General features: G+C 35.3%; 2 protein-coding genes across 3 annotated transcripts in view; both read left to right on the plus strand.

The window, feature by feature from the left end:
- The first annotated feature begins 11,669 nt into the window (after nucleotides 1–11,669).
- On the plus strand, nucleotides 11,670–83,014 carry LOC149076152 (sodium/potassium-transporting ATPase subunit alpha-like). Of its 2 annotated transcripts, none has more exons than XM_089243695.1 (20): nucleotides 11,670–11,801; nucleotides 24,805–24,894; nucleotides 26,248–26,307; nucleotides 26,452–26,655; nucleotides 26,810–26,923; nucleotides 28,157–28,409; nucleotides 33,288–33,556; nucleotides 34,516–34,714; nucleotides 39,309–39,420; nucleotides 41,415–41,547; nucleotides 43,886–44,078; nucleotides 45,343–45,518; nucleotides 52,556–52,692; nucleotides 53,896–54,113; nucleotides 61,220–61,321; nucleotides 76,757–76,911; nucleotides 78,631–78,725; nucleotides 80,410–80,584; nucleotides 81,021–81,151; nucleotides 82,351–83,014. In XM_089243695.1, exons 1-20 carry the CDS (start codon nucleotides 11,778–11,780, stop codon nucleotides 82,574–82,576), a joined length of 3,066 nt encoding a protein of 1,021 aa, XP_089099821.1. In that variant the 5' UTR covers nucleotides 11,670–11,777; the 3' UTR covers nucleotides 82,577–83,014. The 2 variants fall into 2 exon arrangements, with proteins under 2 accessions (XP_089099821.1, XP_089099820.1); XM_089243694.1 differs by lacking the exon at nucleotides 11,670–11,801 and adding an exon at nucleotides 12,990–13,167.
- A 21,068-nt stretch (nucleotides 83,015–104,082) lies between these two features.
- LOC149076153 (sodium/potassium-transporting ATPase subunit alpha-B-like) overlaps nucleotides 104,083–144,179 on the plus strand; it is a 50,405-nt gene continuing 10,308 nt past the window's right edge. Inside the window, exons 1-13 of the mRNA XM_089242189.1 lie at nucleotides 104,083–104,130; nucleotides 108,853–108,966; nucleotides 113,639–113,891; nucleotides 115,079–115,347; nucleotides 118,896–118,959; nucleotides 120,630–120,756; nucleotides 124,518–124,650; nucleotides 128,874–129,057; nucleotides 131,379–131,551; nucleotides 134,265–134,374; nucleotides 136,073–136,287; nucleotides 137,838–137,939; nucleotides 142,414–142,565. Of these exons, the coding sequence (XP_089098315.1) occupies nucleotides 104,083–104,130; nucleotides 108,853–108,966; nucleotides 113,639–113,891; nucleotides 115,079–115,347; nucleotides 118,896–118,959; nucleotides 120,630–120,756; nucleotides 124,518–124,650; nucleotides 128,874–129,057; nucleotides 131,379–131,551; nucleotides 134,265–134,374; nucleotides 136,073–136,287; nucleotides 137,838–137,939; nucleotides 142,414–142,565 (1,944 nt within the window). The remainder of the gene's footprint in view (nucleotides 104,131–108,852; nucleotides 108,967–113,638; nucleotides 113,892–115,078; nucleotides 115,348–118,895; nucleotides 118,960–120,629; nucleotides 120,757–124,517; nucleotides 124,651–128,873; nucleotides 129,058–131,378; nucleotides 131,552–134,264; nucleotides 134,375–136,072; nucleotides 136,288–137,837; nucleotides 137,940–142,413; nucleotides 142,566–144,179) is intronic.

A 144,179-nucleotide genomic window follows, 5' to 3' on the forward strand; every position in this document is an offset into this window, starting at 1 on the left:
GATCAGTAGATGGCGACACCTGAATCTGATGTTATACAAGCAAATAAATAAATTAGGAACATAACATTAAGCCTACCTAGTACCTAAGCTGGCCCATGTTTCCCCAAGTGCGGCGAACAGTGATAGGTGATACCTTGACTAACGAACGTCTCGGGTTACAAATTTTCCGGCTAAAAAAACACAAACAAACAAACAACAGTCGCATCTCGAGCTGAATTTTAGCGCCAATCGTCATCAGAATTAGTCACTCGAGCTCGATTAACTCAGAGCAACCCCGTCGGAAGTTTTTTTAGATATATCTCTCTCTACTTCTCTTTCTGGAAGTTTTTGAATCATTTCATGCAAAACGAAAGATTCATAGAAAAAAAAAAAGGAGCCAATGTTTTTAGAGCACGTGTTCTTTCAGTGCAAGACTCTCTGTTAGGTACTCCCTCTCACACACACACAGAGATTTCTGCCACAACTGAATCGGTAATAAATTGTCTATGACGATAGACCGAAATGGTGTTCGGTTATAAAGAAATAAAGTGCAAGACACTTAGCATTCCAGAAGCTTATCTTTGCCATCTGAATGTATCGGGCACATAAATGAGCTGACCAAATCACAAATGGATGGGACCAACTAAGAGCTCAACTGGATTGTGTCACACAGCTAAAGCTGGTGTTGGTTGTGTACATGGTGTAAAATAAAAAGATCTTCAGTATCTTTTCTTCCTGTAAATTCTCATTGATCGATTTTCCAGCTGTTAATTTTATCCTTACGTCTGTTTGTTATTTTTTTGTAGCACCTCCTTGGTGTCTAAAAAAAGCTTATTTTTAAATTTTGAACAGTTCCTGGAACAAATTAAACGATTCCATAGAAACCTGTTGGACACCGTGTATCGGCCAATGAATCTGAATCCGGAACGAATCACCTTCGTTAGCAGAGGTACCACTGTATTGGAATTCAAAACACAGGAAAATACTGGACATCGTCACCAAAAATGATGACAAAAGATGCTAAATTTCCAAATATTTATTAAATTACTACAAAATCGCCAATGAAGCACTACTACAAATCGAAGTGGATTAAAATGAATTGTACAAAAGCAACCGTTTCACATGATAAGTATGTCTGATGAAATTTATAGTTGTAATTGTCATATTGTAAACTATGAGTTTCTGATAATAACTTTAATCCTTGATTTTAATGAAGAATAAAAATTCAAGTTGGCTTCGTTGAAACTACATAAAAAACGGGACATTTTAGCATTAAGTTTAGAGATAAATTTCTATTTTCAAGTTTTCCCCCCTCCTATTAATGATTTTAGGCAGTAAATTTGCAGTTTTAGGTGCAGAAAAAGAAATTAAAAAAAATCTGTGTTAATGATTCTATGAGAGGCCTATACATTTGGCAGTTAGTAAATTGAAGAAACGCAGTTCAATCTACTACAACTGATGATACATTTTTTTAAATTTTATTTCCCAACACAGCACAGACACCATACAATACAATACGAAACAAAAATAAAAATTAAAGATAGCAAAACAATACATACACTATGCAGCTCGTAGGGATCCACTTGGTTCCATCCTAGAGCGTAAAAAACATCTTGTGTACAATAAGTACACAGCACTCTTTTTATGTACACACAGCTATTTATATAATTTATTAATGCATTAATGTTCCTCCTCATTGGTAGGCCATTTCATTAAAATTAACTTTATCGGAAAGGAAGAGGAAAATTTTTAGGGCATTTTTCTAATTTTATAGATATTTAGTTTTTTAGGGCATATCGACCTTTTTTAAAGCAGTTGTTAGGCCATAAAAAATCTTATGCTCTAATGATGAATAATATTTACAATAAAACCAGTCTATAACAATATTGTAGGGACCAAAAAAAAATATTGTTATATCGTTGGATTGGCTATTGCGTTGATATTGGATATCGTTGTAGATAGTTGGAGCATGTACGTTATATCCTATAGGAATTCCGCCGGGAGCAAATAAAATATCCTTATATGCATGTTTATCGTTATACACATGTTTTACTGTTACATACGTTAAATAGGGAATATATTATCTCATTCACGATTCTGTGATTTATGCTCTAACTTCCTCTGTGATTTCTAAAACAGTGTAAAAAAACAAAAAAATTGATACATGCTCAATTATTAAAATCACACGCAAAATAATTGTGAAATATTTTTTTCTTCTTATCCGATACGCTTTTTCGTGATATGTCTAATGTTTCACATACTCATAAACTCAATTAATCAGTTTCTTTGATTTTATTTCGGCCCAAGATGGCAGCACTACATATCACTTTTCGGATTTTCTATGGAAGGCACAAGGCAAATACAGCCAACCCTCGGTTTACGAACTTTATTCGTTCCAGAAAAGTTCTGTCGTAAAGAAAAATAATTTTTAATTTATGAATCAATGTAAAATAATTAATCCGTTCCTGGGACTCCGAAGATTTCTATTGTGAACTTTTATAACAGCTTCTGTTCATAACTAATGGTTATCATTAGACCAACACTGGAAAATTACGATAATTCGAAAGAGATACAAGCGAAATGAAAACGATGCCAGGGCAGAGTGTGGTTTCGTGAATATGTATCATCTATAATCTCAGTGTCGAAGCCCTCAAAATCTCCACTCACAACATTATCTACACACAAAATATACCCCCAGCCGAATCGATGATACTATATGAGGCACTTGCTGCCAAGATTTGTAAATAATAACAATATAATGCAAGGTGATAAAATAATGTTTCTAGAAGTTACACTGGTTGAGATAGCTCAAATATCAGATATTGTTATAAAACATTTTTGAAAAAGATCTTTCCTTCATAGCTTGCTTGACAAAGTTTGTAATGACCTGCTGATCAATGGGCTTGATAAAAGACGTCTTTGGTAGCAGGAATTTAACTCTTATGAAATTATTCTTCAACCGAATTCTGACGATGAAAAAAATTAATCTCAGTCTTCTGAAATATGCTTTCTTCGGGATTTAGAGTGCTTAGCGTATTCGTAAACTGAATTGTTCGCAAACTGAGACATTCGTAAACCAAGGGCTGACTGTACAGTGAGTTGGGTATAAATGTATAACGCGAGTGCTGTTAGAAACGAGAATCTCGTAATTTTTGAGTGTCTGCCAAATAGCTAATGTTCAAATAAACCATGGCTTATTTGACCGGAACTTGTAGTTGAAATCAAGAGACTTTCCTCAATGCCAAGATGAACTTCAGAAAGAAATATAGTTGTCTTCGTCGGGAATCAAACCTCGAAGAACACCTTTACTTTAGTGGAATATCATTTTTATGATTATTTGGGCTAAACACACACAGAAATCACAACTTCTACCCTAGAACACAGAAAAAAAATTGTTTTTGTTACCTAGTGTAATCAATTGAAAGACATCATAAAAGAAATGTTGGTTTTTTTTAATTTTCAGCATTTTTATTTTTTATTGAGAAATTTTTCTGACATTGCGTGCAACCTTCATCAGCCGAAAAATTCAGGGTCAAACTGGTATTAACAGCTAAAAGCAGCTGTTACTAGCTTTTTTTTTCGGTCTATTTTTTTCCTTTCTACGTTAAATCCGATAAAATTCTCAAAATCCACTTAAGAAGTGATTCCGATAACCACGACGTGTTATTAGACAAGTCATCATGAACTCAGTTCTGCACATTTACTTTTTCTTCCTTTCAAATCCAAATAAATCGAAAGGAATGCGTCTTCGTTAGAAAAAAATCCCATTTTTTTTTATAGTGATTCCGATGACAGGATTAGATAAGCTCAATATAAACAGTTTACATTAAGTAAATGCGTCATAAGCTATAAGAATTTCACACCACTTGAGGGTAAAAATAATAGCGTAGGCACGAGAATTCAACTCCTCTTGAATAAATAAAAAGAAACGACGATGATATTACGGTAGTAATTATTACCGTGTTATATGGTATTCAAACATCAATAATTGTAATTGATGGTTGGTTGGAAACCAATAAAAGTGACCTGTTTTTAACAGTTGTTATTACCTTCCGCACCATTAAAATAGGTATCGTAATTTCGAAGTTGCAAGTTTCGCTACTTTAAAAAAAAGAAAAACAATCGTAAGTCACTGTGCACAGCAACATCTAAAAAATGTGATTTTTTAGAGCCGGTTCAAGGAGAGCAGATGTGGAGTTGCGCATTATCTGCGTGTGAAAATTATGTGAAAATTATGAAAAAAATATTATGTGAAAATTTCATTGCTCAAATGTTAAGAAACGAAAAGGGTCATTTTATCAATTTTTACATAAAAGATGTCAATTTTTCTATCCGTATCAATACGCCTCAATTAATATTAAATACATTTCCTGATTAATTTTTAAAATATGTATTTATTTCTATTCCAACCATTAACACTAGAAAGATGGACGGGGTCTGTGTGACCCTGCGCGCTTTTTCTGCTCCCGTATCTCAAGTAAGAATAAACCAAAACGTTAGAAATTTCACTTTTCAATTAAAACAATATAAATAGAATAATATGTATTTATATAATACATATAAAAACGAAATATATATATAATATAATATAAATATAATATATATAACGTGAAGTTAAATGTGATATGTATGACAAAATGAATTATGTGAGTTACGGTTATTAGTTGAAGTTGATTGAGACCGTTGTATTAATTAAAACAAATATGATTATATTAAGTTTATCGAATCGACATGCTTGTGCGCAGTGACTTACAACATCTAAAAAATGTGATTTTTTAGAGCCGGTTCAAGAAGAGCCGGATAATTGAGGTTCTTTTGAGAGTATTAGGACTGGACATGAAAACAATCTTGCAATGTATCATCCTTTCCTCAATTCCACGTCAATTTCGTTTTCTACAGGTGAACTTGGCTTATTCGACCTTGGTTAATTTGAATTTTTGGATAATTAAAATTTTAAGAATTTCCTTGAGTTTCTTATTCAATTTAATGTCAAAATACCCTGTTCAATTCGATCTTTTTCCCCCCTCATATTTTGTATAATTCGAAGATTGATTCAGATAACCCATTTGCAAAATGCCTATTTTGTCAGAACTTCTGGTTATCTTTTAATCATCCTTTCTTTTATTCCGTGGTTTACTGATATATTTCAGAAAATAACATGCAGCCAACAATGAAAAAAAAGTTACAATCAACAAAATCTAAATTTTTCTTATTTTGGCTCAAAGCTATATTTTCGTTTCCAGTTTCATACACTAGATTCTTTCTTGCCATGGGAAATGTGATGACCTGCTAAGAACAGATGCAAATACCAACTCGGGAAATATGAAAGTTTGTGTGTGTGTGAATGACAATCTCTACACTTACGGAATGCTCAAAAACATAGTGTTGACATCCCGGTCACTTGTCTGGTAAAATGTGTTGGAGAATCATGTATCCTCCAATATTATTGTTCGCTTATTTTGGAATATCTATATAGCTTAACAGCATTTTCACCATGTCCAACCAAGACTCACGCGCTTGTTCAACTCTAGAAAAAGAAAAGAAACTGCGGTTGCCTTTTACCGATGCGGAATTACATTGAAAAACTAAAGAATAAAGTGAAATTGAATCTTCTCATGTGAAGGACAAATACAAGTACGGTGAAACCTCGATAGAACGATATTCTGCTAACCAGGGAGAATTATCTTTGTAGAAAGGTTATCGCTATATCGAGAGGTAGCATTAGGTGCCTCCAAATTTATGCTGTTGTTGGTATCTCTTCTGAATTGGCGTCGTTAGTGCCTACATGAAATACATTTATGAGCGTTTATTCACAACAAAAAAAAAAAATTCTCAGAGAAAGTAAATTATCTCATTGCAACTTTATTAACACTTTTAAAGTGTAGATAGTGCAGAATACCGATGCTATTAGACACTATCGAAAGGACAAAAAACTGGTAAGGAATTTATAAATGTATTGAAGGTGATTTTGAACGAGATATAAAAAAATATCGTTGTAGCAGTTTCAAAATAACCCAAAACCATCATTGTAGAGGAACTTATCGTAATAAATATCATTTTTGTGAAGAGTTTGACTTTAGAATACAATCAATTCCAAATACTATTTGAAAAAATCGATTTTGTTGTAAAGGGATTTATCGTTGTAATGAATATCATTATCCATTATTACAGCGAACTTTCACTGTATAAGAACGCAACAGAGGCCCCTATTCCAACACGTGTGGAAGCTGCGGACATGTTAGAAAAAATAAAGCGCTGGTGAAGCTCGCGAAAATCTCATCTTCTGTAAATCAGCTTGTAGATTTTCTGCAATGTTCAAGAGCATCCAAAAGAATGAAAATTAAAATCACAAATTTACAAATGAAATAGTTTTCATGTTCGCTTACGTTCTGTTCAGGTGCGTAGTAAATGATAATATTCAATACATTTTTATACAAACGAAAATATATCGAAGCATATCTAATGAATATAATAACGCTGTTACTAAAGAATATTCAATAATCGAATTTCCTTAGGCCTGCTGGAAGGACTTTTCAGTCCCTTGAGGCTACAAAGTGTTTGCTTGCATTATGTGTGTAAGTATTTGTGTAACATATGCTTGTATTTGAAATAAATGAATAAGAAAATATTGAAAGTTCTTGATTTTTTGTGAAATTATAGTTCTACTATGCTGATGAATTGAATAATTCGATTTTTGTTTGTCCCCCTTGCACTTCAAAATAACCAAGTTCGACTTCGTGTATTGAATATTTAATCATATATATATATATATATACATATTCTCAGACATTATTATTCAATATGCTTCTCTCAAAAAGGTGGTCAAACTTATCGTTCGAAATATTTTTGTGCGAAGTTACGATAAGACTACTTTGAAATGAAGAATTTAATCTTATGTCTTCATCCTCTTCTTATTCCTTTATCTGTTGTTTTCAATTTCTTGTGAAGACGCCGTGTTTGCTCAGAGCAAACACGAATCTTCGCTCTGGTGGCCGGTTTACCCAAAAGAAAGAAAAATGTTATATATCCGAAGTGGATGTTTAGAGATAACGAAATCAGGTGTCATATTGATAGAGAAGCTCCTTGAAACAGCCAAAACAAAAAACAAAAAGGCGAATGAATACGTACACACAAATACAATGTTAAGTACCTACTCGTTTTTCCCTGTGTATATGCACATTTTCACTATTCAGAGTCAAATATGTATGATCAACAATAATGATCTCTCACCGAGAGCTTGCATCTATTTTCCATAAAAAAACTTGTACATGTATCGTATTTTCCAGAGAATAATTCGTGAATTAACGTAGAGTAATCCGAAATACAGTGGACTTTCGTTATAACGACCCCATGTTATAGAGACCATTCCATTACAACAACCGGTAGAATAAGTCCAAATGTTTACATAGAACGACTATTATATATGCTTTAGTTTTGATATAACGACCCTCTCAATGTAATGTTCGTTTTCGACGGGACGAAAGGGGTCGTTATATCTATCTCCGACTGTAATTTGCTGCACTCAACTGCAAATATTTATTTGCAGTTTTTCCTATATACAGAGAGTGTCCAGAAAGTTCTAATTTGTCCTTTATCCCATCAACCGCTCGTCGTAGAAGTATCAAATAAATTTAAACAAATGCTCAAAATGTATTCAGAAGTCATTCTGCACCAGTTTTGAATGTAAAAATACTGTGTTACAAATTAAAAAAAATCTCAATTTTATAAACAGTCCCCCTTATTATCTAACATACAATTAGAAAGTTGTTGCCATGTCCCTTCTGAGCTCAACCAAAAAAATCCCTTGTTTCTAAATTCAATATTCGCTGAGATATTTGGATTCAAAATTGGGGAACCGCATAAATGAGGGAATGTATGATTATCCGTTAGTTTATATGCTGTTCTATGCCAAATTACCTCTAATTTTTGAATTCAAATATCTCGGTGAATATTGCAGGTAAAAACATGGGATTGTTTTTGTTGGTTTTAAGAGAGACAGGGCCGCAACTTTCAAATTCTAACTTAGAGTACAGGGTGACCGTATAAAAATTTAATTTTTTATTTTGTGACAAACTGCATTTTCACTCTCGCGAGTGATTCAGAGTGATTTTCGAGCACATTTGAGCATTTTTTTAAATTGGAACCATTCCTCTACCACAAACGGCTGATGAGATATAGACTGACGGGACACCCTGTGTAATACACGCATTATACGTTTAGAAAAATCAGAATTTTCTAGAGTGCATTGTATACCACTACGTATCATCTGTAGCTTTTTCCCTGAGGAGGGGGGGGGGGTTATAGCAATAAATATTTAAAAAATCAATTCGTAAAATATATTTTTTAAGAATGTATTAACGTGTTTTTAATAGAGAATTTATTTTATGTAGAATAATCGACATATATTTCCTACAAAAAACATGGGGAAAATCATTCCTGCCAAATTTGAGATTTCATTATATGTGAATGGAATATGTCCATATGCGTATTACACGCCACTGCTGACAAACAATGAAATTTTCTTGCCCAGGATAGCAAAATTTGCATATGCAGATTATATACCACGACGGATTATGTACAGAAAGTACAGCACTGCCTTAAAAGTGTTAAGTTTTGCTAGACACCTAGTTGGACAATTTGCTTGATGTAACCTTCGAGTTAGTAATTGTATCTACATGTTAAAACTATTTGCTATTTTATTATTTTGATCACACACAAAAAAGAAGTTTTTAGTTTTTATTGACGCATTGTTAAAGCAAGAACAAATATCGCAGCAGAATTTCAAGTTTCTGGATGAAATTTTCCGAATGTTTTAAATGTCCATCGATTTCGTTATTCAAAGGTTAATATATAACTTTTTCTTATCTCTGTAATTTATGTGCGAATCAATTTAGCAAAAATTAATGTACACAATATTCAGAAATAGGACCACTATATACAATATTAACATCTGAATGCTCAACTTTTTATTTCATAATGATTATTCTTTCAATTAAAAAGGTTAACAAAAAAACTTATATAATATTTTTTTTTTTCAGTTGAAATATTATTTATTGGGTTCAGAATCTATACGGAGTTCCAATCTTCAGTTTAATTTTGCATTTGTTTTCCCTCATTAATCAATGAATTGTGACATTTTTATAATAATTCAAATTGAAATACGAGACGCCAATAATTTAATACTTTTCAGTGAAACTTTCCAATCAAGTATAATATATTCGAGTAATATGGAGAGAAAATATCTCACAAATACAAATACAAATACAATGCCACAACAGGCAAATTGCCCAACGAGGTGGCTGACTCATGGATCCCCCGAGCCATTTTTTGGAGGCCCTACCTACTACAACTACACCACACATGCACCCCGCCCACACCCCCCGCCCCGTGGAACCCCCCAACGAACTAACGAATCGCCCCCAACGAATTGGTACATGCGGGAATGTACGTGTTCGTGTAGTGAAACCTGACGTGAAGTTTTGTTGTTTCTCGTCAGGTTTCACTACCTTCTTCACTATCTCCTTCTATACAAAGTTTTTTTTTTTTTTTTTTTGCGGTTATTCGAACTTGAAACACGGTAAAAACCTGAAAACCTATATTTCTGCGCGCGCACACACGCACACACACAAAAGTTTATTTCTCAATGGAACGCTTTTCACTATACCCCTTAGTTTGTAGTTTGCACCTACTGAAAATCGGAAGAGAAAGTCATTTTAATCACTCCCGACTTACTTTATCTAGGCTTTGTAAGTGCTAATGTACCTCGATTTTAAATCCTACCTACACATTCCGGGCTGGATAAGACAAACCATGTGATCACTACACCGATTTTATTAAAAACTAGGTACTATATACAACGTAAATGACATGAGAAAAAAAAATTGATCCTGAATGAAAGAGAGGATATCCTACTCAATAACCTTGACACGAGAAAGAGATAGAAAATTTTCCTGCCATTCTTGACAATGACCGATAATAAAAATGAAATAATAGGTTATCTCAACAAGCATATGCGCACATGAGATTTTTTTCAGTTCCACCTGCTTCGACATACACAGATGGGATGTGTAACTTCATTTCTTCAACGATATCACAAGATGTGGAATAGGATAAAAAGTTGTATAGTTTTTTGTGATATTATATAGGAGAAATTATTTCTTTGCACAGACTTCTTTCCACGGACATTAGAAGTAGAGATACGCAAGTACAATTATATACTCAAAAATCTACCATTGCCGTTTTGAAACATGATAAATAGGCGTACAAAACATGTTATCCACTTCCTTCGAGTATTCAAAAGCACTCACGTGCGTGTAAGTAAAAAATATGTGTTCAGTATCACATAAGTTATTTCAAAAAGCTGTAGTTATATTTTCTCCTGTTATTTTGATGTGTACAGATATGTACAAATTATAAAATGTTGCTTTGAATTTGTTTTTTTTTTTCGTATTAAATCTTAAATTATAAAATGCAATCGATGAAAAAGTTTCGAGTTTTTCCTAATGTACAGGCTTTTTACTTATTAAAATAGTAAGTATATGAAAATGGCTAAGGATAAAGTCGAAAACGATTAAAAGAAATAAATTAAATACATAGTAGAGTGATAAAAAAAATTGAGAAAAACCAAGAGTTTCAGCTATCGATATCTCAGTAAATTTTCTTCCACTTTTAATGCATAAATTTTGATTCTCAAGGCCGTGTAAAATTTTTAATTTTCCTATTTTTTCAATTATTATTTTACCACACAATTCAATTTCCCCTCCCATCTCTTATTTTCATATTTTATTTAATTTTTAAATCAACTGTAGAATTTTCATTCCTGTCGGACTCTCTTCATTTTAAACACCTTTTAGAATTACAGAAATTTCTTTTATCACCTTATATTTTTATTTCGAACACGCGAACAAAAAATATATTATAAAAAAATAAAATGTGAAAATGAGCATAAAAAAATAAATATTTTTTTTACTTTATTTACTATTTTATTTATTGTTTTGCTAATGGCATGAACGTATTTTTTCAAGCGTAGTAAACGTTTGGAAATCAAACATTTCTTTTCTTAATAAATGTCCCGAATGTCAATGACATTTTTTCGAGATCCTCTGTTTGTTGAATATATCATTAGTCCATCTTTCTATCCGAAGCCTGACTGACAAATGTAATCAAAATCGTATAAGCAGATAAAAAAAAAACCTTGCGAATGACAACGGAGGAGATAAATTTCAGACAAAAGAAACCAAAACTTGGCTTCGATATTGTAATGAGCGTATATTAAGATAAACTTCTTTCTATGTTATGTCTATAAAAAGTTACCTCTTACAAAAAAAAAAAAAAAGAAAACAAGACGATATATATGATAAAAAGATAGGAAAAATATTGAAGAGTCATTTCCCGTTTTGCTGGCTTCTCCCAACACAAGAAAAACCTCGTCAAGAACATGATAAAACCTCACGAGTCCGAAGTCCATAAAGGGTCAGACCAGTTGAACATTAAAAGAAAGAAAATAGAATAAATATTTTTGCGTCTTATTTTGGGAGCCTTGTCTTGATAATGGTTGGGGGAAAAAAATACGCCTAAGAAAACTGATAATAAAAAAAAGAGGCTTTTCGGCACAGGTGCCTTCCATAAGTCACGTGACCGTTATCTAACTCGAGTTGCATCGTTTTGTTGATTTCGTAATCACTTGGGAGATTCCGTACCACGGATTACTTTGCACACTATTTACAAGAGAGTGGGCCGACTACAATACTCATTGAACACGTTTCTCCACGTTCAGAGCAGGAGTTGACTTTTTGAAGATGGGTTCTACCAACGATTATCAGGTCAGGACATATATAAATAATTTCTAAGAATTAGTTTGTTTTTTTCGGAATAAATTATATAAAACAGTACTTGACATCTTAAAATGTATTAAGATAAAATTCATTTTAACCCTCTATGGTTCACACCTATTATAGCGTATGGAAATTGTTTTCAAAAATATTACTATAAATTGATGCTGTGTTAGCATATTTCTAATCTGAAGAATACATCAACACAGCAGTCAATTCATTAGAGCGGATTTTTTTATTAGGTTGAACAGTCAGTTAATGGTAAAGAGTATATACTTTGCCCCGATTTTAATGTTATTTAAAATCTTATTCAGCAAAGTTGAATAGTTTTTCTTGAATTTTATTTCCAATCCATCAATTTGGTGCGGTTTTATAAATTTGTGAATGAGTAAAATATCAGCGGCTCTCAAAAAATAACGTCAACAAGGAATCAGCTCTTTCTACATAAAAAGTATTGTAGTTGTATTTTGCACTGAATAACATTTACAGATATAGAAATTGTTATAATGGGCCTTTTGACCATGTATTTGCCATATACGGGGTGCAGTCGGGTATGCCACGGTATGACTTTGTGGCCCCGGGCATCATGGAAAATCTAATTTTACCCACAATCTATGAAAGATTGAAGACCTCTGTCTTACATAAATGTTTCGATCAGTATTCTATAAGATTTATAATAGATTAAATTGACGTGACGCACTAATAAACCGCCTAACTGATAGCGCATGGCACACATGTATCTGGAAATAAGCAATTCCTAAAAAATTATTTTTGTTTTGTTTCCGAAATACAAGCTCTAAATCATGTTTACGAAAACAAAAGCGCAATGATCTTTATTTTAAAAAATACTGTACAATTTTTAAAATAACAACCGTTTCTTCCTGAGAAAACACCGATGTCGGCAATTTCTATCAGCTGTCAGCTTGATAAACATGATATGTAGTGAAGTATCTCATAAATATTTATAACCGGGAACGCCAAATTTCATTCTTGAATTACAGACATCGGTATATGTTAGGTAAAGGATTACATTTATAAACATCACAGTCGAAAAGAGGGGATCAAAACATTGCGGAAATTTCGGTTGCCATTCCAATTAATCCCAGCACGTAGTTACTGTTGTTTTTGGGTTGATGACTATTATTTGCCGAATGACATGGCAGTTTTATATTTAAAAATATGTAAGGGTACGTAAAGGCAGAAAGCGTTTTTTGCAACCGCTTCAACTTTGTTCGGATAGCATTTCGGTATCTTGAAGCATTTCATATCTTGAGGCCAAATAGTTTTATAACACCGAGGATACATCATGAAACCTGCGGAAACGATGACAATTATTGAAGTATTCGCTGACGTGAAGGTGAGATATGATTGTTGAATTTTATTTTTTTGTAATATGAAAGTCTGCAGCATATTTTATTGGGAAGGATCATTAAAATACCAATAATTTTTAGAGATTGTTACCAGTTACAAAATAAACTTCATGAAAAAAAGTTTCAACAATTAAAAAGTCACAGCGTGACTAAAATTTCCTAAAGAAATAAAAAAAAAGTCGCATCTCTAACTCTTTTTTTGGACTCCCGTTTATTTTGCACAAATTACAGCACGCATTCATCGTGGTATCAATTTTTGGTATAATTTGCATCATTGGGGAAATGGAATGAATTCTTCAATATAATAGGTTCTTCAGAAAAGAAATGAATATATTCTGAGATTCCTACCTAAATGAATGTATAGGCTCTCGATTGGACCTACAACGGGACAAATCCAAACACCAATTTATTTCTAGTACTTTTCCAAACAATTCCGGGGTTTGCATCCTATGTCATCCTGAGACGTTTCGGTCCGACGTAATCCTTATAGGATTGAGTCGAATAGCATCCTGATATGTTTGACTTCAATGTTATCCTGAGACGTTCACACACAGTCCCGGTCACATATTACCTTCCAAGTAGCAAATGTCCAAAGATGGACAAATACGGTCTATAAATATATGCTGAGAGATACTTCTAACTTCATTCTGTAGACTAAACGTATTGTTGATCTTAGTCCAACCCAACAGAAATACTTTTTTGAAGCTTGCACCACAATGTATCAAGGCCCTTTCTTTGGCCCGTGTATAATGCTTTGGACTTTTCACTCATTTTCAAACATTTTTTCTTATTTTAGGCTGCCACGAGTCCTGTAACTGTCCCCGTATGTAAAATAAATATTATTTTCTTCCTTTAAAAATTACTTTTTACGATTCCATATTTTTTTAGACTTAGAGTATGACCACTTTCGTTCAACCGAGCACAACTTGGGTCTATCGCCATGGGCAATTTACTACCTAGTGAGTTGTGCCGGAAGTATAAGTGTGTGTATTTAACAGTCTGAGTGCGTATCTAGTGTTGTGTTTAATTTTTCAGTGCTGAGATTATGGCCATTGATTCTGTGTATGGGCTTCAAACTTATTAAAATATGTTTTTTTCTGGCATTAAAAGAGTCTCCATTCACAACCAAAAAATATTCCTAACGAAAAAGAAAAAAGCACACACAATTTTCATTTTTATATCGTCAGCTATTTTGTCATTTTAAATATTTTAAGGGAGACCTCGTGTATCACTTCATGTATCATGGTAAACTACATGTGCTGCATTCGTCCCGCAGATTCACCGTTTTTGGTCTAAAGCACAAATACAAAGATATTGATGAATTGCTGACCATTTATCACACAGAAATATTTCTGTGGAACATAAAAGAGATGAAAAACATCGATGCAAACAATTTTTTTCTTTCGAGTATACTTGATTTGATTGATAAAAAGGGGGTATTATAAAAAATTACGCCACTTTCCTATAAAAGTTTATTTTTTGCTACCGAAATAACATTTTTAATTGAATCGTGGGGCCAGTTCGGCTAAGGAAGGTAGAGTAATTCCTTCCGGAATCATGATCGTTAGCCGAAACACGATTTCCCATAGATTTGGCCTATGTAAAACCATTTAATTAGTTCGAGAAACAGCGAAAATTTAAAGAAAAGATTTCAAATCACTGAGGATTGCCGTAAAAAAGACAAAAAAAAAACTGACCGAAGGCTAAAATGAACAGCTTCGAAATAGGAAATAACAGAATTTACAGGAAGATGACATACTGAACAGAGATCTTTTCATTTTCCACCATGTACACAACCAACATCAGATTTAGTTTACTAAAAGCTGGTGTTGACACAGCCCAATCGAGTTTGTAGGTCTTCCCATCCGTTTGTGATTTTGTCAGCTCATTTATATATCACATACAAACATATTTAAAAAAAATATAAGCTCCTAGAATGACCAGAATGTTCAGCTTGCTGCTAAGTGTCTTGCACATTGAAAGACATATCGAGGTCAGAAATGTTACCCTTGTTATTCTTCTATGTACACTGCGTGGCTAAAAAAAAAGTCACAAACTCAAACTCTTTTTTGCACAAATTACTGCCTGCATTCATCGTGATATTAATTTCTGGTATAATTTGCATCATTCGTGAAATAAAATGAATAGATTCTTCAAATGAATGGATCCTGAATTTCTTCTCTAGTTAAATGTATAGGATTTCGATTGGACTTGAGACGAGACTAATTTGAGTGTGTCAATTGATTTCTAGTACTTTATTTCCAAATGATTTTCAGGGTTTGAGTTGTATGTCATTCTGAGACGCTTCATTAAGAGACGTTTCAGTCTCTGTCAACATAGGCTACTTTTTATTCCCAATGGATTTTCTATTAGCTGAATCTTTCATTTTTACATGATATGGCTCAAAAATTTTCGGAAAGAGAAGTGGAGGCACATGTGGAAAAATATTTGAAGGTGGACATGAGTTGATCGGGCTCGAATGACTGTAATTCTCATGATGACTGTTGCGAAAATTCGGCTCAGGACGCGGCTGTTTTATGTCAGCGCGTGCATTCTTATTAACGAAAATGTTCATTAGCCGAATCCGTATTCACCAGCTGAAGCAGAAAAATCACGAAAAAATCTTCGCGATCTGAAAAATTCGTAAGTCGAGACGTTCGTTGGCCGAAGTATCACCGTACTCGAATGGGATAGATCGGCTCATGGGCCGGAATTAGTGCAAGCCTGGATTAAAAGTAATTTCATAAAGATACACAAAAATAATAATATAATAATAATTTCTCTTTTTTCCCCCACTTGTCTTGAACTCGGAAAAGACATGCTTTATCTTGATTTCCATCCTCTTAACATTCCGCAACTATCTCGCATTCCTTCTCATCCGATAGCACATTTAGAACAAATTGCAAAAAATATCTCGCCATCAGTAATTAATTACGAGATTTTTTTTTAAAAAAAAAAATTTATTTGTTGAAGTGTTTCTTTCAGTGAAGCAATAAAAAAAGTAGATTGTTATTTTGTTAATGCTTGCGTCAAACAGCTGTTTACACAGACGCTGCGCAAGCAAAAATGAATCTATTAGAATCTAGACAGGCCACTAGATGTCGCCACTATATCCTAACTATGCAAACACGGAGGGGACATAAAGATAACCTTGATTTACACTACTTTATCCTTTGAATATGGGCAGTGATAACGTAGATTGCATCGTGTAGTGTTATACGTATTTGCTTAGCATTTCCGATTTCCGCATGGACAATTGGGGCATTTTTCCAAGGCCCCACGCTAATAACAATATACAGCACACATGCTTCAACTGATGGCCCCGCGAGTCAAAAGTGGCATTCGGAGTCAGCTGATGTGGCCCGTGACCTCAAACCCAAATATATAAAATTGAACTAAACGGCACATTATCTGATCACTTATGTCACCTGCTGTGCAGTTTCACATCACTTATGTTACCTGCAACACATTTACAGATCACTTAAGTTACCTGGGACAAGGGCCGCAACTGGGGGGAGGGGGTGCAGGAGGGTCTGGTGCCCCGGGCGCTGTACTAGAGGGGGCGCAAATTTCACTCTTTAATCTCTCCTTCAACATTTTGATGGGGGTGCCAAAATGCACGCTTGCCCCGGCTGACAAAGCATCTGGGTGCGGCCCTACCTGGGACGCTGTTTAAGTTCACTTGAGTGCCCTGAGGCACATTCTCACTTCGATTACGTGGTGCACTGCTCATTTCCAGTTCACTTAATTGACCCTCGGCACATTTACGGATCACAAGTAACTCGTCGCAAATTCTTATTGCAATTAAGAGGTCCTAGGTATATTCCCAGATCACTTCACCATCATTTTCCAGATCCTGAGGTCCTATTCCAGATCGTTTAGTACCTCGCAGTACATTTCTCGATCACTTAAGTGGCCCGCGACACGTTTTCAAACCATTGAAGAGTTTCCCGCACTCCCTTTACGGTTGAACACCCTTGATGTATATACGATATAATGCTGGGCCCAGCCAACAATTTATTTCGGGGGAGAGGGGCCTAAGTGAAAAAACAATATAGACACTTCATGCACGTTATTCCATATAATCAGTCATTTCCTAAAAATTCGGGGAAGGACCCCATACTCGACTCTCGCCACGGCCTTGATGTATTCACGGACCTAACTGCAGATCTTCAACCTCAGTCACGTGGAGGGGGAGGGGGGGGGAGCTGATTGTGCTTCACTTAGGGTCCACCTTATGTAAAAGTCAGGCTCTGCCCTCGGTAAAGCACCGGGGGAACCAAGAATGACCTTCTCTATGTCATAGTCATGCGCTATAGTTTGCATTATAAGCAAATGGTCAAGCAAACATCTTGATAATTAACTTGATAATTCAAACTTGAAGAACTCGAATTGAAACCAATTAAAATGCGTAGAAATTCGTTCAATTTGGGATGAATGATAGCTTTTTTGGTAACTCTAATGATAAAGCTTTCATGAAATTTTATGCGTGTAAGTAATACATTAATTTACCAATACTCATTTGCCCTCTATAACAGTAGTTCTTTCCTAGTTCTAAGATATTGGAGGGGGGGGGGCGAAGGCTCGAATGAAAATCAAGTAAAAGGGGAGCCATTACAACAGCGTTCATCAAAGTCTGCGTCGCTGACCTTTGTTAAACACACTCGCGGCGAGCTAGAGATATTGATTTGCTCCTGTTTTTCTCCTGTTTTTATGCTTTAAAGTGGTTCTTTTATAAGGGAAAATATTTACCAAACTATTCTGGGGAGCCGCGTATGAACCATGCATTGGGTTGCATGCATAAATATTTTGAGAACACTCATTACAGATTTTTATCAAAGTAGCTCCGAATCGGTGCAAAAAAAAAATCTCAAACTATTTAAGTGGTATATTTATTTTATGTAAAAATGTGATTAAAATTTAAGAAGCCAGTATAACTGTCTATAGGACCTTCACAAAAAAAAGCTAAAGGCCATCTACCCCGAGAGTACGGTGGATATTGAGTAACCATTTTGTTCATAAAATTTTTGTAAATCTATTCAAAAATAGGTTTAATAACTAGAAGGGTCGTCTCACTCATGGATGTTAAAAGCCCTAAGATAGGAGGGGGAGGAGGAGCAAGATAAAGGTCGGTCCAAAAAAGGATCATGGGTAAAAAAACTGTTAAGAATCACTGCTCTAAAGCACAATAATTTCCAATACTTTATTTGGTAGTTAAAGTAATTAAATGTTTTGACTTTGAGCATATGGGAATGGCAAAATACTGTAGAAGGTTTGTTGTTATTGCTCTGAATGAATTCTGTCATTCTTAAGCGGGATTTACGTACAGTCTTATAATTAGATGTAGATTTATATGATTGTATACAGGGTGGTTACGGAAAGTTCTGGGCACATTTCAAAAATTAATAGCAAATCAACCAATTGCCATAAAAGTTGAGGCTAGCATTAAAATACATATTGTGACCTAGAGATGAATTGAAAAAAAAAAGTTCCAATTTCAATAACGGGGGGGGGGGGGGTGCTGTAAAGCAAAAATCTTGACATAACACATAAAATACAACAGAAACAGTGCATATATATTGTTTGCGACAATTTGCTTTACGTAAAACTACAATATTTCAACATCCTTTCACTCGTTTAGAGGTAGCCCGAGCTAAAAAGGGCGCTCGTATAAATTTATCCTAACGCAAATTGTCATAGGCATTAATACACCACGCTTCGCGTTTCATTTCATGTGTTATGTCCAGTTTTTCGATTTACAATACTACCTGTGATTGAAATCAAATAACGTGTAGTACTCAGATATGTCATTCATGTCTCAAAGGGTTGCATAGTTATTAAAATAAAAAAAAAAATATTTTTATACAGTCCCCGTGGGCGCCAAAACACAATTAGAAAGTTGTTGCCCTGTCTCTGCTGATGCCAAAGGGGGAAAAATCTATGTTTCTAAGTGCAATACTGACTGAGACATTCGAATAACGGAGGAAAGTTGGAGAAATAGTATGATAGAATAGTATGATTGGAGAAATAGTAAAGATGTACAGAAAATCCGTGGAAATTGTTAAATTGGAGTTTGTTGCATCGAGGTCCGATTTCAGAACTGTCGAATAGGAGCCAATGCAGACGGGCGTTCTCGGGCATACTCTGAAAAAATTCGTTACAACAGAGTTCATTATAACCGGTTCGGGCTCTCGCTCAACAGAACGGTGATCAATATAATAAATCAAATCGTTGCAATGGGACTGATTCATCGCATTTACCAACATCAACAGTGACACCAACAAATGGGATAAATTTAGTACGATTTATCATGTTTGCCAACGACACTTTGACATTATGTCTAGTCGCCAGTAAAAGTGATAATTTTTTTAGCATTTATCAAATTTACGAATGACGCTTGAGTATTATGAATAATCACCGGCAAAAGTGATAATGTTTTTAGTATATTAAATTGATAAATTTAATAAATTTGGCAAAAGTGATAAGTTTAAAAAAATTGTAATAATTTATAATAATCTAATTTATCACATATAAACTATGTATAAAGTCACGTAACATATACACAATATGCATCAGAATTAACGAGACAAGAGCTAAACGCGTTTATCGGTATAAGCGAGCAGCAGCAGCAGCAGCTGTTGCTCGCAGACACATCAGGATTTACGCAGTAAAAAATGGTTCTGTTCACATCTGCAGAGTGTGTTGCCGCCGAAATATTCATTTTAACTACAAAGGAGATCAACAAATGACTTATAGCTTTTGCGGAACACCGGAAGCTTGCCGTATACGCGGAGAAAATCACGCCATATGAACAGGAAGGATGTGATGACGATGCACTAGAATTTATGAACACTTTATTTTCGCTCCCCCGCTTCTATAACAGTTTTCTTGTCCCGGAATTTCCATCAAGGGCAGGAGAAAAAAAAAATACAACAACATCAAAAAGGTGCAACGAAAGCATTCCTAAGCATCACTTTTCTCCCGGCCATTTTTTTTTTTTCCCCTCTAGCCGCTCAGTCATTCCGGTGAACGTCATGGAATGTAATATTTTCCGTGAGCCTCAATTATACTTGTTGAACGTTAGGGTTAAGGTCTCTCCTACTATAGGAGCCGGGGAGCTGCTCGGAACGGTTCGATCCCCGGTGACGTCATTGTTCCCTGCGGATGACGTCAAAGCGGGTCAGGGGAAAAGACTGATGGGTATTTTCCTGGGTTTTTATTTTTACCCGTCTTGGTAACCCTACAGTGGCGTAAGGAAACAGCTGTGGCGAGTTGCTGTCGCTTCTATAACCAAGAAATCGAATTTTTCCCTCGGGAAGAAATCTTTTCTTCGAGGGAAACTGTCCAAGCTTCGGTTTAAGGAGGGAATGCCAGTGTTCATTTGAAAGTCTTGATGGGTGAAAAGGCCATAGTGCGTGAGGAATTTTCTCGGAGAGTATCCCTCTTATCTTCCCTTCCTTCCGAGTCAGAAGCATTTAAAATGCTTCTTTTAAGAGCTTAGATAAAGATTAAACAAAAGGTATGGGTCCGAAAAAAATTAATGAGAAAATAATACTTACGTGACTAATAGTGGAAACAAGAAATTATGATTGGAGAGCAATTTGTTACGATCAGGGCAACCCTTACCAAATGCGGTGCCCTGTGCAAAAATTATAGTGAGGATTCTTACATATTACGTCCAAGATTTTATATAATTTATAAGCCAAAGAATCGCCATTCAAAAACCTATGCATTCTTACAGAATATACAGGAATGCAGAAAAATATCCGTGCAAACGAACATAAACAATCAAATTCAAAAATCACACTGAAATTAAGAAAACTAAGTATTGATGAAAATTTAGAATTGAAAAAAACTTTTCAATTATTTTAAAATTAAAAAAATTAAATGAAGAATGATGTCAAAACTAATTAGCACATTAGAAGAACTCAATGAAAGAAATAATCTGAGAATTGATGAAAATTTATAATTGATGAATTAAAAATTATTGAATGTTTAAAAGAAGTAATTCCAGCACACTTAATATTCAAAATGAATTAAACAAATCCAGAAGTTTGATGGAAATTCCAAATTAATGAAAGAAATAATTTCAGAATTGATGAAAATTCCAAATTAATGAAAGAAATAATTTCAGAATTGATGAAAATTCCAAATTAATGAAAGAAATAATTTCAGAATTGATGAAAATTCCAAATTAATGAAAGAAATAATTTAAATAATTTATTAAATTAAATTATTAAAAATTATTAAAATTTAATAATAAATAATTAAATTATTTATTCTTAAAAAACGAATAATTAAATAATAATTTAAAAAAACACTACTACTAAACCGTACATGCACCTCGTACACATTCCTCTTCGGAATTTCTAACGAATCGGCACATGCCGGAATGTGTGTTCTGAGTGTATGCTTGGCCCTAACGTAATTTATGTTGTCAAGTTGCGCTTGTTTCGTGTTCATGCTGCCATCTGGCTTCCATTTTCTGAAGTAAGGATGGAAATGCTTGAATTTTCGTGTTTTGTGAGTATCGTGTTGTAGGCCTGCCTGCTCTCTGCGGAGAGACTTTTTCAAATGGGAGATCGGCTCACATTCGTGCCTTGAACCTGGAAAACCGCAGAAAACCAACTTCAGCCGACCACCACTGCGCCGTCAACGGGGTTCGAACCTGGATCCTCGGGACGAGAGTCTAGCACGATGCCCACACGACCGCACAGCGGCAAAAAAACACTACAAATCCCGGTTCGGGCATGGATGTTTAGTAACACTAACAAATTCCCTGGACGGATCATGCTGATCCCTTGGGAATACGTGACGATCACGTTATTATTAAAAAAACAACAACAACAGCAACAACAACATGACATACCGTATTTTAACATGTAAACGGAACCTCGTTTTGCCAAAAATTGGGTCCTAAAACTAGGAGGGGTTTCACATACACAAATATTATTATGGAAATAATTTTTTGAAAAAAATTTAAGGACGAAATATCAAGGAGTTTCTTATACACGAGAGCTCCTTATGCACGTTAAAATACGGTATATATTGCAATATATGCAAAGGATTGTGGAAGCTTCCAACGCCTTTTTAGGAGTACGCACATCTACCATGCCCATGCATTTCTAATGTGCAAGCTTCTTAGACATTTCTTAGAATTCACAGGCCATCTAGGAATTTTTATGGAATATGCAAGCATCCTGCTCTTTTCAAGGGATACAAAAGCATTCTATGTGTATCTTGAAATGTATAGAAAAAGCCAACGTATTCACAACTGATGCGAAAACCTTCTAATAATTAGTATATTTGTCTGTAATAATAAAGACAAGATCGCTACGAAGGTTTTTTGACAACTGGCTGTAGCGAAGATTCCTTCGTATGGTAGCGGAGAATGACGTCATCCTTGTACAAGACCGCTACAATTCAATTATGAAAATGTTCATTAAAATCTGAATAGTATTGGAATTGGAGGAAATTATTTGCCTTTGCGTGGGGGAGGCCTACGATTATTTCTGCTCATTTTTGAAATCAGGGCTCCTTCAAATTTTCCCGAGACGTGAGCACCGCCTATATCCATCATGAAACGAACAGTACCGTTTACGACACCTTTGACATACGTATGTTTGAAAAATCTGCATAATTGAAAACCTTGAATACAATTTTTATAGGGTGTGTGATCCAGTGTTCGCGAGTACGAAATCGGACACAAGCATTGAGCACCCTTGATGCTTCAACATGGTGATCGCGAGAAACAGATTGGAGATGGCTGTTCTGGCGTCTAGTAAAAACCGTTCTAGTTTACTTTAACCCTAGCAAGGAAGCAATGGGTGGTAGTGCATGAATGACTACTAGGACATGGAAGCCGTGAGTCTTTGTCTGTGTATGAGAGGGGGAGCGTGACATCCCAAAAAATCAGTATATCGGTGACAATCGAAAATGTGAAAATGTTAAGGCACACCGTGACCGTTTAATGATCGACAGAGCACCGAACTCAACAAAGCCTCCACGGCACACAGCTAGGAATCACTGTCACTGAATCATTGTACAAATAAATAAAAACCCACTTAATAAAAAAAAAACATGATAGGATCAACAGGTCTTTCATTTTCCGCGGGGCTCTGTCGATTGCCTTCAAAATGGATGGCTTTGAATTTTAAACGTAGTCCCGCAGCAAAAAGTCGATTGCCCTCAGCCTGATTTTCGTCTCATTCTAGGTTATGGGGTGGGAGTTTTTGAAATTTTTCAAACATAATATTTGAGTTTCTAGAAATCATATTTAAAAATTATGTGCAATTCGGTTGAGAATTGAAAGAGCGTATAGAAAAATGTGTTGCTGTGCGTAGTCCAGAAAAAGATTTGTACTTGTGACATCTGTTGTTGATTTAAAACATTAATTGCTAAACTAATGCATATTCAAGGAATACAGTTACTTTCCATTAAAAAAAAAATGTGTGCTATAAATTATTTTTTTTATAAAATTTTTTATAACCAAGCTTCATCAGAGTGAAATTTGATACATTCAAATATCGGTTAAAACAATTTGTATTCTGTTTTTATGAGATTAAATCCTTTATAAACATTCATATTTAAAAAAACCATTTCGTCCTGTCTACGTAATGACAAACAGAGACGTCTGTTGTTATTTGTGTACGAACGGTATTTTAATTTTCTTCTGGAACACAAATTGTTTTTTTTTTTTTAATATGTACTATAATTTAATAATTTAAACAATATGCATTTAAGAAAATTGAGCCCACTTATAACAAACTCGGATATACTGAAATATCGGTTAATATACAATTGTCTCTGTTTCAACTTCAAAACCTCAAACCATAAAATGTGCGAAAGTAAATTAGTTTTGTTTTGCAGCGTGTCATCTATCTTTGACTTTAAATGGCAATTTCCCACGTGTGAATTTTGGTGACATCATTTCACTTTCGGTCGTTTCTTTTATACGAAAAATCAATTTCTTGAAAATTTGCATAATACTTAATTATTTTCAGAAGTCGTTCCTACTTATGAAATAATCGGATGCAGCAAAAAACATCGATTAATACAATATCTCCTTCGCTATCATGAGCCTGAACTATTAGAATAACGATTAAAAACGATGTCCGTTGCGACTTATTCGATGATTATTTGTTCGTAGCAATGTATTGGTGTAACTCTTCCGCTATTCGTACAAAGGTTTTACAACTGGCTGATGCGAAGATGAATTCAAGAAAGAAAATTCAACTGCTTCTGTGAGAGAACCGAACCAACGTCCTCTCACATGCCGAGTGAATGCAACAGACCACTCTTCCACAAAGGCATCAAATCGATCTAGAATTCTGAAAAGCATGGTCTGTAAGCAGAGCTGACCTTAGGGATGTGCAGTAATTCTAAACTATATTCTAGGCGGCTCAAATTTTACTCTGACATAATTTCCCTGATTGCAATAACAAATTCAAAATAGCCGGCTCAAAATTCACTGGACTTAAATTTTGATTTGTACCACAAAAACGTTGAACTGAACCATAAAAATATTTTGAATTAAATTAGAAAATAATTTGCATTGAATTATAATCGTTAATTAATTATAATCGTAATGTTTTGAATATTGAATCTCTTTATTTTTACTTTAGGAACATTATAAGAAAAAATGGAGCACGGACACATCCCGGAAAAAAAAAGGCAAAGCAGATCTGGAGGAACTGAAACAGGAAGTAGTTATGGTACGTGAATTATCATTACTTGTTATTATGACTTATAAAATTATCATCTTCATATCGAGGACAAATCATCTTATCTACGTACTTATCTAATTAATCCACCCAAAAAATTATTTCCATGTATAAAATTTGAAATAAACAATATTGGTTGTTGTGTGGTCTCGAATTCCATACCAAAATAAATTTAAATTTATCAGAAAATTATTTTATTTTATCAGTCAGCACCTGTCAATAAACGAAACGGGAATAGATCCCTTCGATGATGGGATAATATTTCCCCCTCACTGTTCTCAAAACATCGCTCATGAATTAAACATGGATGATATGCGTTATCATGTTTACATAAATATGTCCACCATTCGATACGCTTCCGAATTGATCGGACATGGCCAGTCATAAAGGATTACGCTTATCTGAATCTAAGCAGCTAGCGAGATGAATGCAAGGACTAAATACAGTATATTGAAAACGAATTCTCCGATAATATCACCCGCTATGTTCCGATATCCATCGACGAATTGGTCGCTCAAATAGGGCTCGATTCGTTCATCTATTGAGCGTTTTACCTTAAGCGCTGTTTTAAATTGCTTAGTTATTGGCTTTTGATTGAAATTTAATACACAAAAGTGTAAATTTTTTTTTAAAAAATGGAAATTTGTAACAATGAAAATTCAGAATTGATGAAAATGAAACATGAAAATTCGAATTTGACGAAAATTCAAAATTAATGGGAGAGAAAAATTCAAAATTAATGGGAGAGAAATATTCTAGAATTATTGAGAGAAATAATCCATAATTGTTAAGAAATAATTTATTAATGAAAATTTGAAAATGGTGAAAATCCAGAGTTAACGAATGGGGTAATTGCAAACTTGATACGCCACAGCTCGTGAAGGGGCCCCAGCTAATATTTCCGCACCAGGCCCCACGTCTAATAAGAACGGCCCTGGGCAAATAGAGAGCTTATATAAACTGTCCAGACGAAGTATTCCGCGAAACCGAAAGGATCCTAAAGACAGAGAACAAACAATGTTTAAATCAGTCAACTCAATCGATTCTAGATTTTAAAAATTGACCAGAATCTGTGATTCGAATTTTCCAGAATACCAAAAAAATACGGGTATAAACGGAATGCCGGGAAATGTGATGGAATCCAGTAATCATGATTACGTGTACTTCTGCATATATAAGAGGACAACGATCGGGTATTATGAAGTCTGAGAATTTTTCTATCATCAGTTTTTATAACTATAATTCACGCTCACTGTTCTAGGATAAAAAATTGCTATACCAGATAAAGTGGAAAACTAATGTGTAATGTTTCGAAAGTACTTATCATGTGTTCCTTTTTTTCAGGACGAGCATATTATTTCTGTACCAGAGTTGTGTTCAAGATTATCTACTAGTATTGAAAAGGTGAATTAAAAAAAAATAACTATTATTATTATTAAATTTTTAAGAAATTCTTCTATACTTTTGAAAATTCTTAATAATGGAGTCACAATCACTCTTTTTCATGTGTTTGTTATTGTTTTTTTTTTTTTTTTGAATTATGAAAAGGGTCTCAGCTTAGAACAAGCAAAAGCAATCCTAATAAGAGACGGACCAAATTCCTTGACTCCTCCAAAGAAGACTCCAGAATGGGTAAAGTTCTGCAAACAGTTGTTTGGTGGATTCGCCATTTTGTTGTGGGTCGGTGCCCTGCTGTGTTTCATAGCATATTTTATTCAATCGACTTCACTAGAAGAAGCCCCGGATGACAACGTATGTATACCGTGACTTACGAGTTTCTCTCGTAATTTGGTTCGATATAGATTGATATTTTAAAATAAAATCTCCATAAAATAATGTAATTTTTTTTTAGAAAATTATGAATCTTTGTATAAATACTTGTAATTTTTATTCACTTATTTTTCAGTTATATTTAGGTGTTGTACTGGCTGCCGTTGTGATAATTACAGGATGTTTCTCATATTATCAAGAAGCAAAAAGTTCGAAAATTATGGATTCATTTAAAAGCATGGTACCGCAGGTGAGTTCATAAGTTATGAAATCATTATCACTCATTTGGAATTTCACAGGTTGAATTCGTTTACAGTTATAACAACGTGACTAGAATTTGTTACATATTTTGATTTCTTTTCATCCTTTATTTGCGTTGAAAATGTATTTTGCCGGAATTTTCATTTACCTTATCGGAATTTCAAGCCTATGGACGTCCAAATATTATATTTCACGTTCAACCGAGCGCACTGTCATACTAGTCCAAACTATAGAACATGAATGAACAGAAATGAAATCTGCTAGGAATCACATTCATAAATATTCAAGTTATGAAGTTCGTAAGGAACGGTATAATTCACAATAAATCATACAGCAAGGAAAAAAAAACAATCTCCAAAAATTACGGGTAAGTAAGTTTAATTGAATTTAAACATTACGGACGCGCAATAATAATACCTTTTAATTAAACCGCTGGTTTCAGAAACCCCTTAGGTGCAAAATTTCAAATATTTTAGATATTTGAGGAAAAAAAACTTGTAACAGCACTAAACGGACAGCTCAAGGACACAAAATAGAGGTACATGGTACGATGTTTTAGTGGGTTTCTGCACTAAACGAAGTTTCAATCAATAAACAACAAGAAACCTGCATAAACTCAATTTTGAATTATTCTGTCAGTTTTGGGGTTTCGGAAATAAGCGATTCAAGGAACGGAAAAAAAATGCTACGTCAAATCCAATCTCTGAAAGGAGAAACTCATATTGAACATTTGGTGGTCTCATCCAGGAGTTATTATTCACTATTACATCATAAGAACTGCCATATCCGTAATTTTTGGTGTTAAATGTTAGCATCTAAAGAAAGACTAGTATAGAAAAGATGTGATATTTCGCAGACGGTTTGGTTATTTCCACTGTGCCATTTACAGTATTATACGGATTAGTGAAAATTATAAAACCATGGCAAGGGTTAAGGGGGAAAGTTGGAGCGAGAAACTTCCAAAAGCAAATCAAACTCACTAGTTGTGATAAAATCGTATTTAATTGATTATAAAATGATACGAATCAAAATATCTTAAAACTGTTCAAATGATCCACCATACGTGGTATAAATGATTTATTCAACGTCAACGTCTTACATGAATATCTTTGTTGTGATTGAAAATAATATGTTTACTCCTCTCTCTTTCAGCTGTTATCATTACACGTATTGTACAAGCTCAATAAAATAAAAATAAACGGCTTTATTTCTTTCTCCTTAGTACGCCACTGTAATACGAGCAGGACAAAAACTTATTATAGCTGCCGAAGAGGTCGTCCAAGGCGATCTTGTAGAAGTGAAGGCGGGTGATCGAATCCCGGCGGATATCAGGATAATTAGCGCAGGAACATTCAAAGTGGATAATTCTTCGCTGACTGGAGAATCAGAGCCTCAAACCAGATCACCTGAAATGACCAACGAAAACCCACTCGAAACTAGGAACATCGCTTTCTTCTCTACTAACTGCGTTGAAGGTGAGAATTTCAACTCTAGATAAATAACTCGTGCATACATATGATGTCATACATTTTAAATCGCACGAGCTTCGACTACCCTGGAAGTCATGCACATTAAAAATTTATAGTGAAAAAAAAACTTCCTTTATAAATCGTTTGGTTGTCAGAAATGAATGCAAAAACAAGAATTGTTTTCTAACTTGAAGTTATTTATGCAAAAAAAAAAATGCAATTATTATTAAGCAATACATACGTTACGGTAGATGTGATGCGTGGGGAATCGCCGGTTATTATGCTCAATAACCGACCATTTTGGTAAGTTTGACAACTTTTGGGAATTTATCACATTTACCAGTGATTATGTACATCAGCAGCTCGTATTGGTAAATATGATTAATACTGTTAATGAATTAAAATTGTTTGATTTTACCAGAAATTTCATTCAAACTTCAGTTTAGGATGAATTCACATCATGCTCACCAACGACGCTTAGGTATTATGCATAATCACCGGTAAAAATGATAAATTTAGAGAAATTTATCAAACTAACCAAAATGGTCTGTGATTATGCATAATATATATATAGGCCTATATTTATCCGCACTTATCGAATTTACTGTGACATATTCATAATATTTATCGTAACTTAAAAAAAAAATAAAGTAAAATTTATCAATAGATGATAAATTCATAAACTTGATAACTATAACTTTTATAAAATATCTGTGATTAACATATTTATTCTATAAAATTTCCCCAAGATTTTTTTAGTAGGTAGTTTTATTCCTCAAGTAATTTACAGTGGTACGATATCTTTTCTTCAATGAAGATTTAGAGAATTTTTCAAAACTTTTATGCAAATTTATATCTCACAAACTTCGTATCGAAACATTAAAAATAAAAATTTTAATGACAAAAAAGGAAAAAAAAACTGGAAAAACGAGAGAAATGTCGACAAGAAATTTATGATCATATTCGCTGTCATCATCGTTATCAGCGGCAGGGAATTGGAAATGAGGACATTTTCGACCTTATCTTTTACATAACCATACAACCATTAGCAAAGTTGTTTCTTTTTTATTTTTTTATAAAATTTCATGTAGGAATTTTCGAAAGTAATTCTTTGAAACACTTTTGTGCGAAAAAACCCCCCACCAATGAAATATTTTCAAGATATTTAAATGTGATCAAGAACTATTCTGTATAAAACAAGTGAAACAAACTTTTTTGGAAAATGCACGTTTTCTTTTGGTTATGATTAAATAAGAAATCCATAAATGTAAAACGTCTTTTGTGATGTGAAACGTCTACATCATTATCACTATGTACTATGTACCGTTTCTTCGACAGTGGCTTGTTATATCGTGGCATTTAGTTGTGAGATGCTCTCTACATTCACCAATGACGCTGTGAATATTTGGTACATACTATTACAATAACTATGGGGCCCACAGAGCCCAACAATTTTGGGAGGGGAAAGTCAGCATCCATAAAGACATACGTACGTTCAGAATCTACAGAAGTTCTGAAAAACAAATCAATGTAGGAGTTCTCAAACTGTTTCCACCCGCGGCGCGTCTTAACATAATCAACGCTTATCTGTGGCTCCCCAGTACAGTTTAACAAAGAATTTTTTCGAAAAACATTGGCCGGGACGCCATTTTGCGATGCCCCCGACAAAAACTGGAAGCACACCAGGGCTCTGCGGCACACATTTTGAGAACCCCTGCCTTAATGGAAAGAAGGCTGTCAGAACTTTTGAAAAAAAAAAACTGAATTTTTTAAATAAAAGTTTACAGAATTCTTGAAAAAGAAATGAAAATGTCTTCATAATTAATGAAAAAATAATTCTAGAATATTACCGAAGGGAAAATGATTACAGAATCATTTAAAATAATTTTAGAATTGATAAAATAATTAAAAACTTGGAATAGTTAAAAAATTGGATTTCAGAAGTGATCAAAATGGATAATTTATGAAAAAAAAAAATAATTTCACAACACATATATAGTTTCTCAATTATTTGAGGCCTCTATTCAACTCTAAGCAACCGTTGACCCATCTGTTAACACATCACTACATTAAGTCTTTGTGAATCCGAATTAAACATATCGCAGTACAAATTGGTGAACCGTGAGATTTATGAAGTTTGGACCGCAGTGTATGAAAGGTTGAAGACCTCCTGTGTGTTATACTATAATACAGGTATCATTTTAAGAACGTTACGGCCATATCACTGCCATAAACCTAGAATTTAAACTGGAATGAATTAGCAATTTGTGCTTGAATCATAAACAATAAAAGACTTATTGTTATAAGTTTATATATGTATTAAATATGTTACTTACGCAATATTACACGCTATGTTTTTGTGATTCTTTCCAAGTATTAAATTTTGTCTGCTGATATAAATGGACAGAAGTGATTTCTATGGAAAATAAAAGTATAATACAAAATTTTCTATTGTTCCATTTAGTGCAGATGGCGCAAAAACAACAGCTCCTTCAGCGTAGCTTTAATTAAAAGGACTCCGTTGGTTTGGAGCTCGTTAATTTGATCAAGGAGTTTGAATAAGGAAATCTATTCATTGCTCTGTATATTCTAGGATTAAAATGTTTCACTTTCATAAATGCATTCCTCTTACTTTTTTAATCAGCTTTTGCGCTTTCTGTAGCATATGTTGTCTACATTAATTAATTTTGCTCTGTAATTAACAGAACGAATAAGGAAGGAAACATTTTTATAAAAATATATAATAATTTGTGCGTTCATGAATGAAAAATTCATTCGCGATGAGACGAAAAAATAAGAGAATTTTAGGTCGTCCCATCTCGTGCTTATGTCATCCTTATAATTAGGGAGAATATGTATATGTATTCATGTACGTACACATCGACCGTCAATGACTTTTACAATGTTTTTCCTCGACCTTATAATTTACTTTTAAATCTCACTATATATTTGGATATAATTCGAAAAAGCTGTCACTTTCATTTAATTCAATTCTTTCCTAGCAGCTAATAAATTAGGAGTTTCGAAGAGTTTTCTTCTTCTCTCTGTTTATGTATAATTGCTTCACGATTATTTCGAAGTTACATCGTATCTCTACGAGGCAATGTTTGCTTTTAGTGGTTAAGTATTATATATGTGCGTCCCTTCCCCCCACATAAAATTATCGCACCGAGTTATTTATTATATAACATACCTAAAATATATGCAGTAAAATTTTGATGATGATTGATGAATGAGTTCGAATTCTATTCGCTTTCCCGTTCGATATTTTTATATAGAAGAGAAATGCGCATAAAAATAGCATTAACTATAGAATGCCTAAACTGCCGAATCCAAGTAATGTTTATGTGGATTTCTATTCTACACAAAAATATGGGAAAAATATGTATAACAAAAATATATGAAAACTCTACCGCCACCTATCACATAAAAACAAAACTGTCCATTATAATTTTTTAAGTAAAGTTGTTGTTGGTATTAACCCAGTATGCAGCATGAAAAAAAAAAGAAATGGGTCATTATAAAATACAATATTTATTTATTTATTTTTATACTGTACACCGGTGTAAATTTTATGTTCCAAAATACCTGTTGCTACGTGTTTACGTGTGTCGCAAATCAGTTTTTGTAAGCATCGAAACAAATGACATTTCGGCGCATAAGCTTTACGCTGACATGCAGTATAAAAGCAAACATTATACAGCATCATTCCACATATTCTTCATTTTTATGCTACACACCTTTTCAAAACCAACACCAATGTCGATTCGTGAATTATAACAGATAGTTTTGTTTTTATTTGATAGGTAGCAGATGTGCGGCCCCCGTGTAAAACTTTTTCTCTCGTGTATAATAATTGAGGAGTAGATTATTTTTATACCTGCTGCCATCTACAGAAAATGAAAAAAAAAAAGCAATACATATCGTAGTGCGTTGTCTTATACAAAATATCCTACCTCCTGTTAGTTTCAGGTCAATTGTGTCCATATTCGGCGCACAAAATATTGCTGAAATTCTGCGATCGGATAAAAACAACGTAGCGCAAAATTTTTTTTACCAGTATCGGTATCATGGAAATATACACCACACAGCTATTATGTTCATTTTCATGCTTGGTTTTAAGCCAACAATAGATTTTACTTCAATTATTGTATATTTCAGAATTAATTACTGTTATTCAAGAATTATAACAGATAGTTTATATATTTATTTGATAATTGATAGCAGCGGTCTCAGCTCAACGCGTTTTCTCGCACGTAGAGAATAAATATTGAAATATAATAAGGCCAGCGGTTAAGAAATTTTTTCCTATGTTTTTTTTTCACCCGTTCGCAAATTATTCCCCCACCCGAGTTCACGAAATTGTTCACTTAATTTCACCGATCCAAAAGTAGGGAAAAGGTTCAGGGAAGGTTTCTCTAAACCAAATAAGCATCTTAAACCTGTTATTCGTGATCACCTTAATGCAATCGCGATCACCCTGAAGCATTCACGAGTGCATTCAGAATGCTTCGAAAAACTGATTTTCGTACTGTATGCAGACTAATCTTTTAAATGTTGCAAACTGTAAAAAAACATTGTAATACTTTAATGTAACTTTATTCTACTGATACTACATTTGAAGTTTTTAGAGATTTAATTTTCCCCACTAGCATTGAATAATTATTGGAAATAACTTTTATATAAATGCAAGTTTCACCATTAACGCGGCTTTATTTAATTTAATGCTATAATCCTACAAGGTTCGTATTATTTTAAATTTCGGTTATTCGTGTTAGAGTCAGGTTTACATTTGCACTTGTAATCGAAGTCCTACTGCTAATTTCTGAAAAAAATTGGCGTTTCGCTGTGTTTTTTAAAAATTTTTAAAATTTTTTCTTATAGGATCTGGCCAAGGAATTGTGGTCAATACCGGTGATCGTACCGTTATGGGCCGTATAGCCAACCTCGCGTCTGGTCTGGAAATGGGTGATACACCGATTGCTCAAGAAATCGAACATTTCATCCACATTATCACTGGTGTAGCCGTGTTTCTCGGCGTGGCTTTCTTCATTATAGCGTTTATCCTTGGCTATTATTGGCTTGATGCTGTCATATTCTTGATTGGAATCATCGTCGCTAATGTACCGGAAGGTCTTCTAGCTACCGTCACGGTGAGTTAGAGAACTGTACATACCTAAACAATTCTTATTTAATTTACGGTTTGTCTTTCTTTTATGGATTCATGATGATCACTCTGAAAAAAGTTTATTCAGTATTAAGCTTTAAATAACAGTGAAACGTTCCGAAATTCGATTATTAGGAACAATTGGAATGATAAAGAGAATATTACGTAGAGGATGTATAGTCAAAAGAATAGTAAATATAATTCGCAAGCTAGTTTTTTAGCTCTATTAAAGCTGTATAAAACAAAACAAATTTTCACGATGTTTAGCAATATTATTTATTTTATATAGTAGCTAATCTTCTAATTCTTTTGCAATACTACAGAGATATCTAATCACATCCGAAATGCTCCAGTCCCCTTTATTTCACTACGAAGAATCTTTTCTGTACGAATTTCAATTACTCGATATTGTTAAATATATCGGGTGTTCATAAATAAAGTTCTCTAGTTCTGTGCTGACTACAGCCGTAACTATCCATGGGAGAGTTCGGAAAGGGCACGAAAGAAGTCAAGACCAAAAAATGGTTCAGTTACATTGCACATGCTAATTTTTTTCCAAAGACGTGACCAAACTGCTCAAGCTACATGACAAGGTTTCTAGCAGAACCATTTTCATTCTCTTTGCTTCAAATGACTTTGGGTTGATGAAAAACGTGATTTGCTGGTGAAGCTCTTTCACGAGAACATCATGATTTGGCCCCAAAAGATTCCTTTTGGTTCTTGAAGGCGGGCTCAAAAATTTCTTCCATTCCTTCATTGATACATTTCTAAAGGATCATAATTTTCTGATAAATAGTTACGGCTGCAGAGATACCACTCAGAATGCGGAGAACATTAATTGACTGTGTGTATAATTGATTTATATTTAAAAAAATGATTTATAAGTATTTATATTTATAAGATATATATGAGAGTATATTTTTTTATTTTTCTGTCTCACATCAGGTATGTTTAACCTTGACTGCGAAACGTATGGCTTCCAAAAACTGTCTCGTGAAAAATCTTGAAGCTGTGGAAACCCTTGGATCGACATCCACCATCTGCTCAGACAAAACCGGAACACTGACACAGAATCGGATGACTGTCGCTCACATGTGGTTCGATAATCAGATCATTGAGGCGGACACCACCGAAGACCAATCAGGTATTTTATATACGAGTATTTACACTTCATTGATGCATACCTTTATCTGCATTTTACTTGATCATTTTGGAGATTTTCAAAAATTCACAGACACGTATCAATAACTGCTACAATCCAACACTTACTTAAGCAACTTGTACCATTCATTCTTAATTGTGGGTTTTTCATAAAGTTGATACAATTACCAGCAGAATGGCTCAAAGGTATTTCTTGACAAGCCAAGCCAGAACGATTTTTTACCGTTGCGTTTTTTGGAGGAAAATACTATGTGTGGAGACGAGATATATTGCTGTGCATTCTTCCACAAGCATAGAAAAGTATGTTGGCAAACAATAAATGAAAATTTTGAACTATTCAAATCTATGTAAATCACATAAATACCGTGTGATGCCTGAAGTACAACAACCCATATTTATTTTTTTATACATCCGCAATAGTTTTTTTTTTATGTAACAGCATTCAGGGGGCACCTCTCTCATTTGCTTAATATAACCCCCTCAAAAATTTTCTTGTTTGAATATTTCAATGCTGACTCATTGACGGGTTAATTACGGAGGGTGCACCAGACGTTTCGCAATTGACGAAATGAAAAACATCAAGAGTCAGGCGAGATATTTCGTCAATGCCGCTGTAAGGGTTTAGAGCCTTCTCAGCCCTAAAATCAATCTTGAATATTCTTATAAATTCTAAACACTGGATCTGAAAGCAAATAACACATCCCCTACTGCATTTTGTTAGATATTACACGATCAAACACAGGAAGTAAATGAAGATACAGCGTCATTAGCGTTGATCCATTCTTGTACATGATATATCTGGTATCACGCACTAACAAATAATGACACAAAAAAAGACCTCGTCAAAGGTGCTTTGAGGGGGAAAAACATCGAATCATGATGGGAAAATATTTCTGGAACATTTTCTGGTCATCAAATCCCTTAGAAGCCAACGCCCACATGTTGCAAAATCAAGATGAATACGTCGTTTGTTTCATTCCGCCATTTCTCGATTCGGGTTATACACGAATACGTATGATCTCCTTCTTTTTTTTATATTTTTACTGTATGACGTGCAATTGCTTTGTCACCGTAATAATTCGTCCAAGCGCATGCCGCACGTTGCATTCATTTGGCATTCACTTTTGATCTTTCTCCTCTCTCTATCTCTTTTCATTATTTATCCCATAGTTTTGTTTATTTTATTATTATTTCTCTCTCTTCCTTTTACTCTATCTCAGCCTTGTCCAAGGCCAATGGAATTAAAGGATCATTTTTCTGCATTGTTCGGTCCAGGGCATCTGCCATCTTCAATAATCAAATCATGGACGTCACTCTGAAAGACAGGAGGGAAAAAAAACACGCTGGATTATACGATTTCCAGCTTTTATTCTGTTCAACTGAGATGGTTGGGTTTTCCTTGTTTGGCGTGTGGAAAAATTTAAAAAATTATATATACAGGGTGTCCTGTAAGTACTGATGCAGCCTTTATCTCATCAACTGTCCGTCATAGAGAGACAGTTTCAATTTAAAAAATGCTTCGAAAGGCTTTCAAAAATTACCCTGCGCCAGTTTTAAGAGTGAAAATGCAGTGTGTCACAAAATAAAAAAAAATCTCAATTTTTATACGGTTCTTGTGTCTTCTAACTTCCAATTAGAAAGTTGTTGCCCTATCTCTCCTGAGGCAAAAAAAAATCCAAGTTTCCAAGTGCAATATTTGAATTCAAAAAAATTGAATAAAAGTTGAAATAGCAGCATAAATGAAGGAAAAGAGCGTTGCTCGTTAGTGTGTTTTTTGCTCTTCTTTCATAACTTTTCTTCGATTTTTGAATTCTAATGTCTTAGCGAATATTGCACTTAGAAACATGGAATTTTTTTCTATTGGCCTCAGGAGATACAGGGCAACAACTTTATAATTGGACGTTGGAAAACAAGGGGACCGTATAAAAATTTATATATTTTTTTATTTTGTGGCAGACTGTATTTTCACTCTCAAAACTGGTTCAGGGTAATTTTTGAACGCCTTTTGAGCATTTTCTAAACTGCAATTATACCTCTTCGATGGACGGTTGATACAAATACAAATACAACGCCACAACAGGCAAATTGCCCAACGAGGTGGCTGACTTAAGAACATCATGGATCCCCGAGCCCCTACCTACTACTGCTACACCACACGTGCACCCCCCCCCGCGGAACCCCCCCAACGAATCGGTACATGCGGGAATGTGCGTGTACGTGTAGTGCAACCTGACGTAAAGTTTGTTTCTGTGTAATGCTTGTTATGTGTAGTGCTGTCATCTGCCCCCAGTTTTTCTAACTATGAGTGAAGTGTTATGGTTGAATGATTTACCGTTGTAGGACTGTTGCTCTCTGTGGCGAGACTTTTTAACGGGGAGATCGGCTCGCATTTGCGCCTTGAAGTTGGGAACCACAGAAAACCAACTTCAGCCGACCACCACTGTGGGGTTCGAACCCGGAACCTCGCATCACGAGTCCGGCACTATAACCACTCGACCACCACAGCGGCAAAAATTTGTTCAATCTGGGCTCGGCCGGGATTTTAATGAACGGTAAAGGCAGTATTAATAGTTAAAGGACACCCTGTATTTGCTAGATTTTTTATGCAAAATTAGGCTTCACTATCGAAAACTCATAAAACTGATTTCAAATTAAATCAGCTTTATCAGTTTCATATAGACGGAAAAATTTATATGAATTTGTGAGAAAGATATTCACCCCCATCGAGAATGGCGTTTCCCAACGTGGACAATATTGCTCCCTTTGTGCGATGAAATGGTTCGGGGTAGAAGCTATGGGTATAACATGGGATCCCATAAGTTAGCTTGCGCTGGGGGCGATGGGAGAAAAAAAATTCTGAAGAAGGAGGTGATGGAGTGAAATGGCTGGGAAGCTCTGATGTAGAGGGATATATACAGTATATACCTTTACAGACGATAGAAAGAATTCGCAGTTTAATTAAAAAATATTATTTTGCAATTTTCTGTTTCATAAAAACCGTTTCATTAAAATTGATCTCATCAATCAGCTGCACTGAAAATTATTATAGTTCACGGATTCGATTACCGATTGCGCAAATATAGTAAAAATTTTTCTTCTTTCCTATAGAATAATTTAATTTATCACGTGTTATTTCGTAGCAATCTCTGCAATAGATATGAATGTAATCGATATGTGAAAAAAAATTGAGAAAATTAAGAAAAATAATATGTATTCCTTGTCTTATTACATATATAATCAAGAAATTTGAAAAAAGAAAATTAAGAAATTTAGGAAGAGAATAATCAAGAAAGTTCGGAAAAAAGTATAATCAGGAAAATTACAGAAACGAAACGAAAAAAAGAAACGAATAGTCAAGAAAGTTCAGGAGAATAATTATCAGGAAGTTTTAGAGAAAGAGAAATCGTAAAAAATTGTAACTTCAAATCGTAGAAACGAATAATCAAGAACATTCAAAGTAAGGGAAATTAAAAATAAGAATTATCAGGAACGTTGAAAGGAAGAATAATGAAGAATATTCAGAAAAATAATAATAAGTAAAATTGAGAATAAGGATCATCAAAAAATTGAAGGAAAACCTCTATCAAGGGAGAGTTAAAAAAAAGAATGGTCAAGAATTCCATTCAACTCACGAGTTGGTGTTATTATTGCGGATGGAACTAGAATCACAGATCTGGGTATTCTTATTGATGAGTATCTTAGGTTTTCTGAACATTGTATCGATTGGTAGAGTTCTAGAAGAATTCTAGGTTGTGGTGTTGCAGGGAATTTTTTCTCTAATATTGTTGTGAATAAATGTGGAATAACTTACCTCCAAGGGTCATGAATTCTAACACAATTAACATATTTAAAAAGAAGTATAAGTACATCCATTGACATCCATATTTTTTTATGGGCATCTTTTTTCAGCCACCTCGTTGGATATTTTGTCTGTTGTGGCCTTGCATTTGTATAATAAATAATCAAAAATTTAAGATATAGAAGAATCAATAAATTTCAGAAAAAAGCAAGGAAGAATTTAAATTTTTTTTGGAATTTATTTACAATTTCACATACGCATAGAACATGACATATACAATACGCACAGAAACAAAATACATGTAAAATAAAAGTACGCATTACCAATTACGTAATACCTCAAGGGGTTACATAATCCGTCTATGGCATAATTCAAAAGAAGTATCAGAAAATTTAGGAACAAAAATAATCAAAAAAGTTAAAAAAGTACTTTTTCGGACTTCATTCAAATGTTAATTGAGGGTGTGTTAATAAGCATTACACAATGAATATTACACAAAGCCATCGTTCTTAATTGGAAAGAAAAGACTCAAGATTCAAAGTTATCGGAACTACAAATAGTGCTTGTTTTAAATTGGTCTGTGAATAATGCGAAAAATCTGTAACAAAGGATTTAAAAATTTTATTTTATATATAAAGAGCATTAAACTCGCTTATTTCTCACTGTTAGTAAGAAAAATGAATTTAATTAATCAAAAATACTGAGAGAGAGAGAGAATATATATTTTTCAATTATTATTTTGCAATTTAGATTGAATATTAAATGCTTCCTTTAACAGGAGTTCAATACGACAAGACATCGGTCGGATGGAAAGCACTTGCAAGGGTCGCATGTCTTTGCAGTAGAGCCGAATTCAAAGAAGGTCAAGAAGATGTCGCAATACTCAAAAGGTTAGTTCGTTGATAAAATTTGTAAGATGATATTAGTGAAGTTAATACAGGGCTGTTTTACCAGGCGTGGGACCCAGTCCAAAAATAATAACGAGGCCAGGTGCGTCTCAACAATTTCGAAGCACCAAAAGTGTTTAGAAACCCCTTTGAAAGGATTTCATATATTTTTGTGGGGGAGGAAAATTGGCGTCTTGTTCCAGAATATACTGGAATGCTGAGAAATATTCATGCAAAAATTTCAAATGTACACAATTAAATGTGAATTAGTGAAAAAAATTGTATAAAATATTATAATAGAAACATTATATAAATACGTTATTATAAATAAGAATTATATAAAAATTGATGAAAACTCAGCACTGAAGGTAGCTTTAAATTTGTGAGAGAAACTGTCCTCACAGCACCAATAAAAATTCCAGAATATTCGTCAATTATTGTTCATTAATTTTTATCAATCATTTATGAAAATTCTGAATTAATGCAGGAAATAATTTCAGAACTGATGAAAATACAGAATTTACCAAAGAAAAAAATCCAGAATGATTGGATGTAAACTCAAAATTAACTGGAGAAATTATATCAGAATTGATGAAAATGCAGAATTAATGCAAGAAATAATTTAAACATTGATGAAAGCCTCCCAAAAATTTACCGTGGATTCGGGGCACCCCTAGAGCTCGTGGTAGAGCATCTAGAGCACACTACTAACGGTTGCTTTTAGTGAATAAATCATTTATGATGCGCTTTTGAAACTTTTAATAATAGTCTGGTAACATCTTTTATATGTGTCAGAAACCTAGATGACGAAATAAGAGGAATTAAAACGCCATCTCCAGTCATATAAATATAAATAAAAGGCAAGAGATGTTAGATAAAAATGAAAACAAATGTTTGCGAGATTATTCATTCTGTCTTCGCGTATTCGAACGTATTATTTGTAGGAAAGTTCGAAATTCCGCTTTTACCAGGGAATTTATTGAGGGCTGAAAGCTAATTCCAATAGTTTGATGTTATCTTTACGAAAAGTTGCCTCGAAGGCGATTGCTTTCAGAAGTTGTCTCATTTATAAGTTCAGTTTTAACGTGAACGCTAATCATACGCAGAATTTGGCGTGCCATGGTTCTATTTCAATTGGAACCATGGATGTTAATTTTAATTAGTTCGTATACGCCTCGGTCAACAATCCTCTCATTCCCACAGGAATGGTGTGGAATCAGCGACACTTAATACCATAATTTTAATAGCTATAATTACTAAGGCTGTTAATCGATTAAAATTTTTATCTGGTTAATCAAGTAATTTAACTGGTTAGTTTCAGATAATTTTTTTAATCGATTAAATGAATTTTAATCGAATATTTCTCATAACTATGTCGTAATAACTGATGCTATGAAATATGTGTGTAGACAAGTATAGGAATTAGATCAATAAATTAAGTCTGTCGTCTTAATTTCTAGCAGTTCAATATATTGAGCATATTTGCGAAATACTGGAAACCTTTTTCTATGACTTTTTTTTTAGAAAAATCATTTTTTTAGGTAAATCACTGATTTCGAAACCATTTCCGGTCTTCATATACTATTTATTATTTTCCTAGAAACTTCTCCCAAATGGCACTAGATGGGGTGTAGAAAGCTGATTCTTCCTAAATACGAAAACTGTTGTTCAAAGTGGAGGCAATAAATTTTTTAGTGTCTTGTCCTTCTAAAACTTCCATCAAACTCAATTAGAAACCTAAATCACCAGTTTCACTCTTTAATTTTTACCCTTCAACTATTTAATAAAGAAAAATCACTACGTATTATATGCAGAAAATCTTGGTAGTCTGAAGGAAATAAACCTTCATGAAACAGGAGAATGCCTCACAGGAATTTGTAAATTGGTGCAATATTTGAAATAAAAACACCGGGTGGAAATATGAAAGAAGCATGTATGTATGGTATTGGAAAATTACTTTCCATGATTTGAGTTCAACTAATTATCTCTTCTCGTAGGGATTGCATCGGAGACGCTTCGGAATCCGCAATATTGAAATGCATGGAACTTGCGATAGGAAACGTCTCCAGTTACCGCTCGAAATTTTCCAAAGTCTGCGAAATTCCGTTTAACTCTTCAAATAAATACCACGTAAGTTATTTTTTTTCTCAATTTAATATTATGTTACACCAGTATTTTTGGAGGAAAAGAAAAAAAACTCTTAGAAATGCCCTAGAATTTTTTTTCGAAAATACCAAAGTTCTATACTTCAAGTCTCTTCCTTTAGGCGTGAGGACGTAGCTTACAATTTATGTTCAGTTACTGTGTATTTTTTGCAGCTTTTCCCCTTAGGGAAATTAAATTATCTCGCAAAATATTTTGCTGAAATTTAAATAAAATTTCGATTTTAATTTTGTTGACTAAGGGAAATACAAGATAGGAATTTGCTATTTTTGGGTAATTAAATTTTTTTCTTAGATATCTGATACGTCGCACCAACGCATTTCTTTATTAGTTAATATTTTTTATGGGCAATGTCCGAATTGTTGGCAATTGATACATTTTGCAATTACTATCTAATATTTCTGATCTGTTTTGGAATTCTTAGTGATTTTCAACTCGAAAAATTCTCAAATCACGGTAGACTCTCAAATCGCAACTCATAGCAAACAAGTTGTTTTACATGGGATGGTAAAATAATATTTTGTCTGATATAAACACGAACGGAGAAAGAACGAAAAACGCAAACACACGGAAAATACGAAATTCCTAATACATTTCTACGCGGTATGAGTGTCGTCTTCAGAGGGTGACCGAGGATCTCACTTGGGTTTGTTACCAAATCTCAAACAGCGGAATCAGTTACTGAGTGGAAAGAAAACAGCTCTGTCCAAGAATACCTCACCATGAAGTTTGACTTGGACTTTTCTTTTTCTTTCCGCTGAGCAACTGGTAATGAACCCAAATGGGATTCTCGGTCAGCGTAATATGCTATCCTCTGAAAACGACACCCATAGTATATCGGAATGCATTAGAATAATTTCGTATTTCCTATGTATTTGCCTTTTTCGCTGTTTCTCCGTCGGTGAAGTTGTTTTACATCCATTGTTCTCCGAATTCGATCAAATCAAAGAATGCGAGTTTCTTGAATTGACGATGTTGATGAAGCTCTTTCACTTGTGTATAAATAAGTACACTGATGCCACGTGTGTATTTAATATCAAGCTTAAAAGCAGATTTATATTTAATAAAAGTCGAGAGCAAAATAGTAATAGCAAGAACAAACATAACATAGGAAATCGAATGAAATTTTATTGTGAAATAAGATTAAATGTAAACACACGTATAAGATGAATCTCTACTGATCCTTACCTCTCTTTATCTACTTTGGAATAAATTTCAATGTTGGAAATGACATTACAAATTTAAAACCTGTAAAAATATGTTCTTGTGAATATGATGTTTAAGGAAATGAATTTAATATAATGTCTGTCTTTTAAATATTCAAAATTAAATCAAACATCTTTACAATTCTCGGATTTTTCCAACTGCTAAATACAGTGGAACTCGGTTTACGTGCATAATTCGTTCCGTAAACGTGCTCGTCATCCCAAAACACTCGTATAACGAATCGAATTTTCCCACTGGCAATAATTCTGATTAAAAATAACGCCAGTCATAATTATTTTCAACGATGAAATGCAGATTAATTTATTTTATAGAATGGTATACAGTATTTATTAGTTTTACATTAAAAGGTCAAGTATTATCAGAATGCCACAAAAGAACGAGGAGCTTCACTTTTTGGAATCCCCGCTTGCATGAACACAACGAGATTCTTACAGAGGTCTTGTACTGTAAATGCTATAAATGGCCGGCCCGCAATGGGTCTCCGGAATTCAGACAAGGGTCTTCAAACTAAGGAAAATTTTCAGTTATGCGTATATGCATACAATATTTTTTTTTTATTGTTCTATCATGAATTAACTCATGAAATCATGAAATAAACGAAGTCCCGAAGAAAATGCTTAGGCCCAACCGGAGAATTTCTGAATCGTTAGTTGGCCTTTCTCTCAGTGTGCGAAAGTTAAACATCGGATTTTTATTTATGATCGTGTGACACTTGGCAGTCAACGTGAAAATATGCAGATCTTCTTAATGTCAAATCCTCATCAAGGAGGGTTTGGTATACGTATGACTTGCATTGCTAGAAAGAGAAATCAATATCGAGATTATAATATCAAAAAATTAAAAAAAAAAAATTTCACGTATCGCAAGATTTTAATCGCTTATCAAGTCAAAATTTATTGAATTTTTTCTCGTATTTTCATTTATTCTGCATTTTCATGGGTGTCAGAGCTATTTCTTTCATAATTCCAGCACCCATTCTTTTCAAACAGTCTTTCAAAACACTCGTAATCCGAAGTTTTAATATATACGCATGTTTATCTCGATTAATTACCAAGAACAGACTATTTCCTCTACGCAGGTCACTATCCACGAATGTAAAGAGCAGCCGGGCGCTAACTACCTACTTTGCATGAAAGGGGCTCCAGAGAGGATTCTGGACAAATGTTCGACCATTTTCATCCACGGCAAGGAGAAAGTATTGGATGACGAGATGAAGGAGGCTTTCAACGACGCCTATCTCGAGCTCGGTGGCATGGGAGAAAGGGTTATTGGTGAGACTTTTCTTGACCCTCTTCATTTTGGGTGAACGTCACAGTGAAAATTAATTAGTTAAAATTAGTACAAAAATTCTTCATCATACCGTTTTGATGAAAGTAACGGTTTGATCTGATTTAACACTTTCACTCTCACGGTATTTGCGTTTTTCTAGTGCTGAAAGCTCACGTCTTATATCGTCTTTGCTCCCAAGGTACACATACGTAGTATATCCAACTGATATGGTCCTAGTCAAGATTTTGACGTAAAAATTAATTTAATCTATCGATTTTTCTTTTGAAAGGGCATTTTGACATACAACAAACATAAATCGATAATATTTGTGATAGACAGAGTACAAAATACTGCAGTCGTTAAGAGGATTACCATTTTGAAAGAACAGGGAATCCCATAGTCCATAGTCCCAACTCTTAAATGGTTTAAAATTTCATAAAAATTTAAGGAATTGAATCGAGTGCAGTATGAGTAGAAGCTATTCTCGCGAAAACGTATATTTTCGGAACACAGGAAAAAGGAGTGTTCAATTTTTTGTCGCTAGAGGGCGCTAGAAACATTTCTGGTAGGAGTGATTGTACCTGAAGTTTTCTTCAACCTCTTCTGTGTCCGAAACATTCGTAAAGCTGCTTCATTAGTCGCTTAAGTCAAACAACCTGAACAATAGAGTGCGTGCTTTTCTCACCAACGTAAACATCATATAATGATATCCCTCTGAAACTCCAGCTACAGGAAAATTCAGAAATGAGCACAACCTTCCTTTTATATATACAGTATTCTGATTACCATATTCCCGGTGATTTCCTCTAGTGCAGCACCCTCTATCAACAAAAATGTGAACTAATTGTGATTACACAATTTTAACTTAATGCGATTTTTTGTACCCTCTTCGTGAGAAAATTTTTTTTCGCAAATCGCATCGATATACACTTAATTCCTTCAATTTTTATAAACCTTTAAACTATTTACAAATTTCTGGCACGCCCTACATAAACGAAAAACCATATAAGCTTGATTTTAACTGAGATTATTATTTAATTTGAGCCACATTTTAAAAGTGTTTAAAAGTAAAGCAGATGTATCAGAACACCTAAGAAATGGAACATTTGTGTAATTTTTTATCCGAACCCTAAAATATCTAACCACTGTAATTATTTCTTGATTGAATGCTGCAAAAACTCTTAAACATTCATCTTTCAAAGAGTGTATTTAATGATTTTACCCTATTTAGTTAATCACGTTTGCCATTCGCTTTTTATTATTCAGGTTTCTGTGATTATAGTCTACCTGCCGATAAATACCCTAACGATTACCAGTTCGATACGGACGACCTGAACTTTCCTCTATCCGGACTGAGATTCGTCGGGCTAATCGCTATGATAGATCCACCGAGAGCTGCTGTGCCAGATGCAGTATCGAAGTGCCGAAGTGCTGGAATAAAGGTAACAGTATTTGTTAGCCTGCAAGTTACTAACTTTGCCTGTAAATGTCTCTCGCTATGCGGAGTCTAATTAGCCACCTATGTTAACTAAATTAAGCCTCAACAAAAATGTATTTCAATCTATAAGAGTCTAACCAAGAAACAAACTGGACGCGAATCATGCATTGATATTTCTTTGGTATTTAATGCGTATAAGTGAGACGAATTTTATTGTTTTAACTTTCTAACCGCATTAAAGAGATATATCGCGTTCTTGAAAGATTTTTATTTCATCAATGGCCAAGTCAGATATTTTGCAAAGGTTTCTTTTTTGTTCTCAATGGAACGTATTTTCCAGGTTTCCCCCCCATTTTGCATCTGCTGAAAATGTAAAGAAAGCCCACTCCAGAAAAAAAAAAAAAAGACGAGATATGTCATTTTAAAATGGGTGTGATGATTTCTGTTCCGGTTAAAAGAGGGATGGAATAATCAACACACGGGGGGATCCCAGGAATTCGTAAATAGTTAAAAAAATGCGTAAAATTTGAAAGAATTCGTATATTTGAATACCACCCGAGTGGCATGGTAGTAAGATGCTTGTCTACCCAGTGAAGATTGCCGTCACGGTCCCAGGTTCAAATCCAGAGGAGAATACAGATAAGATATTTTCCTAACCAGCTTGAGGCGACCACCGGTGGGGTGAGACTTCATTTCTAACCAAACTCACTAATGGCAGTAAATTGCAATATAGTGATATGGCTAAAGTCGGTGTTTGGTGGGGGATAATATATATTTGAATGCGGTTATAGTGGAAAAGTTATCTCCTCACCAAGGGGATATTTATTTATTTTTTAACACAAAAATTCACTGCGTGAATGTTAATCCCTTGGAATGTGCAAATCAGGATCGTATAAAATACAGCGTGTGCGATTATCAGCTCATTTTTGAATTTCCCTTACCTCTTAGGTAAGGTTTTCAGTGGTGGATAAAGCATTATTGGTGAAGTTGCTTTACCTTTGCCACGAAACGCCAGCTGAAGCTTTACGAACGTTACGGACACAAATGATGTTTTAGGAAGGTTCGGGTCACAAATTCAGCGATTTACTCCATGCGACGCTCTCTATGATCAAAAAAATTGAATTAATTCTTTTTTTGTACCGAAAAAGAATCCTCCTTCGCGAGAATAACTTTTTTTTTGCGCAAACCGCATTTAAGAAACAATTTCTTCAATATTTAGGAATTTTTTAAACTATTCACGTATGTATGGGACACTGTATAACTTAAAAAAATACCGTTTATTTTTCTGGTGTTACGTCGCACTAAAATAAATAGGGAACTATTAAATTCAGCGATGTTCTCAAAAGGACATTTCACAAGCATAGATCAATATATTCGCGATCCATTTACGAATTTCCCAAGAGCTATATCTCCGTTGTTGTTATGGGTCGATGTCATGCGGCTCTCATTATGCCGAGTTGTGTACATTCCATTAACGGTAGTTTCTGTTGACACTTTTTTTTCCCACCCTTTACCATAAACGATGCCATTAGGAAATTGTTTGTACATCGTCCAGAAAAAAAAAAATCGTAAGAAAATCCATGAAAATATTTTGAGAAAAATAAAACAACTTGAAACACTTTTTCACGAACTTATAAGAAAAGAGTAATATCATTGAAAAAATAACCGAGAAAAATCTGAATCAATTATGTGCAAAAACAACATTCAAAATTGAAAAGAAAATTCGGTATCAAAAATTTTGTATTGACTGAACACACCAAAAATTCGGTTTGCCTATTATGGTGGTGTGACACGTTCCAGATTTTCTTTTCAGTCCCAAAAAGAAAGCCATTTCGGTGCCACCCGTACATGAATTAAGGTGATCATGTGATTTCGTGGTAGATTCTCATGTAGCACAATTTACTTTTTATTCCTTGTGTTTATTTATTCTCTCTGGCAAAACGCCGGTAAATTTGCTAAGCAACGCACCTTGCCAAAATAAAGAACAAGGAAAATGCTGGGCCGAATTCAAAACAAAGCAACCGAATCGATGCAAATTGGTTTTCAAAGTGACAGCCGGTGGACAGCATAAATTTAATTAGGGGTTCCGGATTGGCTTTTTTCCCTCTTCTGAGGAAAAAAAATGTCTTTATACCGCATGAATCAATATTTTTCAAATGTCATTTGGAATATTTAGTTATTTCTCTCAGCTTTTGACATCCCGAAGTTCAGCTATCCGTTATTCAGCAAAAAAATGTCTATGCATCACTACTATAGGATTGCACCACCGTTTCAGTCCGCGGGCCATAAATGCGGTTTGCCTATCGCTCGTGGGCAAGAAAGTTGTATGCAGGTGTATAAGTTAAATATATATATAGGGCGACCAATGACCTATATTTTACGAGACATTCCCGTAATTTTGGCCATCCTAATTTTTTTAGAAAATGTGTCCCGTTTTCTCCTTTGTTTTCAATAAAAGCTTATTTGACTTTTGAAATCAAGAATAAAGGTTATTTTCATAACTTATAAATTATATTATGATAATACTGACATCATAATCAATTATTGTCACATAACTATATCAAAAATATGCGCTTTTTATGTTAAACAAACTTTTTTTATAAATGATTATTAGAATTAAATTTTTTTACGTGTTGCGACTTGCAGTAGCCCTCTATTTTCTGCAATTGGCGATTTTTTTTTCCAGCAATTTTAGTGATAGTTAGCAAATTTACTTGCTTTTGACAAGTTTTTTGGCTGTGATTGGCAACTGTACTCGGCTTTGACTTTTTTTGCTGTAATTCGCAACTTTACTCCCTTTTGAAAAGTGTTTTTATCCCTGTGATTGGCAACTTTACTTTCGAAATATTTTTGGCTGTAAGCAACTTCACTTGCATTGGCTAATTTTTTGGCGATATCCCGAATGGATCCAGATACCTCGTATTGTTATGAAGTAAATACGGTCTGAACACGGTAGCTCAAGTCGATAAGGTACTCGCCTAAAGTACCAAAGGATGTTTAGAGGTGTCGCGAGTTCGATACCCGGTTCGACCTTAGACACTTTCTGGCACAGGGGTACACAGAAACGGTGACATGACCATAGAAAAAGATTGATACCGCAGGGAATCCCACACCAAGAGATTCGGTGATCATAAAAAAGGCTGCCGTTCGGAAATGGAAGTAAATTATAAGTCCCGATCAAATTAGCAGTCTTGGGCGGAAAATGACCGTGGTGTGACGAAAACGATCAAATGAAAATATAGTCAGCCTAGGTATTTATCGCGTTGTATGTATTGGTACTTTCCTACGGGAAGATCTTTCGTGCACCGTATGCAATCCCTAGGCGGGCCGCGTTTGGTCCATGCGATGAGCTTTGTGCACTCCTGCACTATTATATCCCATTTTTTGATGATCTGATGCAGTAAAATCATTATTTCAATCCTTTCCGACAAATTACATATACAGGGTATCCTGTAAGTGCTAGCACGGTCATTATCTCATCAACCATCCGTATCGTGGAGGTATGATTCCAGTTTAAAAAATGCTCAACAGGTGTTCAAATATATTCCTGTACCATTTGTGAGAGTGAAAATACAGCGTGTAACAAAATAAAAAAAAATAGATGTTTATACGGCCCCCCCCCGTGCTCTAACTTCCAATTAGCAAGCTGCGTCTCTCCTGAGGCCAAAAAAATTCCATGTTTCTAAGTACAATATTCACAGAGATATTCGAATTCGAAAAACGGAAGATATTTAAGAAAGAGCAGTGTTAAATTCGAATAAAACGGTTTTTCCGCATTTAACGATGTTCGTTACATGTGAATTATAGAATATGTCTTTTTGAATATTGCACTTAGAAACATTATCGTTATTATTATTATTTTGTTGGCATCAAGAGAGACAGGGCAACAATTTTCTAATTGGAAGTTGGAGCTCAGGGGGCGCGTATAAAAATTTAGATTAATTTTATTTTGTTACACACTGTATTTTCACTCTCAAAACTGGTATAGGATAATTTTTTAACCCTTTTTTTAAACTGGTATCGTACCTCTACAACGAACACTTGATGACATAAATTCCGTGCCAGCACTTACAGGGCACCCTGTATAGTAAACGAAAATTAACAGTTTCATCTTATTATATTGCGATCTATACGAAAATAAATATTCGTTTATTTTTGGTATTTCTACTTTTTTTCTGGGAAATATTGGAAACATCACCTAAAGGAATAAATAACTCTATTTTTGTCTTTAGTTTTGTTCCTTGAATTTTTATGACAAAGTCTCTTGGGCACGTTTCGCTCTCACTGGGATCCGTTTTGGTTCCGTGCGTTCTGTATTGCCACTTACAAATCATTTCTCGTTCATTTGTTTCAAAAAATATATAAGTTATTCGAAGTGGAACGGCCTATGTATTTTGAGCCAGAGAATCCATTGAATTGGTTTTTTTTCCCAATTCAGAATCTTTTATTTGAGGATTTACAAAATACTTTTTCATTCATACGAATGATTTACTCACAATTGGATTGATCGTGACTAACAGAAACGATTGAAAGAGCATCTCTGAATGGATGGGTACATGTTTTTTGTAATCATTTCAATCATTTTCTGAATGATGTGTTTGAATTATGGAATTATAATGCTTTGTTTCTTCCAAACCGAGCTCAACTGAGGTCTATCACCATGGGCAATTTACTACCGAGCGAGTTGTGGCGGAAGTGTGAGTGTATATACCTAACAGTCTAAATGCGTATATGGTGTTGTGCTTGATTTTTCAACTCTGCCATCTTTATTTGAGAAGTGAAGGGAGTGAAGTGAAATGATTTTGAATATTTGCACCATTGTAGGACTTTCGCTCTCTGTGGCGGACTTTTCAACGGGGAGATTGGCTCGCATTCGGACCTCGAAGTTGGGAACCACAGACAACCAACCTCAGACAACCCACCACTGTGCCGACAGTGGGGGGTCTGCCCTCCGTTCTAGGAGTCAACCTTTCTTCAATCTCCCCTGTATCCGAAACAATAGTAAATCTTCAGCCGGCGATTCGTGGCTGAGGTAAAACAACTCCAATATATTACTTTATCTATTAATTCCAACATCACAATGAAAACCTTATGTAAGCGCCAGCAACAGGAAAATTCTAAAATGAGCTGTTAATCGTACACGCTGCAATTTATGACTCTGATTTGCATATTTCTTCTAATTCACAACTTTTATTTCGTGCAGCGTCCTCTAGCAAAAATAAATTAAACTACTCTTTTTCTGTATCAAAAAAAAAAACCCCTTCGTAAAAATAATTTTTTCCGCAAAATTACACTCAAAAAAATCAATTTTTAGGTAGAATTTATAAATTATTTACTAATTTATGAGACACTCTATATATGTACAAAGCATGTATAGATATGTATCAATTCCGTTAAAATTTTTTAATAACAAAAGTGCCTATGGCAAACATGTATAGAAGAAAAAGTGTAGGCGCACTCCATCACATCACCTTCGGAAGCTCCTGTCACCAGATAATTTTGATTGAAGCATTCACAAAAAAAAAACAATTCCGTATACTCCAATCGATAAAACAAGCGCAATGAATCTTGGTATACTTCGAATGAATAGCGGCAAAAAATAAAATAATTTTTCTAGGTCTTTTAACTCAGCAGAATAATCAGAGTTCTCCGCATAGTAGTAATTGGTTGCCGGCAGGAGACTTACTAATTCCCAGAAGCTTGCAAATTTCCTTGCCGTCAGAATCTGTCAGTTCGGGCAACATAACGTTATTAATCAGCGAATTTCCTTTCACCCGTAACCATATGAGGATATAATTGTAAAAGTGTTTGTTGCTGAATCACTAGCGGAACAATATCGGTTGCAGTTACGTTCTCTTCCGCGTTGTTTTCACCCCTTTTTCCTAATAAGTAACTAGAACTTGTGTGTGTTTGTTAATTTATAATTATTAGTGTGTGATTGTGTATTGTTAACAACACATATATTTTCATTACTTTAAGGGTAAACGTCATTCCATGCCGGAAATAGTTTGGTCTTACCAAAGCGAATAATTATAAACAACTTTGACCCTGTTATTTATGAAATGGAATTTTGGTGAGAAATAATAAGCACTGATCCGCGAAACATCAAATTTGCGTCAGTGAATAATCAGCTTCCGATTTCTCCTATACTTGATGTCTCACGTTACATTCTAATTAATATTGTTATTTTATGCGCATATATTTGCAAATTGTCATTATTTAACAATTTTGGATAATCTTTACGGTTCATTGGTTTCCTACATATAATCTACAGATGTAAATTTCACTACATGAGCAATAAATGCCATGGTGTTGTCCTCAGTGGCGTGTAATCCACGTATGCAAATTTCATTCATCAATAATGTTAAGTGATTTGAAGTATTTTTATTCCATTTTTATAGGAAACATGTTCCGGTTTTTTCTACTTACTACTATCTACATTATCTACAAGTTTTTAAACAAATATTTTTGCAAATTCATTTTTAAAATATTTGTTTCCACCCCGACCTCTGAGGGAAAAAATGTGCAGATAATGCACAGTGGCACATAATCTGTACTAAGAAGTTCCAATGTTTTTTTAACATATATGTATACATGTATGTGTTACTGCCAAAGACCAAAGTAATATATATGTATTATATAAACTCGTTTTCAGTGTGCGCAGGCAATTAAGTTTGTCCAATTTTCTAGCATGAAGGTTTCAATTTCAATTACGTTTCAATTGCATTCAATTTCTCGGTTCAATTCAACACAAGTTGACCTGCGTGTGTGTGCGGTTTTCTAAAATTTATATCGCTACAACAACTTCGATCTCTTTGATCACTTGCACATGAGTATAAGGAATGAGTAGATAGGAACTCTTGTGAGTAGCGTACGGGTCAGGCAAAAATTCATTCTATCAGAGCAAAAGAACAGCGCTGTATTTTTCCTCTTGACCATATTTTCATGGCACGAAAAACAAATATGATTCACTTGAATATCGAATTCAAAACATTTTTTTAGTTTTTGTTTATTAAGAATTTTACATTTAATGTTCTACAGGTCATCATGGTTACTGGTGATCACCCAATTACTGCAAAAGCCATCGCCAAAGCAGTTGGAATTATTTCGGAAGGAAATGAGACAGTAGAGGACATTGCAGATAGAATGGGTGTATCCGTGGAAAACGTGAACCAAATGTATGCATTCGATTGTTTTAAATATATAACTTGGTTTTTTTTCGATATTATAGTCAACACTCGATATAATGACTCCTTCGTCCCGTCGAAAACGGACGTTATATTTTGAGGGTCATCATATCGAAAGTTAAACGTATGATAGTTGTTCTGTTAAAACATTTGGGACTTATCCTACCGGTCGTTGTAATGAAATGATCGCTATAACGTGGGGTCGCTATAACGAGCGTCGACTGTACTAAATAACAATTCTTATTTAACATAAGAAATTGTGTTACTTATAACGTTTATAGTAACGTGCATGATAACCAATGAACCACTGGTATGTGAGAAAAATCGAAAACCAATTTTTACGATTGAAATCATTTCCTCTTTTAATAGTAATAAGCAGGGTGAAAACTGAAGTTCGTTTCCGGTCAAATAACTGGTGAGAATGATTGCTGATTATAAGAACATGTTTTAAATTAGAAAAGCTATCTAAAAATAACGTGTCCATTTTAGAATGGCATTCATTTTACTGGGCCCATATATGTACCGAGATACAAAATTTAATTGTTAAATGGTCTACCATTCTCTGACTTCGAATTTAAAAGTTGTTGCCCTGTTTCTGCTGAGCCAAATAAAAAAAATTCGATATTTTTAAAAGCAATTTTTACCAAAACATTTAAATGCAAAAATTGCTGAAAATGTGGGAAAGAAAGAATCAAGGGACGGACTTAAGAAAAAGAAACGTGGAAATTAGTAAGATATCTCAAAGTTATGATTGATTCAAAATTTTCTAAATGCTGAGATGTCCCACCAACTGTCAATATCAGATATCAATACACTTGGAATGTTCTTTTTTAGGGCTCAATTAAAAACAAGGCAACAACTTTCCAACTCAAAGTTGGACAGAGTCACACTGTATAAAAAATTATATCTGTATCTCAGGACGTGCATGGCATGTAGCAAAATAACTGACGCATCTAAAATAGAGAGGTTATTTGAGTATTTTTTCGAAATAAAATTGCGTTTCTATAGAAAAAAACGATTCACGATCTGAAACGGACTTACGTTTGTGTATATCAGGTGTCTCATTACAACTAGAATTTTTATACTTGTACGCTTCAAACATTTACTTGAACTTTCTGTTACTGTTAATGCATGATAGAAATTAATTTTAAACTAATACAGTATTTAGTTCTGATATTTATTCTTCTTGTCCAGGGAAGCTAAAGCATCTGTGATACATGGTTCGGAATTGAGAGACATGACACCGGCTCAGCTGGACAACACGTTACGTAACCATACGGAGATTGTGTTCGCAAGGACTTCACCTCAACAGAAACTCATTATTGTGGAAGGTTGCCAGAGGCAGGGACAGATTGTCGCAGTTACCGGAGACGGTGTTAATGATTCTCCAGCTCTCAAGAAAGCCGACATAGGTAGGTATTCGGAAGGTGGTTTTACATAGTATAGGTCAGGGTTTCCAAAACTGTAAGTCCAGACATGGTCCACGCTCTGTCCCAAGAGGGATGTAAGTGTTTTACCCCGAGGGGTGGTTTCCAAAACTGTCGAATATTCCTAGGAAGTTTTCCAAGCTCACTTGGAAGAATAGTAACATCCTAATTTTTGAAACTAAATCATTAATAAACTGAGAAATTGAATTTTCTGGATGTTATACCGAAACTAATATTTGGAAAGAAAAGTGATTTGTCTCTTCCGGGAATCGAACCTGGATCCCCTTGCATACCGGGCAAGTGCGCTAACCAATACACCAGATACACACAATAGACCAGAGACAATACCATCTCATAATCATTAATACTTCCTTTTTTATCTAGAATTTTCATAAGACTGGAGCGAGGACGATGCAAGCAAATATTTATCTTTTAAGGTGTCACTCTTGTTATTACAAATTACTATAACTTCCCCCCCCCCCTTCAAAATGCTATATCTTTTTTAATGAAATAGGCTTTCTTCTCCGATTTTCAGTAGGTGCAAACTAAGTTGTATTCGGGTATTGAAATCAACTTTAACCTGGGTTTATAATGCTGAAATAAAAGGCTTTTAAGGAGGTGAGATATCTCACCAGTGCCACTTAAAGGGTTGAAAGCTCTAAGTAATACAATAAAAATTTTGAAAATCCCTCCTATAGATAGTGGTGTCAGCAGTGATCACATAACAACCATTTTTGGGTAGAAAATGCTCACTTCGATATCTGGCTACCTATTACTCTGGTATTAGTCTGAAACTCTTTTAGCAAGAATAATCAGGAGAAAATAATGAACTGTTATTGGGAATCACTCCGAAATATATATTTAGGAGAAAAAGTTGATTCCAATAATTTTGTCAATGATGCATGAAAATAATGCTTGAGCATTCATTAGGCATGAAATTTTTCTTTTAATCAAATTCACCAATGCTATCTATGATTTTTCAAAGATATTAACAGCCACTGTGTGTTGATCCAAAAAACTTACGATGCGTTGCAAAATACGTTTATTCTATAATTTACTCTGATTTTGATAAATTTCCAGTTCACAAGCGATCGAATTCTCAATTATTTTCAATAAACTCAATATAGTTTCGCATCCATTATGGACTCCTGGGCATTAAATGAAATTTATAGTAAATTATAAATTTTTCAGATTATCAATTCAATATAACAACTTTTTCTCTAGGTCATGAATATAATATTTATTTTTTTTGAATAAATAACTTTGATTTTTCACGTGAAAGCCAGCCCGAATAGGACTTGATTATGCATTCAAGCTATTTACGAATTTCCAAACTGCACACTTGTTCTGTGTCTGTCACTCTCTTCTTCTTCTCTCTCTCTCTCTCATAACATTTACACAATTGAAGATTACATGATATTCTTATGCTGCCCCCTAAATTTTGCTGCCCGCGGCAGTTGCCCCTCTGCATCCCTCTTACTCCGGCCCTGCCTGTAGGTACGGTCTCTCAACTTGTCTTCAACCGAGAACGAACTGAGCTCCGGCAAAGTGTAAGAATCACTTTAGGATGCACACATTACTGGTACGTGGATATTACGTTTTGTCTTTTCCATGAAGGACACCAGCCTCTCCAAAAACACAATAATTGCCCCTCCCCCCAACTTGCAAGCATGTTATTTTACACTCTAGCAACAAGAAAATTTCACACTTCTTAGCTCTAAATGGGCGGTGGTTTACCCATGAAAGCAACGAAAATTTTGAAAAAATATATATAATTTACTAATATTTTTTCTTAATTTTATGATTTTATCAAATATGAAAGTATGTAGCTGAAATAGTTATAAGTTTCATCCAAAGTTGAACACTTTTTTTTAGATGAAATGATCTTCATATAGCAATGGCGCACCGGTTTGATCAACCCCCAAAAATTAATTCAGAAATCAAAACCTCCCATATAAAGATAAGGGAGCAGCAATTGATAAAGGAGTCTTCCAACTTCATACATAGACTTGCAGGTTGATAAAGATAAATCATAGGGAAATATAAGTCTGGTTCTACCTCAGCTTCAAAATAGGCAAAAAAAAAACTTTCTACAAAAAATAATTATAACATAACCGAAGTCCTAATGAGTAAAAATGATTTTTCCCATGTTATGATATTGGTCCGTTCCGCTCTTAGAGAAAGTGATAATTATACCCGAATTACAACATTATTCTAGATTCTAATAAGCAACGTCGACTACATCAATTAACAGACACTTGTTACGAAATTCTCCTATCTATGACATTGAAATAAAAATAAAAATGACCATCTCCAAATAATCAATACATATATTCTCTAGATTTCTATTTCTGTTTATGTATTTCTGTGTGCATTTCTTCTTCTTGGTCATTTATCCATAAGACTTTGGACGAAAAAACTTTCAATCCATTTCCTCGTTGTGAATAGGGATACGCTTGATATATCTCGGAAACTACTTCGATGCAGACCAAAAAGCTTTCAGAAACACGCCGAGGAAAATAGAACAGAAGCCAAGACAGAAACATACACAAATCTTATTCTCCCCCCCCCCCCTCCTCCTCACATTGCGACAGAGAGAGAGAGGTTCTTAATCTTGCACACACACACAAGTAACAAATGTAATGCCTAGAAAAGACATGCTGTAGGTTTTCGTAATGTTGAATAACAAAAGAAATAGCTTTTTTGAGATATTTTTCGAGCTAGCTTATGGGTTCGGAAACAACAAATAAGGATCTATAAATTTAGGGTGTGCGTGACTTTAGTCGAACTTGAATTGAGTGGAAAGACTACATGCGATGTTTTTTTTTCAAAGGAGGAAAAAAATTATGACGTTAATTAGGTTTAATATGAACAATGCACTCTTCATCAGTCAATTAATTGTCATGTTTCAAAGTTTTTATATGTCCGATAACCAGGGCCGTCTTTACCTATTTACCGTACGTCAACTCCGGTCATATACCGCTGTACGGCAATTTCCAACCAGTGGAGCTGGGTGGAAAATGAAGGTGCCATCTATCGGTGGTAGTTCCACCCCCGGCAGGTGAAGAACTTATTTCTAACGTTCTTTGCCCGATCTGGCAGTCTTCAGACGCGGCACCAGGGACTAAATGTCAACGTGGGGGCGAAAACGCACAAAAGTGAAAGACTACATCTCTTCCGTTGGCTGGTCAGTTAAGACACCACTGCCCACGAAGTGGCCCTGCTGTTATTCTATGCAGCTTTTAGTAGACGCGGTACCAAGGAACTAGAATAACAGCAGGGCCACTTCGTGGGCAGTGGCGTCTTAACGGGTTACCAAACGTAAGAGATTTTTCTTTGTTTCACTTCTGTGCGTTTTCGTCCCCACGTTGACTACTATCAATAACAACAGATCTTGTATAATGATGATTTTCTTTGGTCCCTTGTTATCGGTATCCCTCAAGTTTACTGTATATGCTTCCATACAGTATCGACAGTGTATGGAAGACCACTAAAAAAAGTCCACTGATTCGAAATATCGTCGTATTAACTCAGAAAAATATTACTTAATAACAGTACTGTCATTGAGCGTGGCAGCCCAGGTCGATAAGATATCCGCCAAAACTACAAAAGGATGTTTAGAGGTGTCGCGAGTTCAATACCCGATTAATTCTAGTCACAAACTTTCCCGACGCGCGGGCTACAACAGATACGATGACAGCATGGCCACATAAAAAGATTGCTACAGCAGCGTGCCCCACACCGAGAGGTTAGCGCACCAACTTCTCGGTGAGTATAAAAAAAGTAGCAAAATACCTAACGGCGCCGTTCGGAATCGGCAATAAATTGCTGTCGCGGCCCAATCAGCCCTCATGTGCAGGAAAATAACCGTGGTGCGATAAAAACTTTCAAATGATCCATGAATCGGCACTCAGCCAAATTATTGAAGGCTTTGCACTAATTCTGAAAAATTACTTCCCCCCCCCTTCAAATTCTTGAATGTTTCTCTCATTAATTTTCAATTATTTCATTTCCAATTATTTCTTTTATGAATCCGTAATTTTCTATTGATTCTAAATCCCAATTAGTTCTGGAATTATTTCTTTAATTAAATTTAGATTTCTGTCGATTCTGAATTTTCGTAGTTCTGGGGAATTACTTCTTTTAATAATTTCAAGTTTTCATTAATCCTGAATTTTCATTAACTTCAATGTTAATTTGCACTTTTATGCATGAATTGCATAAGAGCGATACCCCTCTTGAGCCCGAGACCCGGTGTGGCCCCGCAGCTATTAAACATCTCTAAATACTGCTCGCCGTTTCAACGATCAGTGTTTTCAACTTGGTTGTTTTACGACCAAATTTATTCTGTTTAAACCGGGCCGTTTAATTAGAAGAATAGCCATTTGGTTGCTGAGGGGAAATCCAGTCATTCCAGTCCATTTTTTTTTTTGTGTAGTTGTAGGTACCCTCCTTTTGAAACATCTACATAAGAATCCTACCAACAGCTACTACTTCAACCGTACATGCACATCGTACACATTCCTCTGCGAAATTTCAATCGAATCGGCACATGCCGGAATGTATGTTCTGAGTCGTATGCTTGACCCCTAACGTATTCCTGTTGTAAGATTTATGATTGTTTCGTCTTCTTGCTCTTGCTGCCATCTCACTTCCATATTTTGAACTGAAAATGGTAAATGCTTGAATTTTTTCATGTTATGTAAGTATGTATCATGTTTAAGGACTACTTGCTCTCTGCGGAGGGACGTTTTCGAATGGGGGACTGGCTCGCATTCGCAAAAAAATCCTCCCTGCAAAAAATCCTTTGAGAAAAATTACTCCGGATTTTCATTAAATTAAATGACAGACAAAGGATTTTCATTAAATTATGAATGATATCGATAATTAGGAATATCGGGATTTTTCCAAATGTACAACCAAGGTTTTTTCTAGTTTGGTCCTAAGCGAAAGGTCAGAATTTATATAGTCAGTTGAATAATAAAATACAAAATCTATAGAAACAGGATCAGTACAGATAAGGTGAACGCTGTTTTGCAATTCGTGCTGGGCGTACGCAGAAGAAACGAATATTGTTATAATTTAGAATTTTCTGGATCGATCCTGAAAAAAATTGTAACTGAGGCATACAAAATGCAAACATTCTGTTAACAGAAGCTCTGAAGCAGCTCTGTGAACTTCAGCTGAAATCACTGTATATTGAAGACAACGTGCTCTTTGAACATTTGTCTTAAGCAAATTCTACCATTTTTTTATAATTATTAAAATTGCATATATTTGCACGTTGGCTAAAACTGTTTGATTCTGTTTGTTTAAATCCGAGTCTAACTGTTTTTTTGAGGAAAAAAATTTAGTTAGAAATTTTATTCGTGTTGGCAACACCGAATGTAACCAAGTTAAAATTCACTATATCACACTATGGGTTCGATTTCTCTCGATTCTTGTATAATAAGAATCACCTCTAATCATAAAATTCAGTTCAAAGCGTGTGAGAAATAATTAGAGATCTGATTTTGAGCTCTAATGAATAATCTTGAATCAAGTCATTGAACACGTGCATTCGTTCAAAAATTATGTAAAATTAATTAGCGTACTGCTACCTTGAATCTGAATTATTTGTTATGTGAACTGATTTTTCGGATTATTTTCTCCTACGTAGGTATTTCGGATTTAATTATTTTCTCGGTTAATTATACAAAAGTTCCTTTTAAGTATATTGTTTTTCATATTTGATTGAACTTATTAATTAGTTTCATTTCCCGTGAAATTTAATAGCATATTATTTATGCTTGATATAAAACTCTATGCTTTTTTTGCATGATGTAAATGTATTTTATTAGATAGCTGCCCATTCAGAGAATAATTAAATCCAAAGTTATATATATATATATATATTGAATGCGCACGTCTCTAATGACAAAATAGTACCAGGGCCAATGTCTCCAATTTTTAACTTAATTAATTAGCCATGGGTTGAATTATGCTGGAAAAATCATGGTAAAAATTGAGGGTTATTCATCGAAGAGCATCATTATTCAATGGTAGAATAGGTACATCAACGGTTCAGTTCAAAAAGGCAATAACTCAGTACTCAGAAAATTTAATTTTTGAGTTACGCATGCCCTGGGAATGGAGAAAAATGCTCCCACGTTTATAAAACAGCATCAACTTCCAATATTGCTTATGCGCTCTTCCTACAGTGATTGAATCTGAGTTGATTCATATTCAGATTCATACAAATACAAACACAAGGGACACAAAAGGCAAATTGCTCAACGAGGTAGGTGGAAATTGATATATATGCTCATTAAAAAAATACAGCAACCCAATATAAAATCATATATCCCGAAATACAGGTTATATCTCGGATAATACAAGGTGGTAAGCGTACGCGGAATTTTCTCTTGGGGGGGGGTTACGTTTTTCCTGCAAAATAACACTATAATCTCGGCTTGAGGGGGGGGGGTTAGGATGGACCCCCACCCCCCCTCCTCTTTGCTTACACCAATTGATTATCAATAAACTGACACTACTCAAACGCATGTAACGCAGAGGTATTTTGATGAAACTTGGTATATAGATCCAAGGAGGGAAAAGAAAGTTTCAATTAAAAAAAATTACATTTTTGACCACCAGGTGAAAAAAGTGTAGCTTTTTTTATCGCAGTTATTTTTTCCCAAAGTCCAAATAACGTATATATCAAGTTTCAATGAAATGCATCTACCACAACGTCTGTCGGAGTGGTGTTAGTTTAATTATGCTGACACTACTCTGACCTATGCAGCAACCATTGTGGTGGGTGTGTTTCATTTAAACCTGGTATATCCGGTATTTAGACCATGGGAAAAAGATAACTTCGATAAAAAAATGCTCCAATTTTTCACCTGGTGGTCAGAAATTGAACTATTTTTTTTTCTGCATGGTCCATCATATATCGTGTATACCAAGTGAGTCTTTAAATTGTAGATTGTCTCAAAACATTGTTTTTTGAGTTGTCTTTTTCAACTGAGCCACAATACTCTATTTTTTTAATTCTTCCAAATACATGGTAATTCCAATTTATTAATGACTTTTTGTGAATTGTTCAATAGGTGTCGCAATGGGTATAGCCGGAAGTGATGTCAGCAAACAGGCAGCGGATATGATATTGCTGGATGACAATTTCGCGTCTATCGTAACAGGTGTAGAAGAAGGTGAGCATTAGTTTATAATATACTACTTAGCAGTATTTATTCATTTTGGAAACCACGAAATGAAAGCTTATTCATTCCCAATTGACATTAAAAATTGTGAAATCTGATGCTTGAAATTCAAAAATATACTTAAATAAATTTTTTACAAAACAAACTATCAAAAGAACCTCTGAAAATTTTAATATTTCAAAACTACGCAGAAATAAACGAAATCTGAACAATTGACAGCATTATCGTTCATATTTTCAGATATCTACACATGCTTATTTTATATATTGTGAAAGTCTTATAAAATGATGCTCAAGGGCCGGAGAAAAGTATCGTTTTTATTCAAGATTGTCAAGACTATTATTTAACCATACATGCAACTCTGCCTCATTTGAGGCAACGGAAATAAGTTGCTTTGTATCAGTACGTGATTGTGAGAGGTTCTATCCATTGAAGCGTTCCATTAAAAGATTCACCCATCGACATTTTTTTAGAATTTGTGTTATTCGTACCACTTGTTTCTAAGGAAATAGATGCACGTTTTTCAAGGTTTAATCCTTTCGGAAACTTCCTTTTCCTCTTTTAACTCAATGTTAAATATTAGGAGGACACACATGGGAACTACAATAAAGAAACGTTTCATTGAGTTCCTGTAAAACTGACGAAAATACAATGAGTGGGTTTTGGAATGGAACGCCTCTACATTCACATCCACATATCTACATGCAACATGCATATCGTCAATATTCCTCTAGAGAACTTTTATAAACCGTGAGAAAATTAATGAACAATTAAATTTTTTATTCCGTCACTAATGGAATTTTCTTAAGATAATTTTTTTCAAACGTTCGATATAGCAGTATTCCAATGCCAATGTAGCAACCGTTTTTCGTGGAACGAGGTGGGTCATTATTGCGGACGTCGACTGTAGAAGGCATCTCCGCCCCGCAGGCCAAATGAGGTCCACCAAAGGGTTTCATCCGGCCCGCAAAAGGTGTTACGATGCAAAAGTATCAAGTATCAATACACACACAACACAATAAGTGCCTAGGCTGATCATATTTCCTTCATAAAAATACGGGGAGAAATCGGGAGTCACAGGTATTGCCAATTATACAAAAAAAAAAAAAAAAATGCAAGTTCAAAATTATAGTTAAGAAAGTATCTGACCTACGAACTCTTCACTCCTGGAAAAAGCGATAATCGATATAGTAGTTATCGCTATGCATAATGTTTACTGCAAAAACATTTCGTGCACAATGTTACAGCAGTGTATATGATTTTATTGTTTTAAATACATGAAAAACCTATTTACGCTATCACTGGTGATAGATAGAACCGCTCACAACAATGCACCGATGCAAAGAAACACGCTTCTGTTACCTAAATGATGCAGGGTTGTGTCGGAAAACAGTAAAGATTTATAGCAGTGGGCCCCTTACCACGTGTTCGCAAGTATGAAATCTCTCGTGTCGTTCTTCTCGGTGAAACACCTATCAAGTCGATGCACCGTACAAGCTATTTGACTAAAAATGGATAGCTGAGCACAATGCACAGGGAGGAACAATTGAACTGTATTTACCTAACCCTATCACAGCATTTTCCCCTACCATGTTAACTGAAGGTCGCCAGAGTCCGCGTGAACCCCAGCGACAAAAAATTCAGCTAGAAACATGCTATTTATCGCAAAGACAATGCACGTTTTTTAAAATTACCCGTTTATGCTGATTTACTGCAAGCAATGTTTCAAGAATTGCAGTGACATTCAACGTAACGTAGGAGTATGTTTAGTTTTATCTTCTTTGAAGACAGCAGTATGAAAATTCGCACCGCTGCGTGAACTGAATAATGCGCAGTCGCCATCATCTCTGAAGCCATCAATTACGGTCAAACATAAAACTTCGATTTTGCGGTTTGTGTAAGCAAAAAAAAAAATTGTAAAAATCCCAAGGGCAATTTTCAAAAAAAAAAACAACAACAATATCCAGCAGTTTCTTTCTCTTTGCTCTTTCGAAACCAGATACGTAATATTTCTTTTCTAACCCAACTTCTTGTATATAAATATATATACACTGCACATCTCTCTAACTCTTAGAAAGAGTTTCGTTTCCGTTTGGGATTCAGCCAAGTTTCGGTTCTGGTTATGTTTTATTTTCCAGTATTTTATTGTATTTTCACTTAGGGCACGTGCCAGTTCATTTCATGCTGTTTCCGCCTACTCAAAAGAAAAAATTCTGCCTTTAAGGCGTTCTTTGCGTTTTTGTTTCCTTTTGTCCATTATCTACTGTAGGAGCTACTATCGTTCATACGATGAAAGTTACTTTGTTGTAAGAAATGAGCAAAAAGAAAGATAAGTACGTTTTGAACTTTACTGTTTCCTCCTCATATATTCAGACCCCGAACATGTTTAATAATTCAAGTTGATATGTCAGGTAAAACATACCGCACATAAAACCACGAAACCCATCTCGACAGAAAGAAGTTTTAAAGTCGTTGAAAAGAAGTGAAGTGTAATATGTTTTATCCAATAAACATTTTGTTGTGTAATATGGATATACTTTCTTCCTTTTCTAAACAGAAAAAAAACTATATGTAACTTTTTTTTATTTAAAAAAAAATATATATATATATATATATATATATATATATTTTTTTTTTTTTTTTTTGCCGATGCTGAGTCCATTGGAATGGGTAACAAGTTTACTTGTGAATATCTCTTGATATTTGAGACCCTTTGAGCGGCATTGATGAGATATCTCGCGTCTTTTTAAAAGCCTCTTATCTTAGTATTGACAAGCCTAGATATTTTGTAAAGTTGATTTTTCAGTGAACAACTTTTTTTACACCCCTTAGTTTGCAATTGCTGAAAATCGGGGAAAAACCTTTATTTGAAAAGAAATGGCATTTTAAGGGTGTTGAGTGATTTATACCTTATTTTGAGTGTAAGGGTTAATAGCCTATTTGGCTATTTTCGATTCATGGCCAAATTCCTGGATATGGATTTTCGCCCTCTTCAACTGCTTGTTTGTAGGCTAGGCTTTTTGCGGTTTCGTAAAAAGGGACTCTTCAGATTTCATAGTAATGTTTCGACATTATTTTTGCTTCAACAGCGAGCAGTTTAATCTCTTATTAGTAGGCCCTTGTTGCAATAATTAATGAGTTATCACTGAATTAGCCCTGACAAGATCTGTCCATAGATATTCTTTTTTTTCAATACTTTTTAGCAATTCGAAAAGAAATGCCCCAATTTTCAGCCTCAACTGAGCGTTTTTAATCATTTGTCTATATTATCTGTACCTTTCTATGTAATCAATGAGGTATGGTTCGAATTGCTTTAACAAAATCTATCAGCAGATTATGCTTTTCGTGTATTTACGACTATGAATGTTGGCAAAATATATAAACACAATAAACTTTTTGCTACAAATTGTACTTAAATTGCTCGAAATTAATCCTTTTCCCCGACATAAAAGATATCACTAAACCACTTGTAAATTGTCATATATATTTCTTTTTAATAAGTAGGCTTCCTTCCGATTTTCAGCAGGTGCAAACTGGGAGGGGGGGGGTTGCTATTGAGAAATAAGCTCTGCAAAGTATCTGTGCGTGTTATGGCTAAAACAATGCGAGATATCTCGTCCATGCCGGTTAGAGCATTAATAATATTATTCGCGCCATGAACTTAATTTCAGTGAGCCAACAGATTACCTATAGTTTAACATTTGTTTCATCTCACCTATAGACGCAAAAATAGAATATTTTTATTGGATCTATATTGATCTTTGTTATATTTCTCTACAATAAATGAGAGCGGTACGTCTATGTCAGAAATGATTCTAACGACAACTGGGTGGGTCTCGAACATTCTTCGGCTTATTAGAATATCTTATGGATATTCCCTACCACTCCCATGCATTAGTTAATTAAGTGTATTGTTATAAGTAGATTGCCTTCATTCAATCATTCAAGTCATTTCGAAAGAAACCCGTTTCAAATAATTCTATGATTATGTCGCGTATTTACTAAGAATAGGTTTTTTTATTTCAAAAAATAAGATGTTATAACGTTGTTTATAAGTGCAATAAGAAACAAATATGTGAATGATTTTTTTTTCCGGCGAAAAAAAGAGAAGGATTGACATATATTTCTTAAATAAAACCTAAAAATATAGTATTCTCAAAATAGAATTATAAGTTAGAAAAATGAAATCAGGAGATAGAAGAAAAATGGAATCAGGAGATAGAAGAAAAATGGAAACAGAAGTTGAAAGAAACGATATCAATACAAAAATAATACGTAGGAAAATACAAATTGGAACTTTGAAGAAAAATATAATTAGAAGACTTGGAAGAAAATGAAATTGGAATTTGGAAAAATATATAATTAGAAGTTAGAAGAAAAATATAATTTGAAGTTAGAAGAAAAATATAATTTGAAGTTGGAAAAGTAGTATAAGTTGGACCAATAGAATAAGTTGGAAGAAAATAAGAATTAGAACTTGGAATAAAAGTAGAGTAAGAAGTTATATTGAAGAAAAATAGAAATAAATGTTTGAAGAAAAATAGAAATAAATGTTAGAAGAAAAATAGAAATAAATGTTAGAAGAAAAATAGAAATAAATGTTAGAAGAAAAATAGAAATAAATGTTAGAAGAAAAATAGAAATAAATGTTAGAAGAAAAATAGAAATAAATGTTAGGAGAAAAATAGAAATAAATGTTAGAAGAAAATTATATAATTAGAGTTTAGTGGCAAATTAGAATTGGAAGTTAGAAGAAAAATAATATTATATAAATTGGAAGAAAAACACTATTTAGAATAAAAATATAATTTAGAGAAAAAATGTAACTGGATCTTGGAAGAAAAAAGGCTGTTGGAAATTAGAAGTGAAATAGAATTAAAACCTGAATGAAATTAGAAGTTAAAAGAAAAATAGCATTGTAAAGCAGAAGAAAAATACACGTAGAAGTTGGGTGAAAAATAAAATTAGAACATATAGAATAATAATAGAATTAGAAGTTATACATCTCTAATAACATTAGATGTCGCTCAAAGAGTAACAGCCGTACGCTCACATATACATATTCAGGTTACTTTCAATAAATTGCTAAGGTATGTTTCAAATTTTAAACGTAAAAATAGCCCAACTATAAAACGGAGTAGAGAGATAAAACCATAAATATTCAATTTATGTATACACATAGTAGTGGGATATAAGTTTAACCACAAGATCATTAAAATCAACGATATAAGAAGTAACACTAAAATAACGCTTTTGGTACAAAAAAGCTAATTTGAAAACGAGTAGAACGAAGTATCGAATCTGAACAAAAACTCCATGATAATGATGTGGTTTTTAAAGCGAAGAAAATTAATAACCTCTTGTTCACAAAAAAAAACACAATCTTTGGTGTTATATTTCTTAGAGAAAAACCCATCGCTTTTTTTTCCTGTACCCATGTTATTATTATCGTTCTTGACAGATTTCATTAGTTTATAAGCGACTATAATTTGCTACTGTTTGCGTAATTTTTTTTTAATCTTGTTGAACCCGGCAAAGACAAGTTTAATTGGTTTCGATATTTCATAATTCCCCTAAAGCATAAATATACGCGATTCAATTGAAAGATGTCACAAGAGTTTTGAAGCAATATCCTTTGGGATTTGTTTACAGTATTCAAATAATGTAAATGTTAACTAAAATTTTCTATGTGAATTTATTTTGTCATCAATAGATTTAAAAAATTCTGAAATGAAAACAAAAAGGATTCACTATACGTAATTCTTCAGTTCATAAATTTAAGATAATCTTTAACTGCACAATATCTGTAAATTTTTTTCGTAGAAACTACTGAAATTATCAAATACATCCTTAAACAACAAAACAATTTACGTAGAACAATATTTTCATGAAAGCGTTCCCAAAATAGTATTCGAAATTTAATTTGGGAAATGTAGATTTCAATTTCCGCTATTTTTTTTTAACATTTTATTGACAGCTAACGATCGGATACCTAATATTTCATCTCACACACATACCAACTTTTTCTCTTCGTGAAATACATGTTAAATCACTACAGACATGCTTTAGCAATTTATTTCCCGCAAAGGATTGTTTATATGCAATCATTGGCAATTTCACTGAATGTTTGTAGATATTTGGCTAGAATTGGCAATGTATGCGTATTTTCTCACATTTATGATCTCAATTCCCCCTTATTTCGTAGCTTAGAAATTGGTATTCTAATAACTAATAGAAATTTTGCATCTTTAAAATTTCTGGAATACATCAACCTAGGTAACAACGGCGTTCTCGGGTATCCAGAGATGACGTCACTCTCCGCTAGTCATACGAAGATATCAAAACAGCTGGTGGATGTAAAGGTAAATCCACGGAAGAAAATTCAACTCCAACCCACATCCTCTCACTTCCCGTGTGAGCGCGCTAGACCACTATGCTACAAAGGCAACGAACGCCTCGACACTGCCACCGGATAGGAGGGGGAGGACATGGGTTCGATTTCCCGGAGAGGCAGTTTAGTTTTCTTTCCTGAATTCATCTTCGCATCAGCCATCCGTTGAAACCTTCGTATCCTCGGGGTAATGACGAAGACGAAATTTCGTGAAATCTTGTGTCTTTTTAAACTCTTCTCTCCGGAGGTACACGTATGTGCACCTTATTTTTAACGGTTTTAATGATTCTGTTTTTTGCAAGTTAAGACCTGAGGTACACACATGTGTACCTAACTCCAATGGTCCTAGTAAAGATATCGATGGATGGAGCCTTCATTTCATACCCAACTCCACTGGTTGGAAATTGCCGATTGATATGTGACCGGAGTTGGTGTGCGGTGAAGTAGTAAAGATATCGATCCAAATTAATTAACAGATATTTTTCTTTTCCAAAGGGCATTTTGACATACAATAAACACAAGGCCATTGATGGACCGGAATCACCCCGTTTCACATCTCCACGAGGAGGAGATTTCGAAGCATTTCCCGGAGGATGGGTGCATCCGGATGTCCAACAAACCTTTATTAAATTCTGAAAAGTACAAAAGATAAAGAGCGAGCGGACAAATTTGCTCACACTAACATAAGCATGAAATAAAAAAAAAAGAAATAACAATCTTGTATATATCAGTCATCATAAATCATTTTGAATCGTTTATATATAAATCAGGGTAAGCCAAAGTATCGTCTATATGAACGCAAATCGTTGTAAAATTATTATTATTTTAATAGTCAGTTTTGGCTCGGATTATGAAGAGGATAACAGAGTTTGACCACATGCAGTCGGGCCCCGATTTAACGAACTCCGAATCAATGAATTCCTCAATTTAACGATTTTTTTTTTCTAAAATACTGACGGAAATAGAAGTTAACTCCCAATTTTACGAATGAAAACCTCGATATAACGGATATTTTTGAACTATCCAATTTTTTTTTCTTTTATTTCTCGTTCCCAAAGCCACAGTCCGAAGATTTGACTTCCTAGGAATTGACCTTGAGCCCTTCTTTAGAGAAAAAGAGGAATCTGTTCCTTTTTGAGTAAAGGAGACCATAAAGCAGGCATCTTCAACCCGTTGCTCGCGAGCACCATGGTGCTCCCTGAAGCACTTAGAGTGCTCGATGCTCGTGTCCAATTTGGTGCTCGCGAGCATTTGATCGACGTTCCAATTAAACACCTTGTACAAATCGCATTCAAGTATAAAAATCATCCTGATTTCACGCATTCGTATGTCAAGCTTGCCGTAAAGGGTGCTCTTTTGATGATGGGTACAGGCAGTGCTAGCGACTGGAGAAAGATTGAAGACCTCTGCCATAAAGATTGCGGGGTGTGCTTGGGAAGGTTTCAGAGGCAATTTGTATGCAATAATACCATAAAACATCATGCTGTCTGCATGTTTAAGTTGCAGTAAAAGAATAAATTTTCACCTCAAGTGTGTCCTGTGTCTTGAAAAGCAAAGAATGGCGGGTCATCTGAAGAAAAAACGTTCTTTGGTTAGTGGTAAAAATGATAATTTCGACTGAATTTGATGAAAAAATGTTGGACGTATCAAACTTCTATCAAGCAATTTTTTCATGCATCCTGACTTTATTCTTGCATTTATGTGCCTTTTTTTAAAAAAATTGTTGTCGGAAATGAGTTGTAACAACAACCTTCATAGTAAGTAGCCTTTAAAATTGGCAGTTTCGAGCTCCTGATCAATTTGACCGTGATTTGTTGATTTTTTTCCTATTCGTTAAATCGGGGTAGAATTTTTTTAGCTATTTCAATCATTCAAATATTTATATTCTCGCTCAATATTTTTAGTTGTAAGAATGCTATTATCCATTGCTCTAGGTTAAAAAAAAATGAGCCTTTCATGTGCAAAAAATAACTGCACTTAAAAGCATGACGTACAAAATTCACGTGAAAGCAACACGTAATAACTGAATACCAAAGGTAGATAGAATTTTAAAAATAAATAGAAATCGATTGGATCCACAATGTGAAGAATATATACTTATTTTTATATTTGAAAGCAGGAAAAAAAATGGGTTTTAATCGACTTTCCAGGACCCATATGATGGTCGAAATATATAGTTTATGATGGCGCCGGCCGTCCCGACGACCTTCCCAAGATTATGGGGGCAATGGGGCTTTCTCTCTCTCTATATATATTTTTATTTTTCTGTTCATGCTCCAGCTAGTCACGCAGTAGAGTTATTATGAGGAGCAGCGTAAGCAAAATGGACTCGCTATGCTGCCGCCCATCGCTGCCAGATCCAGGGTTTCGTGAGTTGCATTTTTTTTTCCTACTCGAGAAAAAAAAAAAACAAGGATAATGAGAAATTTTCTGCATATTGAGCCCGAATATCGGTCATCCAAACAACAACGTGAATCTCCCATTTGTACGATGAGTTTTCTGTTCTCCGACACATGGAAATGAAGTGTATGGCAGGCTACATACGAACATAAATGTACGTGGTATTCACTAATGATCTAAGTATGGAAAGGGATGATATATTGGAGAAGCGTGTGGCAACGTTACAATTATTAATTGCTATTATTCGAGATGCTGATATGATTACGTATCATTACAGTCATGTTTTTTGTTCTTGGTTGATTCATGAATTAATGTTTGGAAGGTCTATCGATGTAACTTATTACTTTCGTGGTTTGTCCTTGTTGATATTAAAGTACCGAGTGCCTGTGAGATGGATGGATATAGTAAGGTGCCCGTTATGCTCTGATGTAACTTGTATAAAATTACGCATAGTAATGTTAGTTGATACGTCGTACATCTTGATAATATTTCTTTCGTTTTGGCGCTCGAACTACCTATTAGTGATTACAAATTAATTTTTAAATGAGATCATATTTCCTCATTAGGAGTTCACAACCTTCTCAATCCGCGGGCCTGATATGTAAAATTGCTGCCGCTAACGGGCCAGAAACTGTATATGTTACGATAAATGTGATAAATCCCGTGATTATGCATAATCGCTGGTTATTATACATAATCACCGATCATTTTGGTACGTTTGATAAATTTTGCGTTATCACTTCGACGGACCACAAACTCACAGCGTAAGTGATATGAACATATGAACCATATTTTACGCGACATACATGCATTGTTTGATAGTACCGACATTTTTATTCAACGAAACTCACATTGAAATTTATAATCTTTATTAAAAGAATGAATGAAGATACCTTTTATTCATATAATATGTTTAATTATGGCTGAGGAAAAAAAAGCTCATCTCATATTTCTCTATTATCAACGTTTCCGTGTGTTTTTTTCCCTTAAGTGAATGAATTCACTGCGACTTTCAATAGCCCTTCATTTTCCACCCAGCGGTAATTTTTTCACCAATTTTAAGAGTGATTGGTGATCTTGCCGACTTATGACAACATAACTGGAGATGATTATGATTTAGGAAGAAAATTCATATCTGTGCCTCCACGGGAACTCGAACCCAGATATAATCAGTATTCCAAAAATCTGGTATTAGCAAGTGTAGAGGGGCATCTTTCTCTGCATACATATCAACACCTGTTGCCTCTGATGTCATTTACGAGCTATTAGTTGATTGCTGCAGCCGCCCAAACACGGAGTCATTCAAAGTATATATATTCGCTCCAAGGAAGAAATGTTCTGTTTCCATAGCTTAGGGGCAAAGCACTCATCGGGCTAACGAGAGAACGGGGATCGAGTCCCCGTGGGGGCAGAGATAAATTTTCTTCCTAAATCATCATCATCTCTAGATATATCCAGGAATAATCTGGAATTAACGAACTTTCAGCGAATAGTTGGAAATTTGTGAAAAATATTATTTTTTGGTGACATCCCGTACTTAGGATTCCAATTTCCTGTATTTTTCTTGATAAAATATGGTCCCCGGAATGTAAAGGTCTAATTTTTAAACACATAACAATGTTACTAAGCTTCTGCTTTTGTTTTTACATACACAATTGAATCATTTTTCATTTAATTAGAACTAAATTATCAAGTCTGTCTACTGACATCTTGTACTATCTTCACGAACCAGAAGTGGTCAACGGGCTATAGGTTGAGAAACGCTGATCATCAACTGATTCAAATCGCATTTGAACTTTGCAGACTAAAATTAAATTAATTACCTGCCGTTAATTAAAATTTTTCCTCAGTGTACTTTTATGGCAGAAAAATACTTGTATTAAAAAAATTAAACACATTTTCACACACTCACTTACAGTTACTCGATCTTCTCTAAAAATTTTTCAGCTATGATATATTTTAAGTGATGATTTTTTAACCTGACTGTAATTCACGAAAATACGAAAAATTTCAAATCTTTACGTCGAGATAATAAATTTTCGATATGAAATTTCGAAATAAAAATGCGTCAATAACAAAATGTGTAAATTTCTTAATCAATGATTGAACGCTCTTATAAATTTAGATGAACGCGATTTATAAATATTACTATAAAAAGCGAATTTTCTATTTCACTAACCTAGAAAATTGGAGTTCAAGATGGAAGAAAATTAGGTACAATAAAGAAAACACAGGCGGACACAAAAATATATTTCTCAATATACTTTCAAGCATAAGTCAATAAGAGATCCAAAATTCACAAATAATACATCGGTTCTGTCACTTTACTGTTATTTATGTCTTTGTGAAACGGAGCCAAATGGGTAAGGTAATATATATATAGAATAATAAAATAAAACCCGTCGGAAATTTCACTTTTATTTCAATCTCAAGAAACCGGTTTCGCCCATACAGACTCAATGAAAAAATTTGAATCTTCCAGGAATGAGTGAGGAGCAAAACACAATTTTCATGTGGGATTTTCACTTGATGTAAAATAATAAATTTCCACGAATTCTTTTTTTTATTCTTCTTCGCTGTTTAAGATATAATCATGCGGAGGCGATATATTTCCCATTAGTTCCGGATGTCTGGATAGAAATTGACGCCCCAGTGAGTAGAGAATCGCGTGAAAATATCGAGTTTTAGTCGCTATACCCGACTCCCACATAATCGTTTTTCCCAGGGGGAGCTTCTATGGAAATCCGGGTGCAGTTAGTTCCAAAGCGATTGCCCATTAAAGTTTTTGGATTCGGACCAAAAAGGATGCCTTAGTCTTTCTCATAGAAGCCATTATGACATGAAATCCGAAAAAAGAAATAAAATATTTATTATCGTTTAGTCTTTGGAACAATATAATTCCCGGTTTCGTTTCAAAAGGAAGTGAAAAAAAAACAATCGTTATTGCTTCTCTCAACAAAAGTGTTGTGTTTTTGAGATTCTCAAGCGAAAGTTTTTCTTCCAGTTAAATTGGAGGGAAATTCGACTACGAAATTTAACACTAAAATCTAGCTTTATCACTAAAAGCATATTTTCTTTTATAAAATTTCTTTTTTAAAAGGGGCTTTTATTAGAGCCGCTGATCCTAGAGACGTATTTCCAGTTGAAAGAAAGCACCCAAATAACGTGTAGAACTCAGATAGGCCATGTCATTCATATTGCACGGGGTTGCATAGTTATAAAAATAAAAATAAATTAAATTTTTATACGGACCCCTGTTCTATAAAACCCAATTATAAAATTGACACCCTCTCTCTCCTGAAGCCAACAAAAAAAATCATAAGTGCGATATTTGCTGAGAAATTTGAATTGAAAAACTGCAGAAAAGTCGATTTTCTTTTTTTGGCTTCACAACGCATAAATTTTCTAGAATTGTGTGTCCATATAAAAAGTTAACTTTTATATTTTAATAACTATACAACCCATTGCAACAGGAATGGCCTATCTTAGTACTGCACGTTATTTGGAAACCCTTTTTTTAATTAGACGTATAACTCTAGCATCGCGGTTCGCCAGAAAAGTACGGCGAAGTTAAGTATTACCCTGTAGATATTTTCTATACGAGATCAAAGAATCTAAATTTTCGTTATCTTATATGAGATTCTTTGGGCTGCTTATTATGATATTGTTGTTGGAACACTAGCGAGTACCAATGAGATAAGAACTATTATCTATCTGACAGAAAAGTATACACATTGAAATCCACCGCGATCATCCAGGGTGTGTCAGAAACGACTCGCTAACTTTGAAATGACATAAATTGGAAATAGTGATTTATAGAAACATGAAAGCAAGTAGATTTTTTTTAAGAGCCAGGTCTAGAATTTCAACTACGCCTGCTCAGAGAATTAGCTAAAACTTTGCCTAGTAGGTGGTGTCATCCCCTTGCAACAGGGGTGGGAGCTTCCGGCCACAGTCAAGGTGCTCCTTTTTTTTGTTACAGTAGATGGTATTTTCTTCCTTAAATGTGGGCCAAATGACAAAACGATGGATCCGGAATGGTCTACGTGCTGGACAAGGACATAACAAAAGTGAAGAATGGAGATGTCAGGTTTGTCTAATGTGGCAAAGTTTCCTGAAATGTCCCAACTATAATGGATGCGTAAGCCTGGCTCTTAGATGGGCTGTTCATGCTGATACGGCGTTTTAGGATTCTTAATGTGAAAAATGACCTTGAAATGGCTCCACAGAAAAAAGTCATAAAATGAAACGACTGTGTGGTCACTTATTAGTTTCAAATAATTGCAATTAATCTTGTCAACCAGGGTATTTAAAATTCCAAGCCTGTGCACATAAAATGTGTCACTTGACTCATCTTTCTATCTGTCACTATTTCCTAGTTATGTCATTTCAAAATACAAATGCGAAGACCCCAACAGGCAGAATGCCTAACGAGGTGTCTGAAAAAAAGATGCCTATAAAAATATGGTTGTCGAATATATATCTAAACAATATCAAAAATACAGGATGATGCGCAATAAGAGTGATAAAAACCAATAAAAACACGATAAAATATAAATAGACTACCCTAAAATATTATGGTTCTCATTTAAGTATGGATGGCTTCTTGTATTTCTTTTAAAACGTGTCAATCGTGTTGGAATTCACGACCCCCGGAGGAAAGCTATTCCGTTCATTCATAGTTCACCCTGTTAGAGAAAAACTCCCTGCGACACCACAACCCGAATTGTCCCTTATCAATCTATATTGGTGCTCCCTTGTCGGAACAGTTTATTGACGATGTATTAGTAACTCATGGTCCATTTTATTCACCCCATTGAAAGTTTTAAACAATTCAATCATATCCCACCCCAACATTTGCGCTCTTCCAATGTAAACATTTTCTAAAAATCAAGTCCCTCTTTATAGCATAAGCACCGTGTGTCATCAAGAGCACGCGTGGCTCTTCTCTGCACCCTCTCGACGAAGCCAATGTCCTTCTGTACGTATGGTCTCCAAAACTGACGGCATACTACAATCCAGGACGAACTAAGCCCCGGAAAAGTGAAGAGATCAGTTTAGGAAAACGCAAAGAGACCTTTTTAGAATAAAACGGAGCATTCTATTCGATTTTTTGACCACCGCAGAATAATTTTCAGAAAACCTAAGTCGTTTATCAATAAGAATACCCAGATCGAGGATCCTAGTTGCATCCGTTACAATAACACCATTCAACTAGTAAGTAAAACGTGGTGGGCATCAAATCAAAATGGGTGAGCATGCACTTGTCAGCGCAAAATTAGGGAGTCCCTACTGAAATATACCCCGTATTAATGGAAACATCACGATCACACACACTCACGTTTCGGATAAACATCTCAACCACATTATAGATGCAATCGAGAACAAATATCGCAGGCTATCAAGATGAAAAAAAATCCAATTTCTCTCACGATAAATTCTATAAAAGAAGCTATAAAGATAAGAATCACGCATTTGTCGTCTTCATATTTGCATAACGATCGCGATCAACACACAACAAAAAAGTCCAAAGGCTTCCATCTTATTTGAGATCTGATCGTTTATATATATTAGCATTCTCTATTGAACAATAAACATCTCAAGTAGTAAATGGAAACTACTAAGTAGTAGTAAATGGAGAGTGACTTTCTCTACTCTGAAAATGACTTTGTCTCACTCTGTTCTATTCTGGAATATAATAAAAAAATATCCATTATATCTTTGAAGAATAAGTTACCATTTTGATGCAATGGAAAATTATATTGTTCGTAAATAAACTTTCTCTTTAATTCAGAAGAAATTAAATACATAAAATATTTTATCGGTATCTTTTTCTCGTACACGTAAACTTCAGCATTGCGTGTTTGACTAGACAACCTGGTTCAGAAGCTGCCAATGGAATGAATGATATCGTAAACAATTCGCTAAAAGCTTCTGAAAATGTTTTCAAGTCGGTAAATAAGTTTCCAATCACCATTGTTATATTGTTAGCACCCACAGGAATGTGTACAAGATGTGGAAGGGAAGAAACCCCAAATATATATACTTTTCTTCAACAGACGCGATAGGAAAATAATCTTCAAAGATAAATAACAAGATGGTATAAGAAGTTTGTTTTTTTTCTTAGACATTGATTTGTTTTGTGATGATCCATTATTTGTATCCCATAACGATTTTTCCGTTTTCAATCATTTCGTTTCTACTTTATTGGAAAAACTGGAATTTCTCTCTTATACTGGATACGCTGTATTCTTTCAAAGTATTGGAAAATATAGGATGGATTTATTTTCCCTTTTAATACATTAAGCTCACCCAACCCTTAAACTACTGTTTTCTTTATTTTGAAAATAATTAAGAGGTAACTGCTTTTATTCTTACCACAAGCATTAGATCGAGACCTTGTGGTCGTTGTGTTGATTCAGTTAGATTAGATTAAGTGGGAAAATCAGATAAATTTAGAAGAGAAAATTCGAGATCAACACTAATCGGTCGGTTTCGATCTAATTTGCGTAGGAACTTTTTTTTCAGTTGGCTCGTTTTTTCTCAGGTAAAACGATTATATTCCTTACAGTGTGTTGTTTCAGGGAAGTAAAAAAATATTCATAATATATATTTCACGTTATTTCTCATTTCAGGAAGGCTTATTTTTGATAACCTCAAGAAATCTATAGCGTATACTTTGACTAGTAACATCCCTGAGATATCGCCATTTCTACTGTTCATCTTGGCTGACGTTCCTTTGCCTCTTGGAACAGTGACGATCCTATGTATTGACTTGGGAACTGATATGGTAAAATTTTGTTATATACAGGGTGTCCCATAAATTCGTGAATAGTTCAAAAATTCATAAAAATGGAAGGAATCGGTATATTTGAATGTGGTTTGAGAAAAAATTGTTCTCACAAAGAAGGTTTTTTTCGAAACAGGTAAAAAACGAAGTTAAATTTTTCATCGACAGAGGGTGCTGCACGTCAGCAAATTACTTTAAATATGCAAATCAGAGTGCTATAAAATACAAGGAGTACGATTAACAGCTGATTTCTGAATTTTCCTGTTACTGGCGCAAACATGTGGTTTTCATTGTGATGTTGACATTGGGGGATAAAGCACTGTTGGTAAGTTTTTTTTCCTCAGCCATGAATCGCTGGCTGAAGCTTTACGAACGTTTCGAACACAGGTGGGATTGAAGAAAATTTCAGTTTTACACTGCTCCTACAGGACTTTCGTGCAGTGTGCTCTAGCGACAAAATTTGAACTAATTTTTTTCTCAACCAAACGAAACAAATCCCATTTCGTGAGAATAACTTTTTCACGAACCGCATTCAAATTTATCAATTCATTTCAATTTTTATGAATTTTTAACCCTGCATTTTTATTTAGGACACCCTGTACTTACTTAATTACAAATTGTTAACCCATTTTTGACCGCTACTCAAATTCATGGCCAAATATTGCACAATTTTTTCATATGTCATAACTCGTTACTTAAATAACATATTTGAGGAGTTTCAAAAAATGTTATATTAATTTAATTTCGTTTTTGTTTGTAATTAATATAAATTTACTTACGTAATAAACTTTTAACTAATATAAATTCCAGATCAAAAATCACCATTCAACTGGTTGTCATCAAGAGCACGCAATTTTTGATCTGGAAATAGAAAAATTTCAGATCAAAAATCAAGATAAAATGAAATTTTGAAATGTTTTTGAAATTTCAAATGGCATAATGCCATAAAAAATTAAATTTCTTTATAAACCAATTTTAAAAAATACTATCACACTCATTGAACCTTTAAAGTTCCAAAAAATGCTAATTTCATACAAAACTTTGAAGGAAAATTAACTGAAAAAAAACTTAAACACATACACTCAAAGCGTTGTTTACCCCGTCAGTCAAAAATGGGTTAGCTAGTCCCCCTAACTGAACTTTTTAGGCAAGTAGCCGTAATACCCGGCAATGCCCCGGTTTTCTTGGATTAATGGGGGGATTGAAAAAGTGACAAACCATTGTAAGATAAGTGCATGTCTGAATTGCATTGTTTGGGAACCACGGTAACCGAAGTAAACATTCCGAAAGTGGCTGTTAGGGCCCCAGGAACCATTGTTGACCGACGGAGTTTCGCCTATTTCAGGCATTTTCCCAGCTCTGACGAACTTTTAAAGTAGCCTATGGTTCATTCCCGGTTCTGTTTGGTATATATGCAAAATATGGCGACGATCGGTCTAATATTGTAGATTTGAATAAAGAACATACATATTTACTTACTTTCACATTTACATATAAGATAATAATAAATGAGAACTGAGTCAATTAAAAAACTTCAATAACCAAACAAAATCGATAAACTCATTATTTTTGCGTTAAATAAATAACCCGCACACCATAACAGCATCTTATAATATTTTCGTTTCTTGTCAAAGGAAGCGCATTCATACTGTACTTGCGGAAAATCGTGATTTCGGAAGATAATATATGCAGTTTTCTTCTACTAAAAAAAAATTTCAGGTTCCAGCGATTTCTTTAGCTTACGAAGAAGCTGAAAGTGACATCATGAAGCGCAAACCACGGGAGCCCCGCACGGACAAACTAGTGAATGAAAGGTAAGATTATTTCTTTAGTTTAAGAAATTATTTAGATTATTTCTGATAAGTAATCTTGAGACCTTTGAGTCTGAATTCCTTTGAGTCTTTGAAAGTCCGTATGTGTTATTAATTACAAGAGTCGATGGAAAGCATGAACACAATATTTTTAGGGAATATATATGGGGTTTTCGGACAGTATATTTGTTCTAAATGAAATAGGATACATTGGGAACTCAGACATAAACATAATTTATAGCTGGGGCGATAGCAATTATTATTTGATGTTTTACGCACCTTCACCATGGGCAGAGTAAATTCTTTGGACCAAATTACGAATAATAATAGAATGCAAATGATGGCTGATGTGAGTAATACCAAGCAAAGCTTCTTCTACTGTGAAAGTGTCACTTGTTTTCATTCAGAAAACGACTCTGTCCTACTCTTACTCCTAAATTCTGAAAACGACTTTCTCCTATTATTTCTACTACTACTCTAAAAATGACTTACTGGTATTCTGAAAATGATTTTATCCTACTCTGGAAGCAACCTTCGTTTGCTCTGAAAATAGCTCTGTTGTATTCTAAGAATGACTTTTTCCTGCTCTTTTTCTTACCCTGAAAACAGCTTTCTAAACTCTGAAAGTGACTTTCTCTACTCTGGAAGTTATTTTCTCTACTCTGGAAGTTACTTTCTCTACTCTGGAAGTTACTTTCTCTACTCTGAAAATGGCTTTATCCTACGCTGAAAATGGCTTTGCCCTACGCTGAAAATCACTTTGTCTCACTCTGTTCTACTCTGGATATGACTTTGTTGTCCTGCTCTTTTTCTTACTCTGAAAGCAACTTTCTCCTGCTCTGAAAATTGCTTTCTAGTGCTATACCTTCTGCATTAAAAATGTGATTTTCTTTTACCTTTTCTGCTTTGAAAGTGATATTATGAAACACAAACCCTGGAAGTAAAGTATATAACTTTAGAGGAGGAATAAAATTATATATACACCCTCCTCTACGGTATAAGCGAGTGGGTGAAATATAAAATTGGCAAAAAAAAACACTTATAATTTCCACCGGAACAGTATTAAAAATATTGCTAGACTATATTTATTAATGCATTCGAGTAGCGTTCGTAGATGTCTTGAGCCGTAGTCGCACTTCTCCAAGTCATTGCATTATGGGTTCAAGTGAGAGATGCCATTTTGGAACGTTCGAATACAGGCAGATGCGTATATATTCATTTTCTCATTTTCTTTCAATTCACATTTCAATAGAGAAATATCAAAACAGAATTTTTAAGCACGTTATACGTATAAATGTTATTAAATATTATACCTTATCGAGACTGAATATTTCCTATATAGAAAAAAACTAAGAAAATCCTCACAAAATAAGAATTCTAAACAAATTATTATCCGTATTATCAATTTATGAGTCAATTTTAGATTCACATAATTTGTCACGTTGAAAGTGGAAATAGATGAAAAACAAGCTCCACGCATAAATTTCTTCAACTAAATTTATGATTATATTCTTTCACGGGAAGACTACGTATCTCTTAAGGCAAACTATTGCATATTCATCAGGTGATTTCTTACCGAAGTGTGTTTCTTCTTTTTTTTCCAAACAGTTCACACAAACAAATGATTTATCTATTCCTTAATGTTAGGTGAGAATTTTCTCTCAGAACTTGTCAATTAATTTTTCAGGTTAATATCTATGGCTTATGGTCAAATAGGAATGATGCAAGCAGCGGCTGGTTTCTTCACTTATTTCGTAATCATGGGTGAAAACGGCTTCTGGCCTTCGACGTTGTTCGGCTTGAGACGCTCGTGGGACTCGAAAGCCATCAATGATCTGCCTGATTCCTACAACCAAGAGTGGGTGCGTATGATGTTTTTAAACTCAAACAGGGAGTATCAAGTTATGTACAGCCACTCCCCGACTTACGGATAGGTTCCATTCTGAGCATCGTCCTTTAGTCGAAGTGTTCACTTTGATTTGATGAGAATTCATCGAGTTAAAAAAAAATTCACCGATATTTTCAAATTTCATATGAAAGATAGGAAACCACATTTATGTACCACATTGTTATTTATGGTACATAGGCGATATCCTTAAAAACACGTAATCTCAAAACGAAGACAGAAAGCGCAGGAAGAATCTGTTTAAAACAAGTTGGATTCACCATAGCTCCAAATATTTATGTTCGTAGATCGAAAACTCCTCGAGTCATTCGTTAAGTCGGCTGTGACTGTCTTTTACTTAAAATGATTGTAATGAATGAATCTTTAAATAATTGTTGATGTGATTATTTCAGACATATAAAGCAAGAAAGACGTTAGAGTACACCTGTCACACCGCATTCTTTGTGTCCATAGTCATCGTCCAATGGGCGGATCTGATCATTTGTAAAACAAGAAGAAATTCCATCGTTCATCAAGGAATGAAGTAAGCATTGAAACATTAATTAAGCATCGATATACTGAGATTTTTTGCCATTTGAAGAGAGTGGACAGACCATGATCCACCAAAGTCCTAATTTTAGGTTGCGCTAGAGGGGGAAGGGGGGGGGGCTAAATGTTTCTTTGTAAAATAGGTTGGTTGGAGACTTTGAGAAAATGTCATGTCATTGCCCGATGCGTACACTAACCAGATAACGGCGGAGATGAACTACAGAATTTTCGAGGTGTGGTTTCATGAAAAGCTTTAGTCACATGTCAACAAGTTTGCTATAAAATCTAGTTTTACTAATAAACAACACTCGTTTTCACCCATGGCAGAAAACACTTGTCTCAGGAGATATAAACGGGCCGTGTGCATACTATCAAAAGTATCATCACTCATTCAGCCAATGTAATACTATATATATAAACCGAGGCTCTTAATATTCAGATCACGGACAATTAACTTTATTTGCAATCAAAACTAACTTTGTTACATCTTTCGCCTATGCTCTAGACACATTCCCTCCGGTTAATTGAGGTTCTACTGCATTGGAATTTTCTGATAAAAAATGCAAGCGCAATATTATTTAGACATTTAAGAAAATATTTGCATTTAAATGGAGTTGACAAGCTGCATTTGTAAGGGAGATACATCTAAGGGAGTTAAAAAGCTGCATCTTAGAGGGATTGAAAGGCTACATCTCTAAGGGGATTGTAAAGCTGCATCTATGGTGATTAAAGCGTTGCATCTTGGGGGGGGCGGGGGGTTAAAAAGAGCATCGAAGGGGATCGAAAAACTGATTAGGGGTGGGAAGCGAAAAAAGTTCCTCTAAGGAAGGTAGCTACAAAGCTGCATCTAAGGGGGTTAAGAAAGCTGCATCTGATGGTGGCCAAAAACTTGTAACGAAGGGAGTTAAGAAGCTGCATGAAACGGGGTTGAATAGAAGCATCTAAGGTTGTTAAATGGTAGCGTCTAAGGGAGTTAAAAAGCTGCATCTAACGGGGTTAAATGGTGTCATGTAAGGGGCATCGAAGATGATTGAAAAGCTGCATCTAAGGGGGGTTCAAATCATTGACACATCTGCGGTTACTTTTTTTTTCTTTTGGACGTTGTAATGTTCAATGTATGTTTATTGGTATACCTGTTTCTCTTCATTTTTCTCTCGATTAAATATGTTTTATTCCATTACCTCTTCTACTCAGGAACCACGTCTTGAATTTCGGTCTGTGCTTCGAAACGGCTCTGGCAGCATTCCTGTCCTACTGTCCGGGGATGGACAGGGGGCTACGTATGTATCCACTCAAGTTCAATTGGTGGCTGACGGCCCTGCCATTCTCACTGTTGATCTTCACTTACGACGAAGTGCGTCGTTATATTCTACGGAATAAACCACCAGGGTCGTGGATCGAAAAAGAGACTTACTATTGAAAATGATAATAGCTTTTAGCAAACGTTACAGAAAGAAACTATAAAAAAAGTGATAAAATTTATTTATATGCATTTAAAGGAATTGATGTCAACATTGTTTCTTCCACAATCATGATTGTTGATCGCATTGAAACCGCATGGACGGAGGGGGGGGGGGGGAGTTCATACGAAATTAGCATTTCGAAGAAAGGAGACCCGGTGCTTTTTATGACGTATCCGAATTTCAAAAAGTGTTCATTGGAGGACTGAAAATCGCACCGAAAAGAATATATATATATATACATATATATATTAGTTTTTATTTTATAAACTTGTCAGTTATATGTATGTTTAGTTCATAATCAGGTTAAAAAAAGTTTTAAAAACAAAAAAAAATGTATGTTCGTGTGTATTAGTGTATAAAATATTGTATATCATTGTGAAATTAAATTTTTTTTTGTTTACTCGTGCTGATTTAATTATTTTCAGTGTTGTGTAATTTATTTTGTCGTAAATTTTAATCGATTATATCATAATTTTTGGCGAGACATTCTGAAGATTAACAATATTATCTCACAAGGCACTGTATCACTAATTTATTTCAACGTACAGCAATTATACTTGCACAAGGATTGCTATTTATATTTATGTACAGAAATACTGATCAGGCATTCTAGCAGAACAACTACACAAATAAGTACTATAACGAACAAAGAAGTTATATCACATACTAATATACCGAGAGAAACAATTTACAAAAAATATTTATGCTTTCTCGCTCAAAGAGTTTTGCAATGAATTTGTCAATAGGCAACAGCTTTCACTGAATATGTTTAAAAGAGCTAAAAGACTGTAGAATGAAATAGTATGTATATATTTGAAATAATATGAATATTTGAAATATATATATAAATATATACATATATAAATATAATAATACACATATATAAATATAATAATACACATTTATAAATATAATAATACACATATATTAATATAATAATACACATTTATAAATATAATAATACACATATATTAATATAATAATACACATTTATAAATATAATAATACACATATATTAATATAATAATACACATATATAAATATAATAATAGATTGTGAACACTTCATTTTATTTAGTAATTGCTAGCACTATAATTTAGGGAAATAATAGAAGTGTGTGTATAAAACTAATTTCTTTTCACTTAATATTATTGGTATTATCATGCTTCACATATTCATGTAGGGAGTTTTCATTCACATAACCTGTAGGGAGTTTTGCTGAGTTCTTGCGTGTAAAATTGCAGGAATATTGCCTATTGACCTGATTTTCCGTTTACTAATCTTTTTCTCGAAAGTGTTGGTTGAATATCATGGAATTAAGACAATGGGAGAGAGAGGGTGAAATTCCTGTAGTTTTTGTTTTATTAAATTGTTAAATCGATTATTAATTATTAGTGTTTATTTTTGTACACTTGGATATTGTCATGAATCTTGCTACTCTTTATGGCCCATGGAAACATCATTTCTTTAGGTCAAATAGTGTTTGTTTTTGTAATTGCCTTATTATCTTGTTTGGTTTTGTCTTTTCGAAATAAATAATGAAATACTAAAAATGTAAAATTGATATTCAACCTTCATCGACAACTGTACCCATTCTGTCTTGTTTAGTACTTGTTCTTTTTTAACTTAAGGCTTTACGCCTTATGCTCAACTTTTGCTCACGAGTGTGTGCCTTAAAATCAAATTTCTTTCAAGTAAACAATCAAAAATAATTATTAACATCATTTTCAATTTCTGCACGAATATACTTTTTTGAAATAAACAAAACGCACTATCATTAAATGTTTTAAGCACTCGATGTTTACTTTTCCCCATTGTAAATTCCAAAGAAAAAATTTATTCTTTAACAGCTGATGACATAAATAATTTAGTTCTGTTTTTCTTTTTTAATGAAAAAAAAATAGAAAAAAGTTGTTTTAATCCTAGTTTAAGAAATGCGTTTTTTGTATTAAAATCGGATAAAAATGAATTATAAAAGTATTACTATACAAATTAATTTAATACTTCGGTTATTATCTTTGGAAATGGTCTCAAATGTTTAAAAATTATGAGAGTAAATTTAGAACAAAGAAGAAAAATGAATATTAATAATGAAATCGGATTACGTTGACTTAAAATCCTTCATTATAAATGAATAATTTTTCAGTCAACATAATCCGATTTTTTTTATTCATTACTCATTCTTTGTCACAGCATTTTTTTATAATATTATCTTCATTCCTACTTCAAATTGACTTCTTTCAGTTAATTAAATGGCAATGTCCGATACCAAAAAAAAAAAAGTTACAAGTTTGCACATCGATTGTATGTAAAAATGATAGAAAATATCACTGTGGAAAATATTTTAATCACACGTGTATAAACAAGATAACATCAATTATACGAACATGAAGCATTCGAATCGGCCAGTTGACGTCCAACGTAAAATACTTACAGTGAAAACGTAATACAGGGTGTCCCATAATTCGTAAATACAGTAGCGCTCAAAAGCCTTTTGACAAGAATGAATCGGTCTAAAAATTTCGTATTTGAATTTTCAAATTAAATCTGTCCGATGAAACACAAACACTGAACCTCATAACGAACTATTATGAGGAAAAAAATTAAGTACACTTTTTAAAATAAGAAAAAAATTCAATCGGCTCAAAATCTTTTGACACATACAGACAAGAAAGCAAACAACTAATAAATCCATGTTAGTTAAGATATAAAACGCAGGGTATACGATTGACATCTCATTCCTGAATTTTCTTGTCATTGGTGCTCACATATGGTTATTTTTTGTGAAGTTGATATAAACCACCATTGGTGAAGTTGCTTTACTTCCTTTACGACCGTTTCGGACGCAGAAAATATTGCAGAAAGTTCAGGTCTCCAGAATTCTGTGATTCATTTTCATGCAGCGCCGTCTATTGACAAACTTTTTTAACAAAATTTTCCCCCTCAACAAAAAAATTCGCCCTTTATGAGAATAACTTCTCCACAAATCGCTTTCAAAAATATACCGATTCCTTCAATTTTTACGAATTTCTGCACTATTTACGAATTTATGGGGCACCCTGTGTTGCAGTGGAATTTAAAAGAATTACTCTCACAATTTCAATATAGGCCCATAATTTATTTCAATTTCCCATTCCAGTTTAAGACAATCTCACGGACGAAGACATCAAATATGTGACGAACTGATGGACAAGGCAATTTTCCATTAAAAAAATTTCATTTTATTTTCTCAATTTCATTTTATGCCAGTTTAGTATTGTGTTACTCCAAGATGAAGAAGAATATAGCTCGTTTGAGCTTAGTGCTCTGTATGACGACCACGGTCACCATTCCAGTTCATACAATAATATTATTCATAATTATACCATTGTGTTAATTAGGAATGACATATCAATGTCATTGATATGTCAATTACTAATATCACTAATATCATTAATATCAATAATTCATTATCTCATCATAATCAATTACTTGAGATATCAATTTCTGAAATTGATATGTCAAGAAAAAGAAATTTTAATGCCCAAGTTGGTACGTAATTAATGGTTAGTACGTAATCTTAGTACGTAATTTAAAGAAAACAAAATCACCTAGTGAGAGCAGAAACGTAAATTAATCCTGACTTGATTACCTGAACATACCCCAGTTCATATTAGTTAGGTGAATTGATGTTCTGAAATTTGTAGATTTGATAACAACTCCATTTGCTCCGTATTATCAATTTTTTTCTCGGGGACTTCGGTTTGATATGTAAATATTGATCGAAATTCGTGTTGAAAAGGTCAGAAGATGTTGCGCCGTGTTATCTCTCTCCAGCGCGCATTACTTTGAAATGGAGTTAATAAATTATATGAGCTCTCTTTTTCCTTTTTTCACTCTAGTTCCCCATGAATGTCTGGTTCCGATGCTTCAAATCCCTGGTGATCATAATCATTCGGAAAAATTAATGTGTTCCTAGTGTGCATATGGTTCATTACCATAGTGATATCCCTATATAACTGTACACCGCGGACAAAAAAAAACATTTCATCGAGAGGCAGCATTATATCATTATGTGCCACCAAATGTATGCTATTTTTTGACATCTCTTTTCAATTGGCATTATTAGTTCCTCAATAAAATACACTTACACATCGATAAGTAAGAACTGAACATCGCCTTTGGAAAAATGCGGTAATATTTATTTGCCAAAATTTTTTAAAACTGATTATTAGGGCTCGGATTTTTAGGCCCTCAAGATGAAACGGCGTTGCTGATAGGCCGATCAGCTACGACTTTCGTCTTTAGAGGCATAAAAATCCGAGCCCCACTGATCAGTTAATTACTTAAAATCCGTTGGATGTTTTGCCCACCTCTATAAGGGTTTAGTATATTACATTTTTGTGTGTATTACGCAGAAAATATGAATATCAACATCTTCATTAACACTTTCGATGATCCAAAAGGGTGTGTAAAATACCGATGCTACGAAATGCCCGCGGAAGAACAAAACTATTTGAAACAATCTATTTCAAAACTAATTATAATTGACAATTAATAGAAGAGAAAATTTCTAAATAAATAAAGTCTTCAATTATTTTTCTCCCGGTTTAACTCGGGGTCCCTATTGACCCCCCCCCCTCCACTAAATTGCATGAGTTTTCGGTCCACGGGCTTTGTGGGATGTTTGAACTTGACCCGCGGTGTTTGAAAGGTTGAAGACCCCTTGATGTAAAGGATATTGTTGCATCGAGGAAAGATTAACATTGCACAATAGACAATTCCAAACTATAAATTTGATAAGTATCGTCGTAGATGGATTCATCGTTGCGTGGAGCATTGCTGTATAGATATATATCGTTGTATCGAGTATAGGTCTATCGTTCTAACTAGGTTTCGTTGCACAATAGTTTCCTCTTGGCTCTATAGAAATATATAATATTTGGAACTCCTATAGTATTGGAATTTCGATACTGATAAAATTGTTACTCGTCAAATACTGCATGTTTAGTCTATGAAGTTCTAATATGGAAAGCACTGAAGGCTCTTGTTTTACTAAAATAGAATTTTCTTTCTAGTACCCACTTCAAAGCAGTATAAATACGTTTAAAAAAAAAACACCTCGAAAAAGTATTTCAAGAAGATGAATCCAGAGTAATTAAGCTTGTCACTGAGTGCGTGAATATCATAGATAATGTAGTTCTCGCGGTAGCTGACGTACCAGTGTTGAGGGTTTTCAATCGATTTCGTCTGACTTTAACGCTTTGCAGAGGAAAATATCGATTTCTGTTGAGGGGTCACGGCTTTGACAGTATCGTATCGATTTTATTTTCAAACTCACTTCTTGGTTTATTAGAGCTGAGACAATCGACGCCTTTTCACTTCCTACAAAACTCTTGAGGAATGAACAAACTACAACGTACTACTACTATATTATACAATTAAAATGTTTAGACAGTTTCGCAGAAGATTCTGTAAATCTCCGATACAATATATTGTTCCTATCGACAGATTCAGAAAATTCCTACAGGTTTACCTAAAGAACGGTGTTCAATCAGAATAATATATCAATCACATATTTTATGACATCTTCACAAAATTCATAAAACTGTTTGTTTTGTTTTTTTATTACATATGAGCGGGGCGAATATGCATTGAAATTATTAGGGCTCGGATTTTTTTCTATGTCTTTGCATATTCTTTTATTTATTTATTTTTATTTTTTTGCATATTTCGCAATATTTACGTGATAGAGCATATTTTCAAAATGTTAAGGCGCATTTTTCATGTTTCATAATTTTCGATACTTAAAACTTTATGGTCAACTGAAAATCGTGCTCAAGCGCAGTGAATGTTTAGAGCAGTGGTTCTCAACCTTTAGTAAACCTTATCAACCTTTTTAGTAAAACAAATTATATGGTGGAGTCCCGCAAGACCATTTTTTAATTATTCATTAAAGTTACTGATTTATTTTTACTATTTAAAAATATTTATAACTATTTTTTTAATTTTACTGGTTTCTGTTTATTTTCCTCGAGTGGCCCCGGAGCCCCTGGAGAGTGCACAAGGAGCACCGGTTGAGAACCACTGGTTTAGAATGTATCATTTAGGGTTAGGAATTTTACGCACAAAAAATTAAACATCGTTGTTGGTTGGTAACAAATCATGAAATTCAGATTTTTCAACTAATCAGTAATGACATTAAATTTTTAGAGAGCATAAAAAATACTAACCTTCAAAACGACACTGGTGTATGGCTGCAAATAGATTAGTCATCTGAATCCCTGATGGTAACTCGTGGATAAAAATTGATCCATGTGGGAAATTTTTCAGCGTTTGTGCGAAATTTTGCGAGTTTTTATCAAATAAAAAAAATTAATTTTTTTTAAATAATTTTTTGCAATGCTTTTCTAAAGCTACTACTAAACTGTGCATGCAACTCCTCCATATTCCTCTATGGAACTTCTAATAAATTGGTGCATGATAACGCGTGTGTCCGTGTTGTGAACCTAATGTGAAGCTTGTTTCTGTGTAATGCTCATTATAGTGCTGCTTTTTCAAACTATGAGTGAAGTATAATGATTGAAGATTTTACTGTTGTAGGCCTGTTGCTCTCTGTGGCGAGACTTTTTACCGGGGAGATCGGTAAAAAGTCCTAGTTTGAACCATTGCTTATTGAACCAATCCGGTGAGCATTCACACGTCAAAGTTAGGAAGCTTGGCTAAAGCTAAACACCTGGATAAATATTTTTACTTACAGATGACACCACATCAATTCTGAATTTGTGGGGGAAAAACTCAAAATTGAAATATTGGCTCGATGAAATTACCATTTCTGCATCTCATCAAGTTCGAGCAGATCCAGATAAAAAGGGGTCATAGGGCCTCAATATTTTCAAATTCTTCGAAAGTTATCCTTACAGTAAGTGTTAATAATTTTTGTATCGATTGTGAGTGATTTGTGTATTATTGTGAAATCGAATTTTCAATATGCCTAAACTGAAGCAAAGTACTTCACAGAAACCGAAGAAATTTGTTTCTGAATATACTTAGAAAGTGTTTTCTTCAATGAATAGAGAACCAGAAATTTTTTTCCCCTGTTTTTACATTAAAAAATTTCTGTGTGTGTTTGGTACATTAACTGTGAAAAAAAAAAATTGAAAACTATGCTATTAATTCTCAGATATTCGCAGTGGTCAGAGAAACGAAGAATAGTTGTTGATGAATATATATTATATATATATATTTATATCCTCATACAATAAGCAATGGTTCAAACTAGTTTAGACTAATAGCATCAACACTTCTCATTATCATATTATTTTGCTAACACTAATGTTATCTGATATAGAAATGAAAAAAAAAATTGACATATTTTTCGTTTTATAGAGCATATTTACATTTTCTAAGGGCATAAATGCATTTTCAGAAGTTTTTAGGACAAAAATCCTAGCCCTAGTAATTATATTCTCAGACTTCGTTATGTTCTCTCGCGTGTTACATTATTATTTTTTAATTAGCACTTTATCTACCACATTACGAAAAAAATGAAATAATTATCTTGTGAAGTTTTGGTAGGTCATTTCAGTTCTAATTAAAGAGTAAGTAAGAGGATAAAAATACCATGTATAGTAGGATAAAAAAAGAATTAATGAAGATAAAAAATGAAGAGGTAGTGAAAAAGTATCTTTTGAATGACAAAAGCGCTAGTGCTGCTCACTTGTTCTTTCAAAAAAATAAATATATATTATATATTTATTTATTTATTTATTCATACAGGGTATCCTGTAAGTTCAACGGCCATTATCTCATCAACTGTCCGTCGTAGAGATATGGTTTCAATTTAAAAAATGCCCAAAAGACATTCAAACATTTTCCTGTACCAGTTTGGAGAGTGGAAAAATTAAAAATCCAAATTTTTAATGACGTTTTAATGACTATCGACTGTAGTTCGAGAACTATGTTTGCAGCCTGCGCTATCACACTCAAATGACACAATAAGGAGTAAACAACTGTCACAACCGTGATAGCTCTGCTAACGTAGGTGATTCGTTCCAGAATCACGTTCGTTAGCCGAAAAGCGATTTTCCATAGGTTTCTACGGAAAATCATTTGATTCGTTCCAGGTTCTGCCCAAAATTTGAAAAGATAGTTTTTAAAACCGTAAAGAACGTTTTAAAAAAGACAGAAACAAATAGAAAGCTGAGTTGAACAGCTTTTCAAAATTGGATAAATTGGAATCTACAGGAAGATTAGCGATACTGAAGATCTTTTTATTTTACACCAATGTACACAATATACACCAGCTTTTAGTCTACTAAAGCTGGTGCTGACACAACCCAGTCGAGTTATGCTCATTTCTGTGTGTCTGAAACACGCAGATAGGAAATATAAGGTCTTATAATGTCCAGACTGTTCAGTTGGTGCTCAGTCTTGCACTGAAAGAAAGCGGACTGTATATGTAGATACGAGAAATTGTCTTAAATGTTATCTACCAACAGAGTTTGTGTGACCAATCCAGTTCATATAAGAAACGCAGCAAATAGCAAGAACATTTCTATTGTGACCGTTATTTTGTTATTCTCCTTAAAAGATGTCTGGTCAGTATTCAAACGCTCTATATGTACAATACCGTTTGTTTTTTAATGTTAAAGATCAGGGTGCATAGCAACCGGGGCATTATCACATTTTACTGGAGAACTGTTGATTCTAGAGGTATACTTCCAAGTAGAAAATGTGCCCAAGCAGCGTGTAGTGCTCAGATGTCATTTATATTGCAAAGGGTTTAGAAGTTATTAAAAAATTAAAAAAAAAATTAACTTTTCATACAATCCCGTGGGCTCCAAAACCCAGTTAGGCACAGTTGTTGCCTTGTCTCTCTTGATACCAACAACAAAAAATTACATGTCTGTAAGTGCAATATTCACTGAGATATTCGAATTCGAAAAACGGAGGGAAAAAAAGGAAAGTACTTAAATGCGGGTAAAACTGTTTTTCCACTTTGAGAGCTGTTTTTTTTCCCCAATTTTCTTCCGTTTTTTGAATCCGAATATCTTGGTGAATATTGCACTTGGACACATGGAAGTTTTTTTTCGTTTGCATCAGGAGAAACAGGGCAACAATTTTCGATTGGGATTTGGGGCAGACGAGGAATGTATAAAAAGTTATTTTTTTATTCTAATAACTACACAACCCCTTGAAATATGAATGATATATCTGAGTATTACACGTTATTTAAAAGAGTTTTCTAATTTTAAGTATACCTCTAGGATCAAATGCCATACTCTCTGTTTGCCATGCATCCTGTATAAGTAATGCTCACAAACTCAAATTCAAAACTGTGAAATATTCTTTCGTAAATTAACTGATCTTCCCGGAAAATTATTCAAAACCCCTCCAACCGAGCATCGAAACTTAAGCAATTCCCTCGAACCCAAATTAAAACTCACAAAACTCTAAACTTGAATTCTGTCTAGTTTTAATCCCTTTGGCTTCTACGATCTGGGTTTAATTACTTATCAGAAACGAACAGAACGTGCTTTTATTGAGTGAATCGAGCCAGAGACGAAATCAAATGCTCCAGAGAGAGAGAGATGGGGGGGGGGGTATCTTCATCGTGTTAACTCTTATTAGAATACCGCATTCCAATTCATGTTGTCTAATCCCGGAGTTTTTGCCACCCTATGTCAGTCTTAGACTTTATGCGAAAATGTGTGCGAGTGTGTGTGTGTAGATCTCTCCACACAACCACCAATGTGTATCCTAGGCGTCAAGATCCTCCATCTCCTGGAATTTCCCATCTTGCTGTTCACACGCTACTCTACGTACACTTCTCTCTCTCTCTCTCTCTCTCTCTCTCCTGCTCTTTTTTTTTTTTGCAGGGGGCTATAACAATCTATGTAGTATTCGAGTGAAAAGAGAGTGAATCGGCAATGGGAAATGGTGGGGTAGTGTGTGTGCTTTAGTAGATGGGAAATGCGTGGGGAAAATGGGAAAAGCTGGATCCCTGACGTCATAGCAGTGGCTATCGATTATTTGGTCACGTGCCAACAAACGCGACCGACAAACAGTTAGGCGATCCCAAAAATGGGGAGTATATTAGGAAGATATCTCTCTCTCTCTCCTTATATATCTACCATCCGAAAATTCTTTGCTCATCTCATCCTTTTAATTGATATTTTTCTTAAGGAAAATAAAATTATTTCGTTTTATTTAATCTACACACACGTCTACATTTCAATTATCGAGGAATTTCAGTTATATCTTTCTTAATAGAGGATTCTCGGGAACTTATTATCGATTCGTAAACATGCATTTAATTGCTTGTATGGAGCATGCAGTCAAACTCGGTTATAATGATATAGTTGTAACGCCCCTTCGGCTATAATGTCAATAATTGGCCGTCTGGACTGATTCCATAGAGCGACGTTTCTCAACCTGTCCGAACCCAAGCACCAGTAGAATGTTTTAAGCAATTTGATGGACCACTTGTGTCTCGTATTACGGGACATTCCTTCAATTTTGGTTTTGTTCCAATTTTTTATACAATAAATATTGATTTTGAAATACTGTATTTAGTAAGGCCATGAATACACACCCTTTTTTTTTATAAATATATAAATTATATTATGATAATTATTACAATAAATATTCATCTCACATACTTTTCAGGTGAAAGTTTTTTTTTTCAGCAATTTTAATAACAATGGTTGACGGTGCCTGCTTCTGGCAACGTTTTTCATGAGAATTGGCGATGTCCTGTAATTTACTTTTTATAAGACCCCAGTTCAACGTATTTTTCTGAATGAAATATGGTCATCTGATCATTTGAATATTTTTTCTCCCCTTCAAATACATTTTTGCTCACTACGATTTAAAGCACCTTAATTTCCCACACCTTGCAGCAATTAGCAAATTGCATTTGAGACAATAAATTACATTCAAGGACATAAGTTGTATTGACCGAATTTAGTGATACCCCGTATATTTACCGCATCCCGTAGGATCACAATTCCCGATATTTTCCACGATGATGTATGTTTGGACTCAAGTATGAAGCTATAATATTTATTTAAATCCATGTAGTAAAACAAACTTACATGAATTACAAAGGTTTGATAATTTTTCATTCAGTTAGAATTAAGTTTTATTAGGATTAATTTTATCCAGTCTGCTTGCAAACCCAAGTATATCACCGTCGTTTACTGCCACTGGTCCGTGGACCATTTTAAGTTGACAAACACTGCCATAGAGAATGATGTTAATTATCTTCGCTCATCACATCAAAGAAAAGTGTCCACTTCCGATGTAACGGCAAATTCTTCGTCACTTTTGTTTCAGTTTCGGTGACGTTCTTCCAAAAAATTCCTTAGATTAGATCTGATCACATCCAAGGAGTGTTGATATATTTGTACACGCAAGTTCAAACTTGCTCATTGACGTGAAGACTACATAAAACATTTTTTTATTTTGCCTGTGTCCTGTAAGTGCTAATGCGGCCTTTATCTCATCTACCGTTTGCCGTAGAGGTATGGTTTCAATTTGAAAATGCTCAAAATGTGTTAAAAAATTATACGGTGTGTAAAAAAAAAAAATTCATGAAATTTGAAATTTTAATGTTTCTGGATTTTTAAAAATGCTTTCGCTTTACATATCTTAAAGATTCTAGTTCATTGCATTAAACAAACATTTTAGGACACAAAATAATTTTTTTATGCAGTTATTCAAATTTGAGCAGATTAAATTGCGCGCAATGGTGGTGTGTGTGTGATCTTTTTTTTTTTTTTAAATTCCAAATTTTGCTTGTAAACAAAAAAAAACAAAAAATATTTTGCAAATTTGATGGATGCACATCAAATAACACATGCTTTAAATATCCCCTCAACTCTAAAGTATGTAAATTTTTTTACACGGACCCCTGTAGTCTAACTTACAATTAAAAAGTTGTTGCCTTGTCTTTTCTGAGTCGAAGAAAAGAGATCCTATGTTTTTAACTGCAATATTCGAATTCAAAAGGACTTTGAAATTCGGATTCGAAAGGACAGCATAAATGATTAAAAGGAGCGTTGTCCGTTAGTTTTTGCTGTTGTTTCCCAACTTTTCTCCGATTTCTGAATCAAAATATCTCAATTAATATTACAGTTAAAAACCTGGGATTTTTTTTCCTTGGGCTCAGAAAAGACAGGGTAACAACTTTCTAACTGGAAGTTAGAGGACGGGGCAGTATAAAAATTTGGATTTTTTTTTCTTTTGTGACCCACTGTATTTTCAGTCTCAGAATTCTTCAAGAATAATTTTTGAACACATTTTGAGCATTTTTAAATCCGAATCATACCTCTACGACAGGCGGTTGATGAGAGAAAGAACGCATTAGCACTTACAGGACACAGGACACCCTGTATAATTCGTGAGACATGTCGTGACTGACTGATTCATCATAGCCTAGCGAAAACCACCGGAGTTACAAATATGAAATTTAGGCAACAATTTTATTTCATGACGTAGAAGGACTAAGAGGGGTTTTTTCGAAATTTGACCTTTGAGGGGGTCATAAAGGGGGTTCACAGGACCTACAAATATGAAATTTGATCAGACGTTTCATTCCGCGACGTGAAGACGGACTAAGAAGGGATTTTCAAAATTCAAACCCTTAGGGGGGGGGGGGTGTTCAAAGGTTATATAAAGCAATCATCGCTTAGCCGAAATCGCTGAAGCTATAAATATGAAATCTGATCAGAATTATATTTTATAATATAAATACCCACTAGGATGCGACTTCTGAAAATTCAACCCCCAAGGGGGTTACGAAGTGTTCAAATATTATATGGGGGAGATCATCCAAAAGTAATTTTCAAATTACAAAATCCACGCGAGTGAAGCCGCGGGTAACAGCTAGTCTCACATATTCGCCAAGAGTTTCTTTTCTTCTTTTCCCCGCAAAATACATTTTAGTAGACTTGATGCAGCATTTTTTTCCTCCCACCAAAGGTTATTTATGAATAAGAAATAATTACTTGGTAATTTCGCAACATGTTTGGCAAGGATCGGCTATATAAAATCATAATAATCCAAATTTCCCGTATTTTGTTGATCAAATTGGCCACCGTATATACGTTATTTGGACAATGGGGAAAAGATAACTTCGATAAAAAAAAGGTCCAGTTTTCACCTGGTGGTCAAAAAATGAACTTTTTATTTTGTTGAATCTTTCTTCTTCTCCCATGGTCCATATATCCTTTATACCAACTTTCGTCAAAACACCTCCATCAGAATGGGCGCTACATAAGTCGGAGTACTGTCAGTTTATTTATAACCAAATTGTTAATCGAACACATGTTAATCAAAGCGTGGACGCGAAAGAAATGTGAAAAATTTTCATACGAAATATCTTAAATTTCCCAAAGGGTCGTATACATAAAAAAATTGACGTTTTATGCAGACAATATAGGTGCTGAAACTTCCAATTTGTGAAATATAAACGCGGCACTGAGAAGTCATTTGCAAAAAATTGCATATTTTTAAATGCACTATTAACGGAGATTCCTGACTCTGAAGTTTTCAGTATTCATTGACAATGACGGAGGGTTTGGGTCCCGGTCCGCAAATTATTCCTTCCATTTATTAATCTTTTGACGGTCCCCAAATTATTCCTCTGATTTATTTATCGTTTCCGGTCCGCAAATAATCCCTCCTTTTTATTTAACTTCTGCAAGTCAAAAAAAATGTTTTTTTTTCTTTTCATTTATTTTTGCCGGTGCATAAATTAATTTTAAAATTTATTTTCCAGCAGTCCGCAAATTATTTTTAATTTCTGCTGGTCCGCAAAATTGTTTTAATGCTTTCACAGGTGAAGAATATCGAAGTAGATTATGGGATTATGGGCCAAGCACGAAATTTGGCCCTTTACAAAATTTTATCCGGTCGCTAAACAATTAATGTAATCGATTAATATTTGGACAAAGGAAAAGTAGTTCAGTATTTATACGAGCCAGCACAATTACCGAAACATAATCTACAAGAGCAGTTTATGCAACCTTGATGTGCATCAATAGTTTTAATTTATTATTGAATAACCAAAGCGTATTAAACCGAGTTGCGGTCACGTTTCAATCCGTTCGATGACAAGTGTCGAGTTGAGTACACCAATACGTATATTTAGCGTAATTTAATGTAAACAAATATAGAATTATACGTGCTGTAATGTTATTAACAGATTCACAGCTATCACCGACTGCATTCTAGATTCAGTATAGAGGCATTTAGGCATTTATACACATCGTAGTAAATATAATTTCAGCAAATATTATATAAATTGTACATGAGCACAGTTTGATGGAAGACGATATTTTAAAATGGAAATTACTGTAATTTTTCTTTGCGTGATTGGATGTATCAGGGGTTGTTAATCTATGGGTTGCGACCCAAAATAGGCCTCCTGAGATGGGTCGCACGAATCCACTAACAATCTAGTTCTAAATCCATTTGTTGCTCTACTGATTTCAGAGTGTCTTAATGATCTCGGCGGCTTGAGCTGGAACTGAGCGCTCTTTTTTCGAGCCCTATTTCAGCAATGATTTGATATGCGATGTTTTTGGGGAAGAGTCAGCTTCCGAAATGGCATGATATTACAGTCAAATTCCACTATAACGAACTCCAAAAGACCAGAGAAATCACTTCGTTATAAAGGAATTCCAATTTTTTGCGTTGTTTCTATATAAACTTATCTGGGGCATTAGAAAAGTGTTCGTTAAAACGAGATTTTTGCTACGTCGGTAGAATTTTACAATAAGACCGACGGATCGCGAAGTTGATAATGTTGTTGATTTTGGGTCGCATTTGCGGTCGCATAGAGATTTTTGCTTGTATTTTATGTTCCTGAACAATGTATTAACAAATATGACAGAAAATTAGGATTTCACGTTCCACATTCTCATTATTTAAAGGGAACAAAATCAACTTGGGGCATAAAAATACATAAATTTGACTTCATTATCAGTTTTTCAAAAGCTGACTCTTCTTCTTTTTGTCTTTATGAAGTTATAAAGAATTCCGGTCACGGCCGTACCAAACTATCGAATTTCAGCGAGTTTTATTTATTCTTTAGTTTTAGAGAAAGAAAAGAGATTTCGCTCCACGAAATGCGCTCAGAATTCGTATAAGTTTAGCTCTCCGCGATTTACTCAAGTTCAGCTTCAGAACCGGAGCTTGTATCGCAAAACACAGTAGTTTATATGTAGTTTGCCTCATACATTTCGCTTGTCCGTCATAAAATAACAGCATGGCCGCTTACGGAGGCATCGCCAGGCAAACGATTTTCGGAGCCGGGATGAGAAATTTCAAACGTAGGAAGACGTTGGAAAGAAATCGCGTAAGATATATTTTTTCCTAATTTGTAAAATTAAATTGATTAAAAAAACAAACAAAAAACAGTTAAACTCGTGTATGGCAACCTCGGTTGTAACCTGCTACAACGTCAATAACTGGTTGTCCGAACTGATTCCCATAGCGTATGATGTTGACGAACCTTGTTTATTTCATTGATGAAAACGTAATGACTTCGGATATAACGACACATTTTCCATCCCGCACATTTGTCATATGTGTGTGTGTGTTCATTTTTTTCATGAAATACATTTTAAATCACTGCAGATTTGCTGTACAACTACATTTCTCGCAATGGGCGATTGACAATTTTTGGTGAGAATTGGCGATGCTTCGTATTTATGACGATTTCCCGTGTTTCTATCAATCAAAGTTGTGAACTCCTAATCATAATAAAATAACTAAATTCACAGTATATTCGCACAGCTTCTAATTATATTATAAGTCGATAAAGGTCGGTTATGACGACATTTCGGCTATAACGTCAATAACTTTCTTTCAAACCGAAAACGGCCCAGGCTCTATCTGCTTTAGCCAGTTTTAGCCATTCAGGGCCAGAGTCGGAGAAAACTTTATTAATCACAAGTAAATATATGTACATAGAATATCATATATATATATATATATATATAAGTTTAAAAAATGAAAAAAAAATACAATGATGCAATGGATAAATATATATACAAAAGTACAAAAACAGTGCAAAGAATAGCGAAAATACAGAAACAAACAAGCGTCAACAACTGTTTGTCTGAAGTGATTCCCATGGCGAATAATGATGGTGAAACTTTCTTATTACGCGATGGAAACATAACAACGGATATAACGCTACATTTTCCATCCCGCACACACACAAATATGCCATGTTTTTTTTCCGGTGGTGAAATAAATTTTACATCACTGCAAATTTGCTGTACCCTCTGTATTTCTCGCAACGGGTAGCTGGCAACATTTTTGGTGAGAATTAGTGGTGCTCCGTATATATGACAATTTCCCATATTTTGATCGATCAAACTCGGTCACTCCTGATGATAATTAATAACTTCATTCCAGTATTAGCACAACATCTGATTATATTCTAAGACATTAAAAGTTTTTCAAAAGTCAACTTTGGTTGTAACAACACCTCAGTTATAACGACAGAATTTCCCGGAACCTTTGATATCATTATAACCAAGTTTGACTGTAGTTTTTTCAAGTTTGAAATTTCATTTGCTTTTAATTTTTATATCAGTTAAAATAACTGTTGTTTTTTTAAACGATTTCTTTCCATGATGCTGTACTTGAAATGTCTTCTTGTGTTTTTTTTCCCCCTTATCGTGCCAAGTTTCCTAAACTTTTTTCGTTCCATTACCCCAATTTTTCAGAATTTTTTTCCCCATCGCCCCTCCCCCCAACTCAAGCGTGACCATACGATGCTGTGTTATATTCCTCACTGCTATCGTCCCCACCCCCCCATCCTGAACCATTCCATCACCCACCAGGGGGCGATATTGACCCCTTAGGGAAACTTCTTTAGAACAGTGGTTCTCTTCCTAATGGTACTAGGATGCTTCAAGGGGGACCACGGAAGAAAATTTAGAAAGGGGCCATGACAGGTGGTTTGGAGGGCTGCAAAGAGCTGAGAAGAAAAATTAAGGTGTGAAGAGATAATGTTTTTATATTAGTGACAAACACTTACAGAATCCAACAAAACCACCCACAAAACCAGGGCCGTCTTAGGGTATGTAGGCATACCCACCCGGGCCTCACCGCCTACATTTTGCAACAGATTTTCTAGGATGGGGTTTTTAGCGATGATTTATAAAATATTTTATTACTTACTTGGAACGTTTTCTTAAACGAGGGGGTTCATATATATATAGAAAATATTTTATTTTATGTACTTCGATAGTTTTTTTTTCAACAAGAGATTGCGCTCACGAATAATCTTATTATTCGCAGATACCTCTACCAGTGCTAAAGTATGGTGATTACATGTTCCCTGGAAACAGAACCTGGATAGAATCGGAGCAATTTCAACCGCCTATTGAGGAGCTGAAGAAAGAGATTAAATTGGTCAGGATATATATTTTTCCTCTTCTTTTTCTTCTAAACAATTTATAATACCGTAAATACGTTTACTGTGGCCCATTTTTAAACATTTGCAAATTCACTTTCCAATAAACCCAATATTATTACTACTTTGAAGTTCTGGTGACCTTTTTATATCGGAAGGCTATCTTATATTATGTATATGGAAATAAAAAGCAAATACGTTAACATAAGCTATTCCAGGAAATAAAAACGTTTAAAGCACAACATTGCTCTTGCATGTCCTTATAACTTCACTTTTCTTATCTAAACCCTAGATAACTAAACTTAAATCAGTGTGTAGTCTATTAGAAAAATGTTTAGTTATCTAGGGTTAAAGCATTAAATGAAAAGCTAGGGTATTTTTTGAATCCGGCCTCGTAATAAATCTTCAATTTTTGAAAGGGAACCTATATTTCAACTCGCATCAATCATAAAAATAGCAATATTTCTAGTTCTGTTTTGTTATATGTTGTTGTTTTTTTGTGTTTTTATAAGTTTTACTTAAAAATCTTATTTACTACGAATTGCCGAAAAAAAAATACCTCTTTTAACCTGCTTTGAAGACTTAATTATTAGGAATCCATAATCACACACTTTGTCAACATGTTAAGCAAATTCTAGTTCTTCGTCGGCTTTGAAAACCTTGGGATGACCTGGTTATCTGGAGAAAGCGATTAACTATGTTTTGTAGGCAATTAAAGTATGTTTTTAACGGTGCTTCGAGGTATTTTAAAATTGTCTACAGCTTGCCTTTGGTTCATTTCAACAGATCTAATTGCATCTAAACTATTTTTAAGGTGGTCATTGCTGTATAACTTCAAATTCCATGCTAACGGTTGCATTTATATGCCATCTTTCCAGAAACCAGGATAGGCATTCAAAACATAAACATAATTATTCATTGCATAATTATGTTTTTAAGTGTACTTTCAAACAAATTACCAAGTATGGCTGAAATATGACTTAATTTTTCCCATAAAATGTTAAGCCAAAGTAGAGCGTATTTTTGACGTTTTACCTGAGCTTAAATTTTCAATTGATGTTTTCGGGAAAAATGAAAGATTAAACGAAATTTTAATGATACTACAGTCAAAAGCAGCAAATTTTGTTTTAGATAGTGAACCTACCTAAGTTGTCAACGCTTTATTACAACCCCCCCAGATGAAAGTTCTTTTGAGAGATCATCATCATAATCTTCATTGTTTTAGGCAAAAAGGCTCTGGCAACAATAACAAATACAGTATGACAAATAGTAAAAGAACTAATTACAAATAATCATTTTTGGAAGAACACAAAAAAGAAAAAAATAGTTATTGGAAATGAACATTTCTGTTTGGGAGAGGTTCAAACAGTTATGATTAGTAAAATATATATATTACATGTTAGTAAAAAAAAAAATGTTTATCAAGTGGTGTGATTCATGCCACAAAAAGATCTCTAAAGGATATTATATCAGACAGTTTTGTTTTGTTCACAAAATTTGAGAAAGGCAATAAAAGAGATTGCATGGCTGGGTGTGCTGAAATACCTACACCCCAACCCCCCTCCCCCTCCCTGCGTATGGTAGTGCGAGAATATTTTTATTTTCTGAGCCATTTTTCCTGTAAATAAATGAAATAGTGGTGAGGGGGTGGGGGAGGTCCTTCACCCATACTCAATTCTCAAAATAGTCAGAAGTTGTTAGGATATGATTGATGTTAAACAGTATTTGAATAAACTGAAGAGAAATTCTCATTTCAAAATTCAGTAATTCAATGATGTGAGCTCGAAATAGGATAATGCCGTGAAAAATTTCGTACTGATATCACTGTAGTGAATTTTCGAACTAATTTTCAATCTTAACTGTTCAAAAGAAGGATCTATGAGTTTTTTTTAATGGCAATTTTAGAAATATAAATGTATTATCCACATGTTTGTTATGGGCATCTTTTTCTCAGACACCTGGTTGGGCATTTTGCCCGTTGTAATTAATTGTATTTGTAATTTCATCATTAAATTTCAATCCATGAATCTCTGCAATCTTTTTTAGTTTTTCTGGTCCTCTGTATACTTGGCAACGAATGTTTCGTGAATCTTGTCCAGATAATTTCTTCTCCCAAGTGCTCAACCCTCATTCGCAAACATTCCCGTCACGCCGGGTATACACTGTATAAATGCACTGTACTCCGTGGAGTGATCAGCATTTCGCTGTCGTTGCTTTCCGTGTCAGGTTCTTGCTACCCGTTAATCCGTTTACGTTAATCATAGGCTGTTTCACAAGAATCTGATGCCCGGATAGACAGTAAATTGACTAAACCAAAATGAATTAACTGCCTGTCGTGCGTGCGTGCGTGTGTGTGTGAACTTGTCGGTAGAGAAGAATATAAGTACTTTTCCGTTGTATGAAAAGAACACAATTTATTCCCGATAATAATCGTCATTATCGCAGTAGAAACTGAATTATATAATATTATATAATTATTATATTAACATATAAATCACGGGTTCTTAAACTATGGGTCATAGGGGTTTCTAAGATGGGTCGTATAAATCCCCATACAATCAGGTTTTAAATCCATCTGTTGTCCCACTAGTTTTAGGGACGTTTTAACGACATCGGCGCACTTACGGGGGGAGAGGGGGCTCTCTTGAGTCATGACTGATATTTTTGAGGGAAGTCAGTATCCAAAATACATTAATACAAAATGTACAGGAATGCTGAAAAATATGCACACATAATGAAAATTCAAAATCGATAAGGATTTGAAATTAATGAAAGAACTGTACTAGAATATTCAGTAATTAATGAAAACATTTGTTTGATGAAAAGTAATGCATAAATCGATGAGAGGTAATGCATAAATCGATGAGAGGTAATGCATAAATCGATGAGAGGTAATGCATAAATCGATGAGAGGTAATGCATAAATCGATGAAAGATAATACAAGAATTGATGGAAAATTATTGCAAGAACTAATGAAACAAATAATTGAAAAAATGAAAATTAATGATCGAAATTATTCTAGATTAGTTCAGAATTAACCGATGGGTCGCGAAGTTGATCATGATGTTGATTTTGAGTTACTGTTAAAAAGAAGGTTAAGTATAATAAATCCTAGAAAGAATGAACTCAATTACAATAAATCTAAGTACGTAAAAATAAATACCAGTGAAAAATATCAAAAGTCAGTGAAACATTCATTGCAATAACTACAACCAATAATAAATGGTAAAAACGATTTGCGGACCGACAAAATATAAATAAATAGAGGAAATAATTTTTGCAGACCGGCTGACGACAAAAACAGAAATAGAAACAAATTCAGCGACAATATTTCATTTTTAAGATTTCAAATTTTGTCGCGGCTACGTGGAATTAACAGAAACAAATTCTGCGGACTGGCGCTGGTCCGTGGACCAAGCGCGGATCTAGAAGGGGCGATGGGGGCGATCTCCCTTCTCAAGAGCCGAAATAATATGGTGATAAATTTGTACCGTAAAATACGGGCATCTTCGCAGCTGAAGATGCTTATCTTCGGTCCATTCACAGCTGAAGAGTCATGCCTTCGCTCCATTCGCAGCTGAAAAATACCTGCCTCGGTTTATTCGCAGATGATGATGATGCTTGCCTCCACACCATTCACAGCTGAAGATGTCTGCCTTCGCTTCATGCGAATCTGAAGATGCACTACTCGCTGCATTCACAGCTGAAGATATCTTCCTAGGATTCGTTCGCAGCTGAAGATGTCTGCCCTCACACAGACGCGGATTCAGGAGGAGGGGATAGGAAATGTCCCCTCTACCCGAAAGCCGAAAATATTGTAGGAAAATTTGTCTGTCCCGTAAAATACGGGGTGATTCAACAAACTTACAGAATCCGCCGCTCCCGATACATCGTCCTGGATCCGCACCTGCAGCGGAGCAGTGGTTGAAGTATACTTCTCTACTACAACATATGTATATACAGAATTATAATTATTGAAATTATGTTCCACACACAAGAGTATTCTCATTTTAATTATACTTTATAAACAGGTTGAACATAAGATGGATCTATGGGAACTTTTGGAAAAATTACAAACTGATCCCGTTCAGGTAAGTATCGGATTTTATTTGAGGATTTTCTACTGAATTTTGAAATGTAGGTAATACATATTGTAAACATGGATTCGACGGTGAAATGGGGATTAACCCTTCTACGAGACGAGAGAGAGAGACCAACCTCGCATGCGTCTCAGGTGCTTTCGAAACCAATCCTGGAATTATTTTATCAATGTTATTCCAGATTTAAATTCCATCCCATTACTTGTAAGCACCGTACTTGAGAGTGGGTAGCCTCACGAAATATTTGTACAGTGGTTTCATGAATGTCAGAATTCATTTCTCGGTTTGTTGTATAACGAGATTATACACGTCTTTTTCACAAAATTAGAGCACCCAGAAATTTACGAGAGCAGTTCATGAAATGCTCAGCTGGAAAGCCGTATTTATTTTCATCTTCCAAGAGGTTTTTCTTGAGCATATCGGTGGCAAAAAATTTGCATAAATTAGATCGAATGAGTCATAAAATGCCAAATTACTTTTTCTTCTTTGTTTCAAAAAATTAGAAATTCTGACTTGAAAAGAGTTATTACATGAATATTTCTATGCAAATTTGCATCGACTTGTCCAAATTCGTGTTTCATGTCTTTCCTCTTTATGTATGTAAAGCCAGAATCGTTCAATCTTCGCAATAGGTAGAAAAACGGGTCATTTCTACAAACGCAAAATTGCATGTGCATTTGCTGAGACAGTATGAGAAAACGCGTGATGCTATAACGAATACATTGTACTATGACCATCTTTGGCCTTGACCATAGATTTTATGCATTAAGACATTGAATTTATGAGTCTCCGGCAAAGATCTTGGAACCATGAATCTCATCGTCGCTATTTTAGAGCCGATAGCAGCCGGTTTGCAAGCAATTTGTTTTCTTTAGCACGACTTTACAATTTCTTGGTAGAATCACCAGATATCACGAAATCACCGAAGTATCGATGACGTAAATCGATGATAATATATCCCGTGCGTCCAAGAGAAAGTCGCTCCTTACACACAAACAAATGAATGCTAGAGTACGATGATGTGAATAAAGACTGTTATGGGGTGACCGACTGGAATGAGGTACTTTCAGTGGTGAATCGGTATTTTATTTGCCCCTCTGTGATCAAGGTAACCGTGGTTGTCGTCTCAACCATGAAACATTCACATAGCAGTGCATGAAGTGGTCAGTGAAATTTTATACTTCTGTTATAATAATGGAGTTGTATGAGTGCTGAGGGCACAGAGAAGCTTTGTATTTTGACCGGACGAGTGATTTCCAATGTATATCGGGAAATTGTGGAATACTACATGATACTATCGGCTGAAGACTTATTGAATGATGACTTCATCTTCCAACAACACTGACATCTTCTCACACTTCAAAATAGACCACTGCTTGGCTCGAAGGGAAAAAAAAATTGATCGCTTCCGTCGCTTTCAAATTCACTAGATTTTGAGTCTTATAGCGAATTTATGGTGGTGTCGTGAAAAGAAACGCTTTCAAACGTTTTCTCCAAAAGGGGTCATTCAAGTATTACGTCAGCATTGAGGGGGTGGGGTTTCGGATTTGCTGACTTTTGATGACAAGGGGCGAGGGGGGTTTGAAGGTTGCTTACGTCATCAGCCACCTCTTTTTGAAGATATGAAATATTCTAAGCTGCTGACGAAAGTTTGCTGACGGGGGGGGGGCAGTGTTTTGCTGACTTTTGCTGACAAGGGGGGGGGGTCAAAAATGACTGAAAATCTGCTTACGTAATACTTGAATGGCCCCAAAGACAAAACAATACTTTTAATGAGTTTGAAGACCACGTGGACATGTATCAGTATAAAAATGATTGCAAACATCTAGTGGATAACATGCGAAATCGTTTACGAAAGGTTATTAAAGGCTAAGAGACATGCTTTTTCCTCTTACAAAATATTGAACATTTAATTGAATTCATTTTAAGTGATTTATCATACGTTTTGTGCCATTATCGTAATTTTTTGAATCAAGTTAAAAAATATTGCGATTTTTTGATTTTTCTGAAACTGAAATGCCGATTCTTTTAAAAATTTGTGAAGTTTCAATTTTTATCTGTATGTTAAATTTTTTTGCAAACCATGTAGAATCAGTCATTTTTCACGTTATTCTAATTTTTTTGAATCGAACTTTGTATAAGCGAATCCGTGTGTCATTTCATTTAGGGCTTGACAACCAGTATAGCAAAAGGCTTACTTGACAGATACGGACCAAACACGTTGGAAGCGTTGGAATATGCTTCGAGAATACGTCGTTTCTGCCATTGCCTGGTGTCCGGAACGTCTCTTCTTCTCTGGCTAGCAGTTATATTCTGTTTCGCGTCTATAATTTTATCGTACAGTCGACTCAGGAATGACACCCATGTGACAGGGCATGTAAGTTCTCTCCTTCAACTCCAAAATAAGTCTTATATACGATGTTATTCGGAATTAATCGTTCAAATTCGGTAGGAATGTACAGAATAATAATATAACACTATTTCACACAGTCAAGTACGCAAGCCGTAGTTATGTGTCGACAACTTCTGTTCACATGCAAAGTTGTTCACTGCAGCCGGTCGTCATTCTACAAGGTGACTGACTCCGCAGAAGAAACATAAATCGATAGGTATACGCGTCTCATGAATTTTCCGATATACATCGGACATACGGTGCAGCAGGGAAAAGCGGTCGAACACCAAATGCAGTGCATTTTCTAGAATTTTCGCCAGTCAAGGCAACTGCTGTCAGTCCTATATTCTAGCAAGTGGTCGCGACTTCTACAGCTGCTGTAATTCTATAATAATTATGAAGAAATGAATGTTGTTTGACTCGTCACTTGCTTGTACTTTATTCATTCTTTCATCCTCTGGATGGGTTTTATCCTTCAATATTTGCAACTAGTTTCCTCGTGAAATTGCGTTCTTTTGCTATTTCCTACTTCCTCACCAAATCTGAACGATCGATTCCGAATCGCTCTGTTATTCTAATACACTACAAAACCATACATGCACCTCGTCCATATTCCTCTGCGGAACTTCTAACGAATTGGGGCATGCTGGAAACTGTACGTGTATGTGTTGTGAACCTAACTAGAAGTTCGTTTCTTGGTAATGTTTGTTATAGTGTTGCCATCTGTCATGTATTTTTCGAACTAAGAGTGAGAGGACGGGGATTTGATTCCCTGCAACGACAGTTGATTTTTCTCTCTTTCCTTTATATATCTTCGCATCAGCTAGCTGTTAAAAACCTTCTTAAGAGTGAAGTGTAATGATTGAAGATTTTTTATAGTTGTAGGTCTGTTGCCCTCTGTAGCGAGACTGATTAACGGAGAGATCGGTTCGCATTCGCACCTTCTAAACCCATATGTTTTCCTATACAAAATACTTATTGGACTTGAACTGCATAAAATGTATATGATAAAAAAAAAAGTCTCTTGTGATCTGAAATTGTGTTCACATAAATATTTCAAATTTTCCCCATATAACTCTGATGCACTGAGTAGAAACAGAACTTTTTTACCATTGCTTTTTGATGCTCCTGCTAGGGGTTTTTTGCGTCACGATCCCCACGTGATGTTTTTTCCCCCTTTACCACTTTGAGCAGATGTTGCTGACTGAAGACGTGTGACCTACCTACTTCTGTGGTTGTGGTGGCTTTTGCCTGTTCGATCATGACTATTTTGACCTATTTTGACCAGTTCTTTTAACATTCACTACACTTACATGCCGCACCTATCTATATACAAACATTACCACATTTTACTCTTCATAGGCCTTCTTGGCCAATTTTTATGCCGGCAGTTGGCCCCATGGGCTAGGAATCGGCTAAAAAGTTTAATTCTGGTCTGGTCTGGCATTCGCACCTTAAAATTGGGAACCACAAAAACCAACTTCAGCCGCGACCACACTGTAACACCGTTGAGATTCAAACCCCGGTCTTCACGATGCGAGTCCTTCACTATGACCACTCGATTACCACAGCGGCAGTACAGTACACTGAAACACGTCATAGGTAAATGGTGTTAAATCACCGTTGGTGAAGTTTCTTTGTATAATTTTTTCTTTCTATAATATAGAGACACAATATTAATTTACACAAGAACACAACACAGATATATAGAAACGCAAATATATTAAAGCACAATAGTTCATTTATCATACGCACTCCGTTCGGCATTACGCTTGTACTGAACATAAGGAGTTTCTCTAATAATTGTCCAAGATTAGTTAGCCAGCATCGAGGTTAACCATTTTCCCTGGTAAAGACATTTTTTGATATTTTTTCACCATTCAATAATGCTCGTAAAGCACATTCTAACTGCTAACAGGGTAATATCTCAAAAACAAGAACTAATAAAACTTTACGATAAGATTCGCATCCAGCAGATCAAAATCATTCGGAATAGTATATTTCCATGTTTTTTAATTTATGCTCAGTTTCTTCATTGGGTCGCATAAGTGATGGGAATCCATAGGTGCATCTAGAGTTTAGTTTCTTTTGTCCATTAATACTGCTCGTAAAGCACTTTTTTTAACATTTAACATGATAATATCTCCAAAGCGACAGCCACTGAAACTTTTTTATGGTGATATTGGTCTTCAACAGGTCAAAACAATTCGGAATTGTATTTTTTTTTCATGTCGGACGCAATTTTATTATTGTCCAGTGTAATCTAATATCCTAATTTTTCCTCCTAATTAATACACCAGTGTATGATTTGGGATCCATAGGCATATTTGGCAGGAGTACTGATAGTGATAATATTTCTCACCGCATTCTACAACTATTATTATGAGGCCAAGAGTGCCGAGATCATGCATTCATTCAAGCACCTTATTCCCATGGTAAGTGTATTTACTAATTATTATATCTTCTTCACAATGGTTATTATTATTGTCATTATCGAAAGGGTCAAGTTGATGTTGGGAAACACGAGAGTGAATACTAACAGATATACTTCTCAAAAATCGTTTCTGTGTAAATTTTCATGTTTCATATTTTCAATAATGAATAGATTAAGGTAAGGCAAGGCTTTTTATGCATTTTTGTTTCGAAATGAGTTCGAAATTTGGAGCACTTAATATATATTTTTTTAAATAAACAAATCACAAAAACACAGACATATATACAAATACAAACATACACACACACATAGGTACAAACATAAAAACCACATGAATACAAACACTTTGTGATCCCAAGGGACTTAAAAGTCCTTCCAGCAGGTCTAAAGGTTGATGTTTCAGACAACAGCTTTCATAAAGATTAGACATGTTATATTGTATTTTTATCTATATATTTACGATTACGGTATACGTTAAGATGTTAGATTTCTCATTTTGAGAGTCATAATCACGGTTATATAATAAAATTATGTATTATGAATATCAGTTAGTACATTACATGTAACACCATACATATACATGTATCTATCTATACTTATATGCGCAATAACAACCATATACATCCGTTCATCATTTTACAGTTTCTTTTACACAGTGCACAAAACTATTTTTATATCTGATTATAGCGTACTTGTTAAAATCATTTCATAATCATTATTTTTAACAAAGTCAAATACTATATGATTTATGTTATTGATTATAACATAAATCATTGTTTATTATGATTATATTCTATTGCTAATTTGATTTTCAGATTTTTATCATGTTGCGCAGCTATTTGTTTGGACTTCGTATTATTTTGTTTCTCAACTCTTGTAACCTCTCCAATTTGTTTTTTTTTCCAATATTTTTCTTTCTTGTGAGCAACGGTATTATGATATAAATTTTTGATGCATGACTCGGATAGACGTATCATATTGAGTACTCATTGTTCAGGGTTACGCCACCTTTCGAAAAAATAAAACATATCTTAAAAAATATATTTAATTGTTTTCTGCGGTTTTCTCCAACTTCTAGGCGGGAATGCGCGCGCGACCAGGTCTCCCATTTGAAAATGTCTCTCCGGAGAGAGAAGGCAGACCTTCAACACGATTCCGACATAACATGAAAATTCGATTAGTTCTCGTGTTCACTTCAAAATGTGGAAGAAATGACATCACCAGCATAACACGAAACCAGCTTTGACAACATAAATATGTTACGGCTCGGACATGTATAAATATAAACACACACATTACACACGTTCCAGCATGTACCAATTCGTTAGAAATTCCACTGAGAAATATGTACCAGGTGTATTTTTACAGTAGTAGTAGTACTACTGCTACCCCCTAGATCGGTCATTCACCTCATTGACATTCTTATGAGGAATTTCTAATGAAGTGTCGCATTCGGGAACGTGTTGTGTGTGTGGATATGTGTGTGGTCCCATCATATTTATATTGTCAAAATTATGCTTGTTTCGTGTTCCTGCTGGTGCTGCCATCTGGCTTAATGCTTGAATTTTCAAGTTATGTAAGAGTATCGTGTTGAAGGTCTGTCTGCGATGAGACTTTCTCAAATGGGCAACCGGCTGCCATTCGCATCTCGAAGCTGCAAAACCACAGAGAAACCAGCGTCAGCCGACAACCAAGTTCGAACTTAGGTCCTTACAATGAGAGTACAGCACGCTGCTGGTTAATACCTACTTATCTCTATGGGGAGAGACTTTTTTTTTATGTGGGGGGGGGGGGGGGAACAGCTCGAGGCATAAACTTCTTGTTTGCATAAAACTTGTTATTTCAGATTGTTTTTGAGCCAATAACAACGTAAAGTAACCCATAAACAGGTTTATGGAATCCACCTTTCTTCGCCCACTAATTAGCCCTTGTACCTGTATGCGTGGTATAGGTAGGGTCTTTTTTTGTCTGGGGAAAAAGCACGTCCCATTTCTTTATAGGAAACAAAGAATTCTACCTGAGTCATCGGCGTGGGTGGATACAGTGTTGTGCATCCCTGGAACTGTTTTTGGAGTAAGAATGTCTTCTCGGTTCGACTTCAGGAATGATATTATTCAATGAATGGAGATGTACAGCAGCATCCCGGATAGTAATCATCAGATATCGGAGAAAATAATTCTGTTAATCCACGAAGTTTCGATGTTCTCCGAATCTTTAATCGCGTCAACATCAAACGACGGAGATCTCTTCAAGGAGGACTAGAGAGGAAAGCATTATTTCATTTCGATCGTCGAGCTCGATTCTTATTATCGGGAGGTATGCGGATGTTTATACACGTAGCACTGTATATATATATATATATATATACATGGTGAGAAATTTCAGTGTTACTTCCTTCGTATGAATGAGTTTGGATGGAGATAATCTCCCCCGCCCTCAGATAGGAAAGAAGCCGGAAGAGGAACTCGACGAAAAGTATTTAGCTGAATAACGTCTTAGCTCGTGTGTGTTTCCCATGTCTTCTCTCGCATCATTAATACTGAAACAGTGTTTTAAGATGAAAACGGGACTAAAGATTGGGAAATGGAATCCATGCTTACGGAATCTGAAGGGGATCGCTGGAAACAAACTCAGGCAGGGAAGTGGATCTGACTGAAATACTCGAGAACTCTCAAATCGATAGGTATTATTTAATTTCCGGATTGTTCTCCATGAAGACCATCGCAGAAAGTTAGACACCGAAGTGTTTTTAGATTCGCGGGTGTGATTCAAACCATTCAAGTTCTAAACTTCTACACGTAGCATTTGGATTCATTACAAAAACAAAGAACAACACACCAACGAGGTAGATGAAAATAGATACACATACAAATTTTTATGTCAAAAATAACAAAAATACACCAACCCAATGTAAAAGTATGTATCAGGAAAGAAAAAAACGAATAATTAATAATGTATAATGCCCATAGAAAAGATTATGGTTGCCTTATTCAAATATGGATAGCTTCTCGATTTATCTCCCTATGTCTATCGTACTTCTTTTTAAATATGTCAATTGTGTCAGAATTCACGACCCGCAGGGGTAAGCTATTCCATTTATTAACAACCCTATTACAGAGAAATTCCCTACGCGACACCACAATATGGAACTGTTTTATACTAAACGATACCGGTGTGTCCCATTGTCGAAGCAGTTGATTGACGGTGTATATATAATAACTCCTATCCATCCTGTTGAAAATTTTAAGCACTTCGAATATATCCCCCGACACCTGCGTTCTTCCAATGTAAACATATTCAAGAAATCAAGTTTTTCTTCATAGTTCAAGCCTTGTGTGCCAACTCTATGTCTATCTGTATGTATATGGTCTCCAAAACCTTACAATGAATGAATGAACGCCAGAACTTCGCCACTGGACTTATCCCGTTGCCGAGATCTCTTCCAGCCCATCTTCGTGGCAGAGTTCCAAAACCTTACAGCATACTCTTACTCCAAGACGAACTAAGCCTCGAAAGAATGGAAGAATGACTTCCGGAGAACGCGAAGGTTCTTTTTCCCTTTTTTCCCCTTTTGCAAAATGAAACAAACGTTCCCATTAACCTCCTTCTTTTATAAAGCAGTTCTAAAGATCCAAATCACTACTTGTAATGGCAACGCTACTGTGGAAAAGCCATTCAACGCCATTTATGCCGCAGCTCAATTACACATCTACCCTGTGTCGGAATAAATACTTTTTTATTCCCACAACATACGCATGCGCAATGACCAAAAGAGCTTGTGGATTATTGTGAGTGAGCAGTTTTAGCAGTTTGTAAACGAGGATACAGGTTCGAACCCCGTTGCGTATTTACAGAGGGGCTTAGCGAGCTTAACCTTCACTTAGTAGAGTTTATATCCCAGGGTGGCAAGTTCCGAGGGTGGCAAATTTGAGAAATGATTGGCCAAGAAAATTAGTTTAATGGGAGAAGGGTAGCAAAATATGTATAACCCTCAATAAATCCACCTTTGCCCGGACAGCTAGGGGCTACCGTGAGTGAGTGACTAAGAAAGTGACCTAGAGAGTTTGCCAGTACGTGAGTGAGCTTAGAGTGACTTAGAGCTTGAGCAAGCACATGAATGGCCAAACCAATGACCTAGAATGCTTGCAAGCATGTGAATGACTGTTATCATTATATCGGGCTCAGACTATATTCATAACACATACTGGATCGGTTTGGAATTTTTTCTATCAAATTCACCAATTACACTAGTGTATAAGGTATAGTCACAAATAAATGCGATTAATTTCAAGTCTCCATCAAATTTACCAACGACTCTTGAGTATTATGCATATTCGCCGGTAAAAGGGATAAATTTATCAAACTCACCAAGACGATTAGTAAGTATGCATAATAACCGGTTATTATGTATAATAACTGATTTATCGTATTTACTGTAACATATGGATGAACTTACAAAACTGTAAAAAGATGGGTGAAAGCTTTATAGCAACACGGGTTTGCCGGTTTTTTTCCAATCCCCGTTTCTTCCGTACTCGCTAAGTTCAAGTTCCTTTTACTTCGACATCCAGGATCAATTCCAAGTTAATATGAAATATCTTGTCATTTGTATGTACTCTTACCTTTTCTATGAGCACATTTATATAAATTTTGTGATTCCTCAACTCATACAGTCCACAGAAGTCATTAGAGACGGAGAAAAGATCGTTGTCCCAGTCGAAGAGGTGGTTATCGGAGACTTGGTATCAATCAATCCGGGGGATCGGATACCTGCGGATATTCGAATCATAGAAGCAAATGAAATGAGCATAGACAACTCTAGGCTGACCGGCGATACGGATATAAAGAAACGACAAATCGAATGCACGACTGACGATCCCTTCGACGCTGAGAATTTAGCTTTTTCTTCTACGTATTGCGTACGCGGTAAGATATTTATAGATCGCACATGCCCTAAAAATTACTGTGTTTTGAGATTTTGCATTATGTTATTATGTTGAATCATACGAACGAGTTTAATGAATTCGAATGGGCAGTGCACATATCTTGCAATGCGTATTGAATTTAGTAAGAATAAAAGAAAATACACTGTTGCGCTCACGAAAAAACTGGCACTCCTCATTGCATGTGGAAACTCATTATTTTGTTTCAGATGGGATTAAAATCCCTTTAGATATTCCAAATAGATGTCCGTTTTGCCCATGGTAATAGACGCTTGGCCTATGAGACGCTTGTCAGTGACAGAGATAGATTCCTACATATGGGAATGTTTGAAGAGTTCGCATCGATTAAGTCGAGACCATACTCATGTCCAGCATGGCCCAATACGTTCAAAAATTGGCATGGGCGTGTAGTGTGGAGGCTCTAAAATTGGCAATGATCGTCAAATGTTGGAGGTTGCAATTTATTGGAAGGGTGGTCGAAGAGAACGACCAGGACCTCCCAGCCCCACCCCAAGTCGAACGGGAGCACCCATCCTTCCCGATCTTCCAATTTGTCCGGCCACACATCTGTCGAAGAACGTCAACAGAGTCATAAACACGGAGAGTTCCCTTCAAGCAAATATTCACCAAGAAACATTGGGCCAGTGTGTAGCCAGTTTATGCCGTTGGTTCTTCATTGCTACTGGGGGAGGTTCAAACATTGGCATGGGCGTGTAGTGTGGAGGCTCTAAAATTGGCAATGATCGTCAAATGTTGGAGGTTGCAATTTATTGGAAGGGTGGTCGAAGAGAACGACCAGGACCTCCCAGCCCCACCCCAAGTCGAACGGGAGCACCCATCCTTCCCGATCTTCCAATTTGTCCGGCCACACATCTGTCGAAGAACGTCAACAGAGTCATAAACATGGAGAGTTCCCTTCAAGCAAATATTCACCAAGAAACATTGGGCCAGTGTGTAGCCAGTTTATGCCGTTGGTTCTTCATTGCTACTGGGGGGGGGGGGATAAACATTGTGAGCAAATATTAGCGAATGACTATTGCACCAGGCTGGACATGAATGTAGCCCTAGCTTTAGGTGGACAGGTTTCTTGTGCATTAATATGAGATAATTTAAAAAGCAATACAAAAGATTGCTTAAAGCAAATGGTAATGTACATTTTTGCATTTATAGGTTCCGGGAAAGGGCTGGTGATCGCCACTGGGCATAACACGGTCTTAGGCCGCATCGTTAAGCTCACCGCAGCGTTGCAAAATGACGAGACCCCATCAACGAGAGAGATATCCAAACTCGTTCGATCTCTTTCGATAATAGCCATCGTCATGGGCGTGAGTGCCATGATCGTCAGTTTTATTTTCGAGAAAAACTGGGTGGACTCTCTAGTCATCATAATATGCCTGATAATAGCGAACCTTCCGATGGGACTACGAACAGCTATAACGGTGAGAATTTGCACTCAAGAGCATTACATTCTGATTTGGTTTTCAATTGAAGTAATACTCCGATGTAACGAGATCTCACAATCACGGCTGAAATTTAATTCTATGGTTCCAGCATTGTAGAAAGGTTCTGCTTTATCTCCAATATAATTGTCTTTCAGATCATTTCGTTATAGTATTAAGCCACACTCGCTTCAAGGCTATTGTACCATTGGCAATTATCGTTAAATGTTGGAGATGGAAGCTCTTGGAAGGCTGGTTGAAAAGAATAAGTACCTTCCAGCCTCGAACTTAAAACTGAAAGAACCCACCTTCGTTTCCGATCTTCCAATCCGTTGGGCCACACATTGGTCGAAGAACTCCAGTAGTCACAACACAGAGCAGGGGTTGCACAAACTCCGGCCCTCTAAAAAGATTCCATCCTGCCCGTAAAAGTTGTTCAGGAAAAAAAGTATCAATTCACACAACATATTAAATACCTAGGCTGACCCATAAGTACCATTTCGTAAGAATACGGAATACAAAATACTCGCCAAAAAACTTGTCACGGCAAGCAACATTCCCATTTACAGGCATAAAATTTCCAATGGTGTGTAAAGTTTCCGATTACAGCTGAAAATTTGTCAAAGGCAAGTAAAGTTGCAATTACAGCCGGAAGAAAAATAGTTAAAGTCAAGGAATGTGTGTGTGTGTTTTCAGCTATTGCTGAAATCTCTGAAAAACCCACCAAGAGCGGAAAATGATGAGTGCTACATATCAAAATTTAATTTGCCAAAAAATGCGTATAATTGACAAATATAAGAGATGAACAGAGGCGACGGCATTTTAAAAAATCATTGGGGAGGTGCGCTGAAAGTTGCTGGTCGTTCCGTATATACGGGACTCAAGCGCATACGGGAAGGTGCATTGCATTCCCTCCCTCCCCCCCACCCCCATGAATTACTGGATAGGGGGTATATGGCCCGATATTCTCTCAAGGAATATCAAGCAGCTTGAACCATTTTGCGGCTTGTGTCGGACAAAGGATAGTTTATTACCTTTCCCTACACACCTGTGACGCAACTGGAATCGTAGAACGTCCGGTTTTACCCCCTATTCGGTCCTAATGCGGTCTTTATCTCATCAACCGTTCATCGTAAAGGTATGGTTCCAGTTTAAAAAATGCTCAAAATGTGTTCAGAAATCATCCTGTACCAGTTTTCAAAATGAAAATACAGTGTGTGATAAAATAAAATATCTATATTTTTTATAAGGCCCTATCCGCTAATTTTCAAGTAGAAAGTAGGTGCTCCTTCTCTCTATTGAGCAAACAAAAAAATTCCAGGTTTCTAAGCGCAATATTCACAAAGGAGCCGCATAAGTGGGCGGGGGGGGGAGGCATTGTTCGTTAGTTTATTCTATTTTTTTTTCCCCAACTTTCTCCGATTTTTGAATTGAAATATCTCAGCGAATATTATATTTAAGAACATTGATTTTTCTGCTGGGCTCAGAAGAGACAGGGCAACAACTTCCTAATTCAAAGTTAGAAAACAGGCCTACCGTATAAAAATTAAGTTGTTTTTATTTTATTTTATGGAACACAGTATTTTCATTCTCAAAACTGGTACGGGGTGATTTCTGAACACATTTTAAGCGTTTTTTAATCCGTAACCATACCTCTACGACGATTGGTTGATGAAATAAAGGCCGAATTAAGACTTACTGGACACCCTATATACCTGTGTTATCAACCTTTTAAGCAGTTTTCATAATTTCGCTGATCCTCATTAAAACTGTCACATTGGAAATCACTAAACCTTCTAGAAAATGCCACCTATTTTCAAGAAGACTTTGAACAGAAGCTGACTCCTCCCAGTGGCAGTTGATTGACAGGACGGGGAGGAGGGAAGAAAAACATGTTATCACGACAAGAAAACTTTCAACAGTGCGTGGGCTCTGGTGTCGCCGTTTTGAGAGATTTTTAAGAACCCCTTTCTCGGGATTGTCACTGCAAGGGTTAAGGCGAAGTCCTCATTAACGTCAAATTATATTATTCAACGATCAGTTCCTAACAATAGTTCTTAAGCGATATGTAAAATTAGGCCCGCAAACATGGAGAGGTTAACACATTAATGCTTCATCTTCATAAAGAAGGACCAGCTAATGGAAAGTGGTAAATTATACATATCGATCGATTAATTCCGTCACCGCTGAATCACACGATTAATACGAGAGTAGTTTGTAATTTTCTCTCTCTCTCTCTCCCTCTCTTTCTCTCATAAATACTACCACTAGTACTGCTTGGGAGACTTTTGCAATGGACTCCAAAGAATTCGGCGGCCATAATCAAAGGCGAGATGCGACGATTAGGCGAATAATCGAGCAAGGAAATGAGAATGAACATAGGAAAGGAAAAAGAAAGTAAATTAATATCTATTTATCGACCCCCGGAAAGGATGCTGTAAGATAGTGTATATATATATATATACATCCGGGTGGAGAAATTTTTCTTCTGTCCGCAGCGGCTCTTTTATGGTACTTTTGAATGACTCCCGAGAAAAGTCTTATGCCCGCAAAGAATTGAAATACCGAAGATTCTTCGGGTTTTCGAGGGAAATGATATTGAGCTTCTCCAGACTGGCGAAGTATAATTTCGCCGCTCTGAGGCTGAAATTTCTATCGAAGTGAATACTTTAGGAAGCGTATCTGAAACAATTTGGGAAATCATTATTATTTAATAATATTTTTTAATTAACGATCTCATTAATGATGCCAAATACTTTTTTTCTTCTTCATTTAAATATTGGAGTTATAATGATTTTTACTCTATACTATCGAGTTAATCTAAAATGTTTTCTCATCAGAAAAACATCCTCACCCTACTTAGCATTGAAAAATACACGCTTTTTAGCGCCAATTCACGACGCTTTGCATTGTCGGAGGTTTGCATTTCGGTTTTGCATATTATAGACAGTTGAATTTTTTTCATCACCTCAGGCACTGTTCGACTTGTGCAAGGCAAGTTTTATTTCTTCTGAATTACATCAGAGATCTTTTTTTCACGTAAAATCTGTGAATAATCGTCTTTTCTGCAAACGGTATGACAAAGAAGCCTTCTTGTGCACGCTTTTATTAGTCTATATTTCTCGGGATCATTTATGAAACTGTAACCAACAGTCTTCAATCTTTCAATTCTTCTCTCAATTTCATGACCAAACACCACGACAGAAAGCTTTTCGCCCCTTCAATATCCAATAAATGCAGTGGAACTTCATTAATTCGAACTTTAGATAATTTTAATTTTTTTCGAACTGCCCTTGAGTTTTCTGCGCAATGTAATGTTGAAATTTCTTGTTTGTTTCAATTTTTTTGGATAATTCGAAGTTGGAGGAGAAAAAACCATGATGTTTGCGTAAGCAAATTTAGTTTGGGAAATTTCTACAAGTCAGACTGCTTTTCTCGATCAATTTAATCTCGATAAGACAACAAATTTTTAAAGATAAATAAAAGTTTGAAAATTAACTTTTTTTATTTATTTTTACTAATTTAATATACATTTTAACAATGTTCAGCTGGAGTACACCAAGAATGAGTACCACTTGAAAACCGATTATGTTTTCCAACCTATAGATCAAGGTATACCACTCAAAATCTGAATCCTTTTATTGTCAATAAGAGTACAGAAAATATCGGGAAGTTCAGATTTTAATACGACAGTGGAAGTATATTTTCTTGATAGCATTAGAATGATAAGCAAAATTTGAAAAATAGTTTCGAACGGTTGATCATGAACTGTTTCCGTAAATCAGGTGTTGAACATTGGTCAAGAAATTCTGCAGTGATGCTGATTCCAGAACAGTAGAATAATGTAGCAAAAAAGATCAATTACTATAATTGTAAAATAATTAAAATTTGGGAAAAAGTTTCCTAACTGATGATAAAATTTTAATAATTGATAATTATTATCGTATGTGAATGTTGATGATTAAGTTGCAATTTTTAGTCATTTCGCGGATCCAGCGTAGATCAATTGGATAATTCGAACTTTTTCCCAGTGACTTTGGACTTCGAATTAACCAAGTTTGACTGTATGTCGTCTGATATCTTCACACCTTCAGGGGGAAAAATATTGATTTTACAGCTCATCACTGATCAGAAGTCTCTGCTGTTACGTCAACATGAGAACAATGCAAATTTAAATCATCTGACGATACCGGGAGCATTCGCAAAACATTGCGTGACAAAATTCTCTAAACTCTCACATATCTCAGGAAATAACCCGACGCAAGTCAAAAGCAATGGTATCCTCAGAATCATATTGTATCGTATCTCAATGATATATCACCGCGGTTTCAATATCTCTTCTCGTCTGGGCACCGGGCCAGCTGCCCTGATTCGTAACAAATTGTTTCTCGCTACATCTCGAGAACTTCACAACGAAAATAGACGACATTGGTATCGTTTGTTAGCTATTCCAAAGACAAAGCCGGTGGTAATGACATAATTTCATTATGTTTGTGCCTACCACGCGACTCAAAGCACAAAGACGTATTCACGTCAAAACTTGTGGCCGTTGCCTATGACACATTACATCCCAATTCTTTTTTCTGAATAAGTGCAAGTTTCAGTGGAAAATGTTTAGTTCTCATTTGTAGTTGTTACTCTAAAATTTTCATGTATCTGCAAGCACAAATTTTCAAGAGATATTACGAGGTTTTTCGCTTGTCCTTAAACTTTTTTCCACTACCTTAACTAATGGCTCAAAATATAAATGGTGCACAACGACACAACTTCATATCCTGTGTGTTTTATATCAGTATCTTAAAAAAATGTCAACCTTCCTTATAATGAGCCCCCATCCATAAATGTTCTTGACAGGTATGCCTATCCATTGGTGCCCATCGAATGTCGAAAAACCACTGTTTAGTCAAGAATCTAGAAGTGGTCGAGAACGTCGGTACTGTCTCCATTATCTGTGCCGACAAGACTGGGACTTTGACATTAAATAAGATGGCAGTATCCAATATTTGGTATGATTTCCGGACCATCGCAGTCGGAAATTTTGAGAACTTTGATCGTTTGAGTGATGAATCACTGTCCGATGGTGAGAACGAGTCAATTTCTTTTTGCAGCGATTATACGTGAATGCATTAATTAATTATTGCTCAGCTTTCGATAGCTATATAAAAATCATTAAAAAAATTACTATGTAATTGATTTTCACTTGTGTTGAATTAGGTGAAAAAAATACGATGATTCAGAGACAAATCTGATTCTATAATCACTAATATTCTTTCTTTTTCTAGACATTTCATCAGACACGAACTCTATAGATGAGGAATCGAATACCTGGAAAGCATTGAGTCGTTGCGCTCGGCTGTGCAGTAATGCTGAATTCGCTTCTAATCAGGAAGATGTGCCGATCAAAGACAGGTAAAACTTCATAAAACTTTATTGAAAAACTAATGAAATGCATGAGCAATTCATAACTAAAGAATTGCATTATTAATTAATTTGAAGTAAATATACAGGGTAATTCTGAACTCATGCTATAAAATTTAAGTGACAGTGCATATAAAGCATACATTTTTTCATGGCAATGCATGGGCGAAAGTAATGTTTTCAGGCTATGCATGACATATATACAGAGTGTCTCATCAAGAAAGCCCTCAACGATATTCAGGTGGAAGATGTGAAAGTTCTAAGACTTCTGAAAAATGTATATGTGTAAGCAAAGCACCTTATATGACACTTATACTAGGGTCCTTAGGAAATGTGTAATGAGCTGTTGAGGCCAGTTGCACAGATTTACAGAAGTAGTGTTGCTGAGGGTATTATCCCAAGGGATTGGAAGCTTGCTGAGGGTATTATCCCAAGGGATTGGAAGCTTGCTGAGGGTATTATCCCAAGGGATTGGAAGCTTGCTGAGGTGGTTACGATGTTTAAAAACGGTGGTAGAGAAACCGTGCTGAATCCAGTGAGTTTAACGAGTTTCCTCTCGAAAATTTTAGAAATTATTATCAAAAGGCAATTGATGAAGTGGATAGACGAGAATAAAGTATTGTCGGATGATCAGAAAGGGGGAAGTCATGTGTAACCAAACTCTTTCGATTTTATGATCACGTGACTAAGGCTTTTTGTGAGGGCAAAAATGTCGATGTTCTCCTCATACACATTTAATCACATTCTTCTTGTTTTTTTTAACTGCTTCATAGCCGTCTCAAGGCAGTGAATTTGCCGACTGGAACGCTTTCGGTTAACCGATATTTCGGTTGATCAGTATTCGGATAATCAATGCTAAGTACGTCAGCAGTGAATACAACTTTCGTAAGACGGACTTCCTCTTATTATATAATCTTCTGGATCAAACAGATTGGTCTTGCCTTTGAGCTCACTATGAAGTAGACGATGCTCTTACTTCCTTCTATAGTTTAATCTTCGCTGCATTTGACTCTGCTGTCCCTCCAAAAAGTGATTCCAAAAAATATTTTCTTCGTTGGTTCGACACTAATGTAATCAAGGCAATACGCAAGAGAAAAATTCATTTAGAAATAAACTTCTTTCTAGTAATCGTCAATTGTAGCTTAAAAATTTTCGTGACCATCGTAGACACGTTTAATCCCTGATCCGAAGTGCACGGGACTCGTATTATCACCGCATTGAAGATGATATTCATACGGACCCTTCTACGTTTTGGAACTTTATGAAATTTCAACGCCGAAAACTTACACCGAGATACTTCAATTATGAAGGAATGAGTTTTTCGGAGGATGAGGGGAAATTGCAAACAAATTCGCCGAGTACTTCCATTCTATATTCTCTTCTCAGGTCCAGAGTACATCTTGGGAAGACTACAGTAGTGAACATCAGATAGCTAATAGACTTGATATTTCTGACATTGGTGAAATAACTGAAAGTGATGTTATCGGCGCTATACGGCATATGAAATCTGTCAGATCCATAGGCCCAGATGGTATTCCAGCCTACATAATCAAAGCATGTGGAAATATTTTTTTAGAACCTCTCGTAATTCTCTTTAATCTCTCCTTGCGTAAAAATGTTTTCCCATCTTCTTGGAAGCTCACAAATGACATTCCGATTTTAAAAAGCGGTCTAGTATCTGAAGTCACCAAGTATAGACCCATTTCTATTTTTTCCGCCGTCTCTAAACTCTTCGAGCAGATCATATATTGCAAATTGTACAACCATATCCGTCTAGAATTATCTCCGTCTCAACATGGGGTTTTGCCGAATCGCTCTACTGAAACAAATCTTGTTCATTTCACCTCACGATCTTGCTAAGTCAATCGACGCCAACAAGCAAACAAATGTCATTTACACGGATTTCACTAAGGCTTTCGACAAAATAAATCACCAGGCACTACTTTACAAACTCCGTTCTTTCAATGTCTCTGAGCACTCTGTCATGTGGTTCACCAGCTACTTAAATTTGAGAACATCCCAAGTTGTATTTCATACGCAATTTCAACAAAGTATGTCAGTGGATCAGGTGTTCCCTAGGGTTCGAATCTTGGACCATTGCTTCTCTTAATATTCGTGAATGACCTTCCGCGGTGCTTCAGTGCATCAAAGTGCCTGATGTACGCTGATGACGTGAACATTTATCGCGAAGTTGGGAGTCTGGAAGACTGCATGGCTCTACAAAGAGACCTACAGTCTCTCCACGATTGGTGTGACGCTAATTTCTTCCAACTCAATGTTCGTAAATGCCACGTCATCAGCTATACAAGAAATTGTCATCAACCGAATGAATTTGACTACACCATTGATGCTGTGTCGATCAGTCGTGTTTCCGTAATCAAAGACCTTGGTGTTTTCTTTGACTCCAAGCTTGCATTTACCGATCATATATATGATCTCACACCAATAAATTCTTAAAACTACTAGGATTTGTTATGAAGAGCAGCAGCAATTTCAAATCAATCGCGACACTTTTCAGGATTTACGTGCTCCCGAAACTAGAGTACTGCACTATTATATGGAGTCCTCACAACAATCTAGACTCACTGATTCCAGAAAGAGTCGAGAACAGATTTCTACGTTACATGTTTCACAGGCAATTCCACGTCTACATCAATGACGTAAGTACGACTGAAACGCGACGTTTTTCCATTTCCAATCATTGGAATGCCGAAGAAGAAGAAGTTACCTTCGCTTTTTGTATGAAATTGTCAATAATATAATTGATGACTGCTACCTTCCTCAACTCGTTGATTTTTCTGTGCCAATTGGAAATAGGCCTGTTCGGCGAACTTTTCGCCTCCCTAAACCCCGAACAAACATTTTACGACGATCCCCTATTTTTGAGATGTGCAATATATATATAATCAGTGCCATGTGAAAACCCGTTATGTTCAATTCAACTATAAGAGAATTTCTTATAAGTTATGTGTGAGTATTGGATATTCATGTTATTATGCTTTTCCGTATGTATTTCTATTGTTCCACTCGTTTTTGTTTTTTGTAGTTTGTTGTATTTGTGATTTTGTATTTCTCTTCTCTTGTCCATCTCTGTAATTGGGCAATCCTTGCCTGTTGAGACGTGAATAAATAAATAAATAAATTGCTGGCGAGTCACAAATCCAGCAACGGCAGAATGCAGGAGGTCCACATACACGGTTCACAACGGTGAACTGATTGTGGATTAGGAGCGCCAGTTCTTATAACCGTCTCATTTGCATATTTCCACCGGAGTCGCTCGTACCAGCGCCACCTATCGGCTGTTTTTAGTTACTTGTTTTTCCTGTCTTAAAACAATTCCCGTCAACTATCGATTTCCCTGCAAACCATTTTTTATTTCGGTTATTTTTTTGGTTTTTATTCATTTTTAAAGTTTCTACGGACTTTTTGCCCACTCTGTATATAGTGAAATACATTTAATTTATAAAAGAGCTATTACTAAGGGGAAATGCAATCTGATTCAATAGCGCTAATTGATTCTAGACGTCTAGAGCTTAAACGCATCACATTTACCCATACATTTCCATGTAAAAAAATGAATTAATTGATATGAGTGCTCGCCATCACTCTGCAAAGTGCTCTATGAGTTCAAAAGCACCGTCTACACAAATCGTTTAAAGAAAATCATTTTTCCAAATTTAATTAGAGTGAAATAACCCAGACATGGATATTTTCAATAGAATGTATTTCCTTAACTGGTATCGATTTCTCAGGAAATGCTTCGGTGATTCAATGGATACGGCCATCTTGAAATTCATGGAGGAAACGACGGGAGACGTGATCGCTTACAGGAGCACGCATCCGAAAGTTTGCGAATTACCTTTCGATTCAGTGGCCAGGACCCACGTAAGTGAATAATGAACGTTAGAAAATTACATATTAAAAAATATATACGTTGAAATACTTCGGTGATCCTAATCGAATATGTGAACGAAACTGTTAAGACCGGGTATAATTAATTAATTACACGCTGTTCGCGGAAAGCCCGTTCCGACGACGTGTTCTTCCAAGGAGAAGAAAAGCCGAAGGGGAAATGAGATTTATATATAAGAGCATCGAGCAATTTTAATCACTTTTCTTGAACGAATGGTCGTGAATATCGACGGTTTTTACATGATCGTGACCTGATTTACAAAATCTTGAATCAAAAATAAAGAAAAATATCATGCTTCCAACACGGGTTACTTTGGCTCACTTTCATGATCATTTGATCATTTTTGTCGCAACAGCATTCCGAACAGCAGCCTTTTTTTCATATTCACCGAAAGGTTGGTGCTCTAACCCCTCCACGTGGGACTCCATGCGCCCTAAACCACTTGACTACAGAGGCAACGAATATCTCAATCTTTCCTTGGATCTCGTGTTCACTGAACGGGACCGTACATGGACGGTCCGACCTAATTCAGGCCAAAGCTCACAATTGCGGACACTGCCATAACATGGCGACTTATCCGAGGATGATTTCACACCCCGCTATCCATACGAAGGTTTAAAACAGCTGGTTGATGAAAAATCATCAGCCAGTTGTTAAATCCGGCTGATTATCTCACCAGTCATCTGTTAAATCCGGCTGATTATCTCACCAGCCATCTGTTAAATCCGGCTGATTATCACCAGCCGGCTGTTAAAAACCTTCTTATGGATAGCGGAGAGTGGCATCATCCTGGGATAAACGACGCCAGACTTATTAGAACCCGAGTAGCGCAATTGTAAGATGCGCATCTTCCATCATGAAGGTTACCGTCAAGGTCCACTCGAATTCGGGCATAGAACGTCAGTCTTATCAGAAGTCTTAAATAGGTACGGTACCTATGTAGGTTTACATCCTAATTTATAAAGGGGCCTAATTTTTTCTTCAGAAATTGTTTCCAGTGCTCCTCAAGATATGCTCTATGACTTCGGCTAGATGTCGTGACAAGCTAAGGAGCATGCCACGACATCTCAGCTGCAATAAAGACAGTGTCACGATTCCACGCCAGATTTCTGCTGCTCTTTTCATATTGCAAAGTTTCCGGTGTTAACATTTCATCAATCATCGAGCTATAAGCCGCATGCTCTACACATTCCCCAAAACGAAATACAGTCGATTCCCGTTATAACGAACGCCAAGATACCGGAGGAATCACTTCGTTAAAACGAAATTTCGTTATAAAGGAATTCCAGGTTACCTAGCATTGTTCCTATGTAAACTTATTTGGGGGATTAGAAAAGTGTTCGTTAAAACGAGATTTTCGCTATAATGGTATTCGTTAAAACGGGATTCGACTGTATCACTTATGGTTGAAGGGATACGTCCAGCGTGTGGGTATTGCTGAGAAATCGCAACATCAGCTGAACTGAGAGACTGTATCACTCTACGTTGTGTGAAAAGTCACTGCTCCGATCACGACGGAAAAAGCTTGAAGTGTACAGCTGAACATAGTAATACATACACCATTTTGTATCGTATGAAACGATTCTAGAATGTGAAATAAATGAGAATGTAATCATTCTATTTCAGTATTTTATCAGTAGCTGTAAAAATGCCCTCTCCAACGGGAGGCTTTTTCCACTAATTTTTAAAACGATCGGTCGTTTTGGCAACCACTATATTTTGTATATGTGTCACGGTAAATGTGATAAATCCGGTTATTATGCATAATCGCCGAGCATTTCGGCAAGTTTGAAAAATTTTCCAAAATTTATCAATTCAATTCAATTTTTCAGAGATTATGCATAGTACCCAAGCGCCGTTGGTAAATTTGATAAATTTCGAAATCAATTATCACTTTTACTGGCGAATATGAGCACTACCCAACCTTTGCGTCGTTGGTAAACATGATAAATCGTACTATACGATATACTATGCTTCGAACATGTATTGTATCATCATGTATCGGGGTTCAACTATATTCATCACACATATTAGACCCATTTGGAGTTTCTTCGTATTCAAATTGATATCAAATTCATCAACTACACGATGGTGTTATGCATAATCACAGATAAAGGCGATAAATTTCAAGTATTTATCAAATTTACCAACAGCACTTGTATTCATCAAATTTACTAATAACGCTCCGGTATTATACGAAATCTCAGGTGAAAGTGTTAATTTTTTTCGTACCGTGTTTATAAATTCATCAAACTTACCAAGATAATTGGTAAGTATGCATAGTAACAGGTTATCATGCATAATAATCGATTCATCACATTTATCGTAACATATTTATCAAACAGGACCCGACTAAAACGATAGACAGAGGGCGCTGACATGAATAATACATTGGAGGGACTGAAAGTTGCTGGTCGTCCCGTTTTTACGGGACTCACGCATGTACTCAAGAGGAGGAAGATGCATTGCATTGTTTTTTCAGAAATTATGACTCAAGGAACAAAAGTATATGGTTTGTCCCAAAAAAGATCTGTACGAATTCATAAATTCAATGGAAAAAGAACAGATCAATGGCAAATTAAGCTCAGCCTAAAATAAAACGGGAGTGGAAACTTCAGTCACTCGTTTTACTCATTTTCTAAAGCGAAAATGCCAAGATTCGATGCCGTTTTTCTGGAATTAATTTTTTTCTTTTAGTTATTAATCCTTCATCAGTTGTTAATATACAGTCGGCGCTCGTTATAACGCCCATCCATTATTGTGATCTTTCCGTTATAACGACAGGAACGATAAGTGCCAAGTTTTTTCATATTCATACTGTGTTATTTTTAATCAAATAAAGTGGCCTAAAGAGGTCATTCAATTCAATACAACGTCCTTTTGCAGCTCTGCACCACCTTTTTTTGACAAAAAGTTTCTTTACGCCACCAATGTTCATCGTCTTACTTTTGCTGTCTGATTGTAATGGAAGGGCTCCGGCCATAATGATAATTAACATATTCGCCCACAAAGAAACTATAACACAATTCTTGTTTTTCTATTTGCCAAAATTGTTTTGCTATTGACCCTTTATATTCGAGAGGTTCTTGACCTATGAGTCACGACATAAACTTAAGACACAAACCTCCTATTCGCAGGGGCTTCCATGGTGGTTCTTTCAAATCACTAACAGACAGAGGCTGTTAAGATATGGGTTTCAACCCAACTTGATTCGCAAGGGATTCTGACATTGGTTGTACAAATCCCCCTACAGTCAGGAATTCTTGAGCTATGGGTCACAACCCAAAATTTATTCGCAATAGCTTCCGAAATGAGCCGTAGAAAAACAATCACAGCCAGTGATTCTTATGCAATGAGCCACGAACCGAACTTGATTCGCCGGGGTTTTCTAGATAAGTCGTACGAATTCATTTACTTCTATTATAATTGCGCCCATTGCGTCACTGGTTTTACTAATTCTGAACAGCAAACAGTCCTATGGGTCGCGAACCTGATCTTGTTATTGATTTTGAGTCACGGCTGAAAAAGTTGGAGTTGAAAAGGTAAAGTTCTTATATTAGAGAACCCTTGCTTTATATATTGTAGAATTCGGTTAATAGATTCGAGCATATAATCAAATACTACAATTTCATTATTATTTTCAAACCTGGCGCATTTTTACGGCCACTGCTTACATTATAACAGGGCGAATCTTTAAATTTCTTATTCTGCCTAAATATTAATTCGTTTTACCCTAGATTACTAACTAAAATAAAAACTGCATGTTACCTATATGACCGACGTCTCAGATAGAGTTAATAGTAAGCATTAAAGGGTTGAGTTTTTTTTGAACGTTTGATGTAACGACCTCCCAATATATCGTATTTTTTCCGTGGAACAAAGGGAGTCGTTATAGTGAACGTCGATTGCGTTAGTGCGGTGGTGTGACATGCAGATTAAAATGCTCCTCGCATAATCTCGCTAAATCGAATATCACGTGCTACAGTCGTTGATATTTTTTGAACAGGGCCGACTAAAACATGTGTAAAAATATTCGTATCGATGAGACTATTGATAAAAGCAACAGAAGGCTCCGAACAGGGCAACTTGTTTTATGGCCACCTTGTACGTGTGCGTCTCTCTCTCTCTCTCTCTTACCGATGTCAGCTCCTTGTATGACGGTTATATTCTCGATATGTGATTCTTTCTATTCCAGATAACAATTCACGTTCAGCCCGACGATCGATGCCTGTTGTGTATGAAGGGAGCTCCAGAGGAGATACTCTCTCATTGTTCTACAATTCTAATCGATGGCGAAAAACGTGACCTCGACGAGGACCTAAGGAATTCCATTCATACCACCTACCACACTCTGGGCTCTGTAGGCGAAATCGTGATCGGTGAGCTAGCTTTCCCGGATACGAATTATCTCTGTATAAGAATCTCCGAACTCTCTCTCCCGGATTCGTGTCATCAAAGTCATGATCTAAATTGAATAAGACATACATACCATCGGATTTTTTTCCTACTTTACCCGTATTCGAATGGATCTTCATGATAGTCAATCAAAAATTCAATGTTTGTGGTTTCTGTGTGATTATTTTGTTTTCAATTTCAAAAATTGATAGCAGTGTATTCGTAAAAATTTACCAGTAAATACATTTAAATTATTGACGCATTCAATAATTGATATGAAAACTATTTCTCTTCTTTTGCATCATTAGTTAATGATGTACTCAGTATGGATTTTCTTCAAAGTCCCTCTATATGAGGAAAAAATATTTGTATTTACACACATTAATTACTGATCTACTTAGTATGGACTAATGCTTCTCTATATGAGAGGAACAAATTCTCATTTCTGATAACTTTTTTCTTACCGCACGTGTCGGCGGTGACGACACGTATAAATTTTTGTATAAAATTAACATTTTTGGAAACTAAATGGTCTAATGAGTGTCATAGTGTTTTTTTTAAATTTGTTAATATGGAAATTTGGTTTTTTATGCTCCTTAAAAATGGAAATTTTTGTAATTTTGTTTTGATTTTTGATCTGGAATTTTTGTTTCCATAACCATGAGCAGAAATATGTATATTTCTAAAATAAAAAAAATAGTTTTCCTTAAAACATTTTGTCACGTGGTATATGAAGTTTCCCAAAATCATAATTACTAATTCCCTAAATTAAATAAATTTAATTAATCCCTTTCAGACCCGAGCATTCACTTTTTTGAAACTTTCAAAATGTTTTAATATTTTTGATTCTCAAAAAATGCATTAAAAACATAAATTTCAACAAGTCTTTTTTTTCAAATTTTCAACTTTTTTTTTGTGAAGAAATAATTCACTTCATCCGATTTTTTTTAGCCAAGATAAGATGCAGGCAATGTTCTTCTTTTTCCCTTGAAATTTTTTCCAGAATTTTATTGCTAAATTTTATGCACACTTCTCCCGGAGGCACTTTCTCCTTGAAGAAACCTTAAAAACCCTCTGAAAGTTCGACAGCAAGTGTTGTCCTCCGATGAAAGCACCAAAGTTCATATTCACCATATTTCTAATTCAAAACTTACTCAATTCTTTAAGTTAGGGCTCAATACTCTGAGGTCAGAAAAAAATCTCTGCAGTGAGAAAAAGCAACTCACTTATTTCACCAGAAATACTTAAATTACTCAAAAAGTTATTTAATCAAAAATTTAAATTAATTCATAAGAAAAACCACTCTAGCACATCAGTCTAAGAGGTTTCATCCCAAAGAACGCCAAAAGCAACGGGTTTCTGGGTTTTTACGCGGGCAGTGGCGTAATCCGTGTTTTCCTGCAGATTATAACAACTAGTAGAGATTTCTCGACCTCTCTCCTTCGGACTTAACTTAGCTCTCCAACTTCCAATTTTTCCATAAGTTAGACAAAACCTGTCGAATTCATATTTTATTAATCGATTGCAATTGATTTAATTTATACTGACTCCCTGAGTACAGCTCAAGCTGTATATTTTATTATATTTTCTGACACCACTCTTACGCGTACACTCACACGCCCGACTTCTTCATCCAGCTGGTACGGAGCAGCATCGAACTGGGAAACTTATGGGCGTCAATAGACTCGGTACGATATGAGAAAATGCATTCGCCTCCGACAGTCAGTCAGAAAAAACATTCTAAATTAATATTCAATCTTTTTGAAACTTCTCAAGCATGTTATTCAAGTGAGCAGTTATCATACTATATATATAATGTATATTAAAAAATTCCTCCACGAATTAGAAGAGCGGTGAAGAATATGTTAAGACGGCCTTGCGCTAATTTAGACGTACTTCCCAATGCCCTGTTCTTATGAAAATAGAATTTAACAAGCTTATTATATTGAGTAGCTAGTTATAAAAACATTAACGTTCTACAGGGTAACACGTCTCTCAGTTTGATAACCTTTACTTATGTTATTAACTTATTTGCATATTAAATAGTTATTTGATTGATGAGAGAACACTCATTTTTTATGATTATCACATTCATTGATCTCGGTCTTCATATTTGAAAGAGAACGAATTCCGTAAATACGATGACGAGTGGTTTTAATTTGAGTGGATTGTGGGGTTTTTTTTTTTCAAGATTTTCGATGTGATTTCTTTAATTCAAAAGACTGAAGATTAAAAGATTTGCCTCGAAGCATCTTGATCGTGGATCATCGAATTTTTTCAGTTATGTGTGGTTTTAATTATATAGGATTCTGCGACTTCCCGTTGCCGGAAGAGTGCAACGGAGGCCATGAATTCGATCTGGACGAGAGAAATTTTCCATTAACCGGGTTCCGGTTTTTAGGACTGATGACGCTCATGGATCCACCCAGGAGTGGAGTTCGGGGTGCCATCCACAGATGCAGGGAGGCCGGGGTAAAGGTAAGCACATAATTTTGAAACTGGATCGTAATGAAGTTCAATTTATGAACATGCTGATGAAGTGAAATTTAATAGTTTTTTTTTCAGTCCACCCCCGCCCCCAAGATTTAATTTAATCGTAAAATATAAATTTATTTTTTCTTTATATATGAATTTTGAATTGGCAATTTCTTGCTTCGATACTCTCATCAGAAAATTCTTTTTTTTTTTACTCGAAATATGTCCGTATGGCAGTGTTCTCATGTCATGTGAAGAGTGTCAGAGAGGTTACGATGCATCTCAGAAAGGAATGTGAATTAATAAAAACTAATTTACTGTTTCGCGCACATTTGCTGATTTTTGATGAGTAGTCTCCACATGTCGATCATCAATGTCTCTAAAAAGCTTTATGAGACATTATTTTCCCGAAATATAATACTACGGTATTAGCGGTGTTATGTTTTAAACTCTACCGGGAAAATTCTGTCGAATTTCCGCTACTTCTTAAATTTTCTTACATTTATACTCATGTGAATCTTCCTAAAAAAAGTTAAAAAAAATCCATATATCATCCGGCATAATCCAGTGACTTTGAAAACATTCATTTACTGTCGGTTTCTCGCTTGTAGTTTGAAAGATAGATAGCAGCGTACGCACTCGCGCGACTCTCACATACATGCACCATTTATTACCACAAAAAAAACACAATTACGACGCAGCAGTATTCAGGAATAACATGGCTGTAAATCGCCGCTGTAGTGATAGATTGGAGTTTTTACGGTGAATAAGTAATGAGTGACCTTAACCCTTTCCATGGCTTTATCCTTTTCACTGATCCACATTATAAATGATACTGTGGAAAAAACCTAACTGTATAAAATACCACATCATTTTTAGGTCTTATTCCGAAAAAGTCTTCCAGAATAGGAAGACCTTTTTTTTTTTAATTTTGTGCAGGTGATGTTCCCCCACCGTTTTTTCTCCCGCAAACTCCGGAAACAGTAAAAGCCAATGAAAAGAAATAGTCACCCTCTTCCTATTTCTGCTCCCCCGCCGGGAATTAAATCTACGTCCTATTGCAAACCGGGAAAGAGCGCTACCATTCACACCACTGGAGACACGATCCCGTCTTCCTTATTTCACGTACTGCGGCGTGAGACGCTGAAGTAGAGGCATTAATAGCCTCTCTTAACTTCAGAAAATGGACCCAGGTGAGCAGGTATAAAGAGTGAGACGAATTTTTCTCATCTCAATACATCAGGGTCTCACGCCCCAATACGTCAAATAAGGAAGGCAACGTCGTGTCTCTATAGTGGTGCATATGATAGCTGGCAGTGCAGTGCAGTGTTTATGAACAAAATCACTATTGATTCATAATTCTATTCTATTTACTGTATCCATATTCTTTTACTACGCAAAAGAGAAACAATCATTTCCTTGATATATTGGAATGAAAAAAAAAAAAAAGCTGCCTAAAAAAGAGAGAGAAGGTGTTTCAAACACCTTCTCTCTCCTTCTGTTATCACGAAATAAACAAAAGATGGCTCCACCCACTTGCAGTTTATCAGTTTATTAGAGGGGGGCGGGGCTTACAGAAAACATTTTTGAAGAGGAAGATCATTTCACAAAGTCTCTGGGCTCGTAATTGCCGAAATAAGAGGATTTTAAGCAAGCGAGATATCTTGGCATTGCTGAAATACAAAGCTTCCAGTTAGACGAGATAGCTCGGCATCATCAAAAATAAGGTAAACCCGATGAACATGCGACTACTGGCTGAAGCTCTCCATGATCGGTCCAGTGACCAAAAATGTTCGGATACGCAAAAATGATTCGGATGTAATGTCGTATTGCCAAATTGCGATGAGGCTCCCGATGTCAGCGTGTAACAAGTCAAGAACTACACTTGCATCCAGTTTGTTGTATTTCAATGAAGTGTTCCAGCATGTCATGTCCTAATAAATTTTGCTCGTAACAACACGCTGCATCGTTATTTCTTTTTAGGGTGATTCTAAATCCATGTGACAAACTTTAAAAGATAAAAGTTTGTCTGATGTAAGCTTGTTTGATATGACTCCTAAACAAGAATTTCTGGTCATAGAATGTGCGGTCGGATCGCAATAGTGAAGGTGGTAGAGGGTAGATTTAGAGAGTGCACAAACGCACCTCACCAAAAGCAAACATCATATTTATCGGAGTGATTTGCTGCAATAAGTGCAATCCACCATTCGAGGGTGTAGGGTATTGTAATGCGGTAAGCCTTCCCACAGTGCAGTCTAGTTCACACAAATTCTACCACAAGTCATTATACCGCTTGATCATTGTTTGGAGCGGCATAAACAACCTCGATGGTCCTTGTACCAAATAAAATACCAATTCCAATCCAATGCATATGCACCCTCAAGTGCTTGATAGCACATATCGCAGCAAATCCATCAGAAAAATATATTTGTTTTGGTGAAGTGCTGTTGACACTCTCTAAAAACATCTCCTACCGCCTCTATTATTGCGATTCAATCTCACATTCTATGATCAAAAATTCTTGTTTAGGTGTCTTATATCACTTCTTAAAGTTTGTTCCATGAATTTAATTTTATTAATTTCTGAATAAAAACGAGTTATATCTTTTCGAGTTATATACAATAACTTTTAATAGCCGCTTTATGTTAGTGTCATCATGACGTAAATTTTGAACTGAAATATTTATTTATTTATACCTACATTTACCGAGTTACAGATCATGATGGTGACCGGTGACCACCCGAGCACAGCAGTCTCAATCGCAAAACAAGTCGGTATCATCACCGAAAATTCTAAAAGAAAATCAGAACAAGAAGATATCAAGGAGTAAGTGCTATATTTAAATATAATCCAATCCATCGTCTCTTCTTTTTACAGTCAAATAGTATAATAGTAGTATTTAAAAAAAAAAACTACGTACATAATTGGCATTCAAAATCTTGAAGATTAAATAACTGAAACAAAATAATACAGTAAATCTGTCTTCATCGCAAACTATATTGAGTGGGAAACTGTTTTCAACGGGAAAAAAATATTGGTCGCGTGATTTCAGTGCCAAAATACATATTTATAAACCTAGATTAAACGGAACTTGCTAACGCGGAAACGGAAAGGAAAATTGGAACCCCTAAAACCCTTTCCGGCACGCTACCCTTTAAAATTGGAATTTCACAAAAAAAAGTTTGTAGGCGGTCTATTTAGGGCTAAAGGAGTACGCAGGTATAATTTTGTAAAGATTGCACTTACCATTTTAATTTTGTAGGTGTGCCCAACCTTGAATTCGGAACTCGATTTTAGGCAAGCTTTGAATGTAAAAAGTTGAAACTTGTACAGAATAGAGAGATTGTACAGCCAACAAAATAACATATAATTTTTTCCCCAGAAATACATTTCATATAAAAAAAAACTTTGAAATTCGAATCCATTTCTTTGGAAAATAAGGGTTTTCAAAAAATAAGCACAGGCCAAGAGTATGGATCGGCTTGCGTGGATTATCTAGTGTTGATTAAGGTCCAAAGTAATCCCTCAACGAATTTTCATTTTATTTATCGTTTATTTTCAGTTTTTGGAAAAGGAATTTTTAGGTGTGCCCAGACTGGGACACACTGAGTCGGAAAGGATTAATGGAAATTTTCACACAAACATTTTGAAGCCCCGTTTACTTGGGGAATTGAAAAAAGCGGGTTTAAAATCCGCTTCAAGAGAACTTTCACCAATGACTGCTTTCTATTTCTTTCCTTACGAAGAAAAAAAAAAGTCGTCAAGCTGGTGCTAGAACTCCCAATGCCACCGCAATATTGCACATGTAAACGGAGCTATAAGCCCCGTATCAAGGTCAATTTTTAAAAGTCAGTTGAACCTTTATTAAGCAGAAACCCGTGTTAAACGGAAAAAAATCTCGGTCCCTCGTGATTCCGTTCAAGACAGGTTTTACCGTATTTCAAAAAAAAATATATATATTTAAACTTCTTTCATTTATTCTCAAGATAAATATGTATAAGCACTCAACTGACAGCACATTTTGATAGATACGTCTCTCGCTGATTTGAACGAATTGCCGGGCTACAAATAATGAAAAGAACAATCCATTTTGATAAATCGAGACCGCCATTCATTCGATGAAAGTGGAGGAGGAGGAGGCAATTGCAGAGAATCACGATACATAGGAGATGACATGCCAGTATCAGGTTATTTTCTAGAATAATGAGCCATGTCCAATCCCCAAGCGGTCAATCGTTGATCATGTGAGTTGAGCCCACCCATACCGATGACAATGGTGATCGATACAACGTGAAAAATTGCGATCCCGTGTGGAAAATAGTAGGTTTTTGTGTGAAAATGTTCAGTTAGACATATTTTTTTTCTCCCTCGAGTGTTCTTTTTCAATAAAATGACTCAATCTAAATCTATTGTCTTCAGATGCACCGAAATTTTTACACTGTCGTAACGAACTTAACAAAAATAAAATGAAAATACTATATCCATAGTAGAGAGATATCAATTTTTTTTTTAAATATATTTTAGCAAAAATTACATAGTGATACTTGGATCAGAGCTATACGCACACCAGGACAAAATGCTCGATCAAATTCTGCAGAAATTCAATGAAGTCGTTTTCGCCAGGACATCTCCACAGTCGAAGTGTTGCATCGTCGAGAGCTGCCAGAGGGTTGGCGAATGCGTAGCCGTGACGGGTGACGGCTTAAACGACGCACCAGCGTTACGGCAAGCCGATGTTGGTAAGTGGGAAATTTTTCTTTTAACTATTGGACAAGAAACATGACAAACTGAACAAAAGACAAAAAGTAGAACAACGAAAAAATGTAAGACAGAAAATACATAAAAATAAGTTACATTCATTTTGTAACCTCCAAGGGACAGGTGTTCATCCTGTAGATCTATAAAAATATTATTATGTGTTAGATCAATTGCAACCATCGCACATATCATGAAAGTTGGTAAATTTATGGTTAGAGTTATGAAATTGATTTTGCTTAACTTTTCTTTTACATTAAATATTATAGTTGATTAATATATATATATATATAAAATACTGATATATATATATTTTGGAATTATTAGTACAATCACAACATTATATAAGTATATACTGATCAACATTTGAATATGTATATATAATACACTTACATAAAATCAAACAAAACAAAAAATTTCCATGTAAACACTGTACAGCAATTGAAAAGGCTAACCTGAATGTATGTATTAACTAGATTTGTAAAGCTTAACAGAATGAAAAACATAAAAATGGTCTAATTCCAAAAAGTCAGTTTCTTGCATTATTTAGGGTGCAACTAAACTAACGGTCAGATCTGCGGAAGAGGGGGGGGGGCGTAATAGAATTCACCAAAACAAACTACTTTCTCCATACAATGTAAAGTCGTAAAGCAAGCGTCCATCCAAGAGAGGGCACCTGCGGATTGAAAATGAAAAACACAGTAAAGGCAAATAATAAAGGAAAAAGAATCTCTGTATTATCGAAAACATTACAACAAATGCTCAAATGAGTGACCACCAGCTGCAATATAGGCGTCACATCAGCGACGGATAGCCGTTGAATGACGGGTTTTGCAAAGGCGTGGTTTCATTCATTCCAGGCAAAGCGCCCTCTCGCTGCTTGCTTTCCGATCTCACATTGTATGGTGGAAGTCCTTTGTTTTGGCGAGTTCTATAACCCCTTACAGTTCTGACGATCGGTTTAGTTACACCTATATCCAATCATTACACTTCACTCCTAATTAGAAAAATTGATGGCAGATAAAGCATTACACAGAAACAAACATCACGTTAGTTTCACAACACCAACGCGCACATTCCAACATGCACCAATTCGTTAGAAATTCCGTAGAGCAATATGGACGAGGTGTATGCGTAGTTTGGTAGGAGTAGTTTAGTTACACCCTGTATAATATTTGTATAATAATTTTGACCATACTCCAAACTATACGTATACATCCAATACTGTAATATAATAAACCAATTTTATGACTGTTTTCAAGCATCTGTATTTATTGCATGATTGCATCATAATTTGTGTAGTTTTCGGTAAATGAATAAATGTTGAAGTTGCACAGTTCATGTTATTGTTCTATTATGTATCATCGATAAACATGTATAATTTTTTTACTATCACAAATTCTATAATCCTATAAATACAGATTTGTTTTGCAGCTATGCTATCACTATGTGTAAACATCTTCGCAATACAATATGTATAAACATCTGATAGATGATTTTATTATTGTTCTGCACAAATTTTCTTCATTCACAGGTGTTGCGATGGGAATCAGTGGCACTGATATCAGCAAAGACGCCGCGGACATCATTTTACTGGAGGACAACTTGGAATCTATCGTTATTGGTATAGAAGAGGGTATGAGCTTTGATTCCGTGATTTCCCGACATTAGTTTCATATTTAACGCTTATATCCACTGAAACAGGGGGTGGGGGTGGGTTGCCATGGAAACCCACATGATATTAACTTATACTGAGGTATTTAGAATTGTAAGATGGCATCCAAAATCACAAAGACTATAACAGGTGCCTTAACAAGGACATAAAGAGTTAAACAGGTGTCCCAAATTATTTTGCAGTCTTTTATTTATTTTGAAATTAATTTTTTGCTGTTAAATATGAATTTTCATTATGTTTGAAAACATTTCTTTCATTTTAAATGTGATTTTTTCTAAATCCCTGAAATTACCTATCTTACAAATTCTGGAAAAAAAAACTGATTAATTATCGTTCGAATTTATTTCTTTTATTTTTTTAATAGTAATGTTTCTTCATTAATTCTCAAATTATTTTTTTCATAAACTCTGATATTATTTTTTCCATCAAATTTGAAATTATTTTTTCATAAATTCTGAAATTGATTTTTTTCATCTGTTATAAAACTCTGAAATTATTTTTCCCATTAATTATGAATTATCGTCAATTCTGAAACTATTTTTTTCATTGATTAGAAATTATTCATTAATTCTGAAATTACTATTTTTTATCAGTTATGAATTTCCATCAGGTCTGAAATAATTTCTCTCAATAGTTCCGAATTTCTTCCAGTTTACTCTGTTAACGTATCCAAATCACAGCGTCACTAGTATAAATCTATTTTAAGCATCTCACAAATCTAAATACAGTGGCGTACACGCTTTATCGAAATTTTCTTTCATAAAATATAATATACAATATAAAATATAAAAAAAAATTATCTGATTGCGTCTTTCAAAAAAAATAAGAATTTTTTGTAAAATTTTACTCACAGATGGCACCGCATCATGCGAAACTCGACGTAACACATGAAATGCGACACAAACAGAGCAATCAATGTTCATTATCATTTGATGTTTAGTTATTTAATTAATTTACCAATGATAGTTATTTTCTCGAAATGGTCAGTGGACCGGTAAAAAAAGCTCCGGGGTACATGAGTTTCAACCAACCAGACACAAAACATCTATTGAATCTAAGTTGACGTGACTTGAAAGAGGAACTGACTCATCATCGAATAAGGAACGTGAATACATACTTCCATCGAGTTATGTCGATGTGTCTTGCATGTAATACAAGTCCATGGTGAGGCCTCTGATACCACGTGTCAAGTCTTTTATTTTGATTGTGCTGATCCCTTGAAAAGTTTGATGGGCCGTAAAACTTCTGAATTGAATTTGAAACTTTTATGAGTTTGGAAATCGACCGGAACTCGTAAAAAAAGTTCAGGAACATTTTATTAGCGTCTGCAAATAAAATAAGGAACGAAGGCGCAGTGAGGAATGAAGCCGTTGGTGTACGTAGGAGATCAGTTTTAAGTGAAGCATTACGCAATTGCTTATTCTCATCTTCACGTAGCCGAGAATAAGCAAGCACTTTGGAATTCAAAGGAAAGAGTCGAATACCATCTCCGACTAGTTGTGTTACTACAATTCTGTCGCATATATATTGCAGTCCCTATAGATTTAGATCATCTAAAGGCGGGTTATCCGTGAAACGGATTAACCAGGGTACACAAACTTCAACCTAACGGAAGGTAAAAGAGAGCCAACCATGTACAATTATTGGTGAGGGTAATATATTAACAAGGTTATTTGAATATCAGAAGAATGTGTCATTATTGAAGTTATGATTATTTGGAGTATTCAGTGTTTTTGTGTTTTTGTGCGTGTGTGTGTGTGTGTGTGTGTAAAGAGCTGTCTTCAACGACAAAGACGAACAAGAAGCAAAAAAAGCAGTTAATATTGACCTTCGACTCGGCAGGGCCTCAAAAAGAGAAGCATGGGAATCCCCCCTGAAATGAATCAAATATGTTTGGTTTATTAAGGAATGCATGCTGTTAAAATTTAGAAGATAAAATTGTGAGGGGCAAATGCCCTACTTGTTTGTCCGGAAGTAAAGCCCTGTTTGTACGGTAAATTTGTAACTGTATAAATAAGCTTTTTTGGGACTCTTTTTACTTTCATTAAACACTCATGTCCATAAATTAAGAATAATTCAGAATCACACGGAAATCGAAATCTAAAGTAGAAATTTCACCTGTAGAATTATCACACACATCTGCAAGAATGATATGCAAATTTCAGGAAGCCACCAGATGATGCCGATAGTACGTCACAATGACGAGAGTGTAAGAGGGGGGTATATAAGGAATGGTGGCGAAGAAGTAAAATTGTTCACAAGAGTTCTGTAAGGCGCTCAGTGCCATAAGCGAATATTTATGACACAGAGGACGCATGCGGATGATTTTTTACGTGGTAGAATTATCGGCCGCCTGGAATGTGGGCGTACTCAGATGGAAGTATCCGAGGAACTTGGATTTATTTGCCCAAAGTGTCATCTCTAGGCTTTGGCAACGATTCCAAGATAGCGGAAATGTCAGTAGGCGTTACAGTACAGGTCGCCCCCGAGTTACAATGCCGAATGAAGACCGGTATTTGGCAGTAACTGTCAAAAGAAGCAGACGGAGCACAGCATCCGACCTGTCTCGTCAGCTATCTGCAGCCACGGGTACCACAGTTTCAAGGCAAACCGTGTACAGACGTTTGGGAGATATTGGTCTATATGCTCGCAGGCCTGTCAGATGTGTTCCGCTCACGGCAACTCACTGTCTGCAACGATTAGCCTGGAGTAGAGAACATGCAATGTGGACATCGTCACAGTGGGCTTGTGTGATGTTTTCCGGCGAGTCCAGGTTTAGCTTGCAGTCTGATTCACGTCGGGCTTTCATATGGAGAACGCCAGGTATCCGTTAACACCAAGACAACATCATTGAACGACACCGTTACGGTGGTGCAGCATTGCTCGTTTGGGGTGGAATTATACTGGGTTCCAGAACAGATCTGCATGTTCAAACCGGAACCATGAAAGCCCAAATTTATCGGGACATCATTCTGGAACAACATGCACGTTTGTTTAGGGGTGCCATGGGCGCAGAATTTGTGTTTATGTATGACAACGCCCGTCCTCACCGAGGAAACATTGTAGACGAATGCCTTGAATCTGAGGATATAACCCGTATGGAATGGCCAGCATTCTCACCTGACTTGAATCCGATAGAGCATGTGTCGGACATGCTTGGCCGACGAGTTGCAGCCCGTCAACCACCTCCTACATGTGTACCGGAACTTCGGAGAGCATTGCTTGCTGAGTGAAGTGATCTTCCCCAAGATCAGATCGATAATTTGATACTCAGCATGCCTAGGCGTTGTACGGACTGTATTTCATCGCATGGGAGACATACAATGTATTAACCATCATACTAACCATGTAATAGTAAGTTTTTGTAAAGGAAATATTTTTTACAATTGCTCCAGGGAGCAAAAATCGTAGTTTTTATGAATGGCATCATACATACACCATCGTTTTTGTTCTTTATCTTTTGTTTAATAAATGGGCTTTATGAATAAGTAACGTTTGTTTTGTTTCTGAATCTTTATTTGCCGGAGCTGGCATTATCCTTAATTTATGGACATGAGTGTAATATTATGTATAGGGGCTTATTCACTTTTCTTAATTTGAATTTTGACTATTTGAAATGAATAACATGATATATATATATACACTAAATATTTATTTTTTACTGTTTTATTTATAATCATTATTAACCAAAAATGAATAAAACATGCATTTTGTTTGAATTATTCGGTGATTAGTCATATGTAACAAGTTTTATTTTACTCCCAGATGCTCAACCGCGGTTTTCGGTTATCCGTGATCTCCTTCCCCACCATGACACCGGATAATAGAGGTTTTACTGAACTTATACAGGATGTAACTAAACTGATGGTCAGAACTGCAGGGGGAGATAGAACTCGCCAAAACAAATAACTTTCACTATAAAATGTGGGGCCGGAAAGCAAGCGGTGAGCCATGAGAGGGCGCTTACGTGGTGAAAATGGAGTTAAAGACGACTAAAAAAAATAAAGGATAAATAATCTTTATTATCGAAAACTTTACAAAAATGAGTGACCACCAGCTGCAATACAGGCGTCACATCGGTGACGGATATCAGTTGAATGCTATTCGTCGCCGATGTGGCGGCTGTATTGCAGCTGGTGGTCACTCACTTGAGTATTTTTTGGGATCTCTGACGGCGACGTTTCATTCACTTCAGGGAAAGCGCCCTCTCGCGGCTCACCGCTTGCTTTCGGACTCCACATTTTATGGTGAAAGTTATTTGTTTTGGTGAGTTCTGTCATCCCTTACAGTTCTGACCTTACAGTTTCTGACGGATATCAGTAGAATGCTATTCGTCGCCGATGTGGCGGAGTTTAGTTACATCCTGTATAAATCTGTTCAATGAGCATATAGATTGATTGTCATCGGTCAGATTCTATTTCATTCTTTCTCACAGGTAGGCTGGTATTCCAGAACCTAAAGAAGTGCATAACGTATACGCTCACCAAAACTCTACCCGAAGTTATTCCATTCTGCGCGTACATAATATTTGATATTCCACTTCCTCTTGGTCCTCTGAAAATCCTCTACATAGATCTGATAAGTTTGGTAAGTCTACACTATATATTCGATATGTACTGGAACAGCTTTTCTCAACCTATGGTTCGCTCGGTCCTCAAGCAGCCTTAACAGTTCAATTCTAATTGAATAAAATATTACTTGCATGTTGTAAAGTCATACGGGACCACCCAAACTCTACACAGCCGTATTCCTCGCTTGGAATACAAATAAAATGCCCAAAGAACTATACCCGTACGACCCGTAGTTTCGAGAAATACGCAAAAGGAAAGTATGACGTCATATCCGGTGCAAGGGAAAGATTACTTTATTGGAAACATGAACATCGGTATTTGCATATGTTTACATGGAAAGATGTTCAAAATGTCCACCAAGCATATCGAAGCATGCACGCACGCGCCGTGGAATGACATCAGGCCGCCGTTTGATATAGCACCGGATATGACGTCATACTTTTCTTTCACATTTTTCTCGAAAACTATGGGTCTTGCAAGTACAGTTCTTTGGGCAATTTTTTTATGTGTTCCAAGCGAAGTATCTGGCTGTGCAGAGTTTGGGCGGTCTTGGTGGGACACCCTGTATTAGTAACTAGCTGTTACCCCACGGCTTCGCTCGCGTGGATTCGGTAATCGGAAAATTACTCGACGATGATTCCCCCACATAGTGTTTGAGCGCTTCATTCCTCCCCTTAGGGGTTGAATTTTGAGAAATCCCGTCTTAGTGAGTAACGGCATTATAAAATATAATATGAGACTGAATTTCATATTTATGGCTTCAGCGATTTAAGCTTAGCGATGATTGCTCCATATATCTTTTGAACCACCCACCCCACCCCCCAGAAGGTTGATGTTGAAAAATTCCTGATTGAGTCTCTACATTACAAAATAAAAATACTGACCGAATTTCGTATACATTTATAGCTTCAGCAGTCTCGGTTCGGCTTGATTTCCCCTCACGACCCCTTCAGGAGTGTCATTTTGAAAAATCCCTTTTTACTGAGTCTTTGCATCTGAAATGGAACTACTGACAAAATTTCAAATTTTTAGCTTTAGTGGTTTCGGCTCCTCGATGTTGAATCAGTCTTATCCATAATCCATATAGGTTCAAATAAAAACTGTACCTTTATACTTATGTTCAAAATACCTCAGCTCATGAAAGAAAATGCTGAAAATTTCGATCCTAAACACTATAATCACTATAGCCAAAAAATGCAATTTTCATCAAACAACAATACGAAAAATTCTCCAATTACTGATAAAATGGGTGAAAGTGTGAAAATAAAGAGCTGTGTTTGAAATCACAATGAACAAAATTGTATCAGAAAAAAATTAGAGGAACCGGAATCTTAAGTGCCACAAAAAAAAAACGGGACGTCTGTAATTGTGTTCGAAAACATTGCCAAGAATCGGCAAAATCCCCAACTGTAATTGAAATCACAGAGAAATTCATGAGTATTTGTATTTATAGTCATAAAATTATCATAATAAGTTATGAAAACGCCACTTATTCACTGTATGTCAGTAAACATTGCAAATCCAATTAAACACCGTGGAAAAAACGGCACGCATATAAATTCGGAGCAACTAAAAAGACAGGAATATCCCGTAATACGGGACACAAGTGGTTCATCGAATTGTTTCAGGC

The sequence above is a fragment of the Pholcus phalangioides genome, unplaced genomic scaffold, assembly GCF_987345545.1.
Source record: "Pholcus phalangioides strain wild (caught in Gottingen) unplaced genomic scaffold, Ppha-v1.0 ptg000015l_1, whole genome shotgun sequence".
Classification (NCBI taxonomy): domain Eukaryota; kingdom Metazoa; phylum Arthropoda; class Arachnida; order Araneae; family Pholcidae; genus Pholcus; species Pholcus phalangioides.

Bases quoted from the DNA above. Each gene is read 5' to 3' on its own strand.
- LOC149076152 (XM_089243694.1), top strand. From the start codon at position 13,117: ATGAAACCTGCGGAAACGATGACAATTATTGAAGTATTCGCTGACGTG. The intron at 44,079-45,342 runs GTGAGACTTTTC...TTTATTATTCAG, and splicing joins CATGGGAGAAAGGGTTATTG to GTTTCTGTGATTATAGTCTA. The intron at 78,726-80,409 runs GTAAGATTATTT...TTAATTTTTCAG, and splicing joins GACAAACTAGTGAATGAAAG to GTTAATATCTATGGCTTATG.